General features: G+C 38.2%; 2 protein-coding genes across 6 annotated transcripts; one reads left to right on the top strand and one right to left on the bottom strand.

Moving 5' to 3' along the window:
- The first annotated feature begins 6,512 nt into the window (after positions 1-6,512).
- Positions 6,513-21,084, top strand: cep83 (centrosomal protein 83kDa). Of its 3 annotated transcripts, none has more exons than NM_001126818.1 (16): positions 6,513-6,569; positions 7,368-7,617; positions 8,217-8,367; positions 8,671-8,763; positions 8,960-9,091; positions 9,441-9,692; positions 10,469-10,600; positions 11,107-11,221; positions 11,833-11,977; positions 12,869-13,018; positions 13,461-13,536; positions 15,103-15,260; positions 15,467-15,596; positions 19,286-19,389; positions 19,741-19,927; positions 20,643-21,084. In NM_001126818.1, exons 2-16 carry the CDS (start codon positions 7,478-7,480, stop codon positions 20,760-20,762), a joined length of 2,085 nt encoding a protein of 694 aa, NP_001120290.1. In that variant the 5' UTR covers positions 6,513-6,569; positions 7,368-7,477; the 3' UTR covers positions 20,763-21,084. The 3 variants fall into 3 exon arrangements, with proteins under 3 accessions (NP_001120290.1, XP_012814028.1, XP_012814029.1); XM_012958574.3 differs by lacking the exon at positions 6,513-6,569 and adding an exon at positions 6,634-6,870 and having other exon boundaries at positions 20,643-21,045; XM_012958575.3 differs by lacking the exon at positions 6,513-6,569 and adding an exon at positions 6,886-6,904 and having other exon boundaries at positions 20,643-21,045.
- Positions 21,085-22,093: 1,009 nt separating this feature from the next.
- On the bottom strand, positions 22,094-96,710 carry plxnc1 (plexin C1). 3 transcript variants are annotated; one of them, XM_031898910.1, is made up of 33 exons: positions 96,555-96,710; positions 86,071-87,145; positions 84,119-84,265; positions 80,810-80,944; positions 77,673-77,773; positions 75,211-75,325; positions 74,360-74,516; positions 69,259-69,343; positions 68,228-68,321; positions 68,097-68,135; positions 63,817-63,855; positions 62,463-62,596; positions 58,303-58,482; positions 56,401-56,488; positions 55,227-55,430; positions 51,000-51,179; positions 49,609-49,711; positions 47,673-47,774; positions 41,862-41,968; positions 41,040-41,093; positions 40,436-40,566; positions 39,392-39,590; positions 39,117-39,266; positions 38,710-38,878; positions 35,363-35,466; positions 33,420-33,474; positions 28,023-28,054; positions 27,252-27,359; positions 26,304-26,467; positions 25,938-26,085; positions 23,327-23,467; positions 23,170-23,244; positions 22,094-22,606 (listed from the first exon to the last, which is right to left on the bottom strand). In XM_031898910.1, the coding sequence occupies exons 2-33, from the start codon at positions 86,995-86,997 to the stop codon at positions 22,502-22,504; spliced, it is 4,572 nt and encodes a 1,523-aa protein (XP_031754770.1). In that variant the 5' UTR covers positions 86,998-87,145; positions 96,555-96,710; the 3' UTR covers positions 22,094-22,501. The 3 variants fall into 3 exon arrangements, with proteins under 3 accessions (XP_031754770.1, XP_031754771.1, XP_031754772.1); XM_031898911.1 differs by lacking the exon at positions 96,555-96,710 and having other exon boundaries at positions 86,071-86,219; positions 86,908-86,996; XM_031898912.1 differs by lacking the exons at positions 86,071-87,145; positions 96,555-96,710 and adding an exon at positions 84,515-84,607.
- Positions 96,711-123,066: the final 26,356 nt, after the last annotated feature.

The raw sequence follows: 123,066 nt of genomic DNA, 5'->3' as shown, positions 1-123,066 counted from the left end.
CTTTTATGCTAATATGTTGAAAGCCCCTATACGTTTGGTACACTAGAAAACAAAGGACAAAAATTATATAACCATTAAAGAAGAAAGAAAGGCTAATCAAGCTGCAGCCATACCTTCAGTTCTCTCAATACTGCCCTTAAAGGAACAGTAACACCAAAAAATGAAAGTGTATAAAAGTAACAAAAATATAATGTGCTGCTGCCCTGCACTGGTAAAAGTTGTGTGTTTACTTCAGATTAGTCTACTATAGTTTATATAAATAAGCTGCTGTGTAGCCATGGAGGCAGCCATTCAAAGGAGAAAAGGCACAGGCACATAGCAGATAACAGATAAAACACTATTGTATTCGACAGAACTTTTCTGTTATCTGCTATGTAACCTGTGCCTTTTCTCCTTTTTTCCAGCTTGAATGGCTGCCCCCATGGCTACACAGCAGCTTATTATATAAATTACAGTAGTGTTACTGTAGCAAACACACCAGTTTTACCAGTGCAGGGCAACAGTGCATTATATTTTTATTACTTTAAAGCTCTTTCATTTTTTGGTGTTACTGTTCCTTTAAGTCTCCCCATATTTCTCCCAGATCAGATGATCAGAAGCCTCATAGGAAAAAAAAAAACGCTGAGCCTGGTGTACATGCTCAGTTAGTAAGACTATGAGGAAGCTTCCGGCTGATCACACATTCCTAAGGGGGGGGGGGGTGTGAGTTCTTAGCATTCTAGGGGGGAGCAGGAGAGAGAAGAGAGCTGCTGGTCTCTGGCACAGGAAAACAAAGACCACAAATCCTGTTTCTTTTTACAGAGAACTCAGTGCAGCGTTTCAGTGAGTGCATATGGCTGTACGTACAAAGACCTTTCTGATAAAGCTTACTTAGTTTTTACCTTTCTTTCTCTTTTGTCAACACTGGAAACCCAGCCCATAGTTTGAGACACCTTAGAGTCACTTGCAGAGGCATTTTGTTTTCACATAATGCACAGTGCTGCATAAACAAGAAGTGCTATATAATAATAACCATACTGGTTACAATATATGTATTACAGGACCAATTTACTTTTTAAAAAAAAAAAAACTATCGCTCCCTTCTTAAGCAATGCAGATAACCTAGAAAAGGCCTTGCAATGCTCAGCTTGCTGTTTACGTAGAGGGTTGTCTGTCCTTTTCAACAGTTGTACTGACTCATAGCATTACAATCCATGTGTGTGTGTGTGACTGGCATTTTTAACAACAATGATTCCTGCAACTAATTGTAGTACTCTAGGTTAGGGTCACAGAAGATGGGTCATATACAAACACCTGGGCAGTGTGCAAAGTTTAAAAAAACAGGCATAACACACAGTGCTGTTTTTTACTGTAGAATTGTTGCAGGTCTCCATTTTATTTAGGAGCATAGAAACCTGTAGCGACCTCCTTGAATAGAGCAATGTCTACATTTGGCAGCACTTGATTCAAGAGGGTTGAATGTGGGTAGATATTTCCCCCTTGCTTCTCCTAACTTGCTTGTCATTGGGGCAAACAAGTTAGGGGGCAGAAGAGGATGAAGGTTGCAAGGGGGACTGTTGCTGTGCACATCATTTTTTTTTCCTGGCATGAGTGCAGCCATTCCCATGGGCAGAAACATAAATGGGTCACTTCTAGATATATCTGAAGGGGTCACTCAGCTGTAGCTTGTTGCACATATGATATAAATGATAAATAGATGATGTTTATACGGAATAATAACAGCACTTGCACTGATGTCCTCTAAAGTGTTTGCTTAGGCATAAAGAAGTTCAGTGCAACATGAAAACTGGCCTTAAAGAGAAATAATTTCAAATTGATTTCTATCATGTTAGTTGAGCAAAATAAACATTACTTACACTATATAATTTTTTACAATTGTTTCCATCAATCTTTTTCAGTATACAATTAGAACATACAGGCAGGCCTGGACTGGGATTTAAAATAGACCCTGGCATTCAAAATACACAGAGGCCCCACCAGCCCACTAAAAAGTGATTGTCAATGGCATCTTATAACAGCCCCTCTGGCATTTGCCAGAATCCACTGATTGCCTGTTCAGACCTTATTACAGGTATTGATGTTTGATAAAAAAGATTAAAAGACTTTGGGATTCATGTTTATTTTGAAAAGGCTTTCAGTATACAGTCTTTAATGGTTAGTGATGGGCCCCCTTATAAGATTGTTATTTTGGCTCTTGGGGTATAGTCCTGCCCCATAAGCCAAGCACCTGCACGGTTAGGCTCATGGCTTTAAAGTCCTCTTGAAGAGGTAGTTCTAAAGAGAGGGTACTGGACAATGTGCCCCCGCTTTGGTGTAACGTGTAAAGCTTCTAAATGTGTAATCTTAATGTTAATGACTGTTTGCACTTTGTCATCTAGATTTACTTGTTCTTATTCAAATCAGACTCAACTTTCATTCTGTATATTTATATTGCTACACAAACTTACTTTTCCATTAGAGATTGACATGCTTTGTAGAAATGTTTTTTGTTGAACTGTATGATAATTTATAATCAAATTCAAGTGCCATTTATATATTCTGTTTTCAAATAAACGACTTTTTTGATTCTCTGCATTTGTTTTTATATTAAAGCATTTGTACATCGATGGATGGAATTTGAAATTCATTTGGTACATGAGGTTTGTATTGTAGTTTACTTAAGGAAAAGATCACAGAGCTTAGAGTGTAAAGATATCTTAAAAGAACCATGTGTAAAATGGGCAGGCACTAAAAAGTTAGGACATATTATGGGTATGTCAAATGACTGCAAGAACCCCTTTGTTGACATCATTTACATTACAGACTTTTCTGATTTTAGTCAGTTGATCCATCTGATGTAACAGAGTTTTCTCTAAATGTATAGAATTTACCAGGTAAAAAAAGTAACCATTGCACCCTACAAAAAATAAAGTCACCACATTGTGATGACCTGAACTAATATATATGTATTATAATTATAAAAAGCCAATGAAATTGAAGCACATTTTGCTCACAAGGTTGATAACATGTAGAGCTCCAAGAACATGAGTAGGAGGAAGGTTTAACATTACAACCAACTACTTACTAGTTTCATAAATTTCAGATCTTTCAAACAGTAGTGGATGCATGGCTTCTATGAGTATCTGAAGTCTCAATGTTAAAACTAACTTCCACAGATAACACTTGCGCAGCCTGAGCTGGGAACTGACCCTCTCAGTGCCCAGTTATGCAGGTAGAGATAGATGAGTAAAGTATGGCGGGCATAGACAGAGAGGAAATAGATTGTCATATGCAGACCAGAAAAAAAAAACATTGTTGGCTGTAATACAAAGTCCAGCTAGAATGAATTAGAACATGGGGTACATTGGACTCTTTTTCTTAGGATGGGTCTTCGCTGTGTGGAAGAGTATGTATGGAGGGTGTTGTTGAACTACACCTTCCACTGCCAAATAAAATAAAGTTATTGTTAAAGTAAAAATAAGGACCATAGAAGCTATTTGCAACAGAACTGGAACAAAATGCAATGAAATGGCAAGTTCAAATGATGGTAAAGACAAAGCATGAATGCATTGTGGAAAGTAGAATTGGTAATAAAAGAATGTCCTTAGGGTTTCCGCTAGGGCTGGGCGATATACCGTTTAATACCGAATACCGGTGTTTTTTTTTTTTTTTTTAAAAACTATATTCATTTTTCAGATCCTGCAATACCGGGGTGTCAGGGTACTCACCCGTGCGGCCCGGCGCGTCCCATTGTCCGCGGGACGGTACGCATGCGTCAAAGCACACGTACATGTCAAAGCGTGCACGTCCGCGACGCGCTGACGGCGCTGGTTCTGCGCATGCGTGGGGGGTATTTAAAGCTATCAAACACCTCCTCCTGTGCTATGTTGTCTGCGGCCTTGCCTGGGAAACTAAGCCTGCCTGATTTACCTTACGACTTTCTGTTGCCGAGCCTTTGCTTGCCTGACTCTGATTTTCAATACTGCAGTAATTATTCTCTAATTTATTAGGAAATGGGGTTAACACCTAATCATGCATGGAAAAAAAAAATACCGTTAAATACCGTGACATAGATATAATTTTGAAAAATACTGTGATATAAATTTTTGGTCATACCAGCTCTAGTTTCCGCCTTAAAGGGGTGGTTCACCTTTAAGTTAACTTTCAGTATGTTATAGAATGGCCAAGCCTATGCAACTTTTTTAATTTTATTATTTATTATAGTTTTTGAATTATTTACCACCTTCTTCCAACTCTTTGCAGCTTTCCAACGGAAGTCACTGACCACCACAGCCAAAAAAAACATTGCTCTATGAAACTACAGTTTAATTGTTATTGCTAATTTTTAGTTTTTTTTTTTTAATATCCAAGTCCTCTCCTATTCATATATCAGTCTTTTATTCAAACCACACCCTGGCTGCTAAGGTAATTTGGATTCTAGCAACCAAATAGCTGCAAAACTCCAAACAGGGGAGCTGCTAAACAAAAACCTGAAATTAAACAACTACAAATAAAAAAGACCAATTGCAAATTCTCAGAATATTACATCATACTAAAAGTTAACTCAAAGGTGAACAACCCCTTTAAGTGATCTGGATCCCATACAGCAGACCTGGATCAGGGAGAATAAATGTAAGCCTGATACTGCTGCAGTCCCTTTACTAAGGCGAAATAGCTTGTAAGGAGAATACTCCCTGCTATCTCTCCTGGTTGGAGCAAATAAACTGCTCTTGTTATCTATAACTATCTTATGTTCCTAGAACATGCTATTACAAAGAGATTTCCTGTACTAAATAAGCACTTGTTCACAGGGTCCCTGCTTCCCACTTCTCTACAGATGATGGCTTTCTTTTTATTAGGCAGCCTCTATGCACACTATCCACTTACAGGAGGCTTTATTTGGTAGTAAATCTTGTTTTTATTCAACCTAAACTTGCCACCAAGTCAGGAATTCAAAAATAACTACCTGGTTTGGGGGCACTGAGAGCAACATGTTGCCCCTGAGCTACTGGTTGGGGATCACTGCTCTAGGGCAATATAGCTTCACTGTGGCCTTGTTGAACCCAGCCTCAGTGGATCATCCACCTGATCCAAGAGATGCAGGCCAAAGAGGAAGTACCAACCTTCTGCTAGACACTACGTTTCAGAAGGCACAATCTAAGAGAAAGCCCTCCCCCCAATCCACCCATAAATGAAAAATGCTTTTTAAACTCTGTAAATATAGGTAAAGCTAATGGACTTGACAATAGTGCAATAATGCCATAGTGCCTTAAAAAGATACTGACACCAGAAATTAAACATTTTTTACATCTACAATAATAATGACTTTCCATGCTATTTATAATTTTGCCACAAAAGTATTTGCACAATGCTTTTACATTACCTATCCGATCCCCTATGTTCCTGTATGAGGGGGCTGCCATATTTGTGCAGTAGTAGGCCGTTAGCATTAGAAGCTATAACTGACAGGCTGAGAAGGGTTGGCAAAACAGTCAGGTTTAGGGACTTCCAGTAACAATTACTTACAAAAGCAGCTCTATTAGCAAAAAGTGATGATAGCAATATGCAGTATGAAGCAAGGAGGGAAAGGAAGGGAGAATACCTTTTTAGAGATGGCTGCCTGTTCTAGAAAATGTGAAGTAAGTGTGAGTAAATATTGGATTAGGTGAGCCAAAAGTGTGGCGTTTTTACTAAACAATAGGAGGACTATTGGGCACTATGCTTTTTAAATTTTGACTTGCATTCTCCTTTAAATAATGCAAAGGTATCCTCCTGTGCAGTCAGCGGCGGATTTCAAATCTTGGCGCCCCCCAGTGCACATGCGCGAACAAACATCCCCGCCGCGCCGACGCAAGCGTGACAATTAAACTCCCATACGGAGCAGTGGGGAGAAGTCCCCGACTGCTCCGTATGGGCGCAAAATGTAAAAATTTTGTTGCGGCATGCCGCCCTAGGCCTGGGCCTTTGTGGCCTCGCCGCAAATTGGGGCCTGTGTGAAGTAACGCTTACTGTTTATGCACTAACAATACAGCTACATGTATCTCTGCTTCAGCACAAAGCAGTTCCCATTGACCCCTTCACATAACTTAACTTACTGCAACCGTATTTATCTTGTATCTATCTGTATTTATTGTTATACTTTGTATTTATTATTATCTTAATAATCCCGTTTGTCAATCTATTCTACTGTATAGCGCTGCGTACATAAGTAGCGCTTTATAAATAAGGATATACATACATACACAGGTCGCATGGCCAGTCTTTCGGCTCAGTAATTACTTTAGCGAGTATAGAATTGGAACTATCTGTTGTTGCCTCTGTCCCGCCTACACTCCCGCTATACAAGCAGCGCGAATCTCACAGCAAGACAATCCCTGCGGCGCCTGCGCAATGAAGGCTGCTGGATGACGCACAGGGAAGAGGCGGTGACAGTAGCCAATCACTGCGAGTTCGAGGCGCCATTTTTAAAATGACTGGGTGCGAGCGGAATAGGATTTCAGAGCTTTAAAATTTCCCAGTTAACGTCTCACGACTGCAATCATAATGTAGCGCATACATGGGGAGTTACCTGCTGTTCTTGCGCCCTGATGGTAAGAAGATACCACTTTACATATCATGACATGTAAATCCCTTCTTTTCGAATATTTTTTTTTCAGTGAAATTGCCTGTGGTATTATGTTGATCGATCGGTATGGGTACGTGCAGAACTGAAAGAACTTTTAGCTGCTGTTAGGCTATAATACAGTGCACGGTGATAGTGACATTTAAGGCTAGACTTTTTCAGAGCGGTGAAGGTAGCTTCGACGGTTGCTATGGAAACAGGACGCCGTTTCCGCTTGCTACGGGTTGCTTGGCATGAGGGAATGAAGGGCCCCAAGGTCTTTGCTGCAGGTACATTCTTCGAGCAGTGAAGCAATTACGAATGGTAAAATGCACATATGATGTGGGGCAGTGTGCTCTGAGTGTTACACCTTAGCAGTATAGTGTAGCAATGTACCATTGATTCAAATGCCACAGCAAACTGTGCAGTTCTTAAAGCTTTCTTTAAGTCCTTTTATAACACGTTTTTGTATTCTTTGTGCAGAGGTTGGAATTGTTTTATTTATAGATAAGTTTGTCCAAACCTTGCTGTTTAGAGGGCACTGCTTGGAATTTAATTAACATTTTTCCTAGTATGGTGTAAACTTGGACAATTGTTTAGTCTGCTGCAGTCTTAACAACATTGCATGATGGGTTAGGAAACTAATTATGTCAAGTCATTATTAAAATTCATACTCTTTCTTGCAATGTTTATCTGAATATTTAGTGCATCATTTTTACTATTCCAGCGAGCTGGCATTTGTTAGAACCACAATATCCACTGAAACATTTTTCTTATTTCTTTTCAGGTAATTGAGTCCCTAAGGAAAAGAAGCGAGAGGCGGAGAAGCTAGTGGATTCACACACCTGTCTTTTGTTTGTTTGGCTTCACGCTTTGGCCTCCACTCTTCCTTAAAAGATGGAAATCCTTCCTCAAATGAGCAGTACTCTAGCTGTTTCTGCTGCTGACACAGAACTACAGAAACTTTTGATCGATGAACAAATGAGGTGTGAACATCACAAAACAAATTACCAGACCCTAAAGGCAGAACATACTAGGTAGTGTAATATATTTTATGTACTTATTTAAAATTTTTAATAAGTTTTATATCATTTTTAATGGCTTTAGACATTTGCCACTTACATTTTAGAATGGTTTTTCAAAATATAGTTCATGTTTAATGATGGACCATGATGTGTTATCTAAGTATTTCTTAAACTGTCAGGCTTGCAGTTCTATTTAGGCTAAACAGCTAAAATATTGCATTTCCATTTTTCAGCATCCAAAAGAAAATGTTGTAACCAGAAGTAGGTTATATTTGCAAAATCTGTTGCATTTTCGATATATTTCAAATGAGTCAGTGCTAAATGTTGTCAGCTATATAAATGAAGCTTGGGTGATATAGGTTTGAGAACCCAATGGAATATTTAATGTATAGTAGAGCCCACACTGATAAGTTCTCACTACCTCTGTTCTAAGATTTTATTTACCTTGTTGTCCTGTTTAAAATTTGTGTTTTTTCATCTTTGAGTGAAGGGATGTAAATCCTTTGTATACCATTTCTAGATCTGTTAGTGTGTAAGTCTATCTAATAAATCATTAAAATCTGTTTTGTTGTATTCTCATTTTTTTTTTTTTTTTGATGCAATGATACTAGGTTGCAGGATGAGTACATTAAGTCACAAAATGAGTGTAAACGACTGTTGATGGAAAAGCAGAACACACAAGAAAAAGTCCAACTTATGCTTGCTGAGCTACGAGGGGAACTTTTAGACAAAACAAGGGAAGCGGAAGAGCTAAAACTAAAAGTAAGCAAATGATTCAATCTTTTATATTTTTTTAACTGTTTAGGGACAAAAAGTTTCACTGAGTCACTGTTGGAAATTTATATATACAGTTAATTTTTTAGGGCATAACCATTTCTAGTATGGAGATGAATTAATGTGGATTCTTTACATAATTAAAGAGAAGAAAATATAATTTTTTATGTGTGTTTTAGAGTGATGTGGTTTGGTTATTAAGACTCACATTAAATCATTAAAAAGTTTTTTATTTTAGGAATCTTTCTATGACTTGGGCCCTTTTAAATCCTGAAATTATTTAATTTTCAGGTGCTATCACCTCAGAAATTAGAGCTGCTAAAAATTCAAATACTCGAAGAACAAGAAGCCCCAATAAAAGAACGTTATCGGCAACTGGAGGAAGTGAGTACTAGTGGTTTTCTTACATAAGGGTAATTCTTTTCTTATGAATTCATAATAATTGGGATATTTTTACTCTTCATTATTTATTTCATTACCAAAATTCTGTCCTTCTGGTTGTATTTTGCAACATTCCCTCCCCACATTTCTAGAACATATTATACCACTATTGACTAAGAAATCTATTTCTTTACTATAGGAAGCAGAAAAATACAGAGGCGATTATAATAAGCTTAGATATGAGCTTACATTGCTAAGAGCAGAATTTGACCATCAAAAGGAAGAACATGAACGTGTATTACAGGAACGACGGATTAAATATGAAGCTGAGGTAGATATAACAAAAAGTCCAAAATTTCCCATTGCTGTCTATATAACACAGTTTAACCTGTAAACCAGTTGTATTTATTAAAAGCAATTAGTATGTAGACTGGCATATATTTAACTGTTGTTTTTTCACATACATTTCAGTTTTAATAATCTTCTATGAATGTAGGAAAACTTAACAGATTTCCAGAAAGAAAACATATTAGACATTTGATAAGTCTGCCCCTATATTTTTAACATTTTTTTCTCCAGACGACAGATACTGAGATTTTTGGCTAGTCAACTATCTATAATTCTTTTTTTTAATTAAACAACCTCTTCCTATTAATTTACACTATTAAATCCTTCCACAGATTTTACAACTAGAAAGAGAAAAAAAAGAGCTCCATGATCAGATCATGTCTGTTGATCCCACAAGAGATAGCAAACGTGTGGAGGTTCTCTTAAGGGAAAAAGCTCAATTATACCAAAAATTAAAGAGCTTAGAAGCGGAGACTACTGAACTGCGAGCAGAAAGGGAAAATTATGGTTCACAAGCAGAAAATGTCCAGAGAATACAGGTGCGACAGATGGCTGAGAATCAAGCAACCATTCGGTCTCTGGAGGTAAGGCCTATTATTTTAGGAAATAATTGCAACCCTTGATATTAGACATTCTGTTTTCATCCTAAAAGGTTTAAGAGATATATTAACGTGTAATATTTTGTCAACTGTAAAAGCTATGACTAATATCACATTGTAGACAACTATTATTTTTTAAATTTGTACGGTTTTGCTTATTTTTTAAGGTTTAAGCTATTTCTTTTAAAGATGGTTTTTGTATTATGATGGATGCAAAACAACATTCTTTGTAATCACTTAAACAAAATCTGATTTGGGAATGTTAAACTGTAGAAAGGCAAGCACTTATATCTTGTATTGGACGCAGGAGGTACAATAAAATATCCTGTGTTCTCTTGAATTCCAGTTTAGGCTTCCTTGCTCTAAAAAAATCTAAACTTCTTGTTTGTGTACACTATTTAAATGAGCACTAGCTTGACTGAGGTTTAGTGATACTTTCTGTTCAATAATCACCATCAGGCAGGTTGATGTCCAGTGGGATGTGAAATTTTCCACTGATGACAAAGTGGCCATGTATCATTATCCTACAATTTACGAGGGGCAGTTTTTTTGTCGCCAGTAGAGTTCTGAGATTTGGTTCTCGCTTTGCATTAAAGCAGAAATGGTACTGGGAGAAAGAAGACCTATTCCAAACACATAAGGTGCAATTCTATTATTGTGTCAGTGCAATTAGTGCTTAACTGAAACAGAATACTGATTTGTTTTTTGTTATTTTTCAGTTCAATGCAGAGTTACATTAAAAATAGATTTTCTTTGTCTAGGCAGAAAAGCAGTCTATGAAATTGCAGCTAGAACGTTTGGAAAAAGAACTGCATGAATCTACAGAGCAAAATACTATTCTGACTGCAAAATTGCACAAAATGGAAAGAGAAGTAAATGCTCTTTCTAGCAGGGTAAGATTTTTATGTTTTTACATTAAATTGGGTTTCAAGTGAATTTTTTTGTACCATGTATTCAGTAATGTTAATAACTTCAGATAATTGCATTATTTACCTCCTCCCTTGTTTTGTATCTTTTCTGAGATTGATACATATTTTATCTACTGCTCATTATTAAATCTGATACTCAAAGGTTACCTGGTAATAGATCAGGCGCAAATTTTCCACGAGACCTGGTTTAATCCACTAAAAAATCTTGCAAAATATTTCCAGAATATTTATGTCAGACAGACAGTTTGTTTATTTTTTGTAATCCTGTATTTGTTTAAATCTGAAAACTGGCTGTAAAGATAGGCATTACTGGCCTAGAATTGGTAAGCAATATCTAATTAAACAAAATAACATTTAACATGTAGTTTATATAGCGTTAGCATGCATAAGCTTTCATGTTACAGTAAAATGTAAAATAGTTTCTTTTATATGTTTTTTTTTGTTTTTTTTTTTTTGGAAAATTGCAACAGACAGGTGAACTCAAATATTCACATAAAATGGAAATCTCTAATATAAAGTTAGAAGCAGCGAAAACAAAGAATGAAGTGGAACGAGAGAGAGACAAAGTTCAGAGTCAGTTGGATGGTATGACTTTAGCACAATTATTTATTTATTTTAAGTCAAGATAAGCCATTTACAGTTTACACGTCCAAAGGAAAATAGAAATATATAATCCCAGGAAATGTTTCAGCAAAATAAACAAATAAACTTCAGAAATCCCCCAAATCTGTTTCAGTAATCTACTTTAAGCTTGAGACTGTAGGGTATGATAAATGGGCGTAAATGAACATTGCATTTGGTGGTCTAATAATTACATGGTGAATGAGACCAAAATAAAATGGTTTTCTATGGGCAAAGGTATATCTGGGGATTTTGTTGTTTTCAGTTAAAGTATAGGGTAAACTTTGAATTTGCAAAATGGGATTCATTGGTATTCGGCCGCATGTGGAAAAAGTGGATTCAGTTAATCCATGGAGAAGAAGCTACAGGAACAGCGTGCCAGATCTGGAGAGAACTTAAAAAATATATAATTGTGAATAGAATCTTTTTTTTTTTTTTTTTTTACTATGCAAGAGTTTGCTTTACAGTTTTTTACTTTAAAATATCATATTTTATTTTTGTCAACAGTAATAATCTCTATTAAAGAGCAATATATTCCCTTTTATCTATATTTTTTGTCACATTTACCCTTGTAGTAATGCAGACTGAAAATGGGATCCTGAAAGCAACACTGGATAGGCAAAAAGAAATATTGGCTGAAAAAGATCGTGAATTAATTAGAAAAGTACAGGCTGCCAAAGAAGCAGGATTTCAGCAGATTGTCACACTTCAGGATGAAAGGTTAGAATTGTTATTCCTTTAACATAAGGTAGAACCTTAACCCTAGAAAGATGTAAATCAGCATGTCTTCCGCCTCCTTTAAAACACTCATAAAAGTGCCTGCTGTTTAATATCATATATAGCATATATTTATATAATAAAAATGCTTATTTGCACTGTTGTAACATATTTGCATGTAGCAGGCTTTGCACAAAAAGTGCAAAAAAGTTTTTAGTAGCAAAAAGACTGGAATAACCTTCTGCTTTGTAAATTCATACAAAACAACTGCATTCCTAATTACATATTAAAGGGCCACTCCCACTCTGCACCCATCTACCTATTAATCCCTAGAGAACCAACCTGAAATAGAAAATGCAATGTAATGAACTGTATTCATTGCTAGGTGACAACTAGTTAAAAAAAGGTATATGTTCACTGTTTGTGCTTGTAGACTTGGAATAAAGTAAAATAGACTAATGTTCTGTTTTTCCTTTGTCAGAACCCTGACATCTTTTAGGCATACAGTTGTATCCAAAAATGTAAAGATCAAAAACCATACAAAACCTAACTGTAGGCAAACACATTTTGAGGAACTCTTTAAACCACAGAAAAGATCCAACATCACTCCCTCAGACAACCAATAGGTCATCCCCTCCAATTTAAACAAGTATCCTGAAATAATAAAATTGTATAAACAAGTTTCTTTTATTCATGCTCAGATAAAAAGTTTATATTTTTTCCATGAAAAGAATATACATGGATTTGCAAAGTGAGCGCAAAAGCAGGTTTTAATAAAGTTTCAGTACTATTCTTAGAAGTTTAGTTGTACTTCCAAGTGACACCTGATGCTTGAGCCTATGATTGTTAAAAAAAAAAAAAAAAAATCCCCAAAATGTGTGATTTTCATTAAAGGCTGCAGTTAGAAAACAGAATAGCTGAATTGGAGCGGTATAAAGTGGAGCACGACAGCCAGAAACAGACTGAAATCAGCCAGATAGAAGAAAAACTTCATATTGCACAGACAGCAGAGGAATCAACTAGAAGAGAACTTCAAAGTCTAAGGTTTGTATTTAGATACATTAATATACTGGAGTATTGCATCAACACCTTAATTTTGCTGTTTATATGCTGCAAATCTGGTAATAAACATTCACAAATGGCTGCAAACTGCGACTCTTCTGGTCATATATATTTGCCAAATATGGATTTGAAAATACCCCTCAGGAAAAGACTTCATTAGGCCACATTGGTGTTTCATAGACCCCTGTTGTTACAGCATTGTTACTTCATGGGCCAAATTTATATCACCAACTTATTGAATAAAGATCCAGTAATTTGGTATCCTCTCCAGATGAGTGGTTCTTTCTCTGTCTTGCTATCTTAAGACAACCCTCAGATGTCAAAAGAACCTAAATGTTTTTTTATGATTGTATTTGCTGAATATAGAAAATGTCTGTTCACCCAGTCTTTGGAAATTAAAATACGTTATTACAACACATTTTAGGTCAAAACATCAGCAGCAAGTTTCCTATATAGAGCAGCTACAAAAGGAGAAACGTGATGAAGAAGACCTTAAACAGGTGAAACCCTTTGGGATTTTAGAACTATTTGGAGAGATTCAAATCAATTATTCTTTATAATTCTATTTTTTTTTTTTTTTAAAGAAAATGTTTATAAGCAGCCTACCCACTGACGTTAATCTGTATAACCCTTTCTGAATTCCAACTCCAATATTAAGACAACAGCTTGCACTTGAGCATGCACAGTGGTCACTTCTGATTTCCTATCCATCCAAGTGTTTCTGACATTAGCATAGGGGAAAGGGGAGACAATGCATAGTTACCAGCATTTTAAGACAAAATCATGTTGAAAATTTAGGCCACACTCTGATCTGCCCAGCCATGCTCTTTTATGCCAAAATCAAATTCATATGTAGGAATTATGACATTGAGAGTGACCTGGCTTCTCAGTTACAAGTTGATCATTTCCTTTTCTAAAAACCTTGCTAACGCACAGACTGGCTCCTGCTGCCTCCAGGCATGCGCAGACGGGTCTCCACTTCAACTACAGTAGTCGAAGTAATGAGAGACCTGAACAGGAAGTGGGGGCGGGGCTTCACTTTGCACAAGAAAGCAAAGGAAACAATCAACTTCTAACTGAGGAGCCAGGTCACTCTTAATGCTGGGACAAAAGTAGGTAATTCTGGAGGCTGTTTAGAGTAATTTTACTGATAGAAAAAAAAAAAAGGTTTACTTATTCTTTAAGAGAAATGTTTATGGATAACATGTATGTGGAGAAGTGTTCATGGACAGATATTTCTGACCTGACCCTGGGAGAGAGGTTTTTATAGGTTTTCTCGTGACATATAGTGACGAGCCCTACTGTCTAAATGAACACCTTGAAAAAACCATAACAAAAGTAGCATTGTTATTCCCTGGGCAGGTTTCATAGCTGTCTCTTATAATATACAGGGATTCACAATCTCTTACAAGGTCAGTTTCAGAACTAGTGATAAAACTAGTTAGAAGTGGTGTATAAACATGCAGTAAAGTTGTACATCAAATGGACTATATATGCGATATATGATTACCCAAATAAGGTGATTATAGAAAATCCTTATCAAGTACAGTTTCTGAAGCAGACATACAGTTTATACCAGTGCAGGGCAGTAGTACATTATATTGTAATTACTTTCATTTTTTGGAGTTACTAATCCTTTAAGTGTAAAGGGGTCAGGCTTTTAGGTTTAGATTTTCAAGAAAACGCAGTTGCTTTAGACTTGAATTCTAGATACTGTTTATCATGACCTGGATGAATTAAAATCTTGATAAAAACAAAAATAATTTGTTTTTGTAATTAAAACAATAGGCAATATGAATTCTTAGCACAGACCGTTTATTGCACTTATGTTAAAAACAAATGTACATTACCCTTTACTTGTAGAAACCAGAGCATTATTTAGCTAATAATAATTACCCCCTAAATTAATAATGTGTTGTATTGGGTATAAATGCAAAATACAGGTCTTTGAGATCAGTTTGACCCCATTTATTCAGCTGAGCTTTTATTGACATCCTAGAACTGGATTTCACCACAACTGAGATGTATAGTAACATTTTTTTTATGCCTGTGTTCTTTGTATACAGCAAATAAATGATTTGAAAATACAAGTAACTTCTCTGTCAGAATCAGAAAATAGCTTGCTTCTTGCTAATGAAAAACTGCGGCAATTGGTGGAACAGCTAAAACAGGAAAATCGTAGCACAAGGAATCAAGTCGAGAAAACCCAACATAATGCAGAAAAGTATGTTTTAGTTCTGTTAAATTGTACATGCTGAAGGTACCAAAAGCAATGATAGCTTGTTTGGACAAAAACTAGTTGTGAATGTGTGCATGTTGTAATCAACAGAATTTAAGTTTTAAGAATGGTTGCACTTAATACTGTACCTATGCCACCTATGTTACCTTTAGATATCATTCTAAACTGCAACATTCTGTCTATATATGCAGAGAACTTGAGTCAAACCGTATAGAATGGCTACAAGAAAAACACAAATTACAGGAAACTTTATCTGAACTGCAGGACAAATATAGCCAAGCAAAAGAGAAGCTGCAGAGGGCTGCAGCTGCCCAGAAAAAGGTAATTTATCTGCTGTCATTGAAATTACCCTTTCGTTAACTTGAATGTTTTAAAGGCTTTTTTGCATAAATAAAATTGTACAGCTTTATTAATAGTTGTTGCTCTAATATTGTGGCAGATACCAGATGCCAATGTTCCTTACTTCACAGTACCAAATAAGGAGCACCTATTTAAATTCTGGCACTCGTGCTGTTGTGTTGTTATAGATACCACTTTCCCATTCAAACAAACTGCTTTCTAGACAAAATGACTGGATGCAATCTTTATTTATGTACATCTCTGGGGCTGTATTTCTTCTGGAGAATATTTACTATTAGAAAGTAATGGATTTTTTTTTTATTGGCTACAGTTATTCTGTTAGTTCTGTGAAATAACAATAGCCATCTCTCTATCCAGTTTGCTGTAGCATTCTCTAGTGTTTTAGAATACTTATAAAGGTTTCAGATTACTACTGCATTTTCTTCTCTAGCTACCTAAAAAAAAAAAAAAAAAACATTAACCTAAAATAAATATTATACGATAGGGTAATCATATTTAAGTCACTTTGCAATTGGCCCTCATTTATTTGCCTTCCTGTTCCATATCTTTCTAGTTTGGAATTGTGGGTGCACTTTTGATCTCGTCTTTGGAGCACAGTGAAATTGTGGCCACGTTGTTATGCATAGATAGTTTAATGCATGAGTGGCTGCTCAATGGGGAATGAGTACCCTTGTTTTACTGAGCAAGAAAGGATATATAAATTGTCAAAAATGCCAATCTTACTTGCATATAAGGGGAAAGGCAAAATTTAAAAAGAAATTTAAATGCTGAAATTTCATGAGTGAAATAGGACAGTTTCACACCTTAGTGTTGCATTCTCTTTCATGACAAACATTTTGTTCAGTATACTAGTTTTTAGCAAATTGATTTACAATAGAACCATGATGATCAGGTCTTGACCTGCCATATGTAATACTTCATATTTAATTGCAACTTTAAGGATTTTACATTTTCATGTAGACAGATAAATTATGGTTTTTCACACCAGTTTTGACAAAGACCTTGTAAAGGGTCATTGGCCTTTCCTTTTAGCCATGCCATCAGTCACATCAAGCCACCATGTCAGAAACCAGCCCATGTATTGTCAGCTTTACAATTCTGCATTTGGACTTTAGTTTGAGTGGATACGGTTCACTCTAGGCCTTAAGGTCCCCATACATGGGCCGATTGTAGGGGCAGTGGCAGATTATCGGCATGTGTAGGGGCAGAAATGACGGCCATACCCGACCGATATCTGACCTGAAATTGGCCAGATATCGATTGGGCAGGTTAAAAGATTCAGTCGGATCCGACTGCCCCATTGCTGCTTGCATATTTTTACATCCCAGGTGCATGACCTTACATTTATCCACATTAAATCTCATCTGCCACTTAGCTGCCCAGATTGGCAGTTGGTCAAGATCCTGCTGCAGGGATGTCACATCCTGGATAGAATTGACTGGTCTGCAGAGTTTTGTGTCATCTGCAAACACTGATACATTACTCATAATACCCTCCCCCAAGTAGTTTATATGAACAAATTAAACAAAAGTGGACCCAGTACAGAACCCTGAGGGACCCCACTGAGAACCTTATTCCAAGTAGAGAATGTACCATTAACAACCACCCTCTGTACCCGATCCTGTAGCCAGTTTTCTATCCATGTGCAAATGACTTCACTAAGACCAATAGACCTTAGTTTAGAAAGCAGTCATAGATAGATTATATCTACTGCATCCCCACTGTCCAGCTTCTTACTGCTCATAATGGCATTCTCCACTACATAATTTTGTATGTGATCCCTTAACAAGCTTTCAAATAACTTGCCCACCACGGATGTCAAACTTACAGGCCTATAATTGCCAGGCTGAGATCTTACTCCCTTTTTAAATATAGGAATGACATTCGCCTTCTTCCAATCCCTAGGCACCATACCTGATGAAAGCGAGTCTGAGAATATCAGAAACAAGGGCCACTGTAATTCTGCCCCTAGCTCTCTCCGTACCCGAGGGTGTATTCCATCTGGCCCAGGTGCCTTGTTTACATTTATCTTGTGTAACCCTTTAAGCACCATATCCTGTGCCAACCACTGTGTAGTTGGAGCTGAGGCAACAGTGCAGCTATTGGGTGGGACTTGGCCCACTGGCTCCTCTACTGTATACACAGAAGAAAAGAACTGGTTAAGCACATCTGCCTTTTCTGTATCCGCTGTAACCATATTGTTACTATAACTCAATGGGGCCACACCCTCAACCTGCATCTTTTTACTATTAATATACTTAAAAAACTTTTTGGGGTTAGTCTTGGCCTCCGCCGCGATGCGCTCCTCATTTTCTATCTTTGCCTTCCGGATTGCTGTTTTACAACACTTGTTATAGTGTTTATATTCATTAAACGCAGCTGCTGTCCCCTCTGACTTATATTTCTTAAAAGCTTTCCTTTTTTTCCCTATTAACTTCTTTACCTCAGAGTTAAGCCACATAGGTTGATTCTTAACACTTCTATTTTTTCTTATTAATGTAATAAATTGAGAACAGTAATGATTTAATATCATTTTAAATGACAACCATTTCTGCTCTGTGTTTTTATCAGAAAACCTACTGCCCCAATCTATGCCCTGAAGCGCTGCCCTTGAGCTAAAATTTGCCTTCCTAAAATTCATTGTCTTTGTTGCCCCATGTAAATTTGTTTCCTGCACCAAACATCAAATGAAATAACATTATGATCACTATTACCCAGGGGTTCAACCACTTGCACATTTGCTATACGTTCTGGGTCATAAGAGAACACTAGATCCAGTATAGCATGGTTCCTGGTTGGCTCCTCAACAACCTGTGACATAAAGTTGTCATGCAGCAAGTTTATAAACTTGTTCCCATTTACTGTCCTGGCAGTACTATGGCTCCAGTCTATCAGGATAATTAAAATCCCCCATTATCACTTGCCCCAAACTAGCAGCCTTTTCTATTTGCAACAGGAGCTGGGCCTCCTCCTCTTCGCTTACATTAGGGGGTCTATAGCATACCCCTACAATTAGTTTGGTAGATTCTTTACTATCTGTGAGAAGCTCAACCCATAAGGATTCAGCTCCCTCTGTTACCCCCATCACTTCCTCTTTAATATTTGCTTTTAATTCCTGCTTAACGAACAGACACACTCCTCCTCCTTTTCTATTGCCCCTGTCCCTCCAAAACAATGTATAACCCCCAATATTAACTGCCCAGTCATGAGACTCATTCAACCAAGTTTCAGCAACACCAATCACGCCATATTTCCGCTCCAATGCCAGTACCTCCAGCTCTCCCATTTTACCAGACTCCTTGCATTGGTAAACATACATTTAATACTGGTACCAGCGTGAGAATGACGTGTAAACAACTTATGGGCCTCCCTGCCATTATCAGTATCCTGAAGCAAGTCTCCTCCCCCATTTTCCCTTACTATGCCCACTACCTCATCTATCCTGTCTACCACAGAATTTCCAGCTGCACCCTCCCCCCCCACTCCTAGTTTAAAATCTCCTCCAACCCTCTAGCCATCTTTTCCCCCAAAGCAGCTGCCCCATCATCATTGAGGTGCAGCCCATCCCTGGCAAAGAGCCTGTAGCCAATTGAGAAATCACAAAACAATTACAAACAATTTCTTACATTTCAAAATTCTTTGTTTTACAGAGGAAGACTTTGAATGAAAATAAATGCATTAAACTTCAGAAGAAAATTGAATTGTTGGAGGCAACAAAGGAAGAATTGGAGGCTCAAAAACATGTATTAAACAGGTAGAACTAACAATTGGCTATAAATAATAGGTCCAATAAGGGCTAATGCCTCAACAAACTTCAAACTTTAATTCATAACAGGTATCTTGTGAGGTACAGTGCCTTGTTTATGTCACAGGAATCTCTTCCATTAGTGAGTTCCCTTTTGGAGAAAAATAGGTTTACTTGTAGCTTACGTTGGCAATCATACTAAAGTGTTATCTGAGACGTTCTGTTTAGTCTGCAGCCCTATCCCAAAATTTGTACTCCAGAGTGCCTTCTGTTAAAATCAGTATTGTCATCCATTATTATGTTAACAGTTGTAAAGATATTTGACTCTTGCATTTATCTTATAAACATTTTTTACTCTAGACAAAATGTTCCTCATGAAGAATTTGGACGGCTTCAGAAAAGATTGAAAGACCTGCAGCGAAGACATAATGAATTTCGAAGTCTCATTTTAGGTCCAAATATTTCAGCATCTGGACTACTTAATCCAGTCAGCTTCCTTTCTTCCACAGTGGTTCCAGGTGCTGACCTCTCCTTTATTAATGCTCAGGTAATCAAATAAAAGTGGTTAACCTAGTTATATACAGGGCACCACTTATCAAAAGATGCCTTGACATGATCTGAATTACAAAATAATATACATTCAGTGATACGTGTTTAATAATGAAAATGATACCACTAAAAATCTGTTAAGATGCCACAGAGCTATATGGGAAATCATGTGTTCTCACACCTCCCTTAGCACCATTTACAACTTTAGTCACAATTTTTTCCTGAAGTTTTTTTTTTTGATAAAAATGTTTTTGATAAATGTACCTCATACATTTTCACTTTCTTTAGTTTCTAGTTTTTTAGTTTATCTTCTATTAGTGTGCTGCTTTTATTTCTGTTGCAGACATAGCAGGAGACAGTAGGGGCTTTAGAATAAAAATGTTTGCAGTTCATATACTAAACTAAACAGTTGTAAATGTTTTTTGTTTATATTAGTAAAGCTGAGAATACAGTATTAGATTTGCTTGTTGGCGAGTTCACCACACATGTGAATCTTAACCTAATTTGGCAACCAACAAGCTGGGAAAATTTGAGTAATCCAATTTTTTGGCTCCTGGGCCAAGGTTTGGATAATAATGAGGGCGTACAGAGACCCACTGGGAGAGAACCACATTAATGTGCTGATGAGGTCACTTCCTAACAGTTTTCAAACCTGCTTAAGTGAGAGAAAAACCAGAAACACATTACAAATCATTTGTCTTTGTTCATATCAGGAGGAACAGCACCAAAGGGAACTCTCATTACTTCGTAAGAGATTAGAGGACCTAGAAACTACTCAGAGGAAGCAGTTGGAAGAACTTGGCCCCCCCATTGAAGGCAGTCAATCAATGTGACAATTTACTAAACGCAAATTATGAATTTCAAGTGTGTTTGAATAACAATGCAACGCACCCAACTGAAAAAATATGCAAAAGAGTTTCATGCCTTAAATACATTGCTATCCAGTTTTGTTTGCTTATAACAAGTTATAAATCACTAACAATGTACCTCAGAAAATCATGGATTTTTTATTTTAGTTATCACTGTTATTAATATTGTGTATATTAGTGTTGGTCTCCCGTTATTTATTAATAAAGATTAAACATTCAAAATAACTTAAACATTTGCAACAACCTATAACCTGAATAAGTGGGGGTTATTTTCCATTGATTGTCACTCAGACTCAAATTGTTCTTTGTAAAATAAGATAAGGACTGGCTACGTTGCTTTATGTGAAAAAAAAAAAATCTTTAGAAAAATGTTAAACAGTGTTTGTATTGCATTTGATTTCTCAAACCACCACATGTAAGAACAACAGTTTTAAGCCTTTTGAGGTATGTATTTATTTTTATAAAGTTTTTAAGAGTTATTTTAAATTTAATCGGTGAACAGCCTCTTTGAAATGTTTAAATACCTGCCACTCCTGTTGTTTAAATGTTAATAGTCAGCCTGCAGCATCCCCTTAATCACTTAGGATTCCTTCTCCTCCTCTGACCCCTCCCTCAGGAACTGACTTGGCTTACTGAGCATGCTCAGTTCTTCTCAATTCAGGTTACTAAACACGCCCTCCAGCACTGCTGGTTTCCATAGAACTTTTACAGAGCACAATTCAAGCAGGACATTTCATCCAAGTAAGTTCTGCCTGTGTAAGCCTGCATTCTTCATTGCATAAGCTTTACAGTGCACATCTGCTGTTTCCAGATGTAAATGTCAATGATGAAGTCAGAGGGAAAATGGGCACTGGCTGAAAGGAAAATGTTTTAGGAAAATGTGATGGTGCTGGCGAAAGGAGGGGATATGTACAGTACAAATGTTGCAGTTCAGCGGGGGGAGATGTGCCCAACTTGTATACATGGTAGGAAAATGTAGGGTTTACATGTCCTTTAATATTATATAAATCTGTTTACCGTTGAGCTGCAAGTTGGATTGATAGTTCTAATATGTAGTGCTGGTTCCATCTGAAAGCTCAGACTTAGGCACAATGAGATAGCGCCTACACACCAATATTACAACTAAAAAAATACATCTGTTTGTCCAAGAATAACATTTTAAATGGTAGAGTGAATTATTACTTGCAATATTAACAGTGTAATTTAGGAATAAAAAGTATACCATAAAAATCACAACAGTATCCCTTTAAGGATGCTGGAACCAATTTCTTCCAATTTCAATAAGCAACATCTACACAGGTCTATTTATCTTTAATTAGATTATAAAAGTAAAAAAAATGTTTTACCAAGGTATAACCATTTCTAGAAATATTCAATACAAAGAATAGTTTAGTTTGCACAACCTCATTCATCCACATACTTAAATAGCATACATAAATAGCAATGGGACAGTCATAATACTGGTGCTATGGATAAATGAATTACAGCCAATAGAAAGACATGAAACAACTGTCCCACTAGATGAACTATCTGTTTGACTATTAGGCAACAGAGTGTTTCATTCAGGTAGAAACCATTTATATATTATATATTTATATAAGTTTTAGGTGATAACTCATTTTATACGCATGCATGATAAATGTAAAACCCTATGTAAGGTCCATGGAAAGAAAAAGCAGGTGCTATACATGGAAGTAATTCTCTCAGTTCCACATGCACTTCTTTTTATCTTCCATTAATGCTGTGATATCCAGGAGCTGCTTTTGCTCATCTTCAAATCCAGGCTCTTTCTCCAACATATCCAGAACCTGAAAAACCAGAAGTAAAAACATTCTGAGCTAAGCTGGGTCAGTAAAAATCAAAGATTATCTGAATTATCCAGAATTGTCTGTTGATGACTTGGAGATCTATTCCAGGAAATCTTTCTTTTTCTTTAAAATATTGAATACTCTTGAAGGGTAACTGAAGTGTGCAGAATGTGGGAAGGTTCACCAAATGAACTTTTAAGATTTCCCTGCTGTCATGGCACTGTGTTAGGCACTATAGGGGCAGAGCAGCATGATTAAAATTTCTGTTGCTATGATACCTTCAGCAACAAAAACCCCGTGTCAGACAGGAACCCAATATTCTTGATAAGCTCAGTTGTGAAACACACTTTTTCTTGCAAGAAAACTTATTGAGAATATTGTGTTCCTGTCAGATCTATAAGCAGGATTTTGTCCTTTAAATTAAACATATTAACTGTGTAATCAGGATATTATGGGAAATAACCTTTCCGCATAACATATATTTTACAGATAATAGAATCCATAACAGTATATCTCTCCTGAAAAGTAAAATCAACTTGTAATGTTTAAAATTGGGTACCTACCACTTGGTGATACCTCTTAATGTACTTGTACAGTTCCAACAAAGCCACATCTTCCTTAAACTCATTCTCGTGTTTCTAGAAATAAAATAATACTATCAGAAAAGTCTCTTTGTATTACCATTTCAAATGCAAATTAATATTGCCATAAAGGCCATACCTTCGACTCTGCCATTAGGAACTCATTAAGTTCTGCTGAGGAGACAGGAGGTGCATCTCTGATACCTTTATAATAATTTTTCACTTCTTCTTTAAACATTGGAATATCTTTAGCATAAAGAAGTTTGTTGGTCGGAGAGGACTACAAAATAAAAGAAATGCTAATGTTTTGCAGGTCAGTATTTATGCCCTATATATACTACTCTATATACAACGTAGTATAGTGAGAAGAATGTGAGAAGTAGAGGGTCACTGTCCTTATTTCATACAATCCCTAGAACCTTAGTTTAGATCCTAGACCCTATATTCCTGGTTTGAAATGACAATACCCTCTTCATTTTCTATTTTTATGGAAAACCCAATTTATTATGTATCTTTATGTTGTTTGGTGGTCTTGAATGACATGACCAAGCACTGTTTCTCCAAATTGCCATAAATAATTCCAGTCCTTCCTGTGTCTGATTAACTAGGCACAAATCAGTTGCATGTGTAGATACAATGTGCTAAAAGAACAATGGAATTAATGCCAGCTTGATAGTGGGCTTTCCTATTAATAATACTGCTATTCAGAATCATTTTTCTGGCTGGGTTGATAAAATATCAGCTAGGAGGCAATCATATCTGCTGTTAAACCAAGTACTGCAGTCGGGTCCTATGGACAATGGGGCCCCCAACAGACAATAAGGTATAATTTGTGGGTTGCAAAAGGGCAGGGCTTACTGGGGGAGTGGGCAGGGTTTTTGCATGATGGGGCTAAACCAGGGTATATCAGGCATGTGACCATGTGTATGGGGAACTTTTGTCATTGTATACCTGTTCTATTTGTTGGCAGGGCCCACCACCCAGTGTGCCAAGGTGACTGGTGGCCTGATAATCATGATCTCCCTCAGTGGAGGGTCCTGCAAACTTTGTAGTTTGGGGCCATGTGATTACTGATGTTGGCCCTCCCTGTCTGTGTATCTCAGGCTATGCAAGCCTTGCTGCTGACTGACATAACATTTATAACAGTCTACAGGGCCCAATAGGGCTGCGCACCCATGGGTGGCTGCACCAGGGGGAATAAGCACCTAAAGCTGTCTAACCTGCCCCCAACAACGATTGCTTGATAATGCTGCTATGTGTTCTGGAACCTTAAACACAAAATGTGCACTGCATTCATACTGCTACTCCAGGGTACACACTGTCTTTCACTGTTTCACTAGTGTGCTTGAGCGGCCAATAATCACACTGAATATAGTATGCTTGGTATGTCAGTGCCCAGTGCTTGGGAGCCACATTATTGGGGACCAATCAACATATAGGTATACAACTGCACAGCCTACTGCTCAGACTCGATGCATCAATCCTCTGAGGCACACCGCTCAGCCTTCCAGCGTATTTCGAGACACAGATGAGAGCACCATCATGCAGAGTATCTGCTAAAATGCTTTTATTTCAGACCACTACACACTGTGTGCAGTGGTCTGAAATAAAAGCATTTTAGCAGATATTCTGCATGATGGTGCTCTCCTCTGTGTCTAGAAATTATTGGAGGCCAATGGAACAAGAGAAAGAGAGGTGACAGTGACAGGACAAGAGGCAGGGACTATTTGCCCACCCAGCCCTGGGACCCTGTGCCAGCTGGCAAAACCTTGTGTAGGGGGCCCTGCCTAAATGGTCCTATTTGGGCCCCACAGTTTATAGGCCCTGAAAATCTAATGACTAAGGCAAGGTGCTTAATGAAATCTCAGTATAAAATGTTAATGGGGCAATCCAGCAAATGAACTAGAAATTCTACCAGCACACCCATGCCTCCTCTAGCAGTAAACTCCATGCACAGCCTAGAGGGTCGGCACCCTCACAGAACCACGAAAAAAAGGTGACTGGCACAACGAGCGTAATGCCTGGTGAAGGAATACACTCTCAAAACATTGGTACACTAATTAAATAAACATGCAAGTCACCTGTTTTCATGATCCAGCAGATGAAAGTGCAGTTCCTGACTCAATGCTTAGTACAGGACTTTGTATAAAGCAGCTTAGAATATACTTTATGTTTATATGTAGGGGCCCATTTATTTGTCAGTGAACTTTAGCAAAAGCTAACAATAGTTACCACTCTGTAAAATTATACCAACATCTTAGGATTTAACTAGTTCTGTTTGGGCACAGAGAAACATTAGGAAAATCCATTTCCCCATGTGATTTCCAGAACAACCTTGCACACTACCATCTCATATAGCTTAATGGTGAAACATTTGACAAACTGACAGGTATTAATTTAACATTAATTGCATCAATTAAACACTTTCCTGGTTGCTTGTAAAAGATATTTAACTGCTAGAAATCTCTCCTGCTTGCCCAGTTTCATCTACAATAGATAAGCTCCTTAGTTTGTATTAGAATTGTTATGGTTTAAGTCTCTGCATTGATATTCTATCTGTTGATCATAACAGTACTCGGTTTATCTGCCAAGATATATTACATACTAGTTTGTGTGCAGTAATTCAGTTGTATATACTACTGTATTGCATAGTCACTGTGTATTGATGTTTGTGTCTGAATATTATACCTATAGGTTAACTATGTACTGTATGTAGCATTTATCTTATCAGTGATACCATGAAATGTTACCTTTCCTAGATGTTGCTCTGAAATAGAAAAGCTATCCATGAATGCCTGTGCAATGACTGACAGGCAGCTTTCCAAGAGATGCGTCTTCTTTAGGTCAAACACAAACTGAGGGTTCTTCAAGATATTCACCCAGAAACGAAGAGGTAAGCTATTTACATTGGGGAATAAAAAGATCATGTAATACATAGCAAAATATGGTGGCACACAGCTGTGCAGCCACAACAGTTACATCTGTGCCAAAAGTTAGACATTGTTGGGTGATAGTTCTCCTTTGAACAAATCTATTTCACAATCTTCATTATTTTGGATTGGTTATGGACAGCTTTAATCTGTGTATGTGGTAAGTACAAATTCACCCCCACTTACCTATTAGTTTTCCAAATGTGCAACACATCAAGGTCAGTTATTTTCTTGATCTCTGCCTGGGAATCCAGGAGATCAAAGAAATATTTAACAGCTGTTGGTGGCTTGTTGGTTGGTATGGTCCAAATACTCCGGAACAGCTTTTCTACAGATGAATGAATTGCAACCTAGATGTGAGAAAAAAAACAAGCAAGATGCAAATGTATTGGAACAACACGAATGAATGTTACTTACATATGTATTATTAGTGAATTAATTTATAATTTGTAATATAAAATCAACTGGCCAAGTTTAAATTTAATTAGCCTTTAATACATTCGTAATAATTACTTTATTAACACAATTTATTGATAATTTATAGACACTATTCATTAGTAGCGTTGCTTGCTATGGAAACAAGAGAAATAATACCTTTGACTATGTATAGTTTCTTCCACAGATGAAAAAACACCCCCAGTGCAGCCTGCTGTGTGGTTTTTATTCAGTTAGAAAAAGGGGCTATACTGTATATTTAATCAAATAAATCCGTGCCCTTGCAGAACTCAGGAGCCAAGCACTGCAAGGCAGCTGTACTAACCACCGTGACACCTTGCTGAATATTAATACAGGCATGGGTGCTCCAAACTACATAAAAGAACTGAAAAACCCCAAGTACCAAGCATTCTGGATAATAGATCCCATAACTGTATATGGAAAAGTGGTTTATTTCCAGTGTTGCAAAAAAAAACCAACAAGGTGTCGATGCAATAGGGAACTAGCCCCTCATGTTTATTGTGTCATGAAACAAACACAATGTTTTGGGGACATGCCCCTTTGGGTTCTAAAGGCCCAGGAGTGCCCCTTATATTTTGTGGTTATTTGTAGTGTGTTATAATATATAATAGCTTATCAAGGTTTTTTTTTAATCACAATGTTATTCATTAGCAGTATGATTCATTAAATGATAATCACCTTAGTGGATAGGAGCTTTGTCAGATATAACTCTTTTACTTGAAATTTGTGTTTCCCTTGGTTTTCTTCACCTTCTATTTGCTCACTTCCTTGAGAACTTGGTAAAACCTTAAAGACATTGAAAAAAACATAGAAAAGAGTCTCAAGTAGCAAGTACCGGTATCAGACCCCCTTATCCGGAAACCCATTATCCAGAAAGTTCCGAATTACGGAAAGGCCATCTCCCATAGACTCAATTTTAACCAAATAATTAATAATCATTTTTTTAAATTATTTCCTTTTTCTCTGTAATAATAAAAGTACCTTGTACTTGATCCCAACTGAGATATAATTAATCTTTATTAATGCAAAACCAATACTATTGGGTTTACTTACTGTTTAAATATTTTTTTTTACTAGACTTAGGGTAGGAGATTACGGAAACACCCCTTATCAGGAAAACCCCAGGTCCCGAGTATTCTGAATAATGGATCCCATACCTGTACTGAAAAAAATACCCCTAGAGGGGCTGGAGGTATTGCAAAAGAATAACATGGAGCGCTTTAACAGAGGTAAATGATCAATTAGTAACTCCGAATGAATGAATGAATGAATTCGGAACTTTCGTACTCAGCGCAACAATACGACTTTGTCGCATAGTACGAAAAAGTCACGCAAAGATACGAAAATGTCGCAGAAAATGCGCACAGTACGACCACATACAAATTTTTTGTATATGTTTTATCACTGAATTGAATCTGGCCTGTAATGATGAAATGACAGGTTACATACCAGGTGATAGTATTTACTGGAGTTTTCCAAATCTTGAAAAAAAAAATAAGAGTTAATTAACCACCATACATACAGCATTGTAGATGTCTTCTAGTAAATTATGCACACACACACATATATATATAGTGGGGAATTAATCAGCTGGCAGCAGTAGCAGCCCTTTTCACATAGGTAAGACAAGAACAAGTGCAGGACTATGTACTCACTCTTCTAAAATATAAGGATATTATAGATACCCAAGGAAATCCATGACCATATAAAGACATGAGTCCTAAAGCCAAGTACTTTAAATACAGGTCACTTAACTGAGGTGACCTCTAATATCCTTAAATTTTACAACAGGGGGTACATTAATTATTAGGTAATTAGGATTCAGTTGAAGATTCGGGCTTTTTCAGCAGGATTAGACAAATCCACGTGCCTAGCCAAATTGAATCCTTAAAATCACATGGCTTTTCATCACATAAACATGGAAGTTGAAATTTTTTTTACCATGGGCTTTGTGCGTGGTTCTCTTTAGCTATTCTGTAGCCTAATTTGCATATTTAAATTAGGATTCACATTTGATTTGGTATTTGCCCAAATCTTTCACAAAGCATTTGGGATTCGGCCAAATCCCAAAATAGTGCATTAGGTACATTGCTATTATTTATTATAATACACAAGTTTCAGTGAGTCATAAATCACTCAAGTGACATAAATGACATCACTAAGCACCAATTTTAACAGATGACATAACTCAGCACTGTTTTTATGGATATAATTTACAAGATATTAATGGCTCTTGTTTAATATATATATACTTGGCATCCAGAATCCGCACTCCCAGGACCTAAGAGCAGTTTAAAGAACTTTATTATATGACACAAGAACTAACGTTTCGGCTGGTACCCCAGCCTTGTCAAAGTTTCTGTATATATATATTTATATATATATATTAGGGATGCACCAAATCCAGTTTTTTGCGTTGCGCTGAAACCCCAAAATCCATCCCAAGGGATTTGGCTGAATACTGAACTGAATCCTAATTAGCATATGCTAATTAGGATCTGGAAGGGGAAAAAAAAATTAATTTCCATGTTCACACGGACATTTAACTCTTCCAGGACTGTGGATTTGGCCGAATCCGAACCCTGTTGAAAAAGGCTGTATCCTGCATTCAGTGCATTCCTTATATATACTTATATATATATACACAAAGGATGGCACACCGCTACATAACATACCTCGGGTGCTCGGCAAAGGGTTCCAATAGTATAAAAAAGACCAGCAACTCCGGGATTTCTTGTGAAAAATCAAAACATGTATTCAAAGTAGCATAAACAGCCGACGTAACGTTTCGGTCCCCATCGGGACCTTTCTCAGCGCATCCATGCCTTGTAACACACATCTTTAAATCACCAAAAACCAGTAAATCAATAGGAAGTGACATCACAGTGTGCTGCCATAAAGTGGCTGAAGCCATAAAGCAAGTGAAAGTGCTGAAAAGTGCTGTAAAGTGTTCAGTGCTAGGCAACATCAGCCTAATAAAGTGTTAAGCAGCATTAACATAATAAAGTGACTTAGTGAAGATTGTTAGTCCAAAAATTACAGGTATGCATAATATCATATAAAAATTCATATTAAATTCCATGCAGTAAACATTTTCAGCGAGAGGTTAATGTGCAACATAAAGTACTTTTTCAACCATACATCGACATATATACAGAAAGTGCACGTGCAAAACCTGTTGTTAAATTAAAATCCAAAGTTAAGGCATATTAAGATATGTGTCAACTAGTGTAGACTAAGTAGTTGAACTATAAGACTAAGTAGTTTAACTATGTAAAATTGGGGGCCCCCAATTGCCAGGATAGTGAGGTTAGTTGATCAGCTTGCGCAGCATAATAAAGGATGTATTTAAATTTGGATTTTAATGTAACAACAGGTTTTGCACGTGCACTTTCTGTATATATGTCGATGTATGGTTGAAAAAGTACTTTATGTTGCACATTAACCTCTCGCTGTAAATGTTTACTGCATGGAATTTTATATGAATTTTTATATGATATTATGCATACCTGTAATTTTTGGACTAACAATCTTCACTAAGTCACTTTATTATGTTAATGCTGCTTAACACTTTATTAGGCTGATGTTGCCTAGCACTGAACACTTTACAGCACTTTTCAGCACTTTCACTTGCTTTACGGCTTCAGCCACTTTATGGCAGCACACTGTGATGTCACTTCCTATTGATTTACTGGTTTTTGGTGATTTAAAGATGTGTGTTACAAGGCATGGATGCCCTGAGAAAGGTCCCGATGGGGACCGAAACATTACGTCGGCTGTTTATGCTACTTTGAATATATGTTTTGATTTTTCACAAGAAATCCCAGAGTTGCTGGTCTTTTTTATACATATATATATATATATATATATATATATATATATATATATATATATATATAAAAATAAATATTCAATTTAACTGTTTTTTTTAATGCTCTTTTGAGGGCTAAGATTTTTTATGGTTAACACTTCCCCTTTAATTAAGGGGGAGGTGTTTGGGGATGATGTTGGGACACGCCTAGGATTATAGGTGTATTTAATGTGATGTTTTAAATGTGGCCATTTGTATCTTGAAAAATGCTCTAGGCCAGAGCAATGCTAAAATAAAGATTTAACTTTTACTGGAGTGTGCTTACAACATTTTTTGAAGGTGTATAAAATTCCCTAACATTCCCTAAAATTCCCTAACACATTCCCTAACAACATTTATTATATTATCATTGGGTACTGCATGCTGTCATAGTGTGTAGTATGTAAAGAAGCCTAATTCCGCACCCTTTTGATAGCTGCTATATAGGCCCTATAATGACGCTTATTAAAATATGCTTACCAAATGTACCCACTGATGCCCATGGAACTAGATTACAGGATGTGCAGTGTGTTGCTGAAGAGGTCAAGGACATAATATGTGGTAGCTGGGCCACAACTGCATTAAAATATCACAATGCCAGCAAAGTGAAAAACTAACAAAATGAAAGAAATTGTGCTTCACCAGTTTGTAAGGAGATGGTGGGGCAGGGTAAATTACATTTTTGTATGTTATAATAAAAGTGCAATTTGCAGCTTTGTCACTAGATGGCAGCAACCTCTAACATTAGTCATGTGTAGAAATGCCTTGGAAAGTTTCAAGCATAGGGGAACCAATCACTGTTACCTAAATTAGTGGATTGGAAAAAGCAAGGCCTTCTTTATTCCATCAAGGGTGGACATCTCCCAAGATGTAACATCTCCCAATGTAAACCAGACTGTTTGCTGTGAGCAGGGCTCCCTTTAGGGAGGAAGGGGTCAGTTGGTTTGGCGGATCTGGTGCAAAATATATTATTCAGTTGGAGTTTTGTAGAATTGGTGCATAAACACTGTCTGAAGTAAATATAAATGAAAGAGCACCATGACAGTCTGTCTGTCTAATTGCTAATACAAATTGCTAAAGCTACTACTTTGTTCCATTGTGCAGTGGTTTATTCTGGGACTGCTTTTAGATACTCTGTGCACCATCCACTCTGAAAAGCCGAAGGACTTCAAGTCCCAGAAGCCATCACTTCACAATGGAATGCGATGATTGAGGGGCTGCATTACAGCATGAGCCTAAGAGGCCTGAGGAACTGGTCCCACCACTCACACAGCGCTATATAAACAATTTCCTTCCCCCTTCTTTCAATCTGTGGAATCAGGTCTGTCTGTGTAACAGAAAATATGTTTCTTTATAGCATCTCAGTTAGTGTCTATGCACATTTTCTACATAAGCCCAGATAAATGAACTCATTTCAAAAAGGGGGCATATTTTTTCTTTAAATTTGGTCACTTATAGCTGCAAGAAAACTGTTGTAATGGTCATTTAGGATTATCTAGGAGTGCCTGCGCAAAGATGGTTACATCCACCCAAGTTATTACAATAAGCACAGTCCTGTCAAATGTACTGTATGTGAGGTCTTTCAGTCTCTGATGTCAAGTAAAGGTAAAATTGCAATAGCAGATGCAATTCATAAACCTATTTAAGATTATTAATTCTTGTAATGATGGCATCAATTGCAAATGTTCTGTATTCCTAGTATAATGCAGCAAAGTGAATTAAGTATCTTTTCTTATATTCCAGAACTGCACTAAATCTAGTGATGCTGTGATGGCAGATTCTGTTAATGCCTTTAAGAGGGGCCTGGATGAGTTCCTGAACAGTCAGAATATCCAAGGCTATTGTGATACTAATATCTACAGTTAGTATTAGTGGTTGTATATATCGTTATGTATGTGAGTGTATAGATAGGTTAGTATAGGTTGTGTGCTGGGTTTACTTGGAAGGGTTGAACTTGATGGACTCTTTTTTCAACCCAATGTAACTATGTAACTATGTAACTATGTAAATGTATCAGTTCAATCTTGTATTATCCATAACTCCTAGCCATTTTTATGGCATTGACCTCTGAATTTATGCAACTGTGATTGAAGTAAAGTTGGCAGACTAAAGGATACTGACATAGGTACATGTACACAGTTTAAAGGGGAAATATACCTTATATTATTAGTTTATTTTTTACTTATTTGCTATTTTCCTGTAAATGAGAAACTTTATTCCCATATATTTGTTATTAAAGAACAGTTCTAATCTTTTCAACACGGTGGTACCAAATGGTTATTTTTTGAATCAGAAAATAGTTATATGTACTATTAAGCAATAACCTTATAGGAGGCAGATACAGCTAAGTGAATGAGCTTTCATGAGTGGTTAGGTGTTAGGAATTCTGTCATGGGAAATCTTTTTTTTTTTCCAAAACCCATCAGTTCATAGAGCTTCTCTGGCAAATTCCTGTACTGAAATCAATTTTTGCTAAAACACAACAGATTTTTTCAATATTTAATTAAAAAAATTCACATTCACAGTTCATTTCCCAGGGTGCTACAGCCATGTGAGTCGAGCTTGGGACTCATCCAGTTACATGGGAGTAGGAGAAACAATAATTTATCTGAAAGTAGTTCTAATGTGTAGCGCTGGCTCCTTCTGAAAGCTCAGACTCAGGCACAGTGCACTGAGATGGCGCCTACACACCAGTATTTGTTGGTTCAAGAATAAAATTTTAAATGGTAGAGTTATTTTTTCTATGTAAACATGGTAGAGTAATTATTTTCTATGTAAACAGTGTAGAAATAAAAAATACACCATAAAAATCATGACATAATCCCTTTAAGATGGCTTTATGCCTTAATCAAAGGTTATTTTTTGCCACTCTTTCAGTTCCATGTGTAAAAGACAAACACGCCTAGGTGCTTACTGTATGGTACATGTGACTGGGGCTCTGGTATACATTCATTGCACCCCAAGGAATGACTAATAACTATCTCATAATTTTGTACCTTGCACATCACAGTTTTTCTGTATGATGACCTTAACTGTTACCCCATCTTCAATCTGGAATAAAAATATAGGAGAAAGATAAAATTAGTGCCTTTTTACTATTAAAGTACAATCTAACAAAAATAATTAGTACTGGGGAAAATCATTTTAATAAAGGTGCATGCTGAGGTGTCACATATATTTCTAGGGTTCCCACAGTGGGTTGCATCCATAGGCTCATCACATTTGCACTCAGTTAATTGGTTGGAAATGCTGTTTTGAATGTGTGCTCTGAAGTTACTGTATGCAACCCCACACTCTGCTGTGCAACTTACACCTTGTGCTATTGGCTGACCATGCAAACCTACTGCATATGTTTCACTTTGTAGCCTATTAAACTGGAAATATATTTTGCCTGTCACCCTTGGTGCGTGTGTAATTGGGAAAAATGTAACTGCATTTTGTCACTTTGCAGTTTCTTAGAGCATCCCTAGATAATCTCCTACAGATCTTGATATAGTTGTACAGCTCTGTGGTGTTACTTTTGTGCATAACTGTGGTATGTCTGCCCATACAGTAATTAAACTACTTGGCAGTCTGGTAACTGACAGCATACTTTGAGTATTCTGTATGTGCACGTGGAGCCTGTGTTGCAAAAAAAACCCAAAAACCCCAAACCCTATTTAACTGAAATGTTGCCTAACATGCTTCTCAGTGTGGTTCTCTCTTTTCCCCTTTATTGTCAGTTATATGAATCTGAGCGCATAACACGGAAAAGTCAGAAGGATGTGGTGTGAAAATTAGTACTGAAGCCAAACAGTTTTGAATTCTAAATATACAGTATGTGGTTACTGTAACTGTAGGGTCTAAAAAACAGAGTATTTTTGGTTTAAGCCCTCATTTAAGGATCCCTTAGCTCATAACAGGATATGTGATGGGAGATTTAGATCTGAACTTCATGCCATCTTATCCTAGGCATGAGCCACTCACTTCTATGTAAAATAAATGATTATAACACTGATGTGAAGTTAACCAGCAGTCCCAAACTAAAATGAGTACATTCAGTAGCATAACTGCAGTTGGCAGATTTCCCTATATGATAGGGTCAGTGCCTCAATGGACAGCCCATTGTACAGTTGCAAATTGGAGTTGCAAGTTTCATATAGGAGTTAGAACATGCTATTAATAAGGGCAGGACTGTTCAGAAAACACACAAACTGTGGTTCAGTAACTTTAGGGTGTCCCTTGAAGACTGAATGCGGTGGCTGGTTATTTTATCTTCTAACTGACTAAGCAGGAAGGATGCTTAGGAGTAATAAACCATACAAATGAATATGGTTAGAAATGCCATATTTTATATACAGAGCTTAATGCACCAGCCTAAATGTTCAGCATTTCTATAGTAGTAATGATCCAGGCCTCCAAACTTGTCACAGGAGCTTGGATCTTGTTCAGAGTGTCAAATGTACTACACAAGCTCAGTGTGCTCTGGACAGCTGTTGACAAGCTAAACATAGGGGTCATTGGGAATTATTAAACAAAATTAAAGATTCTCTGTCATAGAAGATGATGGTATGGGGCTGATTATTAAATTTAGATGCAAATTGCACAAACTTTTGAGCTGCCATGTAATCAGAATCTAATTCATTACTAACCAGCCTAGTATTAGATCTATACTATATACTATACTATACACACACTGTAAATCATATAAGAAGAAAATGGGAAGCTACTGGGGGTGTATTTGGAGGCACAGATCTTCCCCACTAATGTGCTGTGGTTGCCTTTGACTGGTACAAAATTCCAAAACATAATGTACAAGCTTTGTACCCTACTTCTTTATTAAGCTTTAGTTCTCAGCTGAGCACCGCTAATGTTTTTATCCTTCATTAGAACAGGTACCTGCACAAGTCTCAATATATCAAGTAGCACGTCTTAATTACTATACAGACCCCAATCTTACCTTGTAATGTTTTAGGGTATTTAGTTTTATGATGCCATTTTCCAAAACAACTGAGGTGTTATCAATATCAGACAGCTGCTTCTGTAACTGACCATGATGAAGCACTATTTAAAACAAATGCCAAAAAAAAATGAATACATAAAAAGGTAGGATGGTTAGACGGAGAGTTTTAAAAATATCTTTGCCTAGAAAAAAGCTACGAAACACATGTGCAGCCAGCAAAGCTTTGTGCTCTTTATCTGTAAACACCTTGGGGCACATTTACTAATCCACGAACGTCCGGAAAGCGTCCGAATACGTTTTTTTTGTAATGATCGGTATTTTGCGATTTTTTTTCGTAAATTGTTGCAACTTTTTCGTAGCCGTTATGACTTTTTTGCAAATTGTCGCGACTTTTTCGTAGCGTTACGACTTGCGTGAATTGTCGCGACTTTTCCGTAGCCATCGCGCTGAGTACGAAAGTTTCAGATTCATTCAAGCTTCGGTATCGTGACTTTCCTTGGGCCAGGTTGGAGCTGCAGAGTGCCATTGAGCCCTATGGGAGACTTTCCTTGGGCCAGGTTGGAGCTGCAGAGTGCCATTGAGCCCTATGGGAGGCTTTCCTTGGGCCGGGTTGGAGCTGCAGAGTGCCATTGAGCCCTATGGGAGACTTTCCTTGGGCCAGGTTGGAGCTGCAGAGTGCCATTGAGCCCTATGGGAGACTTTCCTTGGGCCAGGTTGGAGCTGCAGAGTGCCATTGAGTCCTATGGGAGACTTTCCTTGGGCCGGGCTGGAGCTGCAGAGTGCCATTGAGCCCTATGGGAGACTTTCCTTGGGCCGGGTTGGAGCTGCAGAGTGCCATTGAGCCCTATGGGAGACTTTCCTTGGGCCAGGTTGGAGCTGCAGAGTGCCATTGAGTCCTAAGGGAGACTTTCCTTGGGCCGGGCTGGAGCTGCAGAGTGCCATTGAGCCCTATGGGAGACTTTCCTTGGGCCAGGTTGGAGCTGCAGAGTGCCATTGAGCCCTATGGGAGACTTTCCTTGGGCCAGGTTGGAGATGCAGAGTGCCATTGAGTCCTATGGGAGACTTTCCTTGGGCCAGGTTGGAGCTGCAGAGTGCCATTGAGTCCTATGGGAGACTTTCCTTGGGCCAGGTTGGAGCTGCAGAGTGCCATTGAGCCCTATGGGAGACTTTCCTTGGGCCAGGTTGGAGCTGCAGAGTGCCATTGAGCCCTATGGGAGACTTTCCTTGGGCCAGGTTGGAGCTTCAGAGTGCCATTGAGTCCTATGGGAGACTTTCCTTGGGCCAGGTTGGAGCTGCAGAGTGCCATTGAGCCCTATGGGAGACTTTCCTTGGGCCAGGTTGGAGCTGCAGAGTGCCATTGAGCCCTATGGGAGACTTTCCTTGGGCCAGGTTGGAGCTGCAGAGTGCCATTGAGTCCTATGGGAGGCTTCCAAAATCATGCTAAGTCTGAAAGTTTTGGCCGCCGTTTACGAGCGCTCAATACGAAAAAGTCGCAACAATATACGAGCAAATCGTAATGGCTACGAAAAAGTTGCGACAATTCGCGCAAGTTGTAACGGCTACGAAAAAGTTGTAACGACGACGAAAAAATCGCAAAAATACGAAAAAGTCGCAAAATGTTAATTTCCAATCCGAATCTTTCCCATTTGGATTCGAATTCGTGGATTAGTAAATCAGCCCCCTTGTGTTATTAAGTGAAACACATGTTGTCTATGTTTAAATTACAGTATTTTATTTGGCCAGTCACTAGCAAAGGGAGAGCCTGTGTCCTACTGTCCTGGTGTTGTGGTGATTGGACCTTACTCAGTGTTCCATAAGGCAGACTTTTTTGATCCAAGTTATAACTAATATTAAACCTTTATCTGAATACAACAGACCCTATATATTTAGTTAAGAGTAAATTAAAGGGACCTACACACCGACAGTACATACAACAGTAGATACCTTCACAGATACCTTCCACCAAAAGTAGATACAAACATCCTGTGTTTCATATACTGTAGTGCCAGCGCTATTGGCAAAGGTACTGCTATAAACAAGGCTTTGTAACCAATCAGTTGAATTTTAAACCTGTTTTTTACTTGTTACTAGTTCCTTCACATACCCTAAACTGATTGGGTCTTTGTTTACTTTGTTTAGTTGAAATATACACGTTTTCCTTAAATAAGAAAATAATTATACGTTTATATCAATGATTAGTAGTCCCCCCAGTTACATATACATACAGACTGATATGTACTGTGTATATATATATATTTTTTTTTTTTTTTTTTTTAAATATAAGAAGATATAGAAATATAATAAGCACCTACTCTATCTGGGGCTATATAATACTACCTACAAACCCCTTTTTAGAGTGTAGTGTAAGCCTTCTTAAAACAGAAAAGATATCTACATGCCTCATACTACACACACATACACACAGACACACCACTGCCATAAAACCAAAAAATGCTAGGCTTTGCCCCACACTTGAAGGAGCAGTTCAGTGTAAAAATGAAAATGGGCAAAATAGATAGACTGCGCAAAATAAAAAATGTTTCTAATATATAGTTAGGCAAAAATGTAATCTATAAGGGATGCAGTGAGCAGGTGTCTAACATAATGGCCAGAACTCTACTTCCTCCCCGCTTAAAGGAACAGTAGCACCACAAAATTCAAGTGTATAAAAGAAATTCCAATATAATATACTGCTGCTCTGCACTGGTACAACTGGTGTGTTTGCCTTAGAAACACTACTATGGTTTATATAAAGAATGCAGCTGTGTAGCCATGGGGGCAGCCATTCAAAGGAGAAAAGGCACTTAGCAGATAACAGATAAAACACTATTGTATTTTACAGAGCTTATCCGTTATCTGCTATGTAACCTGTGCCTTTTCTCCTTTTTTCCAGCTTGAATGGTTGCCCCCGGGGCTACACAGCAGCTTATTTATATAAACTATAGTAGAGTTACTGTAGCAAACACACAACTTTTACCAGTGCAGGGCACTAGTATATTATATTTTATTTACTTTAAAACTCTTTAATTTTTTGGTGTTACTGTTCCTTTAAAGTCACTGACTAACTCGGAGGTTAGAGATCTGAAAACAGGAAGTAATGTTCTGGCTATTATGTTAGACACATGCCCACTCTTTCATGTACCTGTGCCCAATTGTGCATCCACACAGTAACTCTTTAATCCATTATCTTTTCCCTAAAAAGCACAAGGACACAGACAATGGGTAGAATATTTTGCAAATCATTAGTTCTTAAAGTGTTATGGTGCCCACCAACAAAATGTGAGAATTGCAGAATTGTTTTATTTGTATAAATAACATTGCTACATTATTTTTTTTATCTTTACCTAGACCAGTGTCATGAAGTGGAAAACCCCAGTTGTATCCTTTTTTAATGAAAAACTTTTGCACGATTTTCTCTTTTGCTTGGCCAACTGTATCACAGTCCAAAACAGTCACCTTGATAGATTCAGTTACATTTTCTTCACTGCCATTTGGAAAATACACATTCAGGTCCTAAAACAGAAAATGAAAAACTGTTAAATCGGGAATGGCCATTCTTTATTTTAAATGTATGACCAGAGGCAGGCCAAGTCGGCTAGGCGCCCAAGGTGACCCAAGGTCCCCTTTGACCCTCTGAGATATAGGGCACTGGCTTGACCTGGGACCTAAATCAGAGACCTAGATCTAGATCTCTATAAGTATTTTTTTTCATTAAAGAGTTGATAAGAGAAAAAAGTTGGTAAGAACTTACCAAACTACTGAATTTTGCATTTATTTGCCAAAGAAGAGAGTCCTCATTCAAGGTATATAGGGCTTTACAGGTAATTGCATCTATTGGCCCTTTGTGAATCCTCTGGTTTAGCATGCAAACAAGAAGGTACAGTGGTTCCCCAACAAATTCCTAAATAAAAAAACAATAATAGCTACATGGTGCTATGGTGGGTACTTCAGATACCTCAGTATTTCAGATATTACTGTAGAAACAAAGTTCAAGAGAGCTCTTAAAGAGATTTTTTTGCCTCTTACCCTCAGATAGCCATACAGACATGTAGACATCCAGTTGGTCAGTAGCTTTTCCACAACAGATTCTGTCCTCCTAAGCATCAGTTTGGGTTGTTTGTTGCTTGATTGATCCATAAGGTCTTTTATCAAAACCTCAAGGAGTTCAGTGAGATATACTAGATTACTCTGAAAGCTTATGGTCAGGAATGATGCAAAACGGCACCTGTTATAATAATTCAAAAATGATAATTCATGAAAATGTAGATAAGCGAGCATATGCAAACAAAAATAGCATATGCAGTGCACAAATATTCACATTAAAGATATTAATAATAAGTAAGCTGAAATTATATTTTATACCCTATAATAACATATACTGTATTGATGCCAGAGTCTACTTTATGATTCTAACAGGATAGACATTTATTTTCCTATCTTTATAATCCTCACAAATTTCATTTGGTGTGTATGAATACTTTACATCAGGGGTCTCAAACTCGCGGCACGCGGGCCATTTGCGGTCCTCGGTACAGTATTTTGTGGCCCGCACCAACGCCTTCTCAAAAGCAATGAATGGATCGCGATTTTTATTGCGATTCAAGGGATAATGCAAGGCACGGTGGGCGGGAGCTGCTGATTGCGGAAATGACGTTATGCCATCATAACAGTTATTATGGGAAGACGTTCTGTGTGCACAATTAGCTGCTAAGGAGCTAATTGTGCACACAGAACGTCTTCCCATAATAACTGTTATGATGGCATAACGTCATTTCCGCAATCAGCAGCTCCCGCCCGCCGTGCCTTGCATTATCCCTTGAAAGCCAATTTTTTGTGAAATCCCTTATGCGGCCCAGCCTCATCCTGACTTTGCCTCCTGCGGCCCCCAGGTAAATTGAGTTTGAGCCCCCTGCTTTACATGGAGCAGGGCATGAATAATAGTGGATGCTAATTCTATTCATTTTCTAAAAATTAGTAATTTAAAATACTTCACTAGTTTAATTGTGTCCTTTTCACTATTCTACTGAGCATTTTTTAGTATTTTGATATTATCCATTCCTTAATTAATACCTGTCTCTAACTGAGAAATTGCTCTGATGTTCCAGGGTGTGGATTAAATGGACCAGAAAACGCTTTTTCTCAAAAAGTTTCCTCAAAAGATGCAAATGTTCATTTTCATCAACTGTTCTGTTTCGGAAAGGCTGTTAACATTAAGAAGAAACCAATGATGCATTTATTGCTACTAAAAACATTTCACCTCAAAGATAGTAGCATTACCATAAATCAGTTATTATAGGTTACATTGTCACTGCATGGCTTTTATATCTGTATATACAGGTATAACAAACAGAATACTGAAACATTTGCCATGTTGTGCTCTGTGCCTGTGATGCAAACAAGTAAGTGGTCACTGTCTGTGCTGCTGTGGTTGTAGTGAGATCCAGAGGTTACAGGTCAGTACTGTATATATAATCATTTAACATGTGTAAATGTAGCTGTTGTTTTACAGCACAAAGTTATTATTAATGCTAATAAATATTACATATAATAGCAGTGTATGGTTGGTTTAAAAATACACTCAATATTGATGGTAGGGAAGGAATTAAGCAGATGGATCAAACAGAAATCAAGCAATCAGTATCAACTGAGCCAGTTCCACAAGCTTTCTACTCACTGATGGGACATTTTCATACATTTTCTCAGTGAAATCATTTTTGCTCTCCTCCATCTGAAAGCCAACAAAATGAATGATTATTTCTATATATATAAATAGTATATAGTATATATATATAAAGTCTAATAAAATACTACATTCAAGTACAGGTATAGGATCCGTTATCCGGAAACCCATTATCCAGAAAGCTCTGAATTACGGAAAGGCCATCTGCCATAGACTCTCTTATAAGGAAATAATTCAAATTTTTAAAAATGATTCCCTTTTTCTCTGTAATAATAAAACAGTACCTTGTACTTGATCCCAACTAAGATATAATAAACCCTTATTGAAGGAAGAACAATCCTTTTGGGTTTACTTAATGTTTAAATTATTTTTAAGCAGGCTAAAGGTATGAAGATCTAAATTATGGAAAGATCCCTTATCTGGAAAACCCTAGGTCCTGAGCATTCTGGATAACAGGTATCATACCTGTACAAATACAGAGACTGCATGCACCACTAATACCAATGGAAGTTATGTAATAAAAGTGGTAAAGTGTGCTAGAGATGTTGTTACCTATAGCAACCAAACAGGTGGTAGCCTTTGCTGGTAACCTTTTTAAAAGCAAACATTCTGTTAGTTGCTATGGGTTACTGCACCTGCACACACTCGGTGCCTATTATTACATCTAACTATATATATAGTTATATTATACATTATAACTGCTATATAAACTGCACAAGAATTGTGTCCTGTTAAAAGTATTAGATGTATTGTCCCGAAACACATGTATTTATTTTAAATAAAGCAAAACATGATGATACAATAGATATGTTTTACCTCTGGAAGAAATGTCCTTAGAGCAAAATGTTTGTAGTCAAGGAATGGAATGGTACCCAAACTTTCCACTGTCATATCTAACTTGTCCATTTGTAATTCAGCAAAACCTATGCAAATATTACAAGCACAGTTAGTGTTCAACAATGCTTAGAGGAAGATTTATCATAATGGGAGCTTAGAGCTTAATACATAAAAACTCACCCATGTTCTATTCATCATAGGATTTTAGAAGTGTATTTATCAATGGGTGAAAGTTAGAACAGTTAGGACATTCAGTTCTACATGATTGTCTTCATGAATTAAAACAGGGATCCCCAACCTTTCTTACTTGTGAGCCACAGTCAAAAAAAACACTTGGAGAGCAACACCAGCATCATAAGTTCATGGAGGTGCCAAATAAGGGCTAAGATTGGTTATTAGGCAGCCTCTATGCACACTATCAACTTACAGGGGGCTTTATTTGGTAGTAAATCTTGTTTTTATTCAACCTAAACTTGCCCCCAAGTCAGGAATTCAAAAATAACTACCTGGTTTGGGGGCACTGAGAGCAACATCCAAGGGGTTGGGGAGCAACATTTTGTCCCTGAGCCACTGGTTGGGGATCACTGAAGTAAAACATAGGTGTCAGAACTATTATCTGAAATGCTTGGGACCTTGGGATCTTGCCATAATGTGAAACATTCAGGGGCAGAATTATCATAGGTGGGAAATTAGAGCTCACCACAGTAAAATTCCCCCACTCTCTATTCATTCCTATAGGATTTTTAGAGTTGTATTTATCAATGGAATTACGTAAGAGTTCACCCATTGATAAATGTGCTTCTAAAAATCCTATAGGAATGAGAGTGGGGGAATATTACTGTGGTGAACTCTAATTTCCCACTTTGATAATTCTGCCCCTGAGTGTTTCCCATTATGGCAAGATCCCAAGGTCCCAAGCATTTCAGATAATAGTTCTCACACCTATGTTTTACTTCAGTGATCCCCAACCACTTTCACACTTTGACTCATGGCTTCTAAAAAAATTTAATAATTTATGTAAACCAATATGACTTCTTTTCTATCAGCATGGAATTATGCAGCTAACGCAAGCCCCACTAAATTCAAACAGCAGTCTGAAACGGAATGAAGCTCCTAAATGGATTGCAAAAAAATGGCTGATTGCGACCTTTTTTGCACTTTGCGCACTGTTTGAAGCATTGGCAATGACCCCTAATGTTTTGCAAATCACAAAATACCAGTTTTGCTGTCTTTTAGCCATTTAAACCTTAAAAATTATTATTTCACTGGATGTCTTAAGATGTGAAAAAAATTATGTTGTGGACTTCTCTCTCTGAAGTGATTGTCCTGGCAGATACATTGGATACTTTAAAAAATGAGATGAATGCTTTTTATCAAAGAAGAAAAGGAAAAAGGTTGAATTGTATGGACATGTGCATTTTTATATCTAACCAAACAACCAACCAACCAACCAACTACTATGTAGATCAATATTATTATATATAACTTCTAGTAGCATGCAGAATTTTGGTCTTTTACCTGAATGAATAGGAATTGTCATGGTTCCCATGGTTGTTGTGATTGTCTCTGGAAAACTAGACTGCTTGTGTCTTTGAGTTGCAATTACAAGAGCAGGGTATCTCATGCAATTTCCAAGTAAAATAAATAAGAAAACAATACTTTGTGGATAGACATCAAAACCTGCACAGTGCAGTATTATGGACAACAGTTTGGATATGCAGAACTTAAACTGATGCTGTCCCTTGGGCAGCTTATGCATAAATCCTAAATAAATGAGACACTGCTCATACAGTCACATCTGCAACATTCACACATTCAGACTGCGGAACCAAAATGCCCCAGAACACAATAACAATGCCTTCAGCTGCCCAATTCCCAAACTAAATCTAGATCAGTGCATCTCTAGCTTTCAGTGAGATTGCTGCCAGCTAATTTAAAGGAAACAAATATTGAGTAATCAAACTTAAGTAACTTCTTAAGAATAAGCTGGGGGCTGTATGTATGTAACTTGCAGTAGAAGGGAAAGGATGTGAGACTGCAGAAAAATATGGTGAATTAAGCAAATCTTTAGTACGTTAACACATTATTGTGAACAGAGATCAGACTAGCTGTCAAAACAGCTGGCCAACCACAAGCACCCGTGTGACTGCTGTCTGCATTTATGTGATGTATACACACATCTTGACCTTGCTGAAAATTAATAAAACAGCATATTAAAGTGGTAATCTAGCAACACTATGGGGCTGATTTACTAACCCACGAATCCGACCCGAATTGGAAAAGTTCCGACTTGAAAACGAACATTTTGCGACTTTTTCGTATGTTTTGCGTTTTTTTTCGGCGTCTTTACGAATTTGTCATTACCAATACGATTTTTGCGTAAAAACGCGAGTTTTTCGTAGCCTTTACGAAAGTTGCGTAAAATCTTGCGATTTTTCCGTAGCGTTACAACTTACGCGAAAAGTTGCGCCTTTTTCGTAGCGTTAAAACTTAAAAGGTGCGAAGTTTCGCGTAAGTTTTAACGCTACGAAAAAAGCCCAACTTTTTGCGCAAGTTTTAACGCTACGAAAAATCGCAAGATTTTACGCAACTTTCGTAATGGCTACGAAAAACTCGCGTTTTTATGCAAAAATCGTATTGGTAACGAAAAATTCGTAAAGACGCCGAAAAAATCGCAAAACATACGAAAAAATCGCAAAATACCGATCTTTACGAAAAAAACGCAATCGGACTCATTTCGACCCGTTCGTGGGTTAGTAAATCAGCCCCTATACCTTTAAAACAAATAGAAATACACATGCTTTGGGGCTATTAAGGAATTTGATCAGATGTGCATCGCAGAGTTGCACAAACATTAGTGCAGTTTGTTGTTTCTCTTATAAATGAGCATATGAGTCTCCTGTTTTATTGAACTTTACAAATTTAGGTCTATTCAGACATAATGTCACTATCTGCTTAGAATGGTTTGGTAATATGTGCCCCAAGCATGGCCTCTCTATAGCAGCCATAATCACACAAAGTAGACACCATGGGCGGGGCTACAAAAGATAAGAAGCTTATAGTACCTTGGTGTAATAGGGAATATTGTAGCCTACCTTATACCTTTTTAGATTTAGTCATTAAATTTGAAAACACAGCAGCTGTAACACATAGCAAGTCAGTGTCTTAAAATTTGACAAAATCTACATCTCATGTACTCCAGTTTCTGTGGTTATGGGTATGTGGGTATGGGTATTGGGTATGTGATTGTGCAACAGCTGATCTCATTTTACCACAGTGTCTTTGGCATGCTATGGAGTGGATGATTACTTGACATAACAGGAACAGCACAGCACAGAATTATATAGAAAAATTTTAAAAAAATATATAAAAAAAAAAGTAAAATAAGCAGTAAAATAAACAGTTCTATTAATGTTAGAGTTAACAACCTTAACAGCCCAGGAAGTTACTCAGTGTCCTAAAATGGTTCTCAGTTGCAATCTGAAGATGTATTGCATGGGATGTAAATAGTCTGCTCTTACTTTACATAACAAAATGTGCTCCCTAAAAACTGTGGGGTTAGGTGTCTGTTTTGTGACAAGCATCTTTACATTCTGCGCTGATCGTGGTGAGAATACCTTCTCATTAAGGGGAAGATTGGACGGAAGGAAAAGTTTTGGAAGTGGCTTTATGTCAAAAAGGATACAAGATTCTCAGAAATCATACTAGCTATCTACAGAGCATTTTTTTCAAAGCATTATTCCAGATTGACTCATAATCACATGCAAAGGAGTACGATGCTTAGAAACTGTCTCTGTCTATTTGGGTGTAGACAGACCCGATCTTCCAAAAAGGTAACGCTAAGCACGCCGGACAGGGGCTATTCTCTTTTAAAAACTGATCTTTATTTATCCATTAAAAACACAACGCCTTAGGCACACTATTAAATAGTACTACTATTGCTGTGTAAAAACGCTATATTCCTGGCTTGCCTAATGAAAGATTTACAGAGATACACATACTAGAACCTACATACTTGTTTCAGTGAATGGCGCCGTCATCTTGTCCAGCGTGTCTGTATGGGCTGAAAAGCACAAGCCAGCTCCCTGCTCCTGTCACAAAGATTCTGCAGCTCTCCGCTCCTGCCACAAACCCCCCCAAGCTCTACAAACCCCCCCCCGCTCCTGCCACAAACCCTCCGCCGCTCGCAGCACCTGCCCCCCCGCTTCCCCCACCTGCTTGTCACAGAGTTCAGCAACGCTGTGTCGCCATGGCAACCGGATGCTCCTGCCTTGTGCGCATGCGCCCCCTGCAGTAACAAGTCGCCAAGTCTTGAAGGAGCAATGCATTATGGGAATCTTCTCTACCCAGCTCAGTGTTTTTTTGGGGAGATATGGGGAGACTTAAGGGCACTATTGAGACAACTGAAGGTATGCCTGCAGCTTGGGATTAACTCTTTATTAGCCTTTCCTTCTCCTTTAATGGATAAATAAAAATCAATTTTTAAGAGAATATCCCCTGTCCGGCGTGCTTGGCGTTACCTTTTTGGAAGTTTGTTATTCATCTCTGGCTACGGGTTCAGGGCCCTGAGCACCCGGACCATCCTTGGACTACGGTGAGCTGCTTTTCAACTTATATTTGATAGCTTTGTGACCTCCCTGATTGCCTTCCACTTAAACACCCGGGTTTCCATCTTACATTTGGTATGATATGTTTCTTGTTTTGGCATCAGTAGAATTTGTTATCATTAATTAGTGTTAGCTTATGAGCTTTGTATTGACATTAGATCTATCTGATCCATTTTGCTTTTGATTCTTTTTTAGACAGACCCGATGGTTAGAAAGAAAATGCACTGAATGTATCATATTTCACAGAGGAGACTGGCAATGCCTCCCATTTTTTTGGGCATGGATTCACAGTGAAATTAGCCATTTTGTCACCTGCAAATATTTTCATGAAACCACCTCAAAATTTTGCATGAAAAAATGCCCATATACCCCAAAGTTGCTCCAAAAATGCTCATAGGCTCCAATGTATTCTGCACAGAAAAAGTTGCTGCTAAGAAAATGGCCTTTGTGTTTTGCAAGTTGTCACAAGTTTTTCTGTGGTTTCATGAATTTTCGTGAAGCGAAACAAGACAGCTTCACTAATCACTAATCCGCAGATATACTTTATAATCATGGCACCTTTCTTCAGAAGCTAGTTTAAGGGGGCGAACTGTTTGTAAAATGATGTTGACACACTGATGTGGAACGAAACAATAAAATGTGGTATGGTAACAAAATGGCTTAAACAATACATCATTGATCCCCAACCAGTGGCTCAGGGGCAACATGTTACTCACCAACCCCTTGGAAGTTGCACTCTGTCCCCAAACCGGGTAGTTATTTTTGAATTCCTGACTTTGGGGCAAGTTTTGGTTGAATAAAAACAAGTTTTGCTACCAAATAAAGCTGATAGGGTGCATAGAGGCTGCCTAATAGCCAATCTTAGCCCTTATTTGGCGCCTCCATAAACTTTTATGATGCTTGTGTTGCTCTCCAAGTCCTTTTTACATTTGACTGTGGCTCACAAGGTTGGGGACCCCTGCAATACATATTGGTGTGCTGCCACATTGAGACATACAGAAAGCCAGTAACAGAACTTGACACACCTGTGCCCAGGGGACAAAATTTGTAACTGGCCCTCCTTCTCCCTAACCTTGCCATCTCCTACCAATATGGCTAGCTCACCACCAATGCCACCACCACTACCAGTTGCTCCCTGTTGTTACTCCACTGAAATAAACATATGAAACTGTGTCATACTTACCACTGCGAATTTCTTCTATAACATCACATTCCAACTGTTCAAGCTGCTCACTCAGTTTGTTGCTCATTTCTTTGGATTTACGTTTGGTCACTAAACAGGCAGCTATATTTGGCACAAAAAAAGATCATTAAGCTTTGTGAGGAAGATAATAAAATGGCAAACATGTTTGCACTGCATAAAGAAAAATGGAAATGTTGATAATTCTGGGGTTATTGAATCATGGTCATCAAAATCATATCAACACAAGAGGTAATTGGTAGTCCAGTAATCATAGGAGCTGATGCTTCCATCATTGTCACATGCGCTTAATATCCTGTATTTTATATACTATATTTCATGTGCCAGCCTAAAGTTTCAGCATGTTTATAACAGTAATGATCCAGGCCTTCAAAGTTGTGCCAGGGGGTCACTATATTGGATTTTGTTAGGAGTGTCAGTAACACTCACATGCTCAGTGTGCTCTACGCAGCTGTTGAGAACTAAGCCTTGGGGTTGTTGCAAATTATTAAGCAGATAATTAAGGTCTCCTGTCATAAAAGCTGATACTATAGGGCTGGTTATTAAATTCTGATACCTAGTTTCTGAGCTGCCATGTAATTTCTAAGTTACTTAGAAGCCCTATTTTATGACATTTCTATATTGTAATATATACACAGTATGGAGTCAGTCCATAAGTTCTTAGGGACAGTAGCCCAGAGCATGTGCTAGCAATCTGCAGAAAGAATGATAGGGCAGTACTGGGGTCATATAAGGCTGTTACAGAACCCCAAAATAGGTGCAGATTTATGATTGCTTGAGCCTTTTGGCTGGAGCAATCATTAAGAAAACTCACATGAATTAAGGAACTTACGCAGGGTTTTGGGGAAAACACCTCTTTAGCTGAAGTAATTTTTCCTGAGCAGGCTTTCTTAAAGGAACAGTAACACCCAAAAATGAAAGTGGTTTAAAGCAATTAAAATATAATGCACTGTTGCCCTGCACTGGTAAAACGTATGTGTTTGCTACAAAAACCCTTCTATAGTTTATATAAATACCCTGTTGTGTAGCCATGGGGCCAGCCATTCAGTCTGGAAAAGAGGAGAAAAGGCACAGTTAATATAGCAGATAAGCTCTGTAGAATATAGTGGGGTTTTATCTGTTATCTGCTAAGCAACCTATGCCATTTCTCCTTTGAATTGCTGCCCCAATGGCTACACAGCAGCTTTGTTTATATAAACCATAATAGCGTTTCTGAAGCAAACACACCAGGGCAGCAGTGAATTATATTATAATTAGTTTGATATGCTTTTTGGTGTTACTGTCCCTTTAAATAAGAAAAAGTTCAGCACCTAAAAACTGCTGAACCTTTTTTTTTTAAAGAAGGGCCACTCATGGAAAAATACCTCCGTTAACAAGGTTTTTTTTTTTTTTCCCGAAACCCCATGTGAGTTCCTTTGGTATCAAGCAATCAGAAATCTGGCCCGGTGTTTTCTACAAGCATCACTAAAATGTATATTTTCTCCAAAGAAAAATGTTAAAAGAAAAATTGGAAGCAAACCCCTGTGCTTAAAATCCACCATTCCAGTATAAAATATTGAGACAGGTACCACGTCCTTGCAAAAGCAGAGGCAATATGCACATATGCAGTAGCTACTGCCATGTACGAGGAGCAGTGCCTCATTACACTCAGAAGTGAGGCGGGCTTTGGTTTTTGGTGGTAGGTACTAAGGGATGATAAGGGATAAGGAAGTAAGGAACAAAATGGAGGCTGTCACTAGAAGATGTACAAATGTGCATAGGGAAGGGAATTAAAGAATGGCACACAAAGAGCATTATATGGAGGTAATGTTTGCAATACACAAAAGATTATTTTTCAGAGCACATTCTTGGGAAGCTATTTCATGTTATAAATATCATTGCTTATGTACCCTATTTTCAGATATTAGCAGACACTTACCAATGATTACAAGCAAAAGAGGTATAAGCAGTAAAACCAGGAGAATGTACAGGCGTGGAAATCCAGGGGTTTCCAAAATTGTTGTAAAATTTCCCAAAGTCACCTTTAAGGAGAAATTAATTGGATTATCTGATTTCAAGACCAAGAGATAGGAAATGCTAAAGTAATTAAAAGCAGTTAAAATATGCCACACTTTAAATGTCTCTTTTCATGTCTCTTATTTGCATTCTAATTGTCATGTACCTGTATCTTGTCTATGAAGATTCTCATTCATCCAGGTCATGATATACAGTATCTAGCAGAATTAAGTCTAAAACAACTGGACTTTTCTGAGTTTTTCTTGAAAACAGTGTAGTGAAGAGTGCTCAGACTTATACATTGGGGAGACAAAACAACCTCTCTGTAAGAGAATGGCCCAACATAGGCGGGCAAACTCCTCAGGACAAGACTCAGCGGTCTATCTACACCTCAAAGAAAAAGGTCACTCTTTTGAGGACAGTAACGTGCATATTTTGGACTGAGAGGACAGATGGTTTGAAAGAGGTGTGAAAGAGGCCATTTATGCCAACCTGGAAAAACCATCCCTGAACAGAGGAGGGGGCCTGAGACACCGCTTGTCACCAACATACAATGGCGCGTTGACATCCTTACCCCGGCAGTTTCACAACAGTTCACACTTCCAGTCATGTACTTTGAAGGATTAACACCTTCATCAATGAGAATCTTGGTACCATTGTGATTGGATCATACCTTCTTACACCTGTCAGTTTCAGCTAACACCTAACTGAACAAGTTCAATGGAACCATTGTGATTGGATGTCTGTGACTCTACTACCATCAAGAGTTTAAATACTGGGGAATTCCCTACCAGTCAGTTGAACTGAAGAAGCCACTCGGATGAGTGGTGAAACGTTTTCAAGAAAAACTCAGAAAAGTCCAGTTGTTTTAGACTTAATTCTACTAGATACCTGTATCTTGTGACAAGTTTAAGATTGATTGTAAAAGCAGCAGGAAAGTTATATCAGGAAAGACTTCACCACCATAATAAGTACAATTAAGAAGAGAATAGAGAAAGATCTAAAAACTTTCAATATATCAAAGAAATGACCCATAGTTGTCGTGAACCCCTTATTAAAATGTATCTGTTTGTCTGAACATGCATGGCATTGTGGGAACTGTGCATAGTTTGCCCTGATAACTTACTTTCCCTAGACAGATTAAGATGATTGCACTCAATACATATATTAGTCAAATAAAAATATCTACCAAAATCGAAAGAGAGCAGAAAGGGGGGAACAAAAGGAACAGAAAAGTTTCTATTCCAACACTGATGTAGAAGAAACGTATTCCCTCAAAACAACAAGAATTCAAGATGCACAAAAAATACTCACATTTACTTTCATTATAGACACATCAATTTTATCTCTAGAATCTTTCTTTGCTTTACAAAATACAGTACTTTCTTTCAAGTTTTGGGTAATGTTATACACAATGCAGTCATAGATCTTGTTTAAATAATAGATGTGAATTTGCATCTCTTGTCTCTGAATACCTAAATTATCATTTGTTTTCTGTCAAAGAAATAGAGGAGAGTTATCAGTTAGTGTGCAATCATACAAAAGCAGATTGTAGTGAAAGCATAATATAATATAATACAATAGACATATAGAAGGGTGAAATGTTGTGTTCTGAATCTTTAAATAACATAACAAAGACATCACAATTTACAAGGTGCAAACTGAAAAAAAACATGTGCAAAGGCTATTAATATTAGTTATTGGCTATTTTGTATGTAAATCTGTAATGAACAACATATATACCAATTTATTGTCCAGTGCTACAGAATATCTTACATAAAATTAAAATGGTATTATGTTAATAAAACAACATTGGCACACAAAGTTAAAGGAACAGTAACACCAAAAAATGAAAGTGTATAAAAGTAATGAGAATAAAATGTACTGCTGTCCTGCACTGGTACAACTGGGGTGTTTTCCCCAGAAACTTATGTAAACAAAGTTGCTCTGTAGCCATGGGGGCAGCCATTCAAAGGAGAAAAGGCACAGACACATAGCAGATAACAGATAAAACACTATTGTATTCTACAGAACTTATCTGTTATCTTCTATGTCAGCGTTTTTCAACCGCTGTTCCGCAATGTTGCCTGGTGTGCCGTAGGCAGGGCCGCAATTTTTACTTTAAAAAAAAAATCCGGGCCCTGTCATTGGTTGCGCCCCGTGTGTACGGGTGACGTCAGTACGCACGGGGCGCAACGTTATAAAAGGGCCTGTGTGCGGTCGCGTGTAGGCAGAAGTGCAGAGGCGGCGCGCGTGAGGGGAAGATGCTGCTGAAGCCGCCGAAGAGTAAAATGCTGCTGGGCACCAATGTATTAGGGGGGGCCACAGGGCACACTGACTTATGGGGGCACTGCTGCTGGGCACCAATGTACTAGGGGGGCTGGCTCTTGGCACCAATGTACTGGGGGAAACTGCTGCTGGGCACCAATGTACTAGGGGGGCACTGCTGCTGTGCACCAATGTACTAGGGGGGCACTGCTCTTGGCACCAATGTACTAGGGGGGCACTGCTCTTGGCACCAATGTACTAGGGGGGCACTGCTGCTGGGCACCAGTGTACTAGGGGGGCACTGCTGCTGGGCACCAGTGTACTAGGGGGGCACTGCTGCTGGGCACAGAGTTAAATTTTTTAACATTTTCTAATGGTGGTGTGCCTCGTGATTTTTTTCATGAAACAAGTGTGCCTTTGCCCAAAAAAGGTTGAAAAACACTGTTCTATGTAACCTGTGCCTTTTCTCCATTTTTCCAGTTTGAATGGCTGCTCCCGGGGCTACACAGCAGCTTATTATATAAACTATAGTAGTGTTTCTGAAGCAAACACACAACTTTTACCAGTGCAGGGCAGCAGTACATTATATTTTAATTCATTTAAAAAACTTTCATTTTTGGTGTTACTGTTCCTTTAACTACTAGAAACTAGACAGCAATGTGAACCAAGCAACCTTCTAGAGTTGCTACCAAGAGGCATGATGGAAAATAAATAGCCTCAAACAAATTGGGCTGAAGTAAGTTTATTATTCTGTTACCTTATCCATAATGATATCCATGCCCTGACTGAAATTATTGGGCAATTTGCGCATTAATAACTTAATTCAGTGCTGTCCAACTGGCGGCCCGCGACCCCCCTCTGTGTGGCCCCACACCTGTCTGGCTGCTTTGATGGCTTACTCTTGTGTAAGCTTTAAATGGTATCAGTACTGAGATTAACTGCCCCCCCTGCATGGTTCTCACCTCAGATTCAGGCTGTAATCAGGCTGTATTGTTTAAATATGTAATCCCCTGTACAGTTCACACCTTTTAATCTCTGCATTGTTCACCCCCTGCAGTGTTCACACCTCAGGCTCAGGCTGTAATCACCCCCATTGTTCCCCTGTTCACACCTCAGAAGCAGTAGAAACCCACAAATAATCCCTGCATACTACAAAAAGAACATATACTGAGGTGGTACTGCAATTAAAAAGTTTTTCAATATATAGTTATTGTGCAGACTGTAGGATCAGTGCCAGCATTGTGTCACTGTAGGCTGCCTGTGTGTGCCATACACACAGGCAGCATAGGGCAAGCAGAGTATGGCACACACAGGCAGGGTAGGGAAGGCAGAGTATGGCACACACAGGCCAAGTTTGGCACAAACCAGCCAAGAATGGCACACACAGTGAAAGTATGGCACACACAGGCAGGGTAGGGAAGGCAGAGTATGGTACACACAGGCAGAGTAGGGCAAGCAGAGTATGGCACACACAGGACACGTTTGGCACAAACCAGCCAAGAATGGCACACACAGTGAAAGTATGGCACATGCAGGCAGGGTAGGGAAGGCAGAGTATGGCACACAAGGCAGGGTAGGGAAGGCAGAGTATGGCACACACGCAGGGTGGGGCAGGCAGAGTATGGCACACAGGCAGGGTAGGGCAGGCAGAGTATGGCACACAGGCAGGGTAGGGCAGGCAGAGTATGGCAGGTTTTTGCTGTACTACAACCATTAATATGGGTATGGTCATGTGATAACATGGGTGTGGTTTCAAGTGGGTGCGGTTTCAAAAAGGGGAGTGGTCAAAACTGGCTTCCATTATTGGCCCTCCACCACGTAGGTCGGAAAAATTCCAGCCCTCAGTACAACAGAAGTTGGACAGCACTGACTTAATTGGTTCATTATTTGCTTATGTATTAAATAATTATGGGTTTTTCGATTTTTACTAGACTAGAAAACCCTGGCATTTGTGCTGGTTGGTATATGCTAAACTAACATCTGTCACCTGAATCCAGTGTACAGGAAAAATGTTTGGGTCTCTGTCCTCATGTAAAAAGTTTCCCAGCTTTATTCTTTAAAATCCTATTCATGCACAGCAATCTCATGCTAGGGCTTTCATCTATAATTCATGTTTCTAGTCAAAGTACTCAACTACTTTGTGAGCAGCAAAATCTGATATTGTAATGATCTGGTGTGTAGTGATTTGTAGATACACTAATTGGTTCACATTCAGACCTCCTGGCCAGCGCATCGTTCAATCATTGTAAGGATCTGTCATTACAATAATACAGTGGTCTTCAGTAGCTCCTTCCACATTGTCCAATACAACCACAAAATGTAATAGAGAGATAGTGGAGAACAGCTGGCGTAAATATAAAGGTTAAGAGAACGCAGCAGATAATAAGAAAGCATAATGGCAAGAAGGAAAATAAATGGACTGAGGAGAAAAGTGCAAATACATTGCAATAGCAGAGCAAGGAAATGTAAAATAGTATAAAGCAAAATGGTAAAGGATAAAGAATAAAAGGAGGATCTGCCATGTGTGCCATAAAAACTTGAGCGTGTTGAAGCAGGGTGGACCTTGAAAGAGAAAAAAAAATTAGGAAAGTTCATAACGGGAGAAAAGAGTTTAATTAAGAGACAACGCCAGCAGCAGAAAGTAGGGAAGAAAGAGAAGTAAGGACCTGGGAAAGAAAGTTAAGATAAACGACTAAGGGAAACCTTTATACAAAGGCAGAATGGAAGAACAGATGCAGAAATACAAAAAAAGACAAAAGAATAGCATGATGAGACAAAAACAAACATTTCACATAAATATGTAGGGCTGTTGGCCTGCCACCCCAGTCTTTTGAGCACCTAGAAAAGCCCAAGAAACATGAGTCTTTGTCTGCAGATAAGAAAGCAAGAAGTATAAAGAAATTTAGAGAAGTTAGGTCATATGTGGCAAGAGGAGAAGAGAGCATTCAGTAAGGAATTAAAGGATACAAAATCTGAAATAAGTTAGTAAGAAGATTTGATGGTAAGTAAGGTAGAATCTAAATTCTAAATCTATTTCAGTTAAAAATGGCTTTAGTATTTACAGTTACGGTGTAGATGTAACCTGCTTAAAAGTTTCTAATTTGCATGAATTGTTCTGCATTATAAACAGTTGGTGGATGTATTATTGTTGGGCCAGAATAAACAGAAAATATACATAATATATCATAGCTACATATGGTGTCATACCTTTTCTTTTAACGTGGGGATTATATAGCTGGCAAACATAGTTAATAGTAAAATTGAAGTAATTACCTTTATTCGTAGTTCTAGTTCAGTGTCAATATCATTAAGAACCGCAAAACTAGTGAAACAGGGATTTTCCAGATATTTCAAACTCCCACATGCTATAAAAGTATTGTCTACCACACTCATGTTTATATTTAACCACTGAGTTGGTGCTGCAAACTGTGGAGCAAGAAATTTGCATTGTGATATGTTTCCTGGACATAAGATTATCTAGGGAAAAAAACAATTGGACAGTGATTAAGAGGGTGATATTTTTTTTTTTTTACAATAAATGTAGCTTTTTAATCAAGGAGTCCACCAGAGACATAAACATAAAAACATAGATTGAAACATATTGTAAAAAAAAAATAGAATAAGATTGCAGTACAAAATAAAAGGCATATGCACATAATGGCTGTTGAGCCTATGTCAATATCAAGCTCAGGAGGCAAGGACTAAACATTCTAAATCATTATTATTATCAATGCTACTATGACTAAGATTTGTATATATAAGGCACATCTGCCAAATAAGCCAGGTTTTGACTAGGTGCAAAAACATAAATAAATGGTTTTTGAATGCAGTAGCACAGGGACTGATTTGGTGTTTAAAATTAGTTATCGTTATATAAGTTAATAATAATAATAATAAGGGGTGAGTAAACTCTGGTGCTGTGTGAGCAAATAAAAATAAATAAAGAAGATTGTAGCTTAGTCAGGTCTTTAGGATCAAAGTGCTTATGCCTTAGCAATGTTGGGCTTTGTCACTAAAAATGCACATCCCCTTTATAAGAACAATATGTTGAAGCGGTTGGCCTTTTCTGGCATGATTAGTTCCCAAATAATTGCAGCTGAAAATATGATGGCCCCCATACATGCAATGTAATGAACTGCGTGCAAAATGTAAAATCCCAAAAGGCATATACCCAGATGGGTCAGCTTCAGGTCCAGGCTGGCAACCTGTGGATTTTTGCAAATGCCAGAGGGGCTGCTGTAAGATGCCATAAACAGGCATTATTTATTGAGCTTGTGTCTATTTGGGCCTCTGTGTACTTAAAATGCCAGGGCCTATTTTGAATCCAAGTCTGGGCCTGGTCAGCTTTAACCATTACTTAGTGAATAATTAGAACCTTCTGTTTCTTACTTTGCAATGTGGCTTGTTAAAACCAAAAGCAAAGCAAAAAAAATCACAGTATACTTACAGGCCTCCACTGATGTAATGTGTTTGATACAATGAGACTGTTCACAATATCCATATTTTTACCAGTAATTGTAATATTGCGACCGCCCCTGAACAGAATCAAATAAAAAAATCAAATGATACTTGTTCTATATTTTGGCAAACTGCAAATTCTGGCCTCATAATATTTTAAAACAGTGATGGTATCTCATTGAAAAGAGATTTAGTTTTTTTTTCTTTAAAAGATTCTCATATTTATACAGCATAAATAGTGTTTTTTTTAATAGGAAAATAATAGAGAATCTATCTTATCTCCAGCAAATATAAGCTATTTAAATACATACCCACATTTTATGATTTCAACAAACACAGAACCACAGTTGCCCCATTAAGTGACAGTGTTTTAATCACAAGGAATACTTGTGGGTAGGCCTTTTAGCTGTACAGAAATTATTGCAGAATTACACAGCCATTGTTAATGCTGAGCTAAATCTTGGATACTATTATATTGTATAATTCTCAAATCCAGAGCCCCCACTACCACTGTTAATAAACTATTATTGTTTAACTACCATTTGCGTGTGAATATACTACTCTGGTGCCCTGTAATAGGCTAGAGACAGTGAGAATAGCAAACACAGTTAAGCAGCCATTTTGGCAGAGAAAGCTGTAGGAGATGGGCATCAGTACTGGCAACTTTCTGACTTCGTAACTCTCCAAGAAAGCACTCACGGACCAATATAAAAATAAAATAATTTATTAAACAAAAAAGTCTACGCGTTTCAATCCATATAGGATCGTCATCAGGACTATATCAGGAAGTGAGGTGCACGGTTAAATACAAACATGATCCAATCAGTGCATAGAGGCAATTTAAAACATAATTAACCCATTAAGTGCAAAGTCAATATAAAATCCCATAGTAAATCGCTATGTATAATAGCTAAGCGATATGCCACCCATATCAGACCCATTTTGACCATCAAAATCATGTAATATAGTTCCAGTGATTATGTCCCTTCCAGGGACATGAAGATAAGAAATGTGCAAATATCCAGTTATCATAACTGGATAACTGGATATTTATGGATAACTGGATATTTGCACATTTCTTATCTTCATGTCCCCGGAAGGGACATAATCACTGGAACTATATTACATGATTTTGATGGTCAAAATGGGTCTGATATGGGTGGCATATCGCTTAGCTATTATACATAGCGATTTACTATGTGATTTTATATTGACTTTGCACTTAATGGGTTAATTATGTTTTAAATTGCCTCTATGCACTGATTGGATCATGTTTGTATTTAACCATGCACCTCACTTCCTGATATAGTCCTGATGACGATCCTATATGGATTGAAACGCGTAGACTTTTTTGTTTAATAAATTATTTTATTTTTATATTGGTCCGTGAGTGCTTTCTTGGAGAAGGTGCATGAACATAGGGTTAGCACCCGGACAGTGGCTATTATTTTGGTGAGTGCCGATATCTGGACTCTATATATATATATATATACAGAAAAGAACAGAGCACACCCTAATGGTAATCAAATGCCCCAGGTGCTTGCAAAAACCATGTATATAGCAAGACAATGAGCCGCACACGCAGGGACTTTGTTAGAAAACAAAAATTTTTTTTAATGAAAACGATCCAACGTTTCGAGCACCAACTGTGCTCTTCCTCAGGGACAAACCACAGGTAGGCACTCACGAAAAATAAAGAATTTGATGCCTGGGTGCAGACCTTGGTTCGTTGTGTAGATACTTGAAGGAAAGACGGGCTGCTCCACACAGGACTTATAGCAAACAAAACTTATTTATTGAAGCAATTTAACAGAGACTGACATTGCGGCTGGAACACCAGCCTTTCTCAAAGTGAGAAAGAGAAAAGAGAAAGTGAGAGATGAAATTTTACCCATGCCATGCTGTGTTTGGTGATATGTTAAAGCAAGACGGCAAGGATACATAGTTAATAGTTTTGTTTTCAGAACAGCCATTTTCCTTTGGGTTAAAACAAATGCTCTTGACTTCTTTCCGACTTTTTGGAAGTGACAGGACAGCATGTGTGTCATTGACAATTTGGGATATTTCAACACTAAAAGAAAAATACAAAGCATTAAAACAATTACTTAAACATTTAAAATGCATATGAAAATGATCAGAATTTGAATATGGAACACAGAATAGAATGTATATACATTGCTATAGAGCTGCATTCTTTACATTTATGTAGTTAATAAAAGTAGCCATTAAATTAGTTTTACATTCATTATTCAAAAACTTAACTGGTAGCCAAAAGAGGCATATACTCACAATGAGTAAGAAGTGACAGTGGGGAAATACCTTGATTATACTTTGGGGTTAAATTGTATAAATAACTTGTTGCCAATCCATAATGAGACAGAGAGATAAAATAATTATTTAGTTTAATTTATAGATAGGCATCATAATAGGGACTATACCAGATGTATCTAAAACGTTACGATTGAATCTAAGATTTAGCTTGCCTGCACACTTGTACCTAAACATTAAGGGGCAGATTTATTAATCCACAAATGCTCCAAGCATTCGTTCTAACGCCCGTGCGTATTTTTGCCAATTTTTTCGTTATTTTGCACGACTTTTTCATACTGTGTAGCAAAAATTACGCGACATGAAGGCAGAGTACGAAAGTTTTGGAATCATTTAAGCTTCTGTATCGTGACTTTCCTTGGGCCAGGTTGGAGCTGCAGAGTGCCATTGAGTCCTATGGGAGGCTTCCAAAATCATGCACAGAAGGATCAAAATTCGAAAGGTTTTCCTGCATTTTACGATCGCTTGGATACGAAAATTTTGTGACTTTCGGATCGCCAATACGATATTATCGTGACTAATACGATTTTTCCATAAGCATATTCATGATATTTGCGATCTTAAGAAATTATCATATCCAATCCGAATTTATTCCATTCAGGATTCGAACTCACGTTTTTATGAATGTGACCCTAAGTGTCCTAGTATATTATTAGGAACTATGCTAGTCTTTGATAATCCCATTATGCATTATTTTTGATAATGCAAATCTTCTTTTACACAGACTAAAGCTCGCTGTGACTGTGACTGTCAAATCCCCTTGTTTACAGAGGTCACCAAACAAGTAGATCTTCTGTTCGGCCACCAATATATCTGGCCAACTTGGACTGATTGGGAGAGCTCATGACCTAACTCATGGGTCACCAACCCTTATACACCTTACATTTGAGCAGTGTTGGACTGGCCCACCAGAATACCAGGAAAACTCCCGGTGGGCCCAGGTGTCAGTGGGCCCTCTTGCTTCTATCTATTTAGCTTATTTCATGGTCATTCCCTATTTCTGTATGGGAACATGGAAGCTAGATAGATGAAAGATGGAAGAATAGAGTATAGTATGTAGAGAAAGGAGGAATTAAAGTTCTGAGAGTGAGCCCATAGTCCAGGGATTTCTGGTGGGCCCCTGCCATCTCAGTCCGACACTGCATTTGAGCTGTATGTAGAACACATTCACACCTGCTTTTTAAGTCATTTCAGCTCTAGATTGTCCTCTGTACTCAAACCTCTCCTGTTTTCTCTTGTGCTGGGTCAGTGTTGTCTCTTTCCCTCCAGTCTGTATTTCATCCACTTCTGCTTCTTAGCAGGATGTGCGGCTTCTTTGTGCTCTGTGTTAGTTTAAATAGCTTGCAACATTGTTACAATCCTTTGTGGAAATTGTGTGAAAGTTATTTCTGCTTGCTTAATAGCCTGTTTAGCCTTGCTGGCTCTAGTTCAGCTGTATTTTGTAATGTTGCTTATCTCCCTCATGCCATTCAGTTCCTTAAATGGTTAGTCCCCCCTTTCCAGTGTTAGACACTGGTATCCATATCACATATCTTAATATAACACACACAGTTATATAAGGCTGATTCTTGGGTAGGATAAAAAATATTTGTTTGGTGGTGATGGTGGCTTGGCAAGAAGTGATCCTTAGCCCATCCCAACTGGAGCACTACAGAATTTTACATCCCTATTTCAAGCATTAAAATATCAAAACATATTCAAATTTTTATATAGCCTCCTACATATTTTACAGTACTATTTAGAGACTGTTAATCCTTCACATCAGTCCCTGCCTAAGTGGACTTTACTATCTAATTTCCCAAGCATATTCATACACACAGCCACTTAGGTAAATTTCTAGAGCTAATAAACCTTCCTGTAGGTTCTTAAGTGTGAAAGTACTTGAAGCACTCCCAAATTGAAAATACACATATTCCAAATATAGTGGGATCATTTACTAGACAAATTTGCATATGAGCAGGCACACAATCAAAACATTACTTTCATAGTTCTACCTGCAGTTGGCTGAAAACAGCTAATCAGTGGTTGGTTGCATTGCTACAAATGAACTAAACAGCTGCTTTTAATTGTATCCCACTTTATATCCTACAGGCTGACATCTAACAGTAGATCACCTCTCCTACGCAATGTCATTTCCTAATCTTGTATTCTCCCCCAAGAGAGTGAGTTATTAGTAGCACATGATAGATCTCTGATGCTAATCAATCTGAAATGCCTTTCCATCGGCAACAATAGGGGGCTGATTTACTTACCCACGAACGGGTCGAATGGAGTCCGATTGCGTTTTTTTCGTAATGATCGGTACTTTGCGATTTTTTCGTATGTTTTGCGATTTTTTCGGATTCTTTACGAATTTTTCGGATCCAATACGATTTTTGCGTAAAAACGCGAGTTTTCCTATCCATTACGAAAGTTGCGTAAAAAGTTGCGCATTTTGCGTAGCGTTAAAACTTACGCGAAAAATGCGCAACTTTTTGCGTAAGTTTTAACGCTACGAAAAATGCACAACTTTTTACGCAACTTTCGTAATGGATACGAAAAACTCGCGTTTTTACGCAAAAATCGTATTAGTAACGAAAAATTCGTACAGAATCCGAAAAAATCGCAAAACATACGAAAAAATCGCAAAGTAATCGCAAAATGTTCGTTTTCAAGTCGGAACTTTTCCAATTCGGGTCGGATTCGTGGGTTAGTAAATCAGCCCCTAGGAGTTGTCCGTGAAAGGGCCTAAGCATCTCGCAAAGTTTCCTCCAGCAGGCAACTTTGCTACTTCGCTACTCAGATCTTATGGGACTTTGACTGACTTAGGTTTTATCTGTGTTTGACTGTTAGGGCTCTGGCACACTAGGAGATTTGTCGCCGGCGATTTTTAAAAGAGAGATTTGGCGACGCCAATGCTAAACCAATGGAAATCGCCAGCGTCAAAACATACGAGGCTACTTCAAGTCGCCTGCTGTTTCAAATCGCACACAAACCCTTTTCTGAGCGACTTGAGTAAACATGTCGAAGGGGTAACTGTTGAGTGGTACCATGGGTAGCAGATCGCCCAGAGCTAGACTCGCATGAAATCTCTTCCTCTGTATTGTCGTGGCATCTTGTCGCCAAAGCGCCGGGGGGGAAAAATGCAGGCGACAAATCTCCTCGTATATATTTAGATCATCATTGCTCCTTCAACAACTATAGAAAGCTACTAATCTCCCTGTGTGTTACCGCCCTAATACTAGCCATACATGTAAAGACCGGCCCTTTGGTCAGGTAGGCAAGCCAAGCAAAGAAAAGAGGCACAGCCAAAGCAATTATACAAAGAAATGACAGAATCCAAGACATTAGGGCTGTATAATGTAGAATGTGTAGTGTCTACAATATATCAATATTTAATACTTATGTTTTATTCTTCTAGGTTAGTGTGCCAGCTCCCATTTATATTTTAATAAATATAAGGCTGTCTGTGCAAAATACCTGTAACCCAGTAGACATTTACACACAAAAACTTTTTCACACCCCAAAATAGCACATAGCAAGCAAGCAGAGGCAAATGACTTTGCTTGCATGGGGGGCTACAAGGAGTCACTTCAGCTTGCACTTCACATAACATCTTCAATGCAAGGGGATTTTCAGGTGTTTTACATATACTATTTAACTTATGTAAATATCCCAAAACCTTAGCTTAAACATTACTTCTGCATTTATATTATTTACACATTATTTATTGTAACCACTTACTTTTGTGCTGGACAGCTGCTTGTTCCAAATAAAAGCACGCTATACAGATTTTGTAAGTTTTCACCAGTTATTAATATGTCCTTTCCTAGATAGGATATCCTATCTGAGCTTATTGATTTAATAGAAATGTTGTCCTAGAGAAAAGCAAATGAAACATTTAAATAGGTCCCCTGATATGATAAATTATCAAATATATTTCTTGGCAGTCTTCTTTACACACTGGTTTCTACATCAGCCAATAAGATTGGAGCCCTCCCCAATTTTTCTCCCTGTCTGTGCAAGAAGCTGTCTGTATTTGGGAGAAATTGGAAACATGGTGACCATTGTAGAACACATGAAGTATAATGGAAATGAGCTTCTCTAACAAGGCTGAGCAATGTATATGTTAATGCAGAGCTAAAAATGTTTTCATCTTCCCATTGATGCCAATGCAAAATGTCAAAGTTTTGCAAATTACTAATGACATCTCTAAGAATTAAGTATTAAGAATTAAGCTTTAGAAATTCTAATACCATTTATATAAATAAGCTACTGAATAGCAGTGCATGCAGGCATTAATGCAGGGTCCTATAAGACTGCAGGGTCTACATTTATACAGCAAATACAAGAAAAACTGTTTAGAATAGAATAGTTTTAGAATTTTACTTCGGATACACAGATACACAGAGATCAAATGGCAATCACAGTTCTCTATAAACCTTAATGGATGAAACAGGGCAGAATTTTTAGACAGACATATATTTTACAAATGGTTGTAACACACTCCCAAGGCTCATTTAATAATGCTCCATTGCTACTTTCGGTGGCTGCCAAGGTTGTGATAAATGTCCACCATCAAATTACTTTTGCCAGCATAGACCTGCCTGTAATTCCCTTTGCTGCTTGAGTCAATAGCCACAACTATCTGGCAGTGAACCGGACACTAAAAGCGTTATGCTGTGCTCCAGAAGCAATGCCATTTGAACACAAACAAAGGGAGAAAAACGTACTGCGATTTATGCACAACTTAACAAAATTAATGCTAATTTTTGTTTAACCAAAAACAAATTGTAAATATTTCCTTTTTTCTGTTTTGCCTTTGTTTACAGAATGTAATATAGTTTGTTCTTTTGCCAATAATGACATGTACCAGGGATGTCAGACCTGCTGCTTCTCTGTTTTGGGTTCAGTAGCCAACTTGTGTCTGCAGAGCATGCTGGGAGTTTTGCTTCTTTATAACCTGACAGGCTGCAAATTTGAAATCTGTGACCAAACCAATTTCAAATGAACCTTGTCACCTGTCATTATGATTGTTTGAATGATATAGCTAAGTTACAGAGGAAGGAGCAGCTTTTGTATTGCTTTGCAACATTACCTTATTATCCAACATGCTGTTCTCTGGTAAAGCCATAACCTGGTGGGATATGAGGGAAAGAGAGGTCAAATTTGCACTTTGTATTATATGTGTAAATGGTTTTTTTATATTAAATGTTTTTGAAAGTATATTCTCTGCATGCAAAACTTGAACACTGTTATCAGTCTGTATTTTCCAGTAATAAATACAACTGAAATAAAGAGGAGGTCAGAGAGCAAGACAATCACATGTGATGTACTTTAATTTATTTTTGATATCCAGGGACCCTTGTATCATCAGTGACACCAAAACTTCTCTTGATATATGTGCTTTAGGGTTAGGGATTTCTACAAAGCAACTCCTAGTTACAATGTGATACTGACCCTAGAAAGTTCTCAGTGTCAGACTGGGCCAGCGGGACACCGGGAAAAAACCCCAATGGGCCCCACCAACCCAGACCCTATCCCCGGCTGCCCTCCCCCAATCGCAGCAAAAGTAAGTATAAGGAATGCGTGTGGTAGGGGCCCAGGTGGGCCTCACACCCCATTGCGGCCCTGGAGGTTTTTATAGGACCATGTAACTGTCTCTTTAAAAAGATTTTTGGTGCTGTTCTTATTACTGAAACCATTCAGTACCTGCCTTACTTCTTTCTTTGCTGCATTTGTAAACCATGACTCCATCCTGCTTCCAGTGCCATGGTAGCATGCTTGGTGGAGCAGCCTTGGATACAGAAATCCAACATGAATAAATGGGGGGCTTGGGGAGGGCCAGGGATTCCATTACACCACTGGCAGTACCGATAGTATTTCTATAAAGTCATCACTTAAAAGGATGATGACAAATATAGTTCAATCTTAATACTGACATCTATATGTATGTACGGGTATGGGATCTGTTATCCAAAAACTCTAAGAAGACCATACCCCATTGACTCCATTTCCATAAAATTAATTCACATTTTTAAAAATGATTTTAGAGGTAAAGCATACTGCTTTTTTCCTGAGGAGCATCCTTCACATTTGAATTGGAGTAGAGTCCCATAGTGTCCCTGTGCTGATATGAAAAATCATCCATTCCTCATAGAGCACTATCAGCAAAAAGAATCAAATTGACTGCCCAGGGAAGAATAATTAAATCTAACTCACAAAGCAGCAGGCTGGTTACACTTTATATTATGCATTATTAGATTGTAAGCTCTATGGGGCAGGGACCTCCATCCTCTTGTGTTTTTGACTCTTATCGCAATCTGTATCTTTTATTTGTCTTTATTGTAATACTTTGTATTTATCTATTATCTTAATAACCCCCTGTTTATATTAATGTATTCTACTGTGCAGCGCTGCGTACATAAGTAGCACTTTATAAATAAAGATATACATACATACATACATACATACATTTGCACCCATATTGGTGTATTGCAATCATGTTGCAACTTAGCATGCCCCTAAATTATGTTGGCATTCTGGAAAAAAATGCTGCGTTGTGGATGAAATTATTGTAATTTGGGCATTGTACTGTTTTAGTAAATGAGTCTAAGAATGTAGTAACCAACTTTCTGCTGATTAATTTATTGTTAAGGTGATGTTCAAGTGATACATTGGTTTTCAGTCTGAATGTGTTCACTGTGCAAGAAGTAATGTTGTGGAAATTGAATTTGAGGGAGTAGGAAATTTGGGCAAAAGTATAATTGAAAACACCCTACAGTATGCTGTTCTCTATTTGTCTTCATAAGTGTTTTTATATTAAAACAGTTGAGTGTGAGTGCTTCCATGTTCTGTTATGCTGTATAGTGTACACTGATAAAGAAATGTTGCAATTAATAATCACTAATAATATCACAAACACTTTATATAGCCACAAAGCAATACTCTTATTTAAGCGTGTTTTGTAGAAATGCTTTGCCCAGTGTCTGATAGCTTGACATATACAGAGTAGATTCCCCTACTTTGACCAGTTCATCCCATTGCTTTGTAAATAAATCTGCTCTACCTCAGATGCAACATACAATCTATATCATAAATATAATGGTACACATAATTTCTGACACAAAATTACAAGACAAGACACTAAGGGGGAGATTTACTAATCCACGAACGGTCCGAAGGTGTCAGAATGCGTTTTTTTCATAATGATCTGTATTTTTGCGACTTTTTCATCGCCATCACGACTTTTTCGTATGTTCCGCGACTTTTTTGTCGCCATCGCAACTTTTTCGTATATTTTCCACAACTTTTTCGTCGCCGTCACGAAAAAAATCGGATTGGTTTTTCCCCCGTTTACAATCGATCAATACGAAAAAGTTGCGACGGCGACGAAAAAGTCGCAAAAATACCGATCATTACGAAAAAACGCATTCGGACACCTTCGGACCATTCGTGGATTAGTAAATTTCCCCCTAAGGGGGGAATATACAGTACCTTGTACTTGATCCCAAGTAAGATATAATTTGGGGGAGATTTACTAATCCACGAACGGTCCAAAGGTTTTCGAATGCGTTTTTTCCCGTAATGATCGGTATTTTTGTGACTTTTTAGTCGCCATCGAAACTTTTTCGTATGTTCCGCGACTTTTTCGTATATTTTCCGTGACTTTTTCGACGCCGTCACGGAAAAATCGGATTGGTTTTTCCAATACGAAAAAGTCGCAAAAATACCAATCATTACGAAAAAAGGCATTCGGACGCCTTTGGACCGTTCGTGGATTAGTAAATCTCCCCCTAAGGGGACGAGATTTACTAATCCACGAATGCTCTGAAGGTGTCCAAATGCATTTTTTTTTGGTATTTTTGCGACTTTTTCGTATATTTTCCGCTACTTTTTCGGCGCTGTCACGAAAAAATCGGATTGGTTTTTCCACCGTTTACAATTGATCAATACGAAAAAATTGCGACGGCGTCAAAATAGTTGCGCAAAATACGATAAAGTCGTGACAAATACGAAAAAGCTGCGACGGCGACGAAAAGACGGCAAAATTTTAATTTCCAATCCGAATTTTTCCCTTTCGGGATTCGGATTCGTGGATTAGTAAATCTCCCCCTAGGAGTAAATTACAATCGATGCAGCACTAGGTGCAAGATTAAGCACAGAAGTGCATGCATTAAAACACTATTCAAAACAACTGTTTACTTTGTGCCCATCTATGCTAACACCATGTACTAGTTCGCAAATTGCGTCTACTTTTGCACTTGAAGCGCCACAAATGGCAGAATGGGGACTTCCCATCATCATGATAAAGTGGATGCTGTTTGTGGCTGCTATATTTATGCACTAGTACAACTCCCTAACCAAGATATGTTTCCTGTGGCAGGAAAAAGATATGTTCCTCTAAAATATTTTGCAGTGTTACTACACTTGTCTAATCTGCAGATGGCTGAGATGCCAAAAATATAGAAATAAACATTTATCTTCAGATAAATACTAATTTATCAGGGGGGTAGCATAGTGCCAAATACAAGTGTGCAGTGTCATATTCTTTGCACACAATACATCTGCCCCCATAAGTTGTCTTGGATGCAACATTTGGTTTTGAGAACTGCTTGTGCCTGGCAACAGTGCATGCAAGAGGGTCATGGCATCTCCTTGCAAGTCTCCTTCCTTACTCATAACCTAAAGAAATATTGTATGAAAACTGGCTAACACATATGAATGGCGTGTGGAGCACTCTCCCTGTACCACTAGCATAATGCAACATTTTTCATAAAAAATGAGTTGTGTGATATTTTATGCCCTAAAAACACAGGTATGGGATCTGTTATTTGGAAACCTGTTATCCAGAAAGCTCTGAATTATGGGAGGGCCATCTGCCATAAAAATTAATTCCTTTTTCTCTGTAATAATAATAAACAGTACCTTGTACTTGATCCCAAGTAAGATATAATTTGGAGGCATAACAACCCTATTAGGTTTATTTAATGGTTAAATGATTTTTCAGTAGACTTTAGGTTTGGAGATCAAAATTACAGAAAGACCCCTTATCCAGAAAACCCCAGCATTCTGAATAATTTTCCCAAACCTGTACCATTATCTGTATGAATGTTTAAAAGACGTTTTGGCATATACTGTTATTAACAGAGAATCTTATTAGTAAGTGTGTATAGTTAACATTATGTACCACCATACTGCTTGTACTGCTGTTATCCAAATGAGTACAAGTCTAAACTACTATGACAAAGGGAGAACGTTTGCTTGGTTTGGCAAGGAAATATGTTTTGAACAAAGCACAGTTATGTACTGTAAAATTATCTATATTCTTGTAGAATCCATCCAATCCCTTAAAAACATCCTGTTGAGCTTCCTAACCTGATAGGTTGGTTTTGGTGGTAAAGCTGTGCAGTTTGCCTGAAAAAAATAAAAGAAGAAATGGTTAAGAAGCATATTCTGTTCTACAGTAGTGAGACATATTTACTTGCTATTTCTCTATATAACTCTACCTTCTCTCCATAATCTTTACATGGGGTTAAGGGAGATGTACATGTAGCATTAGTAGTGCACCATAGGCACCCACTCTGTATGCACTCCATGCATCTGTAAGGCAAGAAATAATTTCTTATAAATTACCAAGTATGTATTATTAAGCATATACATTCAATCATAAGAAACATATCTAAAATGAAGGAAGGGGGACTTACACCCTAGAGCAGGGGCCCCCAACCTTTCTTACTCATGAGCCACAGTCAATTGTAAAAAGACTTGGAGAACAACACAAGCATTCGGTGTCGGACTGGCCCACCAGGATACCAGGAAAACTCCCGGTGGGCCCAGGGGTGAGTGGGCCCTCCTGCTCCTAACCATTTGGCCTGTTTCATGGTCATTCCCTATTTCTAAATGGGAACAAAGGAGAAATAGAGGGAAGAACAGATGCTAGCACACACTCCCCTTTTAGTGCCAAAACTTCAAATTAAAGCCTCAGAAACAATGTTTAGGGCAGAGACCTCCTTCTTACTGTGTCTATTGGCCTAGGAACACTACTGCTCCTTCCATATGGCACATAATCACTGTTCATTTCTGCTTATGCTTATAATACTTGTCCTCCTTGTGTGTACTTTTTTACACTATAAAATTGTACAGCACTGTGTATTCCAATAGCACTTTCTAAATAAAGTTAAACATACATATAATTTATTGAAATGAAAATAACTGCATATTATCAGTAGGGACTAAATTAACAGTATGAAGGGTTAGTTCAGTATAAACACTCACCCATTTAGAGGTTTACTGTAGGAAATGAAAGCCTTTTGTATCATACAGAAGATCAGACACTGAGGTCATTCTGTTCCTATCTATAGATAAATGTAAATTACCTAATTTTGTGTCTAGCAACATTTTGGCTTCTTAGTACCACTGTTATAAATGTCATATTTCCTTACATCCGCATTTCTCAGTGTATGTTATTTTTCCTCCATTGCACCCTTATAAAATGACACACAGTACTTTATATGGCAATATGACGAAAATAGTTTACCTGTTCTGCAGCTGCCGACACTTTTTAAACTGGAAGACATCTGAAACTGATCTTTTTCCGTTTGTCAATTCAATTCCTAGTTGGTCTGAAAGCAAACATTTTGAACAGGCTAGAAATCATTTTATAACTGTGCTTTTAGGTGAAGATTCTTATTGAAGTTTGAGAAATTTAATGCAAGGTGTAACACATGTAAAACCATTTTGTGTACTTGTGCATCCCATACATGACATTGTAGATAAATGCAGTTACATCTTTAATGGCGAGGCATCCTTTTTGAACCAGTGACTGCTAATTGAGATGACCCATTCTAACCACCCATTCTACTTGGTCCAGACCGGTAAAAACAAACTGCTGGTAGGTGCCCAATGTAAGTAAATTAGCCCAAGATTAGAGTGTGCAGGTACAATGCATGGGAACTGGAAACCAAAATAAACTCAGTTGTTTTACTGCTAAAGGAGCAACCTGCCGTATAATAGAACACTGTCTGTTTAAGGTCTATAAGTATTATACAGGTATGGGACTTGTTATCCAGTATGTTCAGGACCTGGGGTTTTCTGGATAAGGGAATCTTTTCATAATTTGGATCAATATACCTTAAGTTCCCTAAAAAAATATTTAGACACCAAATAAACCTAATAGAATTGTTTTCCCTCCAATAAGGATTAATTATATTTTAGTTGGGATCAAGTTCAAGGGACTGTTCTATTATTACACAGAAAAGGGTTTAAAAAATATAATGATTCAAGTAAAATTGAGCCTATGGGAGATGGCCTTCTGTAATTCAGAGCTTTCTGGATAATGGGTTTCCAGATATCAGATCCCATACCTGTATAAACTATTTCATTTGTGATTTTTGTATGGTCATTTGCTTTAAAGGGGGACCTGTCACCCTAAGAAAAAACTCCAAATTCTTTTCTATCATATTAGTTGAGCAAAATAAACTTCATTTACACTATACAGATAGTATAAATCTTGTTGCCTTCAGTCTTGGAACTATTCAGTCACAGCAAGCAGGCAGCTGCCATTTTGTGGACACTGTTAGTAAGGCAAGCTTTGCATCACACCAAAATCTTGTAGGAGGACCCAATGCCCATACCCATGCACTGGCTACATAATTAGGTGATGGGGAGGGAGGGGAAAAGTGTGAAGTGCAGTGACATCTAGGAAGTGCTGAATGGAAAGCTAAAGGTATTGTCTGGCGGGGCAGGCAATATATGATTGACAGCTGGGATTTTTAAATGCCTTTATAATGGGTATGGATGTGTTATTTAAAAAAAGGAATTTGGGTTTCATGTTTAACTTGAAAAGGACTTTTATTATTCAGCTTTTTATGTCTGGGTGACAGTTCTGCTTTAAGTGTGAGGAGGCTTTGGCAGTTATTTTTGGCTTGGGCACTTAAGGAACTTCTCTTTATGTGTGCACTTTTCTCAGAAACATGCCCATAGACTGCTCAATTTCCTTAAAACAGTGAATGGGGCATTTCCGTTGTTGGTTTCAGCTTTAGCCTTTCTTTCTTTACTTTTTTAACTACACTTTCTTTCTTTGCTTTTAAATAAGATAACTTTTTATGTTTTTATGTATTATATATATATTTAAGGCTATTTATTAGTCGTTGGTCTCTATGGATGATACACAAACTAGTTACACTTGTAATTATTTATACATGCAATTTAAGGTTTTTAGTTATATTATATACTATATACAGGCCTGCCCCCATTAGGCATAAAGTAAAGGTTAGGTAAGGCTATTGGTGAAATGTAGTAAACAGCATTAAATATGCGCAAAGCAAACAATTCCTCAGCACAAACATTTTTTTCTTTAGGTGTTATTAATATACATTTTGCAAACACAGAGACTCAACTGCCAATAGGAATGTGCAAAATGGATACTGTGGTGCAGTAGCCTTAATTAATTATAAAAGTGCCAAGTGCAACACACTGTGCTGTGTTAATGTTGTAAAACTTGTTTAGAAAAGGGCCATGTGCTGAGGAGCCTTCAGGAAAGTTAAACCAAGGATGATGACAAAATTAACACAGCACAGTGTGATTTACTTGGCACATTTTTATAATTAATATATTTGTCACAATTTCGCCACTTCAGACGCACTTGACTGTAGGCGTGGCTGTCTAGAGGGTCCCCTGCTCAGTCTCACACACTAGCCCTGGAGGCAAGGGGAAACCACAGGATAAACCTCCAATCGAAATTGGTCCTCCAAAGTAAATCCAAGTGAAGTCAGAAGAGCTGACTATTTATCCCAGTTTGCAGGGGGACCAGATAACTTGACACTCCCCCCTCCCTCAGTAATGCAAGGGGTGTCACCATTAGCAGGACACAGTGTGAGTTTTATGGCCCCCTGAGTGTATGGACTGGATCAATGATAAAAATGTCCATAACTTCTTGTTGGAACATAATAGAAAGATGAAATTAAATTCATCAGTTCTAAATGATCCCACCGGTCCCGTACAGACTAAACATCACTACTGTTTGACCTGCCCCTGCCCAGATATTCCTACTGACAGACAGAGTGCCCAAAGCTAGTCATGTTTGGACCCGTATGACAGGGCATATTAAATGAAACATATACTCAGGTTTTGGTACCTCTAGTATAAATGGTATGGGTTTTGGGACAATAGATGTGCGTGAGTTTGGGTTATGGTGTGACCTCCACATCACCTAATGCTTGGTCCCAATGTGAAGTCACCCCCACATGGGCTTTCACTCCCCCACATGGCAGGGCTCTTATCAGCCAGGGATTAGAGCTGGGCATTCCAGGTTGTGAGGCCTTTACACATGGCTGGTTCCAGACCCTAGTGAACCAGCCATCTGTTTTCTGGCATATTGGGGAAGATTTTTAGAATACCATGGCTTGCTTGATTAACCCTTACAGGCCTGTATCATGACAATAATGTTATTATAACATTACTGCACCTATCTGTATCTATTTTGCACTTCCCTGCAGAGGTTTATTTTGTATTGGAGAGTCCAGCAGAGTGGACTAGTGAAGGGCAGCTGCAATCAAGAACACCTAATATCAATTTAAGAGCCCAAAGTATGCCCGCTGAATGTACTTTGCTTGCACTGAGAAGATGTCACGCATTTTTTTGCTTGCACCAGTGTCCAGTTTATGTAATTAAAAGTCTTATTGAAAAAGCAGTAATTTTGTGACACAAAATATTAAGCTACCTAAATAATTGCATTGCTCAATTAAAATTTGCCATGTAATAAACTGTCCTGCATTTCACTGCAAAGGAGAACAGGACAAAATGCTGTCCATTCTTCCTTATGTGCCTGTACTGACACAAGCGCGTGTAAGCGCTGAACGCAGGTGGAACACATCATGTTGCGAATCTTGATGTAGGTTTTTTTTATCTGTTTCTTGTTCAACTGAGTAGTTGAAAGCATCTATCTGTATTTTTGTTTGAATATCAGAGGAACTGGAATGTCTCTGCAGGAACTAGGTGTATTATGGCACGAGGCACATTACCAGTCTTTGCAACTTCTTAAAGCACAGAGTATGAGAAATATTCTTTATGGTTCATTTAGCTTCCTTTAAAGTATGAATTCTAAGGCTAACCACATATGACTACTGTAGATGAACATATGTTTTGTACAATAACTGTAGTTCTGATGGTAGGTTTCCTAAATTTAATGTGGATGCTTTGGAACACTAAATAGGTCAGGGTCTCTACAGAGACAAGTCATTAAGACATGTACAATTTGATAGCTGGTATACAGGCACCAAACTAGCTAATCACATGTATACAACTAGAGTATAACAATACTGGTTAAGAAGTCAAGCTTGAGTGTAACAACTGGTTTTCTAGAAGACATAATGAGCATTGCCTTATTGCTATGATGAGAGGAAGTGGCCAGTTTGCTCCTTGTGCCAAAACTCTTGATTTGTTACATCCATCCTTCTTCATATTTCGTATAGCACTCCAAAACATTTTCAGTAAATTAAGGGTTATTTGCTTGGACTTCATTGTTTTGAAAGTAACACAATAGCATTATGTGCTGAAGCACATTCTACTCTTGCACAATCCTGGGACCACAGGAAAACTACTTGTCTGCTGTTTGGACCCATCCTGCAGTCACAATGCCTTACCCATACTTCCTGTTAACCAATCTATTTTGTTGTCCTCAAGGTAAGACAAACACAAATTTACACACCATTCACTTTTAAATAAAACCAAATTTTTGTGCCACATTAAGCATATGGCGTATATTTTCGGGATGCCGAAAATCGCTTGCCGAGCTTATGGCGTATATTTTCGGCAAGCCGAAAATCACTTGCCGAAATTACCGCCATACGCTCCTACCTGTGCCTGAATGAAATACTCTCGGGTGCAGGCACATGTAGCCAATATCCGCCGAAGATACGAAGTCTTGCGTTTTTCATTCATTCAGTTGCAGGCACAGGTAGGATCGTTTGGCAGTATTTTCAGTAAGCGATTTTCGGCTTGCCATAAATATACACCATACGCTTAGGGGCTGATTTACTAACCCACGAATCCGACCCGAATTGGAAAAGTTCCGACTTGAAAACGAACATTTTGCGACTTTTTCGTATGTTTTGCGATTTTTTCGGATTCTTTACGAATTTTTCGTTACCAATACGATTTTTGCGTAAAAACGCGAGTTTTTTGTATCCCTTACAAAAGTTGCGTAAAAAGTTGCGCATTTTTCGTAGCGTTAAAACTTACGCGAAAAGTTGCGCATTTTTCGCGTAAGTTTTAACGCTACGAAAAATGCGCAACTTTTTACGCAACTTTCGTAATGGATACGAAAACTCGCGTTTTTACGCAAAAATCGTATTGGTAACGAAAAATTCGTAAAGAATCCGAAAAAATCGCAAAACATACGAAAAAATCGCAAAATACCGATCATTACGAAAAAAACGCAATCGGACTCCATTCGACCCGTTCGTGGGTAAGTAAATCAGCCCCTTAGTGTGGCATCAGCCTTACTGTTGTTGTGGGGGGAAAAAAAAATCTATAATTGCCATTTTCATGGCAAAATCTCTGCTGATAAACACTGATTTTTATCATATAATAACAACACAAATAATAAGCAATAAGCAAGTTTTAAGAGAGTCACATACCATTGTCAGACAATCCCGTGGTGGAGACCAGACAGGAACATTTCATGGAGTTTTTCTCTGCCACACCATTACAAAGTGTCTTATTTGTACCCACATTTTGCACTGTACATTGCCACGTGGTATTTTTAGCATTGCTTGACTTAGCTGTTATTCGAAGCTATAAAAATATATGATAAAAGGTAAACATTTTCAATAAACTAGAAATGTTTGGACATCAAAAGATTCAGATCTGCAACATTAAGCTCACCACAGAAAAAAAATCACCCACTGTCTATTTCATCCCTATTAGATTTTTTGAAGTGTATTTATCAAATGGTGAACTAACTTTCACCACCTGATAAATACACTTCTAGAAATGCCATAGGAATAAACAGAAAGTGGGTGAAGTTTTCTCTGGTAAGCTCTAACATGCCCCTAATTGAATGGTTTGGTGTTGTTGCTAAATAGAGAACCAAAACTGGTATTAAAGGAACTGAGTATATTTACTACAGCAGAACCAATTTAATCTTGAATCTATGCAGTGATCCCCAACCAGTGGTTTGTGAGCAACATGTTGCTCACCACCCCCTTTGATGTTACTCCCAGTGGTCTCAAAGTAGGTGCCCATTTTTACATTTCTGGCTTGGAGGCAAGGTTTGGAAGCACAGAGACACAGTTCTACTTCAAACAGAGCCTCCTGCAGGCCAGCAGTCCACATGGGGCTACCAAATAGCCAATCACAGCCCTTAGTTGGCATTTCCAAAGAACTTTTTTTCATGCTTGTAAGGCTCACCAACACTTTTTACATCTGAGTGTGGCTCACGAGTAAAAAACACTGGGGATCCCTGATAAATGCAATGAATGTTTTTTACCTGTTTGTCCTTTATAGGTACAACAAGAAAATCCAAATAATTCCCTCCTTCCTCTGACATGCCATTCCAGTTACCTGGAACATCTGAAGGTATACATTCTGCATTTAGTGTACACCTGAAATGAAATATCAAAATATGTTTAGTACCTTTTTTTATCTTCATTTTTAAACAAGAATATATAGCTAAAATGGCAGAACTTATCTTGATTAGTTTTAATTATATTGAAACATATTGATGTCTTGTTAGATTCTTGATAGATTCACGGGAGGAGGGGGTTATTCTTCCCCTTTACAGAGTGCTGGTAAGGCCCCATCTAGAATATGCTGTTCAGTTTTGGTCTCCAGTGCTCAAACGGGACATTATTGAGTTAGAGAGGGTCCAGAGAAGGGCAACTAAGCTGGTAAAGGGTATGGAAAGTCTCAGTTATGAAGAAAGACTGGCCAAGTTGGCTGTTTACACTGGAGAAGAGGCGCTTAAGAGGTGACATGATAACTATGTATAAATATATAAAGGGATCATATAATAACCTTTCTAATGTTTTATTTACCAGTAGGTCCTTCCAACGGACACGAGGGCACCCACTCCGTTTAGAAGAAGGGAGGTTCCATTTAAACATTCGGAAAGGATTTTTTACAGTGAGAGCTGTGAAGTTGTGGAATTCCCTCCCCGAATCAGTCGTGCTGGCTGATACATTATATAACTTTAAGAAGGGGCTGGATGGATTCTTAGCAAGTGAGGGAATACAGGGTTATGGGAGATAGCTCTTAGTACTAGTTGATCCAGGGACTGGTCCGATTGCCATCTTGGAGTCAGGAAGGAATTTTTTCCCCTCTGCGGCAAATTAGAGAGGCTTCAGATGGGGTTTTTTGCCTTCCTCTGGATCAACTAGTAGTTAGGCAGGTTATATATAGGCATTATGGTTGAACTTGATGGACGTATGTCTTTTTTCAACCCAACTTACTGTGTTACTGTGTTACTGTGTTACTGTGTTACTGTGTTGTTATGTTACCATGTTACATGCTGTTCAGGTATAGGACCCCTTATCCGAAAACGCATTAACCAGCAAGCTCCAAATTAAAAATGATTCCCTTTTTCTCTATAACAATAAAACAGTACCTTGTACTTAATCCCAACCAAGATATAATTAACCCTTATTGAAGACAAAACAATCGTACTGGGTTTATTTAATGTGTATACGATTTTTAGTAGACTTAAGGTGTGGAGATCTAAATTAAGGAAAGACCCCCTTACCCAGAAAACCCCAGGTCCCGAGCATTCTGAATAATAGGACCCATACCTGTACAAGGCATTCTTTTTAATTATTTGAACTAGAGTAATGCCTATTGCTTAAGAACACATAGGTATGATATGAATGTGAAGAAAGAATTTTAATCTTGTGTTTATTTTACAGCAATTTGATTGACGCATGTTATTCTTTTATTCATATATTTTTCTACTTTATTAGAGAAATCTTAATTTTAATTATGTTACAGCTCTACTTCACTGATCAAAACTACAGGCATCATTTACAGCTGGGAAGGCAATGTGCAAAGTGCAAAAAATGGGGCAGTGCTGTATTCATGAAAGGCTGGAGTGGGGATGAATGTAAGCATCCCATAACATACATGGGCAGATTTAAGCTGCCGATTCAAGTCCTTCAGACCGATTTGGCAGCTTATCAGCCCGTTAGCGATGTGCGGGTCAAGATTCTCTCGACTCGCACCTGACCCTAACCCGCCCACTCCCAACCCGAACCCTACCTGACCCGGCTTCCTTCCTCTATTTATAGACCCATGCCTGACCCGCTGGGGCTTCCAGGTACGCGCCTATTAATAGAGAAGCTGGAAGAGAGCTGCCGGCAGTGTAAGGTTGTGGGCAGGGAGGGCAAGCAGAAGAGCTCAGCCTGAACCTGCCCGCAACCTTTGGGTGATGTGCGGAGGTTGGGCTGGCCCGCACATCAGTACTGCCCATGTATGGGGCCCTCTGACGGCCTACCCAGGGGTGGGCCAAGCCGACCGGGCACCCTAGGCAACCTGGTCGGACACCTCGCCCCTGCACCTTCCTCATCCCCCGCCCTGCTTTGGCACGCATGCGCAGTCGCAGGGGGGGGCAGGGTTTGTGATGCAATTCGATGGATCATTGCCCCCGTAAGGACAAGCGGCGGGGGCAATGACTAAAGAGAGCGCACTAGGGGTAGGTAGGAGAGGCTCCTGCCTGGCGCCCCCCAATCGTTGCGCCCTAGGCAGCTGCCTCTTTTGCCTACCCCTAGTTCCGGCCCTGGGCCTATCCAACCAATATCTGGACTATAATTGTCCAGTTATTCATCAGGCAGGTTTGATTTTTCTGTCAGATTGTGGACCTAGGGCCAAACAATTGCATTAGCACAATATGGCCCGCCCAAGGTAGCAAGATAAAGATACAGTATTTGAAAAAAATCCAAATGATACAATAACTGAACACACCTTGTTTGAGAATGACACCATCCACAGTAGGGATCCTTTGCTGATAAACACTCCTTATATGTTTTGAAACTTTCACAGTTAGCAACTTTAATCCGTTTTATCTGTGTACAGAAAGTGACTGTTATTGGACTATGTAAACTAGTTACCAGTAGCGCAGTGACATTTTGGGTAGATTTATTGCCTGTGGTAACCCAGATTTAAATGTAGGCAACAGATCTACCAGCCTTAGGGCATTTGTCATACAGACAAAGTGTGTTCTGCTGTCCACACTATTTTCAACGAGCAAAATGCTCACAATTCTCCCTGAATAGCATTTCCCTACTCTGTACTTAATCTATTCCCCCTAAATTAACTCAAATAAGATAACTAGGCCCAAAGTGACACAGAAACTGTAAGAGGCAGTTCATGTATACTAATTAAAAAAAAAGACTTTTTGTACTTTGTGTTATAAGTTTAGCGAGTTAGAGTAGTTTTTATGCACTTGTATGGACAGATATAGTACAGCTGAAATACTATGCACGACTCTGCTGATGTTGCATGTAACTAATATAATTTGCAGAACACAAGCATGTGCATTTCTGTTTCAAAATGAGTAAAAAAAAAAAGGTACAATTCTTGCAACAGACTCTTAAATAGGGTGTAACTACAGTTGAAATGCACATGAACTTTGTGTTATAAGTTTAGCGAGTTAGAGTAGTTTTTATGCACTTGTATGGACAGATATAGTACAGCTGAAATACTATGCACGACTCTGGTGATGTTGCATGTAACTAATATAATTTGCAGAACACAAGCATGTGCATTTCTGTTTCAAAATGAGTAAAAAAAAAAGGTACAATTCTTGCAACAGACTCTTAAATAGGGTGTAGCTACAGTTGAAATGCACATGAACACTGATAGCTATGGGGCATGCACAGGAACAATAATTTAAATTTTATAACCAGAAATAAAAAATCACAGTGGGAAGGAACAATACACAATTTGGCCACAAAATGAGTATCGAGGGCCAGAATTTTTCTGGCCTACATGTTGGAGTGCTGATGGAAGCCAGTTTTGACCACTCCCCTTTTCAAACCACACCCACTTCAAACCCCACCCATGTTAGCACAAGAGCTTTTAAGACCATCCCCAAATTAAAACCCAAATGGTTGGTGCTCACTGCAGGGATATCACCCATCACTCATGTGTGAAAGAAGTTTATTGCCATATTAAGCCACACCCCTACATCCATATGCTTCCTCCCCCGTGGATAGCACAGTAGCATAGGGCAGGCAGAGTATGACACACACAGGCGGCATAGGGCAGGCAGATTATGGCACACAGGCATGGTGGGGCAGGCAGAGTAGAGAAGGAGACAGGGAAACCTATCATGACTATGCAAGAACCTGACCATGACCACTCCAAGATGAGCAGTTTGTACTGCAGTACATACAGTAACAACACTAGCACTGCTCCTACAGTCTGTTTGAGGTGTAAATAAGTGAACAATGTGGGCACCTACAGTCTGAGTTGTAAATAATGCAAGGTGTGAACAATACAGGGGCTTAAAGGTGTGAATAATACAGGAGGTTACAACCTGAATCTGAGGTGAGAACAGTGCATTGGGCCAGTTAATCTCAATACTGATTTAATTGTAAGGTATCAGTAGCCAGACAGGTGGGGGGGCCACACGGGGGGCGTGTGCCAGATACAGCTCATGGGCCAGCAGTAGGACAGCACTGCTTTAAACTATCAACAAATGGTTGCTATAGCCCTAGCAGTAGTATTGCTAGGTACCCACAGGCCACAGCTGTAAACCATACACATACCTTACTGTCTCACTCAGGTTCTCTTCTTGTTTGGTTCTGTTCTTTCTGCGCTTTAATCTCTTATTTTATTCTATTCCTCAACCTTTTACCTTGTTTTTCTTCTTTTACCAGTTTCACATTACACTTACACATACACTTGTTTTTTTCATTCTTTTTGTATAGTATGCCCTTTTTTTTTTCAACAATCGTTTCTTTATTGAAAATGTTCAGAATTACAGACATGAAAGAGGAAAAAAAATGCATTCAGTTGTTCAGAGTTTTGTTTTCGTTTATACATTGGTAGATACCCTATGTTTGGCTACTAATTATGATTTAGTATGCCCTTTTATGTCATGTGTTTTTATCCTTCTTTTTTCTGTGACTCATTTCCTTTTTTTCATTCTTTTTAATTTCCCTCTTATTTCTTCCCTTTGGCTCTATTTTCTTTTGGTGTCCACATTATTTTCTTATACTCTCCATTTTCTACCAACACACCTCCATAACGTTTACCTTCTTTTTCCTTCTCCTTTCATGCTACTTATATTTTCTGCATTCTCCCATACCCACAGAGCCCCCCTTACCCCAGAGAGAAAAGCGAATTTGCTATGTATGACTCTCACCGTTCTCACTTTCTCTCTCAAATACCTCCCAACATTTGAAAAATGCAAAGAGGGTCAAAAAGAAATGCCGCACATAGCGTGGCAAAAAATTTTTTGACCTCGCCCATTTTTGCAACCAAATAAATACCACTCCTATTTTACAAAATTTGGCAGGTTATTTAAAGTTTCAACACATTTTTGGGGATTTTGGGGTCTTGTTTTATGTGTTATTACAGTTTTGCTAAAAAAGTTGAAATTGCCTTTTAAGCTGCAAGTCTCAGTTCCCCCAAGAGACCTGTTTAGCCTATTACTTAGAATTGTATCTAAGTGCAGGCTTGTCGTTTTCTGGGCTCTCTGGCAGAAGCCTTATTAATAAATTAAGTTTGAGAAACATTGTATCTTTTTTAGCATTCAGTGCAAGAGATCGAAGAAAAACTAGAGACTTTTAAATAAGAATCTGGGACTGTAGACTGAGCTGGTAAAATTGGGACCAGCTCTACAAAATCGGGACAGTTGGGAGGTATGCTTTCACCATATGTTGTGTTCTTTTTTTGTGTGCTCTCCCATACTTCCTCTTCTGTTCTGTCCCCCTCTCCTTCTTTCTTTTGTTTTCTACATATTTTCTCTATTTTCCCCTCCCTTTATTCCAAACCATGGCCAACAATTTCTCTGAGTTAGCTCTAGTTGTCAACCCTTATAGCCATTTTTTGTCTTAAAGGGACATAAGCCATATAAATGTGAATAAACCAACCTTATTTTCTGCAGCTACATATATATAGGTACTGTTAACAGGATCAGCTTTGATTGTTCGAGACACTGCAGTGTCGTTATCAAACTGGAATAAGATTTCTGGACAGTTTGCTTTCCACTCTGAGTCCAAGGTAACCTGTTTTGAAAAAGGAAAATGCACTGTCACAAGAATCTTTAAACTGGTAATTATAAAAGTAATAGGGCTCATTTACATCCACAGATGCAGATGCACCTAAAACCATACTTCTGTATAATTGTACTCAACATCACTGAGTCTTTCTTGCCTTACATTTTAAATCGGGAACTGCTGATCCTATTGATTCAGGGGGACCCTGGAGCTACCACCACCCAATGGCCAGGCAGTAGCTGCAGGGTTCCCTTAGTGCACACTGCATCCACGTATACCTATTTGATAAAATCTACAAATCAGTATTCCCTCTTTTTAAGGCTGTGTGCAAAAATTTATTTTGTGAAAACATTTTTTCAGAGAGATTGTTACTAAACAGGCAATATGTTTTTAGTTTGGAGAATCTTGCTTTTGAAAGCTGTGGACATTTTAGAAAGGAGTGGGTGGGCTAGATATTGCACTGAATGGAGGCTAAGTAATCCCCAGAAAAGTGATACCCAGAATGAATGCACAGTTGACCGAAAATGTATGATTTGTTTCGTCTTTGTCATATGATAAAATAAACGCCTCTGTGTGTCTGTGCATTTAATACAAAGAAATTGTCAGTAATGGATGTTTACAGATTCTATTAGCAGATGCTTTGACAGTGTATACCAACAGTCATACCAGGTCACACCCTGGGAATCAGTAGACCATGATCCTTGTTTGGCTTCTTGTAAAGGGGGAAATGAGGTATGTGACAAGGAAATCTGTTGCCAGGAGTCTTAGAACAATGGCAGTTTGCAGCTTATATAACATTCTTACAGAAACAAATAAGAATAATTACACAATATAGTTGTGATTTGAAGCTTCACTTTAAACATATATATGTTTAAAGTGAAGCTTCAAATCACAACTATAATTCGTGGCTTTAATTATGGCTTTAATTCAGTGTATTAGTATACCTTTAAGTGTTCCAGAGCACTGCATTAAAAAAAATGTATTTGTCATGTGATTTGACTCCAAATAATCTACCTTTCATACCAAAATGTGAAAAAATAACCAATTTTTATTTTATATTTAGGGACCCTGAGAATTTAACGTCACATTACCCCTTTAATCTGGACACCTAAGTGTGGTCCTAAATTCTAGTGTGAAAACTACTTCCTTATCCAGGTTAAAGTAATTTGCTTGCATTTATCCCCAGTAGATGGTAATGTGATTTAGTTTGAAAAGGGGAGCTTCTGTGAGTTCAGGATCCCATCTGGCGGGGAGATTGCATTAGGGTAGTTATTTCACAGTCACTCTAGGAGTGAAAGGCAAGTTAAGAGAAGGTAGCAGAGAAGCTAAAGACTCCAACAAGGAGTATAGTGGGGTCAGTATCCTGCAGTGATTAGGCCACCAATGTAGGGACATGAGTGGGTCAGCTCAGGTGCAGGAGATTTGCCAGGGAGAAAGACACCACCAGGAGTCCGACTATGCTGGGAGCCTAGATCTCCAAGGCAGACTGTACAGGAGGGAGTGATCACAAATGTGAGTCTAAGCTGTGGAGTGTCATTGTTGAACATTGAATTCACTGATGTGTGCTACTTGTGTTTAAGTCAACTTTGTTGTCACCAGAAGATATAAATGCCTGTGATAAACAAATCAGTTTGTTTGAAGAAAGTGCTGTTGCTGCATTTGTGTACTAAAGCTGGAGGTTGGTAGACCCTCCAGGTGATGGTGTTTCCTCAGTGGTCCAAAGGTACTGTATCATTGCGGCGGGGAGTTGCCTTCCAGTTTTGTCATACTTTAAGTGTTTTGCACACAACCTACACACTTCTTACTTCTACTAATGTCAACATGTAAGGGTGCGCTACATATATGCTGGAAAATCAAATAAGACAATGAACCCATATGCCAGTGTATGCAGATACTTGCCACAATATGTCTGGTCCTTATAAAAAATCTGGTTGATCATTCGACTTCCACCTATTTTTTTTGTAAACCTGCAGGTAATTTACTGCTCATAAATAGGCTTAATAATTTGAAAAACTGGAAATGTGTATAGCCAATATGTCAGATTAAGAGTCCTGTGGTGACCTCTGTTTATGCCACCAACTATAGGAATGGAATTTTATTCTAGACAAAGCTTGGTGTGGTCCAATAACCAACAGCAACCAATCAAGTCTTTTCTCACACAGTTTTAACTGCAATACCTCATAAGAGGCTTATCAATTGCAACTTGGCCAAGCTTTGCTGCTATTTTTATATGGACAATTAAATTACCATTAAAGAGAATGAAAATCTACCAACAACTTCATTGCCCTACTCTGCATTTCTACCAAGATACACACAGGACCAGTTATAAGACAAGTGGTAATGTTGAAATGAAGAAATTTAGAGGATGCCTCTTGTTGTAGGTAGGGTTTTGTTGTCCTTTAATTCTGGATAAATTAAGTAGGGCTAATCTTTCAGCCACATGCTATATAACCTATTACAAATAGAATTAATTAACCTTTTGGGTTTTTCAATAAATGGAATGACAATATAGAGCCCTATAGAACTGTTAAGAAAATGTTACCTTGCTTATAAGAATGATTTATTGTAAATTTATTTAATCGACAGGAAAATTTGCCAAACGGTGAAAAATCCGCAAAACGCACTTGTTGCACTTTTTTTGCCGTGACTGCAATTTTTTTGATGCACGCTGAATTTTTTTGTGGCGGATTTTCGCTGAAGTTTTGCAAAACAAGTCACCAATGGCGAATTGTGGAAATTCGCTGTGAATTCATGTTCACACACCACAAAGAACATTTCATAGCTTATTATTACACATGAAGGCACAGTCATAACAGAGGACATGGCTTAGGCACAGTCTGTAAGGGTGAATAAATATTATGAAAGCTATCAACTTTTAATACTGGCAAGCCAGGAGATCCATGATTCACAAAGCTCGTTGCCACAGATTTTGGGGGCATGGCCTAATGACTTCATTTTGCTGATCATGTGCACTAGGCCCTTCATGTTAAAAACCAATTACTGTGAATGCACACACAACTTTTTAAAGGAAAAGCTGAAAACTCGTGGGAACTGGGAAGGACACTTACAACTGGTAAATCTTGCAATAATCGGGAGAGTTGATGGCTCTGCATTATCAATGTATGAAATTAAACCCCCCCCCAAATAGGCAATGTTATATTTATACTGTTTGTAGTGTTTTACCTTCAACACCTGTCCATTTCCAGTTCCCAAGAAAAAAACCATTTTATTCTGCACTTCCACTGCAAATACAGCAGATAGGTTGCCATGGGTCAGAGTAGGTCCCAGGTTTATTGGAAGAATCGGAAGAGAATTCTTTGCAGAGTGATCCTAAGAAGTACAAAGAGACAAGCATTTGTATTTATATGTGCTCAAAACAAGGAAAAGCCTTCATTCTTAGCTTAAAAAAAAGTTGTTTCTCCTGCACAGATACAAAGCCAAAGCAAGACTGCACCACTGCATTTTGTTTGTTTAGATTTTGTTTCTTTTTACAGTGAAGCAGTTACAATTAAAAAACAATGATTATGCTGTTTTAATCCTATTCCAGGAATCTGCCATTTGTACTCAAATGTCACTTACCCCCTTCTATAAAAAGCACAGAAAATGCACATCAAATTGGTGGGGGGTGGCCTGCGCAGAAGGGTGAGAGTGGAATAGACTTTGTCAAGACACATTTAGAACTGAAGAGCTCTCTGAGGAAGAGGAATACCCTTTTTATAAAAGCAGTGACATAATTACATACAGCAGACTTGGGTAATGTCTTTGCATTTCACTTTCACCCTTAAAGGAACAGTAACACCAAAAAATTCAAGTGTATAAAAGAAATTCTAATATAATGTACTGCTGCCCTGCATTGGTACAACTGGGGTGTTTGCCTCAGAAACACTACTATAGTTTATATAAAGAATGCAGCTGTGTAGCCATGGGAGCAGCCATTCAAAGGAGAAAAGGCACAGACACTTAGCAGATAACAGATAAAACACTATTGTATTCTACAGAACTTGTCTGTTATCTGCTATGTAACCTGTGCCTTTTCTCCTTTTTTCCAGCTTGAATGGCTGCTCCCATGGCTACACAGCAGCTTATTTATATAAACTATAGTAGAGTTACTGTAGCAAACACACAACTTTTACCAGTGCAGGGCAGCAGTACATTATATTTCATTTACTTTAAAACTCTATAATTTTTTGGTGTTACTGTTCCTTTAAATCAATTGAATGAGTCCTGCCTGTGCCTTTACTGTTAAAGCTTCTATTGTCATCTGCTGCAATTAAATGTGGGTATTAGAGTCATAATATAGTAATTTAGGTTGCAAAAAAACAGATCCATTAGATGTAACTGTTTTGTATAAGTGAAACCTGTCTAAAGCCTAGATGGTTCAGAGAAAGGCAAAACCCCCATCTGCCCCAAATTGCCTTAGAGGGGAACAATACTTCCTGACTCCATGAAGACAATTGGACCAGTCCCTGTATTTCTGTAACCACTTATTCCTCCCTTGCTTGTTAAATAGCCACCCAACCTATTCTTGAAGCTAACTAATGTATCAGTCAGTACAACTGATTCAAGGAGAGAATTCCACAACTTCACAGCTCTCACTTTAACAAACCCTTTCCGAATATTCAGACAGAACTCCTTTCTTCTAATCGGAAAGGATGCCCTCATGTCTGCTGGAAGGATCTAGGATCTACTGGTAAATAAAGTATCAGAGTTTATTGTGTCATCCCCTTATATATAATACATAGTGAATATATCCCCCTTAAGTGCCATCACTGTGTCCATCAGGCAGAGGTGACCCAATAACAAATAGAAACATGGCACCACATTGTAAGCACTAGTTAAACATAGTATCACAATTTCGTGTTCATGTCTCATTGTCAAATGTGAACTTTCTGCAGGGTTGCAGAAAATATAAATTGCAACAGTCTATCTTATAAAGGTCTTTGAGCATTAATTCAGTGGGGAAGGAGGAACTTGATCTTTTTTCTTTGGTTTTCTTTGCATTGTTTTTTTGTACCTACTGCACTACACAGGATTGTACTATGGGGTATTACACTAACTGGCACTAAGATAAGTAGTGGGCAGTGTTCTTGTTGCAGTTCTTACAATGCTTATTAGTAAAGCAAAAGGATACTCACCTTACTGCTACATTCATCTCTAAAGTCTTCTGCAATACACTCTTTTTCTTGTTTCATCATGTTAGTAAGATTGTAAATACAGAGCGCTGTCTTATCTGGGCTCATAGCTTGGCTTTGACTGGTGAATATCCCAGCCCAAAAGTGTCCTCCTGATTTCATGAAATGGAAAGAAGACAGAATCACCCCTCTTCGTATATCACTACCACAAGGAAGATGAGCGAGGCCCCAAAGCTGTAAATCTGCTCCTTTGGGATTCTTTACAGACAGTATTTTAGCATTATCCAACTCAGGTACAAAATATGGAAAAAAAAAAATTCTCTCCCAAGAAAATGCATTCACAAACTGCAAAACAGTTGTTGTATTTAATTCAGCATAGCTATTTTCGTTTTCTGTTATAAATCCCATAGTTTCTCTTGTTTTTATAGATACTGGATGCAGATCACTGTGTTTGTTTGTAAAAGTAGCAAGAATGAGATAGGTTTGTTCATTACTGAATACAATTCCTGCAGCTGAGAGGCTTGTGTTAGGTGTCAGGAGATCGGGGGTAATACTGCTAATATTCTCAAACTTGTTCAGTTTCCTCTCATTACAAAAACTGGTATTTGTAATCCAGCAACTGAGCACAATGTCCCTATACACAAGCAACAACATGTTATACGGAGGTTTCTGCCCCATGGTTGCTTGTCCGGGGGCACTTCCACGACACTCAGTGCTAGATTCATTAGCTGAAGTTTCAGCCAACCTCTGGCTCAGGGTGTGATCAAACAGGTACAGGCAGGACTCAGTGGCCACAACAACATAGTCTGACCCCACAGCAATGTTCCTAACCGCACTCACCAGCAGCCTGGGATCCTCACTGAGAACAGAGTCTATGGATAACAGCCACAGAGCACTGAAAAGGTTAATAACATGGAAACCAGGAGGCATCCTCAACGGTTGTATTGTCCAGATATGACCAGCAGTGCTAATGTTACGTTATTAGGATCCACTGTGAAAATGCAGGAAGCTTTGATGTGTTGTTCTGTATATTGCAGCAGTTCCCCCTTTTTACATGTGTGTATGTCTTGGTGAGTTTCTGGAAACATAAAGAAACTTAAAATAACATTTTGTAGCTGTAGCCAGTACATAAACTCTTAATCACCATATTCAATTGCCACAATATTTAGTGGTAAGTATATTATATGCATCAAGGGTACAGGTAAGATGCAGACAGAAATGCTAATACATATTGGATTTGATATGCATTATTTGGTTATTCCTACCTTGGATTATTATTATTTATATAGTGCCATCAATTTGCGCAGCACTTAACAGAATAAAAAGCATATTAATACATATTAATTTAAGGTATTCTAAAAGGGTGATGTGAAATTACACTTATTATTATAAACCAGTAGACTGGGAATTGTACCAGCAGTCTGGTATCGCTATAGACAAAAAGAAACAGCTCTAGTTTGGAGTCAGTGGGGGAATCAACGTGAACTATTGCCATCTTGTGGCAAAAGCAGAAATAAAGATATCTCTATCTATCTATCATCTATCTATCTATCGACACACAAGCTATTAATATCCTGTAGTTATACTCTAAACCTAGTGCAGATAATGGACCCGTTATCTGGAAACCCATTATCCAAAAAGTTCCGTATTACGGGAAGTCCCATAGACTCCATTATAATCAAATAATTAACATTTTTAAAAAAGATTCCCTTTTTCTCTGTAAGACTAAAACTGTACCTTGTACTTGATCCCTATTAAGATATAATTGATCTTTGTTGGAAGCAAAACAATCCTATTGGGTTTATTTAATGTTTAAATAATTTTTAACTAGACTTAAAATATAAAGTTCCAGATTACGGAAAGACCCCTTATCCAGAAAACCCCAGGTCCTGAGCATTCTGGATAATAGGTAGCATACCTGTAATATCATCAGTTATATTTAGTGCTTAGTGATGCAATTTCCTTTTCCTTTCAGGAAATATTTAAAGGCAGTATATCAATATACAGGACATTAATGGTCACTCTGGTGCAAACCTACATGGTAATTTGCACTAAAAGCCAGAGGCGGCTTAACCACTAGGCATCCCTAGGCTATAGCCTAGGGGCCCAGTGCAATCAGGGGCCCATTTTGCTTAAAAAAAATGTTTTGTTTTGTTTTTAAATTTGTGCTGGCAGTAGGGAGAGGGAGAACAACCAGGATTAGACAAAGTGGTTGGCTTGGCGCTGGCGCGTTGCATTCATGCAGGCTGAACAAAACTCTGTGCAGGTTAAATTAAACAAGTGGCGCGTATGTCTGTGCGCACCCTGACCCCTGAGGTTGCATCATGTTTGGGTGCATCAGTGGTGTCACTGCTCCCTAAATGATGGTGCTCACCCATGAGCTGAGCTTTAACAGACCTAATATGTCTCCATCAAGTGGCTAATTTTGAGCTATTTTTTTTTTATTGTTTTTAGGTGTATACTGTCTCTTTAACCACACCACGAAAAAACAATTAACAGATAGATTAGAAGGTATTTCTTTGTTTAGGAAGGGAAAAGGTACATTTGGAACCTTACAGTTATTTTTTATTTTTGCCTCCTTCCCCATCAACCTTAAGGTAAGTGACCTGATGGTAACCACACAGTCATAGATGGTATGTTTGGAGTCAGCAATGTGTATTTCTTGATGCAGCTGCACACATGAGATGACTATGAGAGCTATTACAGGGTCAGTGTCCTCTATCCACCCCTTTCTTACATACTTTCCATCTAACCAGGCACAAGATACAAATTAAGACCACCACCTTAGAAAGAAATCAGAGATGTAAACTCACTCCATGCCATCAGGGAGATACAAGCATATTTAATACTTTATTCCATAACACTGTTAAAGTGAAATACAAGCCTGTAAATGTTAGGACTGGATTATTATCTCTCTAGTAATCTTCATCCCTGAAAAAGTGATCCAGTTAACCAATCCAATTTTAAATCAGTGTTATTATTTTTAATTACCTTCACACTTTATATATCACCAATATATGCCTAGGGTTGCTATCTGCCTCGTTTCGACCCGGACAGCGTGGTTTTCGGGAGGTCAGAACTACCTGCACAGTTTTACAAATTAGGAAAATGTATATTATATGGAATGGATATAATAATAATAACCATAATAATAATACAAAAGGAATAAATGTATATTATTATTAGATTTTTTTTAATGGAGAGCTTAAGACCATTAGGGTCCATTGCCACCAATGTGTGTTTTGTTTTTATGCCCTATGTTCCCAGGGGGACCCTGATCATTTTGTTGTACAGGGCCCTGTGATTTCTGATTGCAGCCCTGTATGAAAGGGTCATGTTTTTTACTGATTACTAAGTTAAGCCCACAAATCATAATTTTAAGGGAGATAAGTAATATGTAATATAAGGTTAAATAAACGAAAACGCATGCCATGGCATGTAAATAAATGCACGCGATATGCAACTTAACGCATGCGTTAATACTTTAGCAAATCATGCATTTTTTCGCGTCAATTTTAATGCAAAAAAGCATGCGATAAAACTTATCGACCTTTAGTGAATCAGCCCTCATATGTTTTAGCTGCCCTTCCCCCCAAAATAAAAAAAAGTTGCCTGTTATTTTCACAGGCAAATGTCATTCTCCAGAACCAAAACAAGATGACATTCTAATTCTAAAAAATAAAGTAATAAAACAATTTAACATTAAATGTCTTTACATTTAAGTTTGGGCAATAATACCAAGATGAATTTCTTTTATGTGACTCATGAAGATTAGCCTCTTCTGTCACTAGCTCCATTTCTTTTGGTCAACATCATGATCAGAATCCTCAGTTAAAATTCCTATCAAAATATATGATTATGATAAGCATTTGAGAATCTGGCATAAGAAAACAAAACCAACATAAATAAAGCATTCTACAAAAGTCCAAAGAATGTATAAGAAGCTGACATTAGATTCCATCTGCACTGAAATATTAAACAGAGGCAATGTTCTCACCTCAATTCTCAAAGAGCCATGATGAAGGCACTAACCATCCTTATTATTTCCTAATAGGAACTTGTGACACAAACTCTAAAGTAACACATTTATTTAAAATCATTTTTCATTTTTATATAATTTATTACATTCAGATGATTTTCTGTAGAAAATGAAAGCCTTCTGCATCATACAGAAAGGTCAGATGTACCCTTTGTGTTTCTATCTATAGCCATTTCATTCACCCAAGCTGTGTCTAGTTTCTTACATCCACATTTACCAGTTGAAGTTATTCCTCTATTGTATCTATATTTAGGCACACAGTGCCTTAACAAGGTATGATGGAAATATTTACCTGTTATGGAGTTGCCAGACTTTTTTAATTGGAAAACATCTGAAACTGATTCATTTTTGTTTTTCAATCTAATTATAAGCAGGGCTGAAAGCTACCACCCCGGGGGCCCCTTGGGGGCACAAATAAAATTCACTGTTTTCACCATTTCGGAGTGCTGCACTGTATTTTTACTGTGAATTATCGATTGCCCCTGGCAGTGCGGATGAGCTTGCACCCAACGCTACACAAAGCGTGATATAGTGAAAAGCAACTTTCTTTGAACTTTGCAATTATATATTTAGTATTACAGGTATGAAATCCCTTATTAGGAACCCTGCTATCCAGAAAGCTCAAAATTAAGGGAAGGACTCTCATAGAGTCCCTTTTAAAGGGGACCTGTCACCCTAAGAAATAACTCCAAATTATTTTCTATATTGTTAGTTGAGCAAAATAAACTTTACTTACTCTATATAAATAATATAAATCTTGTTTCCTTCCGTCTTGGAATTACTCAGTCAAAGCAAGTAAGGCAGGCACCATTTTGTGGACACTGTTATGAAGCCAAGCTTTGTATCATGCCAAAATCTTGTATATGTGCCAGAATGGGGGCCAGACGCCCATACTCTTGCACTGGCTTCACAATAAGATGATGAGGAAGGAGGGGAAAAGTGAGAATGTGCAGTGAGATCTAGGTAGTGCTGAACTGAAAGCTAAAGTTATTGTCTGCCCCGCCTCTATGCCTAAGGCATAGAGGTGGGGCAAGCAATATATGATTGACAGCTGGGATTATTAATTGCCTTTATAATGGGTTTGGATGTGTTAATATAAAAATGAATGTGGGTTTCATGTTTAATTTGAAAAGGACTTTTATTATACAGCTTTTTATGTCTGGGTGACATGTCAACTTTAAGCAAATAATTCTAATTTTTAAAAATGATTTCTGTTGTCTCTGTATTTGATGGCAACTAAGCTGCATGAATCCATATTGGTGGCAAAAAATTCTATAGTTTTTTTTATTTAATGTTTAAATGATTTTTAGCAGTCTTAAGTTAGAAATATCCAAGCTTTGTTGGCGTAATGACATTTCTTGGTTGGGTCCCAAGCATTCTGCACATTCGATCAAATATCTATATTATCATATTGAATAAACAATTTCATTTCAGTTTTTATTTTGCCATATTTATTCTATATTTGCATTGGCTTTCAGTAAGTTTTGTTTTATTTTTCCCTTTATGGCATTTGAGGAAGTTCTCTTAATGTATGTACTTTTCTCGGAAATACAGCCCTGCGTTTCCGTAGTTGGTTTCAGTCAAAGCCACACTTTCTTTTACTGCATTGAAACAGGAACACACAAACTGGACTGGCACCAACATTATTTATGACTAGTGATGAGTGAACCTGTCCCGTTTCGATATGCCAAAAATTCGCAAATCTTTCAAAAGATTAGCAAAATGGCAAAAATTATTTGTGTCAAAAAATTTGTTGTGTGCATCAAAAAAATGTTGTTGCGTGACAATTTTTGTTTGATGCGGATGACAATTTTTGGTCGCGCAGCAAATTTTGTCGCCAGTTTGCAAAAAAATCTGCCACTGGCGAAATGTGTAAATTCGCTGCGCATCCATGCCGGCCAAAGCATTTTGCCCATCACTAGTCATAAGTTTAGAACTATGTAAAAATAATGCTTGATGCCAGTGCCATTGTTATATGGAAGAAAGACTAAAATATAGGAATGATGGTATTTTTTGCCACAAAGGTGGCAACTCTATGTACAAAGTGAGACTTTAAGATCCTTTAGATATATACACATTCTAAACTTGCTCAGAGGCACTTTTGCAATTTAGGTCTTTTTATTTAATATTTATTTAATATTTCAGTATTTGCATAATTCTTTGCACAATTGCACAATAAGTGATACAACTGAGCAGAGAAGCATAAGGATAAGCTCATTTCATCATCTAATTAAGCTTTTGCTTTTCTGTCCTGCTATTGCCCAGACCAAACAACTTATTACACATTCTAATAGCCAGGTATTTTACTAAATTCCTTTACACAGATGTATGTATTTTTATGTAATCCTACGAAGAGATAAGCAGTAATAAATATTCTAAGTATTTAAATGTATGTGCAATGTATACATTTTTATATACCTAACACAGTGATCCAATTTATGTGCAATGTATACATTTTTATATACCTAACACAGTGATCCAATTTATGTGCAATGTATACATTTTTATATACCTAACACACTGATCCCCAACCAGTGGCTCATCACAACTTTTGATGTTGCTCCCAGAGGCCTGATGTAGGTGCCCTATTTAAATTTCTGGCTTGGAGGCAAATTTTGGCAGCACAGAGACACCGTTTTACTCTAAGCAGAGCTTAATGCAGGCTAACAGTCCACATGGGGCTACCAAATAGCCAATCACAGTCCTTATTTGGCATCCCCAAAGAACTTTTTTTTTTGGTGTGTTTCACCAACATTTTTTACATCTGAGTGTATCTCACGAGTAATAAAGGCTGGGGATCCCTGCCCTAACAGCACCTCAGGGCGCATGAGTCTAGGGTAGCTGATGTATGTATGTAACTTTATAAAGCCCTACAAGGATATGCAGCAATGTACACTCTTACAGTGTACAAAAGTATACACAGGAAGGTCAAGCATTATAATAAATGCAAAGAATATGTATAAATACATAGATATTTTTAGGGTTGTGGCCCTTGGGTGCCTATATATTTTTTTAAATGCTCTTTTTTATTTTAAATATAAAAAAAAGAGAAAATTCCCCAGCCCACTGACACGTGCAGTTATTCTGGTTGGATTTTTATTTGTCAATCCAAAGAAGTTCACAGTTGCACTCCCTTAATTTTACAAGAACAAAACAACACTGCAAGTTTCCTGAATGTATGGCAGCTTCCTATCCACTGATTAAATGAAAAAAAGAGGTACGAGGTCCCTGGACATATAACAGCTGCAGATTACATGCAATATAAGAGGCAGCACAGAAAACAGAAAAGATAAAAACACAGTTCTGCCTGTGAAGAAACCATTGCATACCTCCCAAAATTTGAAAAATGAAAAGAGGGACAAAAAGATTTGCTGCGTGCAGAACAGCAATTTTTTTGGCCACGCCCACTTTTGTGACCATGCCCCAATTACCACACCCAATTTTTAAAAAAAAAAATACTCCTTTTATAAAGTTGAAATGGTGGGATCAGACGCAAATGTGCTATACCCTCATACTGAACTACCTAAAGAAAACAATACAGCAACTCATATAAAATACAAATATAGAGAGAAGGCAGTCAGTTATAAGTGAGTTATAACTATGTACCAGTTTTGCCCCCCCCATACACAGTGCCCCCAATGGCCCAATAGACAGTAACCCCCATACACAGTGCCCCCATAGACAGTACCCCCCATACACAGTGCCCCATAGACAGTACCCCCATACACAGTGCCCCCATAGACAGTACCCCCATACACAGTGCACCCAATTGACCCCATAGACAGTAGCCCCCATACACAGTACCCTCATACACAGTGCACCCAATTTACCCCATAGACAGTAGCCCCCATATACAGTGCCCCCATAAAAAGTACCCCCATAGAAAATGCCCCCATAGACTGTACCCCCCATACACAATGCCCCTATAGTAAGAACCCCCCATATACAATGCCCCTATAGTAAGTACCCCCCATACACAATGCCCCCATAGTAAGTACCCCCCATACACAGTGCCCCCATAGTAATTACCCCCCATAGGCACTTTGGCTTCTTCTGCTGCTCTGCTTCTTATGCGGTTCCTTGTGCAGCGGCGACAGGCCCTTTTATAAGGTTGTGCCCCGTGCGTACTGACGTCAGGAGCGGCATAAGAAGCAGAGCAGTGAAGAAGCCGGAGCGCCCGACTCCAGCCAGCGCATCCCGCTGTGCTTGATAGTTCAATGAATGTCCCGCATTTCCGCAATCTGTTACGAAAATGCGGGACATTCATTGAGCTATCCAGGACAGTGGGATGCGCTATAAAACCGGGGACTGTCCCGCGGAAAGCGGGACAGTTGGGAGGGGTATGCCATTGTTTATACCACACTTTGAGACTTTTTAAAAATAAAAGTACATTAAAAAAACAGCACAGAAACAGCGCACATTGCTGCAATGACACCGTGCTATGTAGCTATGCAAAAAACATATTTATATTACATTACAAAGCTGATCATGAAACTGGCTTAAAATTCTATCATTTTAAAACTTGAATAAAATACATAAAAATTCTGTAATAAAGCAATTGCATTATTCTAGCTCCATTCTATACTAGCAATCCCAGTATAATCCCAGTATAAATGTAAGATTTTATGTCTCAATGGTCTATGCCAGATCTAGAGTGGTGCAAAATATTTATTTCTACATTATACAAGAATATGCCGTTTTTTTTAAACTGGCAATGTGGAGCTTCTCACAATGTTGCTAAATATGTAATTTAGTTTACTGCTAATTTTCCATAATTGTTAGACATTACTTTGGGCTGGCCTTAACAAAAAAACACAGAAAAGGGAAACCTTGTTAATTAAGTAATGGGTGATATATCTTACAAGGAAAGACCATGACAAACATGGGTGCTTTAGAAGAGATACGTCAGGTATGGGAGCACACCCCGTTTACCTCCATTAGCAGCTCTGCTCAGCTACAACTTTTTTTACTGGCTGAGAGGTAAAACCAACTCTTTTACTGGCAAGCAACCCTCTGCAGTTTATATCATGTACCAGAATTTCACATCTATGTACAAAATAACATACACCCACTAATTCTAATAGGGGAATTCACAAAAGTGGCCCTTTTTTGGAGTAAAAGTGGTGGGAAAACTGGTGGAAAACACTTTCTCGATATTTACAAACAGAAATCCGCCTAAATTCCAACTCAACTGCCACATTTCCGTTTTTGGTGAAAGAAAGACAGTTTACAGACAATTTTGTGAATTTGTCTTTTAAACAACATTCATACAACATTTTAACAACATTTTTCCCCACCATTTTCAAAATGGAGTAAAACTCAGTGTAACTCTGTTAGATCAATTCTAAGATCTTCTGTTTTGCTTTGTTTCACTCAGTCTCCATTTCACACCTCTGGTAGGGGTCCCATTGGGGGTCATTAGCATATTAACAGGGATTAGCAGCCTATTGTTAGGGACCATTTTAAAGGCCTCTCTTTGTGAAAGTTGTTCTTTTAGATTACCCTGCCTATCCTGCTTGCCTATGACTAAGTGCATACGCGCACGAAACACATCAGGCGTTTTGTTTTTAAATGGATAAATAAAGATCAATGTTTTAAAAAGAGTATCCTATTGTCCGGTGAACTTGGTGTTACCTCTTTGGAATTTGTTCTAATCCCTTGGCTACGGGTTCGGGGCCCCGAGCACCTGGACCACTTCTGGACTGCGGTGAGTCTTTCTTATTATTTATTTGACTATCCAGTGACTTCTCTGCTTGCTTGTTATTTTGGGCGATAGACCCGGGGTATTGACACCCGGGTCTACACTTCTTATTTGGTATGATTTAAACTCTGCCTTAGCATTAGCGGAATTGTTTTTAGTTTATTGACTAGTGTCTTTAATTTTGCATATATATATACTTTTGATTCAGCGTTTTGTCTTGACTTTTAGATTACCACCTCTTGATAAGGGATTCACTACTTTCAGGACCATCCATTTAAAGTGAGATTGGTTTGGTTAGCCTCACTGAAATGTCATGACACTGTACTGTCTGTCAAGGTACCTTTTTATAGTGTCAAATGTTATCCCAGTGTTCTTTGATCCATTGCTGTATTGCCCTTGCTGTCTGACCAACATAACACTTGCCACAGCGGCATTTCAGTAAATATACCATGTTTTCCATGTTACAAGTGGCATACAGTCTCAATTTTACTGGGGTACCCAGTGTAGGATGACTCCCCACTCCCCCCCCTATAATGGAGGGGCAACTTATAAATTCCAGACATGCAAATGTCCCTATTTTTGGTTTACCCAGAAATCTTTGTGTCCCTTTCTTTTTTGGTGGTCAACAGTGTTGGTATGAGATCTGCAATAAGTGTAGCTGGATTTGATGCTGCTCACCATAGAAAGGTTATCAGTGAAACTAAAGGAGATCCGCTCACAAATATCTGAATTAAAAGACAAACTTACGTTTGAACCAGTAGAAGCCGACAGTTTGTTTGATGAGCAGAAGGTTTCTCTGGCTAAACTACGCAAGTCCATCACAACCTGGAAATGAGCCAAGTTCGAGTGCGACGCGAAGGACTACTCTGAAGGACGCGTATATATGTGGAAGGGAGACCGGAGGCAACAGCGCATACAGTGGATCAAGAGGACCCAACAGCAGGAGCTACAACTGCAGAGAGAGAGATACACCAGTTAGTGTATACTAACATGAGCATTTTCGTTATGAAATGAAAATAGAATTAACCTGAATATGTACACTAGAAGTACAGCTAGTGGTAAGAGTATTGGGTCATTTTCCTATATTTTTTATGTTTGTGATACGGTTTCTCCTTGTTCTGTAGCAGAATGAGACTTCATTTTTCAGGTGAAAAGGCTGTGGTAGGCCAGCAATTGGCAGAACCTTAAGTTTACAGATGGACTTTATGTAACGACCGTATTAGGGACTCTTTTAAGGACACTTATTGGACACTTGCAACATACTATGTATCACTAAACAAGATAAGGATTTTTGGCCACACCTCCCAAGTGAGGTCACTGCTTGCATCAGCAAGCACTGCATTCTGGCGCTCTCTCTCAGTAGCTTTGTATGGTTTGGTATTTAACACCTATAGTGGGGGTGTACACTGATATTGAGAGCTGAAGCTTTTAAACCCTGTAAAGCACGGTTACCGTCACTAATTTAGACTATTGTTAGGGTACAAGTCTCTGTCTAAAGCTGGCCATACAAGCACCGATAATATCGTACGAAACCTCGTACGAAGGCTGCGGATATTGGTAGACTCGCCGATCGGCCAGGTTAAAAGATTTTGATCGGGCGCCTGAGCAAAATCTACCTTCAGGGCTGAATCGGCAGAAGGAGGTAGAAATCCTATTATTTCTACCTCCATATCTGCCGATTCAGCCCTGAACGTCAGTGGAGGGTTGGAACGATCTTTCGTGTGACCAGATCGAAAATCGCCACGTGTGTGGCCAGCTTAACCCTAGACCAATATGTGCAAAAGCCTAATTAACATTTGATAAACAAGTAAAACACTGATTAAACAAAAAGTTTAATTGATACCTTATATATAAAAAGTTTTTACCTTACATTTGCATTGTTATGCTAATTTTATCTTAATGGATGAGGCAATAATAACATTTTGAGTGAATATATTGTATACATTTTTATTTAAAGGAAAAGTAAAGCCTCCCAGGCTAGGCATGTTGGCGTGTGGGCCGGATTGCTTTTGACCATTAATCAGTAGGGGCTAGAGAAGCAGTGCGGTGGCAGAGTAGTGCAGGGGGTAGGCCCTTGATTCACTTTCTCCCATAAAGAAGGTATTTAGACCCTTACATCTTGTTACCAAAGTGGAATTACACAGAAATATAGAAAACATTAAAAAGCCCAGCTTGTCCTGAAAAAAAATGATGTATAGTTTCCCTAGGCAAAGTAAAATGACCCCTCAGGTAATGCCCCTAAAGTGAAATGGCAAATGAAATGCAAAATCCTGCTGGTAAAATCCTTATTCCAAGGCTCACGTAGATGTGAAACTGGGTTTGATTGACAGATTTACTAAGAGCTAAAGGCAAATTCATACAAAAAATTGTTGACAAAATCTGATAGAGATAGAGGTTTGTTAATACGGTGGAAAATCCAACCAATCTATCTTCACTTTTATTTTGCCTCAATGTCACCCCTTTTGTGAATTCCCCATATTAATGTGTTTAATTTGCTCTCTGTTTAACCCTGCAATGCCCAGGGCTGCCCTGCACTTTTAGGAATAAATGGATTTAACATTTGCCCAGTTTTATGGTGCAACCCCTTACTGGACAGTGTTTTGGCAAATGGAAATTGATCACTTTATTATTCATTTTGTATAAAGGCTCAAAGGCGACTCGCTGCTCGCTGCTCAGAGCTCATTAGTAATCAGTTTAGATACATGAGCCATGGCTGCTTGGGAATCAGTGTAGTCTGCAACATGCTCAATACCGGGGCAGTTGTCTAGACAAAACAGGGTAGAGTCCCAGGAGGGTTTCTGTGTATTTTATATATATTAAAAGAAGAGTTAAAATAACTCCACAGAATAAACATGCGGCAACAAGGCAAATAATGAGAAATTGCCCGATATAAACGTCTTTCTCTGTATTTCCACTTTCATCCAGTAGACGGCACCTCTTCCTTTTTTTACCCATTCCTTTCCAGGTACTAAGGTGCTTACAGCGACATTCTGGTGGTTGTATTTGGAAGTGCAAGAGAACGGACGGCTGCAGTTGAGAGGTTCTCCTTATAAAACGACACTGTGTATAAGGGCAATATCCGGCCAAAGAGGGGCTAAAGAAGTAATTCAGGGTGTGGGCCCTTCATTCACTTTTTCCAATGAAGAAGGTATTTAGACCCTTCCATCTTGTTACAGAAGTGGAATTACACAGAAATATAGAAAACATTAAAAAGCCCAGTTTGTCCTGAAAAAAATGATGTATAGTTTTCCTAAGCAAACCAGAATGACCCTTCAGGAAATGCCCCTCAAGTGAAATGACAAGTGGCAAATGAAATGCAAAATCCTGCTGGTACAATCCTTATTCCAAGACTCATGTAGATGTGGGGCCGGGTTTGATGGTTACAACAGAGGCCTTACCGCACACCCTAGTTCTCCAAATTTGACCGCCCGGTGCACATTGCCAGAGGGATCGGCACCCTCACACAAACCAACAGGAAAACAAAAAGCAAATTGGCACTCAGGGCTAAAGGGAAATAATTCCTTATTAGAAAGTCTTTATTTGCGAAAAAGATGCAACGTTTCGAGGCCAATCAGCCTCTTTATCAAGCTTGATAAAGAGGCTGATTGGCCTCGAAACGTTGCATCTTTTTCGCAAATAAAGACTTTCTAATAAGGAATTATTTCCCTTTAGCCCTGAGTGCCAGTTTGCTTTTTGTTTTCCTGCCGGGTTTGATGGCACACTGACAGATTTACTAAGAGCCAAAGACAACTTCATAAAAAATTGTTGGTAAAATGACAAAATCGAGAAAATTGTGTGTTTAAAAGACAAATTTGCAAAAGTGGAGATAGAAGCTTGTGGATACAGTGGAAAATCCGACAAATCTATCTCTATCACTTTTATCTTGTCTCAATATTACTACTTTTGTGAATTCCCCCCTATATATAGCCATATGAACCTGGAACTCTATTAGACATCCATGTAGTAAAGCCCACTGAGAAATACTGGGATCCTAAGTTTGCCCAGGATATTATCTGCACAGCTCAGGGTTCCCCAAACAACCTCAAAACATACAGCCTAATAAATTAGCACCTGAGAAAACTGACCTTAGTTGTATGTGATGTGCAAATAGTAGTAGAGATTGATGTGAAGGCTAAACAGTCTCTGAAAAACACTGTATAACAGAGTACTATAAAAATAATAGATGATCATTTTTGATCTGCTTTTATTTATCATTTTCAACAAAGTAAAACAAAACCCCATAGTACAGAAAGAAAGAATATAGAAACTGATATGAAAGAAGGAGAAGGATGGAAAAGAAAAAGGTTCTCATATTGCTTAGCTTTAGGGAGTATTTCAGCAAACAGAGAGGAGATAAGATACTTTTTTTAATAGATCCATTTAATAGATCCATTTAATAGATCCATTTAATAGATCCATATGTAATTCAAAATGTATTACTTTGCTGCCACCTACTGGTGCAGCCATGTAATTCATATATTAAACAGTGTTAAACTTGGTGCTTCATTAACTTGTACATGGGGTGAGCAGGGTCTCATTTTCTCTGGCACCTCTTTACTGACATTCAGATTATTTTCACTGTTTGGATTTGTGTCTTATTATGTTGCTGTATCTGTCTGCCTGTTTACACTCTCTGCACTACATTTAAATTTACATTTTTGTAAGTCAAGGCATAATGAAGCCAGAAAATGACCAATGCTACTTTACAGAGGGTGTCAGGAATTGGGTAAAGACATGACTTTATTTCACAAAAGACCACAGATGAATCTTATACACAGTGGGAATGTGGCAGCAGGGGTAGGTGGGATATTATTTTACAGGGTTGGCGGCAATGGGAGAAGAGCTGACACTATTTCACAGAGGGGGTAAAGGAAATTGGAAAAGGAATGGCTATAATTTACAAAAGTGTTGAGATACCGGATGAAGAGCTGACACAATTTTGCAGATGTAAGAAGAGAGTAATTAAAGAAGAGTTTTCAGTATGGGGAATATTTCTAAAACCAATGATCTGGAATGCTGTTTTCCAGGTAAGAGCTCTTTTCATAATTTTGTGCAACATGCCATAAAAAACACCCAATAAAATGGTTTTGCAGTCAGGCTGGATTTATGCTACCTTAGTTAACAGCAAAAAACATCAAGTCAATATTTGTAACTTTTCCTCTTTAAACAAAATTGGAAATGTTTGAACACAGTTCTGTATCAGCCAACCAAAACCTCACAAACCTGTTGTCAGCACCTTCTGTTAGCTTCTGTTAGCTGCCTCTTACATAGTTACATAGTTACATAGGGTTGATAAAAGACCAGAGTCCATCAAGTTCAACCCATCCAAGTAAACCCAGCACCCACAACCTATACTTACCAGTCTATACACTCACATACATAAACTATATATACCAACATTAATACTAACTGTAGATATTAGTATCACAATAGCCTTTGTTTAAAGGCATTAACAGAATCTGCCATTACCACATCACTAGGAAGGGCATTCCATAACCTCACTGCCCTCACCGTGAAAAACCACCTACGCTGCTTCAAATGGAAGCTCCTTTCCTCTAATCTAAAGGGGTGACCTCTGGTGCGTTGATTGTTTTTATGGGAAAAAAGAACATCCCCCATCTGCCAATAATCCCCTATAATGTACTTGTACAGCGTAATTTAAGAGGCAGAAGATTCCGCCTGCCATGTTTTATGCCCCAAAATGTTATTACCATGATGGTTTCAAAGGAATCCTGTGAGAAGGGCATAATCTGTGCATTTTTGTCTGGCACTGTAGTACAATATAAAGAAATTATTTTGACTTGCACACTACTGTATGCACTGGGGGATTACCACTACTGGATGGAGTGGGACATATTACTATGCTTTAAACCTATTAACAATGTTGCTTAAAGGGAAACTGTTCTTGGTCTTTTTCACAAATAATGAAAATTCTTTTTATTATTTTCTTATATTGTCTTTTTTTATTGTTTATTTGTACCCTTGTTTGTTTGTACGTGTTAGCTTAAAAAAGCATACCCATTAGAAATATAAACAACTGTAAGAAAACATGATACAGACTGCTTGTGGAACAGGTGTGCTAACATCCACTGCAGTTTATAGCAATTTAGATAATAGTGACAGTTCCCCTTTAAGACATGGGAAATCTACAGAAGCTCTGCTCTATAGCAAGATAAGGAGCATACTGCATATATGCCTTCTGCAAAGTTAATAAACAAGTCTGAACTTGATATAGTGTGGGTGGGGGCTGGGACCACATTGCCTTTCTGGCTGATCAATATTCACTTTCCCTCAGTTTGATAACAATCATTTATGTCTTTCTCAGAAAATGTCATTTACTCTTATTGTACCTGAGTGAGTTATATAAGGAACACCCTGTACTGCAGAAGCGACTGTAAATTATTTACCAGCCTTTCTAAGAAAAGTCACAGCTAGAAAAGATTAGCTCTAATAACTGGTATTAAAGGAGTGGTATGATGTTATATTGAAGGGAGTGTTAGGCTGATGCCACACACGGCGTATGGCGTATATATTTTCGGCAAGTGGAAAAACGCTTGCCAAAAAAATCGTCATACGCTCATACCTGTGCCTGCACCCGAATGAATGAGATACTCTTGGGTGCAGGCACATGTAGCCTAAATACGCATAAAAACAGGAGACTTTGCATTCTCTCATGTTTTTATGTGGATATCGGCTACATGTGCCTGCACCCAAGCGTATCTCATTCATTACAGTGCAGGCACAGGAAGGGTACATATGGTGCGTATGGCGCATAGTTTCGGCAATTGTTTTTCAGCTTGCTGAAAATATACACTATACGCCTGGTGTGGCATCAGCCTTGAACATAACCTTAAAAGTACAATTTTGGGCAAAAGAATATTTGAATACTATTTGAATATTTTTATTTATTATTTTTATATTTAATATTACTTTCCCCACCCCTATTCTGTAAAGGTGCAGCTGATTGCTGTCTATGGAAGACTCTGGCACTGTCAGGCAAAGGTAGGAGATTGTAGAACATGTAGGCATCATGTTAAAGGGGTTTTTCACCTTTAAATTATTTTTTAGTATGATGTAGAGAGTGATATTGATTATAAGCTGGAAAAGGGCAGAATAAGAAAGCAGAAGGCAGTAGGAAGTAGGTTAGAGCCCCAGGTTCCAGTGCCTGTTAGGGTCAGTCACGCCAGCTTAGCTAGTGGCCCAGTTCTACCCAATGAGAGAGCCAGGACTAAATACTGACCTCTGCAATCCCTGGGAATACCAGATAGATGTGCTTTAACGGACTACAATTCTAATGTACTAGATTTCATGGACGTTACACCTTGGATTACAGATACGCACACCAACATAAAGTGTACACAACAGGCCTGAACTCTTATATGGGGTACACCACAGGGATTAATACATTGTGTTACTGTATTGGTTTGTTCTTTACTGATATTCTTTGTACTTGTTTTTTATGGTTATGATTTATTTGTACTAGTGCAGACTGCTGCATTTGCTCTCATTATAAATACAGCAAGCGCCTTATCTTTATTTTGTACCAGGCTGTTAAAGGAACCCATACCTTGCCAGGATACCCAGAAGGTAACAGATAATTTGGTACAGTAGAGTTAAGGTATGAAGAAGCAAATTACAGAAGAGTCCGGAAAACACCTGTTCCCGAGCATTCTGATGACAGGCTCTATACCTGTATAAGATCACATATTTAGGTAGTAGCTTTACCTGAGCACAGTGACAGAAGACCTACACCTCTTATTTTTCTTTTCTAAACCAGTTACATTGTTTACTTTACCTTAAAGGGGCAATATCGAGCAGTGTTCAATATAAGCTCAATATATTTTGGACTTGTTCTGAACGTGCAAACTGACTTTTTGTCATTTCTTGCCATAAACATGCATATATAGTACATTATCTTTTGATTTCAAACTCTGAATTGTTCTGTGAGTACATTTATTCTCTAGGGGCTGGTTATGCTCTAGGACTAGGGTCAAGCTGTTCTCGTATCCACTGTTTTCTTCTTTTTTGTATGCAGGGTTTATTTTTGGTTGGAAGGCACAACGATTACATTTGGGTATAGCTGCCCTAGACCATAATGAATCATTGAAAAAAGCTCACCCCTTTCTTGGCTTGGATTCAAGCTTGTGCTGGACTAACTCTTCATACTGTTTGCATTTCTGTCTGCTGCTGGAAGCCCCCTGCTGTGGGAAATAGCAATGAGGAAGAATTTACACAGTGAGCCCTGGGCAATTGTGGGCACTTTGCTGGACGTGCTTCTTGTAACCTAGAAAGTATGGCTAAAGTGGCCGAAATCACACCCTCATTCCATAATTTCAGGCAACAGTTGCCTTGCAGCAGCTATTCACTCTGAAAAGTAAAATACTGGGTAATTTAGCAAAAATGCTTTCCAATGGCTTCTTAGTAAGAACCCATAATATATTTCTATTTACATAGCATCCAAATACCATAGACCAAAAGGAAAAACATACAATTTGGAGAAATTGCACAAATACAGAATCCATAAAACTTCTATCTGCAAGCACAGTTAAGAGCAGAAACGTGACGGGATTAACCTCTCGAGAGAAGGCATTTACAGCCAACATTAACAGCTAACATAGCACAGTGCTGACAGCTCTGCCTAATCTAATTTACTTTGGTTTCCTTTGCATCATCTGGCAGTTAGTAAGCAACACGCCCGATGTAAACGGTGATACCTATTAATCTGTGCTGAAAGGAATGTATGGCAATGAAAACTTATAGGGCTTAACAGAACTCACACAGTAGTGGTCAGCAGCTGCTCCATTACCAAAGGCAAAGGAGAACTGGATTTATAATTTGGGAATGCAGTTTTTCTATGGATCATGTTACAAGGATCTGGACAGGGAAACAAACTAGCTGCTAGATTAAACTTTCTGCAAAAGAACAGAAGATCACACATTAGCTAAGGAAAGGAGGTCATAAACTGTGCCAGGTCATAAACTGTAAGCTTCGCATAAATGTAGCTACAATAAAATATCCAATGAGCTACAATAAAAAATACTTCCTCCAGGCAAGGTAGCTGATTCGACACTGAGTAATCAACAGAGAAATGTTAGTGCTTGCTAGAAAATATGGCAAACCTGCAATGCCAGTGACAGTATAGTAGCACGTGTGGGTAGACTTTTCCAACAAGGGTCACATTCATATTGAATTTACATACAGATTTTATTTAAGCTGCAATATAAAATAGCCTATACCTACTATTTGACTTGTAAATAACTGAGAAGAACACTTGGCTAAACATTTTCAGTTATTTCCCTGTCATAGTTATTGGCACTAGCAAAACTGGTGGCACAATCACTTTACCATTTTGGGATTTAATTTCATGCCTGTAAATGGGAGAGTCTTCTCTGCATTGAAGATACCAGGGGGATTCCTGGTTGGCAAGTACCTTGGTTCAGGTGGTATTTCTGGGGCGAGTGGCAAAATGCCCAATGTATTGAATTACTCCCACAGAGTGCTTGTAACTTTAACTCAAAAACAGAAAAAAATAGTAACCAATAACCCTCAGCAGAATATGCAACTAACAAACCTGGTGTCTGAATAAGAAATGTATGTTTTAATCGTATTACCAAATACAATCTTCTTCACCTCTTTCTGAAATGGTTATAACTATTGTTATAAAAGAAACAAAACTCAACCTAAGAGAAACGAGAGAAAAATACCAAATTGTGATGTTGATGTTTATGATCAATAAAAGAAGTTAAAAAAAAAACGGAAAAAATAATGCAGTAGTCAGGGTTGGATTGGGTGATATTTTCAACACAGGTTTTTATTCTGCAGCTCTGTAGCTTGGAAATAAAATTGTTTCCTGTTTGCAAGAGTCTCACCTCCCTAGCAACCAGTCAGTTGATTCAATGGTAGACTGGAAGATAAACAGATCTGAAAAAATGAGATTGTGAGGGAAAAAATTGAATCAAGGAACAAGTCAGAATTTACACGAATCCCAGCAAATGCTCAAAATGAGTAAATCAGCCTCTTTATTTCCATCCGTAGGATTAACCCATTCAAACGTTGCTAGGATCAGTCACTTTTGTGTAACACTTCTTGGGAAACAGCCTTCATCTGGTACCTTGTACCTTACTTGATCTTACTCAGAGTGGCTTCTGGTACTGATAGAGAAACCACACTCAATTCACACACAAAACATGGGCTCTAAAATAACCAGTGGTTCTTTAAGCAGACTGATAATTATTTATTGACTGAATGGTTCAAAAGCTATTGGCTTGTGCTGATTAGAGGATTCAAACATCAATTATAATATCAATTCTCAAAGACTTTTATTCCTTGGATAGCACTCTAACAATCACAGTTGTAGATTTCACAACTGCCCAGAACTCCTTCTCATAGGTAGGTGAACAAGTTAGTTGAAGTTAGTGCTAGGTAGGAAGCTAGGAAGCTCACAGTGGTATATTACTCGAGGAATCACCTACACAGCAGGGTACTAACTGTTCCTTGTCTCTTCATTGGAGCCTCTGGCTGTTCTACTCACTTTGCTTATACTGCTATTACAAAACTTTCTAGCCCTCACTACTGGGCGTACCACTGTCCCAGGCTCACCAGCATACCATCCCCTCCAGTAAGTGGGGACGAAAACGGCAGAACATGTGGTGGAATCTCTTTTTAAACTCTAGGGCATCCTAAATAGCTAGGGAATACTTACCCAGGAAAGAAAACAACACCCTTTCCCAACTGTAAATCAGGACCAGCAATCAGCTGTCCAAAAGCTTCCTTGGGGGGGACGCAAGCTGCCCTTTTTAATGCCTGTAAAACTTGTCCACATGAGATAGAAGCAAAAAAATAATGTGACTTTCAAGGGTGTCCTTAGTATAGTGCACTAAGTTCTAATTTATTCCTTTAAACATTGTCAGTCACTTTTACTTTCTTAGCCTTAATAGATAAAAGTCAGATTGCATACTCCAGGGAGCAAGGGCATAATACGGCTACCATATTTTAATTAAGTGGTTAAATATATTTAGTGTAGAAATAATAACAATGCATAATGCCTCAAATGACAACTGCTGTTATTGTGAATCTGATTTCACATAATTGTTATAGTTGGCAGAAATTAAATCCTAAAAAGTTCACATGCCCATAGGAGGCCATAGGGGCCCACGCAGGATTCCCATTTGCTTTGATTTCCCAGTTCACTGTCAGGTGTAGGTGTGAGCGATTCAAAAGAGTTAACAAACTCTCGAAAGTTAAAAATATCCCTTCATTGCTCATCTTCAATCTTGGATGCAGGATATGTAGCTGAGCAAGAGGTAAAGTATTGCTGGCTACAAATCCTGAGTTGCCATTTTGTTTTACCTATTAGGTGGTGTCCAATTATTTCAGCAAAGAGGTTTGACCCAAAATAGAGAGGAAGACACTGAATACAGTATCCATCATCAGCATGAGCACACAGTGAACATATGAACATAGATAAGGAGCTATACACTTTGTGATACAAAAAAAAGGAGGTTATAGGCCAGATTTAGGAGGTTTCAATAAAGATGATGGTAATGTATATTGAATGTAGTATATGCACTCAATAAACAATGAGGGGATTGGGGGTAAGCATACAATGATTATTATACTGAATCATTATTGTTTTTTTGACAAATCACTTTAGTAGCAGTAGAAATAGAATTAAAGGCATAGTTCACATACCTTAAGTTACCTGTACTGAAAGAGTAATACATAAAGACCAATTAAATATGTCACATAGTTTCAACAGTCATGTCTTTATTGAGCCCTTCTGTGCAGTTCACATCACTAACCTGCATTTGCTACACCCGTCTGCAAAATAATGAGCTTTCACAAAGAAGCCTGCCTTTTTCCTAAATATTCTGCATGTTCATAAAGCATCTACATAACACAATCCAACAATTAACAAAACAGGATATTTAAAGCCCCATACCAACTGGTCAGTGTCACGTTCCTCTAAAATACCCAGTCATGAAACTCTGCCACCTTTTGATGAGCCCCTAATGCTTTTAAAGGTTCAGTATTTTGGACTGTCCTGTAATGCATTTTGGAAGTACATTACAGTAGCTCTGCCTTTATATAGCACGCTAAGTAGGGAATCTTTGCATTCCATTAACAGAAGTTTATCCTGAAATCCACAAAGGAATGGAAATCCACAAAGAACCAGGAAATGATTAGGGAGAAGAAAGAAATCATGCACACAGAGTATGCTAAAAACTATGTTGCATTCATTAACTCTTCTCCATGTTCAGTGAAAAACCAAACAAAGCATTTTGCCCTTGGCCACTTTGTGATTTATTTATTCATGCACTGTATTTTGTTCCCTTTACAGTGTCATGGAAATATGTGTCAGGTAATCCTTGCACATTAACACATTCCTGGGTAGTGAATAAAAAAAAAGCCGAAGGTAATTGAAAAGGCTCCAGAATATATTTAGAACCTAAATATAGCTTCCAATCCAGACCAGGCTTTCAGCGTATCCCTTCTGGAATACAGCCATTTTTCTGAGACTATTTCCAAGAAAGCATTTGATGGACTTGGCAAGACTATTCCTGGAAATGTTCAATAGGTCATCTTCTGGAAAAGCTCGCTGACTGATGGAGCTGAACAGATCTTGCTCCTCCCACTGCATACCACTCATAGACTTTATCAGGGTTTGAAACATTTAGGGGCAGCACTGCTTAAAAATGCTATATATATTTATTAATGGAATGTAAATTAGCTTTGGGGATAGTCACTCGTTCTTTGAAGCTCATTTCCTCTCGCGGATATTCCTTTGGATTCTAGCTGTGCTCATGCTGCTTGTGTAGCTTATCAAGTGAAATAAGAGCTTAATTGTAGAATTCTTAGGCCGGCAGTTAAATATCAACCCTCTGGTAAAATGTATCTTTCTAAACATACTGTTTAACTTTCAAGAGATCCGTTTATATCTGCATTGTGCATATTTGTTTTCTCTTTTTTTCAGTGCGATTTTCAGATATAAAATTCTCACGTATTTCTTTGATTTAGGAGAGTTTATTTATCATTAGGATACTGTATTTTGGATTAAAACAAATCTCAGCCTTTGCCTGTACAGCATTAAATAATTGGTAAAAGAGATGTCTCCTTGGTGTTTTTATATCGGGGAACGACTAGTTTTATATTTTATATTGCGCTGCCTTCATTCTGCTGAAATGCCTTGCAATCCTGTTGTATATTAAATTAAAGGGAACCTATCAGAAAAAATAGTTTTCCCTCTTGAAAAGGGTTGGCACCTTTTCTGAAAAAAAAAAAAAATACCAGCCTTCTTATATATTTTACTGGGCTAACAAGAGCCCACACTTCAGTTGAGGAAAGCAATACTATTTTTCAGAATGCTCTGCCCCTACTATTGCTATGTCACCAACACCAGAAGGGTGCTCCCTGTACAGGCAGCCATGTTTTGTTACATGCATGCGCTTATAAGAGAGCGTCCAGGTTCACCCATGCATGTAACCTCACATGCATGCGTGTCACCTTCCCCACTCACACCCATTAGGCCACATGGAACTATTGCATTTTACCATCTGATTTCCAGCTTGATGAGGGGGTGACAATATGCTTGGAAATCCTGACACCCTCTGGCCAGTTATTGCACTGCCAGGAAAAACTTTAACCAAGAAATAGGAACACTTCCCCTTCCAGCTGTAATACGGGTCAATACTTAAGGTCCCCATACACGGGCCAATTGTAGCTGCCAATTTCAGTCCCTTGGACCAATTTGGCAGCTTATCGGCTCGTGTAGGGGCAGAAACGACGACCATACCCGACGGATATCTGGCCTGAAATTGCCCAGATATCAATCGGGCAGGTTAAAAGATTCAGTCGGATCAGGGACCGCATTGGCTCGCTGATGCGGTCCCCGAACCGACTGCCCCATTGCCACCATTATAATTCGATCATTTTGCCCCAGGGCCAAATGATCGAATTAGCCTACAAGTTCCCCGATATCGCCCACCCGTAGGTGGGGATATCGGGTGAAGATCCGCTCGCTTGGCGACCTCTAGCTGGGCAAGAACCCTCCTGGGGAAACTAACAGAACTGAAGGTTAGCAAAACCTTCAGCCACCTATAAAAAAATAACTTGAAGGGAAATTGGGCTTTAATTGTGTAACTGTTAGGGGCAGCTTTTAGGTGCCGAACTTTTTCTTATTTAAGAAAGCTCGCTTGGGGAATAATACCTCAACTAGGATTTTCCGGAAAACCCTGTGTGAGTTATCATAAATCTACCCCTTAATGTTAGAACATGCTTATAATTTACAGCTTCTGTACCTTTAAGTAGAGAGCACTCTAAAAAGATTGTTTTCCTTTGCAATGGAAAGAAAGATTCTTGGAATTGCAGTTACATGTAACTAAGCTGTATTTCCTATAACAGATAACAAAGATCCCTTTTATGTGTAATCATTGCTCTGATCCTTCAAAGCCATCATTTTCTTATTTGTACAGATGTTTTATCAAAGTTCTTTTCAGCTAGTAACTTCTTTATTCTTTAAGGATAGGCTCTGAATAGACTTAAATATAGGAATGTGACAATATTTAAGGGTAAGATCGTTTCTGTACCTTGCTGATATTTACAAAAACTCATAAGCTGAGCTTTTTTTTCAATTTGTAATATAAAAAGGGTGTTATATACAATTCCATTTGTATAAACTGCAAAATGGGTGGATTAACCTTTGGCAGGGTCCTATGTATTGCCCCAGCTCTGCACCTGGCTCCGACCCTACCGCCTTTGGCTGAAAATGGGCACTTTTATCCCCAAATGTAATAAGTAGCAGTACCCCATTTCAACCAAAAAGATCTTTGATTTTAAACAGGTGATCAGGAAATTCTACATGCTGATTGACTGTTATAGGTTACTGCTCCTGGGCTAACTTAGTGCTTTTTATTACATAACCCCAATAAAACTCTGGGCCCAAATAGGCCCTATGTAAATCTGCCACTGAGTAGGGTGAGCTTTGTTCTAATAGCAATGTGGCTCAAACACTCACTGTTATTCCAGGAATAATAACAGGATACAGGATATGGTTCAGATTTAGCCAAACCCTCAGCCCATGTTTAGCAGCACTGACAAGCATAGCAACCCATATAGACAGGGCTTCTGGAACACAGGATAGATGGCAGCATAATTGTGTTTTTTATTGCAGGCCTGTGACATTAGCCTTTGTGCTTAGTCAAGCTGAATCTAAACCCAGAAAACATTTGCATAATCAATAACAGATAGCTGGGCTTCTTACTTGTTCTGCAATATTATGTTAAAGCACAGGGCAACTAAAGGTGACCATTTTTTTATATTACTAATTTGTAAAGGGCATTTTTGCTAAACTGAATTCTATAATTTTGTATTTGGCTAAATCATTTCTGGAGTATTTTGTATTTAGCCAAGTTAAAAAATATATAATAATTTGCGAGCCTTGGTACTAAACCTACTACAGAGTTGCAAGAACCAGAATATCTACCATTTATTGTAGGGCACACTACGATAATTTCTAGTAAAAAAAATGTCTCTTAATGTTACCATGGGTGTTTTTTCTGCCTTTGGTAAAGTGTGGTCTGAGGCAAGCAGTATTGGTGTAGTGGGGGGCAGCACCAGGCAGCAGAAGTCACAGGTGCCTTTGCATTACTTTATTCAAGATGCCACAGCATTTATGGTTATTGTGGTTGTCAGTTGACCTGCATTTTTTCCCATTAATACCTGTAAATTGAAACAATTCAAACTTATAAAATCCAATCCCTATAAAATAACAGCACCCCTAAAATGAGGATGAAGAGAATTTACATAACTTTTACTGTCAGTGAATAAGCCCCTTGGGACAGAGTTTTTCACTGTACAAATACAGCTGTACAGTGTTCAATGATACTCAGTACAGTGATTATCTGTGGTACTGTTATATACTGCTCTGCACTGGCATCTAGCCAGAGGTACAAAGAGCCCAAATTCTCTATTCTTACCATATAGGAGGTAGGCCCTTCCAGTAGTAATGAGCCATGCAAGACTTGAAAAATTTCAAGCTTGACTTGACTAATCCTATAAATAAATTTTACTATCCAAGTAAAACAGCTATAATAAATGTTATAGCAAATGAAAAATAAAGTTTTATTATATCATTAGGCAATTATGTAAAAATATAAATAAATGAAGGAAGGAACCTCTAAATACCATCACAGTACTTTGTGTTGTCATACATATTTATTTTGAGTATTGCGTGATTCATTCATTATGTATTGTAAGAAATAACACACACCCCTATTGTAATTATAAATTGAAAGTCACTTCGGTGTTTTATGACTGGACCTGGGGTTTTCCCTTACCTTAAGGGACCTTAAGTTTGCTAAAAATCATTTAAACATTCATGTAGCCTAGGCGCTATCAAGTAGATGACACTGATTTATTATTTTTAAAAATTAAAATTATTTGCTCAAAATGGACTGTATGGGAGATGGCCTTCCTGTAATTTGGATCTTTCTGGATAACAGATAACCCGAAAATAGATCCCATACTTATTTTTAAATAAGGGTTACAATATCAGGAACTTTGTGCAAAATGGAAAATGTCCTATTTGTGCCCTTCATTAGTTAAACTGATGTTTTCAAACATAAAGTGGATTTATAACAAAAAAAGGTGATTACAATTTGCAGCTTTGTGGAGAGGCAATTAGGGCCATGAAAATATATAAATGATTCCCTTAAATTATAGGCTTGTAAAGTGGGAAAGCCCTAATAAGGTTAAATCTATAATCGGATACTATCGGATCTTAAAATGCATGGCCAAGCCAGAGGATTGCATGGGATCATTTAGATTCATCACATGATGGGTAAAATAAGGACAAAGCTGTTTCACTAATGGGAAATAGCCTGCAGGCTTCACTTGCTTGTGCCAAGATGCAATTTACCACTTTGTACCTCAAAGTAGTTCTCTCAGCGTCCATGAAAATAACTTTCTAAGAGCAATTTAGTCTTATCACTGCAATATTTTCTGATTCATTTGCTGTGAAAGAATTATCCTAAATGGTTTAATTACTTCAAAATGTTTCTTCTGCCTGACTTAAGGTCAGCAAAATAAAAAGCTCAAGAGAACAGGCTGGTAACTGGCAAAGAGAAAGGAAATTCTTCAAAGGCAGAATTCAGAATGGGCTATTATATATAATGTAAAACATACATGGAAATTTACATAACACAGACATAACTCACTCTCCAAGTCTGTGACATCTCAGCCTTTTACTGGAGAGAAACAAAGTCTGTAGAGAGCTTAAAGGACCAGTGACAGCAACAAAAAAAAAATGAAAGGTTGTCTTTGTTTAAATATAACGTAGCAGAACATGGGATTTAGTATGCTGAATGTTTTGGACACTGGGTTTTCTGAATAACTGTTAGAACAGGGGTGGCCAATACGTCGATCGCAATCCACCAGTCGATCCCCCGTGGATTCCTGTTGGACTGCAATCAAGCCGGGGATGCGGAAGTGCTGCGTGATTGCATACGCACGCTGCATCATGTATGTACACATTCACGCCGCACTTCCACATTCCGTGTAGGACCGGTCGATCGCGACCAGGCCGAGTCTGGCCACCCCTGGCCTAGAATATATTTAAACCCATAAACAGATATTTTGCTGTGTAATTCATCATTATCACTGCAAGGAGCCCAAGCAGTAACCCTCAACCCATCTCACACCCACAACTGTGCAAATGTTTGGGCTTCTTAAAAATAAAGAGCCACTATGCCTCCAAATTTTTATTGATTTTTATGGATTGTTCAATGCACATTCCCTGGTCCACTGTTTTCTAATTAATTTAGTATATATGCAAATGCATGTATTTTCGAAAACAGGGTTTTTTAGTTACGAAGTTATGATCCTATTGACAAGCTGCCATACCATGTCAAGGTACACTCCATGTGGTGGTTCTAACTGTTTACCTCCGGTCATATTTTTCATAAGCTGGCACCTCCCTGCGTGTTTGAATTTCATGGGATAAGTGTCTCCTGACCATGGCATGGGTTTCAGTCACAGGGCTTAGTCTTCCCCCGCCATAACCTTTTATAGGAGAGCTTGCCAAGACTACAACATTGGTTCCACAGGCTTAATCCTACCCTCCCTGCAGATTTAAAAGGAGATAGACTGTCCAGACGAACACCCATTTTTAAAGGCATAAGACCACCATTTGAAGGGAGGGTGTGTTTTTGTAAATACATGCACTTGCATAGATACTGAATAACTTGTGAAACAGGGACCAGGGAATGTGCATTGATCAATCTCCCTCACTTTATTTATAAACTGTAGAGCATTTATAGTGTTGAACGCCTTTAGACACCATCTGGTGCCAGGGGCAGATGTGTAGGTGAGCCTAAAGACAGAAGGCCTCAGTTAGAAACATGAGGTACCCTAAGCCTTAGTGTAATTGGTGAAAAGAGACCCCATGGATGTGGTAAAGATAGTGGCAGGTAACTCCTGTTATTAGACACTCTAGGAGTTGTAATATCAACAGTGCAAGCTATTAAGAGCAGTTATTTGCACTACTGAGGAGACTGTATTGTGGGCCAGTTCCCTAGGTGGCACTAACCAGGCTGTAGGGGCTCACAGAGAGTGAAATCCCTTGGAGCACATGCTGGGGACAAACACCTAGGCAATATCCAATGTGTTCCAAACTATTGCATCAGCTCAATTAGGACTACTAGTTGGCTGGCCAAATTGGGTGATGATCCATTTGCTGCATTCTATTTACCTATTTACTCTTTCTGTGCCTTTGCTTTGATGCTCATTCCACATAAATACAGGCTGAGAAACAGATCATTTGCCAGGTCGTTGGCCTAAACTTCACTGGGCCAGTGAATGATGTAAATGATGAATAATCTCTTTAAAGCATTGTGTTACCTGTGGCACTATATAAATAAAGGGTAAGAACAAAGCAGCTTTGCCTGTGCATAATTATTTCAGGTGTATTCAGCGGTACACTTGCCTGGGCAGCATAATTCTCTGAATCATATAAGGGAAGGTGCTTTTATCTAATGTGTGGAGATTTAGATCAGATTCTATAGTCAGAGACTTTGTCAGTGAGCCACACCAAAATACCTTAAAGGGATTCTGTCATGTTTTTGAAGTATAGTTTTTATTACTATATGACACTGTTCACATTGCAAATAATTCATTGTAATATTAGTTGTAATATTGGTGTGTAGGCAGCCATCTCAGTGCATTCTGCCTGATTCTGAGCTTTCAGAAGGAGCCAGCGCTACACATTAGAACTGCTTTCAGGTAACCTATTGTTTCTCCTACTCCATGTTACTAGAGGAGTCATGAGCTAGACTTGGATTTTTACTATTGAGTGCTATTCTGTATACCACTAGGTGGGGAATGGGAGCATATTTATCAATACAAGTGCTATCTTGCTACCTTCCCATTGTTCTGTTGATCTGCTGCTGGTGGGTAGGAAGGGGCTTGCAGTGCAGAAGTAAAGTGTGACTGAAGTTTATCAGAGCACATGTCACATGGCCGTGGGTACTTGGGAAAGTAAGAACAAGTCCAGCCTCATGTCAAATTTCAATATTAAATATAAAAGAATCTGTTTGCTCTTTTTAAAAATGGGTTTCAATGCAGGGTTTTTTGAGAAGCTCTATTAACTGATGCATTTAAAAAAAAAAACAAAAAAAAAACATGTTTTCCCATGACAGAATCCCTTTAACATCTTACAGGTGAGAAGTAAGGAAGTGTTTAAAAGCTATGTGTCCTATGCAGGGCTGGCTTGCAGAGAGTATCAGCACCAGTGGAGGGGCAGGGCAATATTTCTGGTGTGGCACAGTGTTTGCCACCACTAATCGTATACACAAGTCATGACACCAGTGCACACAAATAAATTGTTTCCATATACAAAACTTTTTGTAAATACACATAATACTGTATGGCTTTGGACCCATCCACTGCTTGGTGCATATAGTTTTTGAAAAGTTCAGGAAGGATATGTTTTGTCCACACAGAAAAAACAATCAATTAGATGCTTTGACTTATTTGTTACTATGAAATGTTAGATAACATAGTTTTTTTTTTCCCAAATACTAATTCCTGTACCCCAACTGGAGGACTCAAGAGTTAAATCCTTTTAAGCATTTATATCTCTTTAAATAATGTTTGGTATTTACTTCTTAGCATTAAACTGCCTGACTAATCTACATGAGCTGCAGTTTAGCTGGAGGTTTTAGCAATGCCATAAATTAGACAGCACTGAAGGACAGAAAAGGAACAAAGTTAAAACTGAGAATAGGCGCTACTGGATGTTACATGGCTGATATAGACACTTTAATACAGAATTTTTCTCAAGTACTGTATTTATCCTTCAACATTAATTGGCAAATCATTTTGTTTTTTGTAAATCCAACATATAAATATATACTGAATTTTTGTACCATTTGTATTCCTTTTACAACTGATATCAAACTCAGATAATGATATATGATATCCTGTTTTTATCCCCTCACTCTATTCTGTCCCATTCCCTTTACCATGCATAAGCAGGGGCTCTTCCAGAAGTAGCTGAAGGAAATTTAAAGAACCCCATTTAAGCGATGTTACAATAGACATGGCTTTAACCCTATTTGTACAGTACATCTCAGTCTTTCCTATAATTAAGCATATGCGGTCAAATATTAAGGATAAAATGACATGTGAGCTCAATTGCTGCGTCTATTGCCAGGCTATTTTGGGGACCCTGGAGCTGCCACCACATTGGGAGGTGTCGGTAGCTCCAGGGTTCCCCTGCTTAAGTTCACTCAGTTCACAAGAGGGCATTGGGCAGACTGCTTTTATTGTTTTAATGGCCAAAGAAAAGGAAATACAGAATTAATGTATTAGAACTAATAGCCAATCACAAAACTGGGGGGGATAGTTAAGATTACATTTTAAACTGATTAAATGCAGAAAGTTTCTTATTTCCACATCTTAAAGCTTATATTGTTTTAATGGTAGTTCCCCTCAAGTGTAGCAGGCATTATATTAGCTTATTAAAAGGTTATGGCACCATGGAGGCCACAGGAATTTTTAGTGTGTAGTTTGTTTTTGTAGTTTTTTCGGCAGTGATACTCTGAGCAACTCTGCAGTCTACTTTTGGCTAGTGTCATTCAGGCCTTTACTGCTTTTGTAAGGATGTTTTGCACACTGATAGCACAATCTGCTGTATTTGTGTATTGTTTCTATTTAACACATCAGTGAATGAAAAAAAAAGGTTATGTATTTATTGGTGACTGAGAATATTTATTTTAAAAACAATTGGCAGTATTGTCCTACCCCAAAATTATTAATAAATTCTAGAATATATTAAATCAATGGAAAACTTTAACATTTCCACAAATATAAGAAAAAAAAAACAATTGTGCAAAGAGTCCAACATGTCCAGCTCACTTCAACCCTTTAAAAGAATCCCAAATCCAATTCTTGTTTTTTTGTGTCTACTTTTTGAGTTTTCCAATAACACATTTATGCCAGTCTTCTAATATGAACAGCACCGATTTTATTCTTTTAAAATGCCTTTATTGCACATAGCTGTAATGCCCTAAGAAGTATGCAATAAAGGCATTTTAAAAGAATAAAATGGTGCTGTTCAGATTGTTCTGAAGTTAGATATACCAATGAGAAGTGGCCATTGGAGAACCTGCACTGTTCTCTGACTACTATCTACAAATGTAAGTCCTCCAATTGCAGTTTTCAATGGGATCAGGCCATGAACCATATAAACAACATTTTCCTTTTTTTGCCATTTTGGGACACTGAAACCATTGCTGCAGCTTAGTCCGAAGCGATGTAGATAACAGGCAGATTTGTTATTATTCTTATGTATACTGTTTGTACAGTACCTGTGGTCATTCATTTGTGTTCTAGTGTGTATTCCAAGTATTCATTTGGAATAGATGTTTTTAGTAGACTGTTCACTCCAATACTTGCTAAATGTTGGATCATAGTAATATCTGCAGTCAAATAACAATAACAATGATAGCTAATTGTCATAATTAATCAATGGCATTAGACTGAAAGTATTTAGTACAGCAAAGATGATACAGTATGACAAAGGGGAATATGCACAATAGCACATAGGCAGAGGTAAACCCAGAAAGCAGAACAGTGTACCATGTGATTAAGTCATTATTACATTTATATATTTACTAAAGCAACTCTTTAGCTACTGAATATAACATATACAAACACTACAATAGTCTCATACCCAACACTTTTCATTTTTACAGGAATACACAATGGAAGGTTATGTGCAATAGGGTGTTTTGTGTAGAAACCCATGAGTAGCTGACCTGATGCAGGACTTTATTCCCAGACCCTACTGTGGGGCAATCTTTATCTTTCAAAGATAAATGTAGCAACCCTGTGGGCACCTGTTGGATTAGGCTGAATTTGCCAGCCTTGAGAGTTCTTCTGAATGACTCTTTTAATGATGCACAGAAGGACTATGTTGTTCATCTTGCACAAGAGATGGGTAGATAGGAATCTCCCATTGAAAAATAGGGTGGCAGAAAGACCTCTTAATATTCCACCCCTGAATCAGCCATTGTGTTCCATAACTTTCAACATTTCAATATAAAAAGCAAAATAATCCATACATATAAGTAAGTTCACTTTAAATATTCAGTAAATATCTGGGCATAGGTTTTTTTCAATATCCTCAGGCACGGACAACAATATGGCATGGCAACTGGCACAAACTGGTGCAATACTTTACAATACTTTTCTGACTAATCCTACATATAAGACAGAGACTTCAAATTTTTTTTAGTTTCAAAGGCATGCAAAACATTTTCTTTTATAAAGAAAAGATAAATGCAGAATAACACTTGTGCTCAGAGAAACACCTAGGGGCCCATACATTAAAGGACGTATTTTTATTACTAAAAAGCACAGTTGGAAAAAATTTGGAGTAACCACGATACTCTGATGTGTGAAAATTGCATGAAAATTCTTTTCTTGGTCGTATGAAAATATCATGGCTGCGATCCGAAAGTCACGAAATTTTAGTATCTGAATGATCGGAAATGGTGCGAAAACCTTTCTGGCTTTGAAACAAAATGTATGGTGTTGGAAGCCTTCCATAGGACTCAATGGCACTCTACAGACTCAACCTGGCGAAAAGATAGTCAAGATACCAAAGCTTGAATGAATAATTAAATTTTCGTTGTCATTGCAAAAAGTATGACTTTTTCGTGGAATAACAAACGTACCACGAAAAAGTCATGAAATTTTAACAAAATTATCGTGGATATTACAAAATCTTCTATAAGTTAGAAAAAATGTGAATTTTTCTCAATCTTGGTCAATCGTGCTTTAATGAGTGGGACCCCTAGGGGCACATTTACTAACCCACGAACGGGCCGAATGCGTCCGATTGCGTTTTTTTTCGTAATGATCGGTATTTTGCGATTTTTTCGGAAAAATGTCGCGACTTTTCCGTTACTAATACGATTTGTGCGAAAAAACGCGAGTTTTTCGTAGCCATTCTGAAAGTTGAGCAAAATCTGGCGATTTTTCGTAGCGTTAAAACTTGCGCGAAACATCGCACCTTTTAAGTTTTAACGCTAAGAAAAAGGCGCAACTTTTCGCGCAAGTTGTAACGCTATGAAAAAATCGGCAGATTTTGCGCAACTTTCGGAATGGCTACGAAAAACTCGCGTTTTTTCGCGCAAATCGTATTGGTAACGAAAAAGTCATAAAGACACCGAAAAAATCGCAAAAAATACGAAAAAGTCGCAAAATGTTCGTTTTCAAATCGGAATTTTTCCAATTCGGTTCAGATTCGTGTCTTAGTAAATGTGCCCCCTAGTGTCATTCCATTTAAAAAAAAAAAGATCAATAAGGGTTGGAGAAAATTGATACAATAATTTTGCCCTCCTCCAATCCCTGTTTGCATTGTAAAAATAGTGGGAAAGCCCAGGGCACCTTTCCTACAATCCACTTAGAACAGTGGTTGGCAAACTGTGGCTCGGGAGCCACAAGCGGCTCTTTAGCCCCTTGAATTTGGCTCTTCCAGGTACGGGCTTGCACGTACAGTGCGATCGCATTTTCGTTGCCCTTAGCAAAAATCAGCAGGAGGGGGTGGTCTTTGGGCTATGGGAAACAAATTGGTTGTTTTGTTGATATTTGGCGCAGTTGACTAATAAGTTTGCCCACCACTGACTTAGAACAACCTTACCATCTCATACTGATACTGATGTCAGTAATGCATTGAGGGGATAATAAAAATAGAAAAAGGTGCATGGCACAGACGAAGGGACAAGAAGAGCTTTGTTCATCTAGCTTAATTCAATGGTCCGAATAAAGACACTGTTTAGTTGTTTTTCTCTCACAGATTTGCATTGTCCTATTGGTACCCTATCCAAATAAGTGTCTCCTACCCTTGGCTAATGATATTTGCAACAGTCTTTAAATATTTGGTCATTCAACTGTCTGATGTCCTTCAATGGCTACAGATTTGCAAAATAATCTTAGGACATTCCCTTTGTAACTAGTAAATGTTGCTTGTGAATCTGCATTTCTTTAAATGGCATAAGTCTAGAACATAACTGAAAATCCTTTCACAATATATTTTATAATATGAAAGTAATACATAAAAAAGGATGGTTACCAGGACCAACAGCAGTTTTGGTTTAAACTTTACAAACTAAATCTACAAACTTTATAATGCTGTGGTCTTCTTCAATGCTTCTTACAGAAAGCAAAACAGAACTAAAGTGGGAGGAGGAACCACCAAGTGAAATAAGCTTGTAATAACACATTTATATAAATAAGCACTCAAATGTTTTTCCATAACAAATAGTCAGCAGAGCTGGAGCAGCAGCTAGCCTCAATTACAGAATACTGTTTTCCTGTGCACCTCAGCTGTACTGTTTTCTTCCGTGTTATCGTAGCATGTCCTCATTTACCCCTTACAAGTGAACTGGCGCACATGCCAGCAATTGAGTTTCAGCTACAGTTATTAAGATAGGAAATTACAGCAGCTGTGACCCTACTTGCTCTGCACACTCAAATCTATCTAAGAGGCCCTCATTCTAGTTTCTGGAATGTCAGACTGAAGCTGGCCTGGGGCCCATACTGGGGCAACCTGCACAGTTATTACAAAGCCTACAGAATATAGGCACTGTTCTAGCAGAGAGAAAAAAAGGGTAGTGAAGAAAATTGCATTTATTTGGTAAACCTACAGAACATATTGGACTAAAATGGTCCTTAATTATAAAATGCACCTTTCAAAGCGCAACTTTCATACTGATCCAGTATAAAATGTATTTTGTAACACATAGAAATGCTATGCATGTGTATAAGTTCTTAAACCACTGTTTTATTATGCTGTATGTATTGTTACTAACTATTCAAAACTATGAACAGATTGCTTCTGAAAAAGGGAATCCTTGACCTGTTAACCTGCAAGGTGCAAATACACGATTTGTTTACCCACAATGCAGTGTAAATTCCCACCTACCGACTGGTTTCGCCCTTCTTGGGGCTCATCAGGGCAGTGCAGAGTTTTCTGATCAGCTTATTGATTTGTTTCTGAATCCACACTCTTGGCTCTATCTAAGCTGATCAGTAGGGATGTAGCGAACCTCAAAAAAAAAGTTCGCGAACCTGTTCGCGAACTTCCGCCGAAAATTGCGAATATTCGCGAACTTTGCGAACCCCATAGACTTCAATGGGAAGGCGAACTTTAAAAACTAGAAAAGCCATTTCTGGCCAGAAAACTGATTTTAAAGTTGTTTAAAGGGTGCCACGACCTGGACAGTGGCATGCAGGAGGGGGATCAAGCAAAAATTTCTCTGAAAAATTGACACACGCTGTTTTTCGAAATGATCGGTAATTTTGCGACTTTTTCGTAATTTCCGGCGCTTTAGTAAAGTTATCGTAAGTTTTGCGACTTTTTCGGAGCATTCGTAACGTTATCGTAAGTTTTGCGACTTTTTCGGAGCATTCGTAACGTTATCGTAAGTTTTGTGACTTTTTCGGAGCATTCATAACGTTATCGTAAGTTTTGCGATTTTTTCGGTGCCGGCGAACCCAAATTTCGAACATCACGAAAAGTTCGCGAATTTGCGGACTTGCGAACACCCGATGTTCGCGCGAATTAGTTCGCCGGCGAACAGTTCGCTACATCTCTACTGATCAGAAAACCCTGCACTACACTGATGAGCCCCAAGAAGGGCAAAACCGGTCTATAGTTGGGAATCTGATAAGCTAATATCCTGGCTTCTGCCTTAAAAACCCAGTGGGTGAGCTTTAGCCTATAGGATAAACCCATGTAAATGGGATTTTCTTGGAGCTTGTTTGGAATTCATTCCTGGAATTCCTTTTGTTTATTTGTATCTGTATGAGGCAGTCTCCTCAACCCTAATGATTTGTTTGTGAAACCACACTCTTGGCTCTACCTAAGCTGATCAGAAAACCCTGCACTGCACTGATGAGCTCCAAAAAGGGTGACACTGGTCTGTAGTTGGGAATCTGATCAGCTATTATCATGGCTTCTGCCTTCCAAACCCAGTGGTTGAGTTTTAGCCTATAGGATAAACACATGTTAATAGGATTTTCTTGGAGCTTGTTTGGAATTCATTCCCGGAATTCCTTTTGTTTATTAAGTCTATAATAAAAACCCATGTTTATGTAATTTTTAGTTCTGAGATGAACACATATAGCTGGTCATATGACCCTAAATGATTGCTCTTTTACGTATTGCTTCCTGCATTTTATGAACACTGCATACATTTTGCCCAGTTTAGCTGTAGGCTTAAGGAACTCCAAGCTATTTCCCAGGTGTGACACTCCCCTATTTATTTTAAATAAATAATTCAAAATGCAGCTTTAAGCTATATTTCAGTTCTGGTGTCAGCTCTTATTTTAATAACTTACTCACTTTCTTTTTTTATGGACCATATACAATGTGGAAAACAGGGTGCAAAGTGGACAAAACAAGCAAAATCTACCATTTTTTTACCCTTTACTCCCTGCCTTTCATACTGGATGCATTGCTGCCGGTCTTGGTACTCTGTAGCAGAGCAAAGAATCCTTTGGCTCCCTGATAAATACGAAGCTGTATGCGTTAAAAAGCACTTTATACATGAGGGATAAGGGATGGGCATGATAAGACACATAGGTAGCTGTGTGAGTTGTGTGTGAGATGCAATCACATCTCTTTCACCCTCCCCTTAGTGCTCTTGCACTTCTGCACAGGTTCTTTAGAAACAGCCCCTTATACCTACTCATT

This window comes from Xenopus tropicalis, chromosome 3, assembly GCF_000004195.4.
Source record: "Xenopus tropicalis strain Nigerian chromosome 3, UCB_Xtro_10.0, whole genome shotgun sequence".
Classification (NCBI taxonomy): Eukaryota; Metazoa; Chordata; class Amphibia; order Anura; family Pipidae; genus Xenopus; species Xenopus tropicalis.
Note: the sequence above shows the minus strand (reverse complement) of the source record. Positions and strands in the feature narration are given on the sequence as shown.

What these genes read in the sequence shown, in the direction of transcription:
- cep83 (NM_001126818.1), top strand. Translation starts at nt 7,478, where the DNA reads ATGGAAATCCTTCCTCAAATGAGCAGTACTCTAGCTGTTTCTGCTGCT. An exon ending in CGGAAGAGCTAAAACTAAAA is followed by an intron (nt 8,368 to 8,670) that starts GTAAGCAAATGA and finishes TTTAATTTTCAG; the next exon opens with GTGCTATCACCTCAGAAATT. An exon ending in GTTATCGGCAACTGGAGGAA is followed by an intron (nt 8,764 to 8,959) that starts GTGAGTACTAGT and finishes TCTTTACTATAG; the next exon opens with GAAGCAGAAAAATACAGAGG.
- plxnc1 (XM_031898910.1), bottom strand. Translation starts at nt 86,997, where the DNA reads ATGCCTCCTGGTTTCCATGTTATTAACCTTTTCAGTGCTCTGTGGCTG. An exon ending in CAAAGCTCCTATCCACTAAG is followed by an intron (nt 26,468 to 27,251) that starts GTGATTATCATT and finishes TCTCACATCTAG; the next exon opens with GTTGCAATTCATTCATCTGT. An exon ending in TTAAGAGGTATCACCAAGTG is followed by an intron (nt 22,607 to 23,169) that starts GTAGGTACCCAA and finishes CTGGTTTTTCAG; the next exon opens with GTTCTGGATATGTTGGAGAA.